Raw genomic sequence first — 143,248 nt, 5'->3', positions numbered from 1 at the left:
ATTGTATTGTACCGCTTAAATGTGTGAAGGCTATACTGTAAACATTTATGATGAAGTTGATTTTGATAGGGAGAGTCCAGTTGGGTTTGTGGCGATGGGGGGAAAGTTGATCCTGCTTTTCCCAGAGTCGTCGTTGAGACTTGAAAATTGAAACATTTTCGAGCGTGAAATGGAGGGAATGTTAGGAATGAGCAACGCTGAAGGAAGGGGAACATAAGGGTAAAACTCAACATAACCTCTGATAATATAATGTGTCACGTTCGTGATGTACACCACCTAGATACCTATTGAGAATAATATTCCTCTCCTCTTTTCATTGAACTGAAAAATAATTTTGCACAAGTAAATATAGTTACACTTTGGGGTAAAAGGTAAAAGAATATTCCCTTCTGCTCGCAGCCTTTTGTTGATGACCTCAGCAGCATCCTCGCTTCCACTCCCGACACGTCTGGAGGAGCTGCAAAACAGGAAGTTACTCATACTTCCTTTGTCCATGTTACCCAAACTTGCACCGGAAAAACATTACTATAGTACTAAATTCTAAGGTTCACTAATTCTTTCACTTAAATGTGATAAACGATTCCAAATTTTGCAGAAACCAGCAAGGTTCTAGCGGCTAAGAACAGCGGTCACCGCTAATTTTAACGATGACGACGGATTTCGTTAGAGTTGATGGAATTTCTAATGGTGAAGGTATATTCCGTTAACCTTCATCCATTTTTCAATGACCGGGGCGTGGTCACCAACAGTGGTTGTTGCGACTTGTACTCACCAATCTGTGGTAGTGAGTATGACAGCACGTCTGCCGGTGATGAAGACAGGCATGTCCACCGATGACCAATCGGCATGTGGCGTCATTGTAGCAGCGCGTGGTGGTGCACATTAAAATGAAATGATATGCAAATGTATGAAATTTAATTGTTTTAGAGATATGATATGCAAATGTACGGAATTGAATTATTTTAGGGATATTGTATGACATCGCAATTAAACGTAAAATGTAATACCTTTAACTTTTGAACTCTAAAAATTAGGTAACAGAAAGAAGAAAAAGAACAAGGAAAAATTCTATTAATTATTATAGATCACTGTGACGACTCACAACATTTACAGACCGTTCTTGTAAAGCGTGATAAACTTTTAGGGAAAGCATTAACCATATAAATAACTTTTGCCTTATTAAAACAACTTTTGCCTTAATTCGTTGACCTCATTTCGTTGTACGTCTGCATCTGATTACCAAACCTAAACCACACAAGCCATGTTCTCTTCCCTCCTTTTCTTCATTTTCCATATATGGGCCGGCCTATTTATTAAAGCAAACCCCCGATTACAAACAACTCCACTACAATTAAAGAAAGGCACATTGCATGTCTATGGCTTTACACCTGAATAAGCAATATGTATTTAAAGAAACACACATTGCTTGTCTACGGCTTTACACAAACAAATTCACCGGAACATGCAGACACAACCTAATTGTTCTAGGGATTCTACAGACAAATTCATCCTTTTCCTGGGGATCCTAGAGATTCTGCAATCGTGTCCGTTCATCGTACATTGTGCTGTTAGAAATCATTTAAAATTTAAAATTCAAATATAAATAGTACCTAACGAAAACTAACCGCACGATGTACGATGAACGAACACGATTGTGGAATCCCTAGCATCCTTAGGAGAAGGATCCGGTGAGGATCATTTTCCGTTGTTCTATTCTAACATTACGGGTTTCCCTGTAAATTTAAAGAAAGACGAATTGATGGTCAATTAATATTTTTTTTTATCATTTTAGTGGACTATGTTTTATATTTGCAAACTATGATAAGTAGAAGTGTAAATGGGTTTATTGGATCGTTGTTCGGCAACATATATTGCATATAAAACAAAAACAAAAAAAAAAAACAAAAATTGCATGTGTGTGTGTGTGTGTGTATGTATATATATGTGGTTATAGCTTATGCATATATTTCACGAGATGAGCAAATTGCAGACCCCATAGCTAGCTAGCTAGGCTTCCAACCCCACTACCTCTGATCTTCTCAAAAGTTGCATGCACTTACGTTTCAGTGCATTTCCCAGTTTATTTTCTGTTGCATGAATTATTAATTCTATGGCTTCTTTCAACCAGGTTTTGGTACAAGAATCTTTGTTCGTGAGGACATTGACACTAAACAGGCCTCGCCAACTGAACACCCTTTCCCTTGAAATGCTCTCTCGGCTCTCCCAACTGTTCCTGGCGTATGACAACAGTTCCAATGTCAAGTTGATCATTCTCTAAAGTAACGGAATAGCATTTTGTGCCAGTGGTGACGTAGCTGCGGTGCACCGTCATTTTCTTAAAGGAAATTTGAAATTTGGTGCAATAACTAATCAGAAGATGCTTACCTTAACCTACTTTGTAGCAACATGTGTTGGATAGTGGCCAAATTAGGCTAGAAAACAAAACAAAATTGATGAGGGAACATCATGATGAGGATTATGTTTCCTTGTTTTGTGGCTTGTTTTGTTCCTTGTTTTGTGGCTTGTTTTGCTCCTTGTTTTGTGGCTTTTTCATAATCAAGGAGCAAAACAAGCCACAAAACAAGCCACAAAACAAGGAAACATAATCCTCATCATGATGTTCCCTCATCAATTTTGTTTTGTTTTCTAGCCTAATTTGGCCACTATCCAACAACATGCACTAAACCCCAAGTATGTCTGAATTTTGCACAATGTTTCCTTTACTTTTTTATGCTCCGCCGTGGGCTATGAAGAGTCTTGCCTGGATAAAATCCAGCCAATCTCTATCCTGGTCTGGAATGATACGGTAGCCCAGGAGTTTGTATTATCTAAAGTGACCTACGAACAGTCGGTCTCACATATTATCGATCATACAACTTCCTTTCTCTCAAAACCATTTAATTTTTTTGTTTACATTTCTGTTAATATTCATGTTTAATTCGCCAACAGGTTTCAATTTTTAATGGGATTGTGATGGGAGGTGGCGTCGGTATTTCAGTACACGGTAAATTCCGTGTAGTAACAGAGAATTCAGTCTTTGCAATGCCGGAAACAGCTCTGGGATTGTTTCCCGATGTCGGTGCATCTTATTTCTTGTCAAGGCTTCCTGCATTTTTTGGTGAGTATTTGGGTCTTACAGGTGCAAGATTGAATGGTGCTGAAATGCGTGCATGTGGTCTAGCGACTCACTATGTGCCCTCAGCCAAATTGTCTTTACTGGAAGAAGCCCTAAAATGCCGAGTAGCTTCATCTATTTCATCAAGCTGTGATCTTGCTTCTACTATTTCAGCAATTATAGATGAATACTCGCTGAAGAAACCAGCTTTGAGTGAAAAAAAGTGCTTATTACAAAAGAGATATTGTTGACAAGTGCTTTTCTAAACAGACAGTGGAAGAAATTTTAAGTGACCTTGAGGAGGAACTTACTAAGGCAAACACTAAGGAAGCTGGTGATCACAATGAATGGTTAGCTGCAGCAATTCAATCGCTGAAGAATGTGTCGCCGATGAGTTTGAAGATTACTTTAAGGTCCATTAAAGAAGGAAGGGAGCAAGGACTTGGTGAATGCCTCGTTCGTGAGTACAGAATAACTTGTCATGTTCTCCAAGGGGAAATCAGCAAGGACATCAGAGAGGGTTGCAGAGCTATTTTGTGGGACAAGGATAAGAAACCAAAATGGAAGCCTTCTAAGTTGGAGCTCATCACTGATCATATGGTTGAGCACTACTTCTCTAAGCTGGATGGTGATGATAAAGAATGGCAAGAATTAAAGCTCCCAACAAGATCCAAATTGCCTGTATTTGCCAATTCCAAGCTTTGATCAGCTTATGATTTTATGGTGTTTCCAATACCTAAATATATATCATTATTAAGATGTAGTAATATGTAGTATTCTTTTTTCTTGTGTGTGTGTCAAGTAAATAAGATTCAAAATTTGTAACAAGTTTATTTATTTATTTATTAATATAGTGTGTTTTCACTGCAATTAGCGAATTTAACTTGAGCATCCTTTGATTTTATATAATATTAACATTTCTGTTAAACATTAATTTCGATTTCTGAATTAAGGAGTTATATAATCTTTGTGCTGACTATATTCCACACCATTCAGACGACAGTAATTTTTTTTTTCTCATTTTACACCATAGGGTATTGAAAATTATATCTTTAGTTGGATATATTATTTGGTCCTTAATTAAATCAATGACATAGTGAGCATGAGACATTTATATGGACTAACGCATAAACCACATTTACACCACATTGTGTTGAGAAGTCAACGAGTAAAAGTTTTTTCCTACAAAAGTGGGTTGAGCCATCTTTTCCAGAAATCTGTGTTAAGGACTCTCTTACAAAAGTGGCTTAAAAATATGTTAAAGCAACTTGACGGGAAGTGGTTCATTGAACCATTAAGCTCATTAAATCCTAAAAATAGGTTCCTTCACTCTTCTAGGTTCATTGTATTATATGTATTTGTAATTAATTCATGTATTTATATTCTCTATATATTGTACATTTGAGGTATGAATGAAATTAAGTTTTCTGCAAAATATTTTCTGGGTTTCTTTATATGGTATCACAGCTAGGTTAAAACACTAGTTCTTGCCGCTGCATTTTCCAATTCCAAGCTTGGATCAGCGTATGATTTATTGTGTTTCCAATACCCCAACTGTTTGTGCCTAAAATTGGCAAATTTCACTCATTTAGGACTAAAGCCAAATTATGGTATTTTGTGGGGTTATTATGAAATTAGGCTAGACTTGCATTAAGTGGCACATGTTTGACTTACAGAAACGAAGTTGCACCAATTATTATATGATGTATGCTTGTAGCTAGATATTTCTTATACAAGTGAGGTTTGGACGGTAGAATGCAGTAAGTGACTTCTTTTACTATCATTTTCTAAGGAGGTGGATATAGGGGAGGCCTGCATCATGGCTCTGTGTTCACACTATGATTTGTTCTCTATATATTTGAAGCTAAAGCAAAGAACAAGGAGATGCTCAAAAAGAATCTGGATCCTCTTTATGATGATTCCGAAGATCCGTGAATTATATCCGTTCATTGTACATCGTGCGGTCAGAAATCATTTTAAAATGTTTTTATTTAAAATTAAATATAAATAGTACCTGATAAAAACTAACCGCACGATGTACGATAAACAGACATGATTTACGAATCCCTAGAATCCTCACTAAAGAGTCCGAAGAGGATCCTGTTGGGCTCAAAAAATCAAACAATCTCTCTACGACTGCACCCTTTTCATTTTAAAGCCTCTTTCATTTCAAGGCTTTCTACAATATTGCAAGCTCATTGTATATATTTCATTTCAAAGCTTTCTACAGCACCTCCCTTCCTACTTCACATTCTTTCCATAGCAAAACGAGCCCATCCAATCTTCGTCCACCGCTCAAACTAACGCATGTATGACTGATGCTAGCATGATTTTATATTAGGCATTATATCGTTACAAATTGTTACACATGGGTCAAACAGCTGACAATGGCTCATGGACATGACTGATGAAAACATAAATCTCTTTTCAAAAGAATATCTTGAGTTGAGACACATGTTCGATCAATCCTATATAAGAGTGAGACCTCCTATATCTTAGTCCAACCTGACCTCACACATTTCATCCGTGTGACAACTCTATTCTATTGGCAGTCCTAGATCTAGCAAACATGTTGTGTTTGTCATTTTCGTCCTTTATTTTAATGAATCGTGTACCCGACTTGTTAAAAGGTCGTGTCGTTTCATGTCGGATTAATAGTTCATGCAAGAAATTGTTATGCTTAATGTGTAAACTTAGCAAACGGATCGTGTTCGTGTCATTTACATATCATACATGTGATCTTAACGAATTATCAATGTGTGACCTGATAATAATCCAACTCATTAATTGATGATCTCATAACGATCCAACTCGTACGATTTGACTCCAAAAATATTATTTCCGTACCATTTTGTCTCGAATTAACTAGTCGCGCAATAAATAGACAGTCATATCAATCGTGCAAGAATGAATGGAATCATCCACAACCTCAAAAACCTCCTCTTTCGCGTGCATTCCAAACAGTGTGCCGCTTTACACGTAATTATAAACCCCACATTCCTTCTTCCCCTTTTTTTTATTAATTTAAGGCAAGTCCTTTGTTGCAAGCAGAACGCAACGAGGCGGAAATCCCCTGCACCCTGGTTCACGGATCACACCAAATAGTCCAAAAATGGACCCCGCAATACAAAATCCAACGCCTGCGATCCGTTCCCTCCCTTCACCTGCCCGCATTACAATTTTCCCGAACTCACTCCCTCGAAAAAGTCCACTTATAAACTGCGACAGTTTGTCACCGCCCGGCGCTTTTCGCTAAGTCTCTCTCCGTTTCTCATCCCTTCTCTCTCAACCCAAAACGCAGACGCACAGGCCATGGAATGCAAGATTTCTTTCCTCCCTCACCTCCTCGCCTTTCTCTCTCTTCATCTCCTCCTCCTCTCTCCTCTCGCCGCCGCGAAGCTCACGAACCCTCTCGGGCTCGCCAGGTCCAGCTTCCCTTCCGTGCACGCGAAGCAGCTGATCAGAGCCTTCAATCTCTTCCCCGAGGAAGACATCAACATCATCGACGCCTCCGATTCCTCGACCGCCGCCGTCGCCGACGCGCCGAGGCTCGTCGAGAAGCGCTTTAGGCTCCCCAACCTCGTGGACTCCGGAGACTCCATCGAGGACCTCGGCCACCATGCCGGTTACTATAAGATCGAGCATTCTCATGCCGCTAAGTGAGCTTAGTAATCTCTTTAAATTTCGTCGTCTTTATGATACTTTGAACTCTTAATTTCGCGCTGCAAGGTGGATTTTAAGTAATTTAGGGGTTTTTGTTTTGATCTCATTTGAATTTTAGGGTTTTATGCAGAAAATTTATGCTTAGCTGGACCTCAACTTAAGAAAATAGGTCCTCAAAATTATGCAGAATATTGGATTTTTTTCGATTGTATAGTGAATTTAGCTGCTCGTTTGGTGTTCTTACTATTCAATTTTTGTGGTAATGTAGGATGTTTTACCTCTTCTTCGAATCTCGCACCAACAACAAGGATCCTGTTGTTATTTGGTTGACTGGCGGTCCGGGGTGCAGCAGTGAATTGGCTGTATTTTACGAGAATGGTCCTTTCACCATCGCAAATAACTTGTCCCTTGTGTGGAACGAGTATGGCTGGGATAAGGTAATATGAAACTCTCTGTCACTTTATGCTTCGTTGTTATGTTTGGATGTGATTGTTTATTGCCAGCGTGAGCAGTGTTAACAGATTGATAGTTGCAACCGCTATCTTTGAATCTCTTCTATTGACTAATTCATTTCTGCCCATATGACGAGATACTTACCACGTATGTGACTGAATATTTGATAGGAGAGGTTTTAAAACATGTCCTAGAATTATTTGTGGTAATATTTTGTTCTTAGTTATCGTTCATCGAACCTTTTCCAAATCATGTTGCACTGGAATGAAAGTGACTCGAAGAGACCTCTTCACATATATTTACTTTTACCTGCATGATATCTGAGGCTGTCACTGGTTATATGTTTCCTACTTCTGTAAGTCAGAGCTTGATGCTGTTGGATGATTTGGGATGATCATATAATGTTAGTCATCCAAATAAGAATCATTTGGAAATGATGGAACTTGATGTCAGCTCATTCTTCATTTTCCGGAGACGTAACCAATTTTTTTTTATACATTTTCTGATTTTTCAGGCATCTAACCTTCTGTATGTCGACCAGCCTATTGGGACTGGCTTTAGTTATAGTAGTGACAGACGTGACATTCGTCACTCTGAAGATGGTGTTAGTAATGACCTCTATGACTTCTTACAGGTATGTCATTATCCTTCATTTATAAAGCAGTAATGTTAAGTGTAATTTTCACAAACTGTCTGAGCTTTTAGTTTCCTATAAACATATCACCAAATGGCAGTTATTTTGTGTATGGAATATGTATACACACATACATACATGTATATATATACACACACATATGTATGTATATATTAAAGTCATTCTCAAACTTCACTGCAGTGCCTTTTAGTCGAAAAACTGCATGATTATTAACTTGAGAATTTGGAGGAAAGTAAACATCTTAGATGTTTAAGGTTTATTGCTGTAACGGATAGAAATATGACTTATTGCCTATCTACGATATTAGGCCTTCTTTGCTGAGCACCCTGAGTTGACAGAGAATGACTTTTTCATAACTGGAGAATCATATGCTGGACACTACATTCCAGCTGTTGCTGCTCGAGTTCACCGAGGAAACAAAGCTAAAGAAGGAATTCATATAAATTTAAAGGTTATATATCTCAAATATACACTAGTTTGATAATTGTAATGGGTCATATCGTGGTTTATTAAGTTAAGAAAATCTTGTTGAACAGGGATTTGCCATTGGCAATGGGCTTACTGATCCTGCAATCCAGTATAAAGCTTACACAGATTTTGCGTTGGACAATGGCTTAATCACAAACACTTCCTATAATCTCATTAACAAAGTGCTTCCAGTCTGTGAAATGGCTATAAAGCTCTGTGGTAAGTGACATTTTAGTGGCCCCTTCCTCTTTTTTTTTTTTTTTTTTCAAATTTCTATTACCGTGTTTTTATCTTTAGACCCTATGACATGCGAATTTGTTAATTAGAATTTGCAGTTCTTTTGATCGTTTTCATGTTAACGCGTTAGGGGTGGCTCCTTTCTTTTATATCTCATCTCTATGTATTTTTTTCTCTCTTTTCTAAGTTAAGAATGTTTTATTTGTATTATGCAAGAGTGTCTTTACATATTAGCCACATTAGTTGGTTACTGCTGCTGTTTAAATAAACATATACTTCTGTTGTTTCAGGCACTGATGGTAAAGTCTCTTGCGTGGCTTCGTATTTTGTTTGCAATACCATATTCACTAGCATCCTTGCGAAGGCTGGAAACATAAATGTAAGAAGATCAGTGACTCATTATTATCAGAATGATTGCTCCTTAATCTTTATGTTGTCATTTTATTATTCTACATGTTCTTTTCCAAAAAGGCACGTGAAACTTATTGCTCTGAAAAATGGTTCACAGGACTCAATTAAAGAGGCGGAAACTAATGTGTTTCTACAATTGCATGTTCTTAAACTTTTTTTTTTTTGCCTGAAGCTCAGCCAGGAAATATTTATTGTTATTAGCAAATTTCATGAGCATTTGGTATCCCACTAATGATCTGAAGTTTGACAGAATTTTTCTAATATTATGAATGTGCAGTACTATGACATCAGAAAGAAGTGTGAGGGTAGCCTTTGCTACGACTTCTCAAACATGGAGAAATTCCTGAACCAGAAACTTGTTAGAGAGTCACTTGGAGTTGGGGACAGAAAATTTGTTTCGTGCAGCACTACAGTGTATCTTGCCATGTTGGTCGACTGGATGAGGAACCTCGAAGTGGGCATCCCTACTCTTCTCGAGGATGGAATCCAACTGCTTGTGTATGCAGGAGAATATGATCTAATCTGCAACTGGCTTGGTAGGCCTCTAAGCTTTATCTGATACGACATGCCAAACCACTCGTTAAATATATTTTCTTTTAATTTGTGATGTGTAATTCTTACCCGTGCATATAAATTTGTATGCGATAGGTAACTCAAGATGGGTCCATGCCATGGAATGGTCTGGTCAGAAAGAGTTTGTGTCTTCTCCGGAAGTTCCTTTTGTTGTCGATGATTCAGAAGCAGGAGTTCTCAAGAACTATGGGCCTCTTAGTTTCCTTAAGGTCTCTTTCTCTCTCCTTTTCCCTTACATATGTGGATTTCTCTCTCACACATATCTGTATTCCATCCATAGACAATGATTAATTACGGATCCCGATTTATGAACTAGTTATATGGTATGCTATCTTGCAACAACAGGTCCATGACGCCGGTCATATGGTTCCAATGGACCAACCCAAGGCTGCACTAGAGATGCTGAGGAGGTGGACTCAGGGATCACTTGCTGAATCCGCAAGGGAACCAGAAAAACTGGTTGCTCAGATGTGATTTTGCGCGGGAACATGAACGGAGTGAAGAGTATAGGATGGATTTCCACAGTTTCTCAATACGCTTGTAAATATTTTGCCTAGGCTGGTGAAGCTAATAGTGTTTCTAGACAATGTGCTACGTTTGCTTACACTACTTTTAAGATGAATAAGAAAGACTGCTTGTGGATAAATATCTGTAGTTTTATATACAATTTATGCCTTGGTTCTGTCTGTAAATTTGGGTGGTTGAAGTAATATGATCCTCCAACAGCCATCACAGAGCATTCACCCTTGCATACGAGATAGAAGCAGAAGGATATTTCTCTATCAGTCTCCGGCTACGAGAATTTATTCTCCACTCGAGATTCGATCTTACAAGTTACAACCATTAGAATGTATTAACATACGATACACTTGCCGAATGCCTTGCTTTAGATTCCCGTATCTCTATATAGTCAGTCACCTGTAAGTGGCGGTTAGTTACTCTCCTATCGTTGTCGATCTTATGTGTCGTCTCGTGCAGATACAACAGTTTCTGAAACAGCTAGATGGAGAATTCCTCAAGATAATCATGTCATCGCTTACAAGAGTGGGATGAATGTTACGCAGGCATGTCTCCTGCAAAAAGCATGAATATGTGCAGTAAAGGAAACAGTATCAGTGAATTTCCATTTACTCCCCCGGCCGCTTTTTCTGTACATGAATATGTGCAGCTCAGCATGTCTGGTAGCAGGGGAGAACGTCCTTTTGCTGATATTATTACCTATATTCCATACGGGGTCATTCATAACAAACCTAGACCTTCCCTATTTACTCAGACTATCCTTGCAGAACGGGACTCCTTGTGTATCGGTAGGTGATCCTTGACCGTTGATCGCTGTTATACCTAAATTTGAATTTGACCAACAGTTAAAAAGGCAATTGATCGCATAAACTTCGTTGCCAAGTTCAACTAAACATAGTAAAAATCCCAAAATATTTTCCTGATCTAAGAAAACTCTCGGACCGGGGAAATGTGGAAACACAACGGATGCTTGAAACTACGATCAGATGCTACAATGTGGAAATATTATGCCACCACCTCATCTGAAAATGAACATCAGGCATAATTGCATAGCTTAAGTATGTGTATCCAACAAGCAAAGATATTTGATCATGCTTTCCAATCAACACAAATCGAAACAAACTGCAACAAAATTTACGATCAAATCCCACATAATCTAAAACCCCAACTACATTTCTACTTTGTTGCTCAGCTAAACCAGCATCCTATGTAGCACGGATATGGATACAGATACGAATACAACAATACGACTCAGCGATACGGTTATTTTTCAAATATTAAGATACGATACGGCATGGATACGTTAATTAAAAATATACATTGATGTATATTAATATATATATATATATATTAATAATTGTATATAAATAAATATATACGGCATGGATGCTAAAAAATATGCATTATTTCCTAATATAAATATATATGGCCTTATCAGCATGTATCGTATCCCATACCGTATCTGATACGGTATACGCTCTTAAGCTGTCCGTGCTTCATAGCCAGCATCACATTAACTACTTTTCTCAATCAAAAACAGCAAAAACCAAACAAATCATCGAAACATAAATCGAAAAACAAAAAGAACATTGAAATCCCCTAATTCCAGACAAAACCCACCTCCCAAAATCAACTAAAACCCTTCACCAAATCACTCAATCTTCATCATCATTCTCACTCTCATCACAAGTAACCAGCTTTCTTCACAACCTTCTTCCTCTTCTCCTCTGCCTCCGCCCCTAACCGCAACCTTAGATCAGCCCCATCATCCACCACCGACGCCCAATTATCATCCTCAAACCTCTCACCACCACTATCATACTCCTCCTCGTCCAAATGCGCCATCATTACCATTACCACTACCACCACCACCGCCACCTCTCCTTACTCGCTTCAGCGACGACCGCTCCCTGGGCCCCAGCTGGTTCTTCGGGCACTCATACGACAAGTGCCCCTCTTCGCTGCACTCGTAGCACCGACTCTTGTCCTTGTACTCCCTTACGAATAAATTTGGCTGCCCGACCGTTGTCAGCAGCGATAGAGGCGGAGAGCTTCCTCCTGTTAAGTATCTTCCTGTGCATGTGTGGGACACTAATTGGACGAAGGCGACGCCGCAACTTTGGCGGGTCTCGCGATTCTTGAGGACGGTGACTCGGTCGATCTTACCGAAGTGGGAGAAGAGGGTGTGGAGATCCGAATTGGTGAGGGAGTAGTCGAGGTTGGAGACATAGAGGGTCGATTTCGATGGCACTAAGGTTCCTGAGCCAGACGCACTTACCGTTTTTCGGTTAGTGGGTTTTGGGGTTTGTGGGGCAGAGGAGGCGTAACGATAGTAGAAGGTGTCATCTTCGTCTTCGTCGCTGTTCTTCTTCTTCTTCCTCTTTTCCGCCATTGTCGATGCCACTCTCGAAGCTCCCAACTTTCAGTCAGAGATGAGGACAGTGGGCCTCAATCAAAGGCGCATTCAAGAAACTTGCATCCACACCGCATACGCGAGGATTCTCTGAAGGACCTGATTAGATTTCACCTGGAAAATGAGAACCTCCTCAAAACGAATTTTAAATTTTCTCCAATATCTTAACACAACTATTTCACCAAACAATATTGCTTGGAACAAAGTTGAATAGTTAGAGATCATATATTACACTTTTTTCCTATTCTTCCTTGTTTCGTAATGAACAATATATCAAAAAGTCACACAATCTTCTTAGCCAAAAAAAAAAAAAAAAAATCACATAATTGTTGCTTACCTTATACAATTCGCATGTCTCAGTTCTCAGATTCATAATGTTATAGCATACATATTCTTCTTCTTCTTCTTTGGCATAAAATGCCAAAAGCAGTTGCATTTATCAAATCAACACTTACATGAACAACAACATGCCAACAAAAATTGACTTGAAAAAAACCCCATTGTCATATGTTTTATTATGTTGTTGATGTGATGTGCTCAAAATAAATGGTTAGATTGGCCCAAGTGTTACGTGTTCATGCATAAATTGATAATGCTGGTGGCGGTGTCATCATCTTTGCTTGTATATACCAGATAAGCAAACAAATCAACAAAAACCCATAAAAGCATCTCACATATGTAATTATATGAATGCAAGACGACTCGACATCTTACTTGATAATATCATACTCGTGTCTATGACCTTGATGAACTTTTTAGGACACAAAGAATCACTCTTTTTTCTTTATATACAACTCAGGCCAGGAAACACTGAAACACAACCCCTAAATCCAATTGAATCAAATGTAAAACAAATTCGAATGTAATTTTCTAAATTCAGATAAAAAAGAATCTATTTGTTTCTGAAGCCCAACTATATTAAATCACAAATTTGAAGCAAATTTTGACATGCCATAGGTCAATAAGGTAGGAATCGTTTCATAATAACTTTGATGACGGACGTCGGAGGAATCATCCAATTACCGTTGAAAAGCTTGAAAAGGAATTTCAATTTGAAAGATCTGGAGCAAAGTGTCTGCTTGGTGAGGAGGAGTTGCACAAGATTTTCAATTGGAAAACAAGACGATGACCAAGCAGGGAGAAATCAGGAGGAAAGAGCTGACTGCGGGGCATTTTTGTCTATGTCAAAATGTAATAATGCAAACTTAGCAGGGGTAAAATAGGAAGCACATTGTGCTTATGAATAGTATTTCAGTGTGTTTTGGGTTTTAGTATAGATTAAACTAACAAAGATACCTCGCGCTCTACCGCGGGTTTGAAACGTAACCACAATTTAACACACTTATCTCAAGTGATGAGACCAATTAATCTTTCCAACAATGATTCGCAACTAAGATTGGTCCACAAATCAATAAAAAAAGAAAAACCACGTGAAAATCTGAACACTATTGCGGATCCATAAATTTTACCTGAGGTGGGCAACGTGCAAAACTTGCCAACATATTTTGAACAACATACACCCTTGAAAATTAGAACATACCACTATACTTCATAATTAAACCAAATTTAAATCAATAACCTGCGCAACTTATTGTTGTCACTTTTTATAATCAATGTTTTCTATTTTGTTTTTTTCCCTTCCGTTGGTCGAATTCTTTGCAACCTCTTTCTCAAACACAAACGTTTCTCAAATCTTCTCAATTTCATAACCACACCCATCTCTAAATAATTCAGAAACCAATAAAGCAATTTAAAACACTCATCTCTAAACAATTCAGAAATCAATCAAAACAACTGAATCTACGTTGTAAAATAATTCTTTCAATTTGCATTCATATTCTAATGAACTTACATTAAGTCAAGGCCCAAATCTATCTGCAATTAATTGAAAATGGTCTAATTATATTAGAATCATGTTTGAAGTAGACCGACTCTTCCGTTGCCCAAATAACCACAATACCAACCAGAGCATACAAATTCAATAAGCCCAAAAGTTATAGAAATCCAACCCATTATAACTCCAATATAATACAGAATACCAATTTCAATAACCCCAACAGTTATTCAAATTCAATAACCAAGAATACTAAATTCAACTCGGATATAATCAATAACAACCCCAGAAGTTTAAATTCCTTACTTACCATGCTTTGGTTCAATCGAGAAAAGGGTATTTGGACCGCAATGTAGAAATCAAGAAATCAACAGACGAAAAACGAAAATGGGTATTTTGTAAATAATTCTTTCAATCCTTGGGTATCCAGAAAAATCACTAGAAGATAAGAGCTTGTTTGGTACTCTATTTAAATCCAACTTTTTAAACTCAAAAACAATTTTCAAGTTTTAGGCCTTAAAAATTTGTTTGATAGAATTATTTTCAAAAACTAAACTCAAGACTAATTCAAAAATATAATTTATTCTCTAAAAACATAAAAAGTGAGTTTTTAGAGTTTTTTTTAAACTGAAACTCACTTCTTTCTTTTCTTTTCCTCCTCCCCTCTCACTCCAAATCTATCTCTCTTTTCTTCTTCTCTCCTTTCTTTTTTTTTTTTTTTTACCTTTTTCGTCTCTCCTCCAATCTGCTCTTTTCATTCACTCGGTTCTTTCTCTCACTCATCTTCCTCTCTATCTCATACGATCCTCTCTCTTCTTTCTCTTTTCTTCAATCATCTCCTACTTTCTTTCCTCCTCTCTCCTCTTTCTCTCTCTCCTGTGACCCCCTCTTTCTAGATCTTTTTGTCTAGTTTAAGTCGTAAGATTTAAAAAATTTAAATCGCAAACCAATCAAGTTTTTGATTCTTTAAAAAATTGCTTTCAATACATGTTCTTAAGAAATGTTTTGAGAAATGATAAAAAATTTCAAATAGGATACCAAGTAGGTGGTAAATTTTGTAAAGTATGATAAATTGCTTACCTGCCGTAAAGACGCGCGGATGGAATATTGATACGTCGCGTTTCACGCGTGCACTGTGGAGCGAGTCGCTAGATTTGCGTGAACTTGTTGCGGCGGTGGTATGGGACAACTGGTGGAGCAGCAAGGAAGAGGCGGAGGAGATTGGGATGAGTATTCGCATTCAGTCGAATTCCAGAAACCAGAAAAATGACAAGATTGGTTCATCGCACGTGGATGTCACGTGAGATTGCCAAATCCGGAAAAAAATAATAATTGAAAAAAGAAGAAAACATTGTCGTTTGGAACAGAGCGATATGGTCAGAGATGAAGCCTTCTTCTTCTTCCAACGAATTGAAAGCTCAGTCGCTGATTGTTGTCTCTGGACAAATATGCAGCTGAGAACAAAAGCTTCAGGTGATTCCTAATCACATCATTCTTCTGCAATAAGACACCGCTTGACCAGTTCTAGGGTTTCCTCTGAGCCCCCTTCTCTAAGGGTACCATTTTGCCCTTTTGTTTTTCTTATTTTTGTTGTTTTTCAGCTTATTTGATTGAATAAATCAATGAAAAATCGAATTCTGAGAATTGGGTATTGGATATTTTGTTGTTTCCTGAGATGGATATTGGTTGAAATTTGAAATCTTTAGTTGTTGGCTTTTGGATTAATGATTTCGTGTTTCTGTATGCATTATGATTTCGAAGACAATAGGCAACAATTTGATTCGTAATTTCGATAGAGGCTACCAGAAAGATTGAATATAATCTGTCAAGATTTGATGGACTTGTAATGTGATAAGAAAAATATGGAATTATTAATAACAATCTTAAATAGTCATTTTGTTTGGTTTTTCGCACTTTGGTGGAGTGTAGAATGAATATTTTGGAGTGCCAATCCGCTATAATACAAGCAGTTGAAATATAAGTTCTTATTATATTGTGGTTGAGTTCATTCGACGTGCACAAACTGCGTGTGATTCTTAAGCCGAAATAGTATAGAGCCAATAAGTGTAGATTCCACTTATCCTTTTCAGTTGGTAATTTAGCTCTTGAGTGCCTTTCGCTATTAAATTTCTATATCGACTAACGATGCATGAAGCTACAAAGTTAATCGACTGTATTGATAAGTCTTTGTTGTTTATTTTTTCACGTGTACCATTTAACTTTTCTAACTTTCCTCTCTTCCTTTTTGGCCAAAACAGTGATGAACTGCCTTTGGCTTTGAAAAGATGCATGAGTTCTCCATCGTGGATGGCTTAGTGGAGATAACTGAAGGCTTGGGAGAGATGATTAGATATGTGGCAAATGAACCGTCAGTAGGGCTTTTTTATATTCACCAACACACACAAAATGCAGTGCCCAATCTCGTTAGTCTTACAAGTAATGTTGCGGAAAGGTCTTGTGAAACAGCTTTGCACACTGAGGATTCAGAGGATTCCATAGCTATGTTGAGATTAATGAAAAAATGTGGATTCCCCGTTGCTGATGAAATGATTAGAGATATAAAGATATCTCTAGTGCTTATGTCAACAAAGAAGCCCAAAAGAGATGTAATCCATCAGCAAACACCAGGTTTTCAGATGGGAAGAACAAGCTCTTGGAAGCCAACAAGTTGGGTTCGTTCCCCTGGTGATGCTCAACAGGATACTGAAAGCAGTTATTTTTCTACCGTAATCAAATCTGCCAGACAAAAGGCGAGTAGTTTCAAGTGGCCGCAATTTGATCCTAAAGAATTAACACAGACCTCTAATTCTAACCCATCACTATTAGTTGTTTCTGCAAGCACCAGTTCATCTGAGCCGGATGTAGAACTTGAGGAGTTGCCCTTGTCGAGTCATGTTGCTAACGAACAACAAGAAGAACAAGCTGATGGTAGCTTGTCAAGTCCTTATTTATTATCAATGGCAGAAAACTACGATGAATTCAAGGCTGATAAAGAAAATAATCTACAAGAGTGGTTAGAAGGGGCCGGTAATCTAGATAATCGCAAAGGAGCAAGCGATGCAGAAGGATTTTAGCTTGTCAAAACTACGATACTGAAAGATCTTTAGCCTGTACATACCATTGTGTCGCGTGTTATTCTATGTGGATTGTAATGTATACACAATTATTTGAATATTCCAGGGTGATAACAAAGATATATTCTCTGATTCTTATTGGTTCAAGAAAACTTATGGTATTTGATTATGGTGAGTGATTTAAGTTTCATGTGGATTGGCTACCATGAATCTTGAATTCCGTCGTGGTAGGAGTTGTCAATCCACTGTGACTTCGTCCATCTCGTATCGGAGGATTGCAGTTGTGCTTTTGAAGGATGCACTAGTCGACTTCAATGTCCTCGTATTGACGACATTGTTGTGCTTTTGAATGATGCAGTAGTCGAATTCAATGTAAAGCTAACTAGAAGCAGTAGTACTTTTGAGGATGGCTTCGTGGTATAAGCCTTCTGCAAAATAGTTTTCATTTCAAATGGATCAAAATGTGCGAGAGTTCTCTTATCGTTTTCTTTTCTTTATCAACAATTGTTGTCCATGAGATTTGTCATCATTGAACAGCCAACGGTTATAAGAATTCCGGTCCTAAAGCTGTTAAGAATGGCACGTCCTAAAACTAAGCATGTACAGAATTATCCGATTGCTATTACAAGCAACAAGCAAACAATATTTACATGGCAAACACTAAGAAAATTCTAGGCAGCACTGGTTTGGGATCCAAACACTAATTAGTCATTCCATTGGTTTAGAGAAAGGCTTTCTTGCATTTTATCTTATGAAATCTTGTCTAAATTGTAGCACACGGAAAATCATAATCATGATCCGAAATCTTTTAATAGTTCGGTAAAAAAAACAACCGTAAATCAGCAAAGATTGCTTCCTTCACACGTTAATTTAACAAGTTGTGGACATGGAAAGATCACAACTCAAGTCTCATTCCACCAGTCAATAATCACTGGTGTCACGTCATAAAAGCCCCCACCATGGGCAGCACCCAATTCTGCTCCTCGCAATCAGCTTGACGAAAGTGCAATGGAAAGTGGGGGCATTATTCATGAGTTTCATCCTAAGTCCTAGGCCAAACATGTCGCTGCGATTATTATCTTTATTTTATTCGGGCTTATTGGAAGATGGCACAGAGTTGCTCTTGCTCAATTCAATTGGATACCAAATTTCTCATTTACCTAAGCGGAGGAGAGCAAACGCCACAAATTTCTTTTGCAATTGAAGATGGTGGCAGTGGTTATCCAGCAAAGAACATGCTGAGCAGAAAATGGATTTTGCAAGGCTGGTAACAGAAACTTTAAGCCTTCATGGTGGCCACTTGTCAGAGACTCAAAAGTGAATAGGACCCTTCCCATATGTTGGGCAAAGCATGCACCACAGGATATAGATCTCAACTCTCAAGGCAACAAAATGTAACAAGGCTCACTGAGTGGAACCACTTTTTCAAGTTAAAGAAAAGTTGACATCTCACCCCTCAACAAAAAAAGGTCATCTACTCATTCTTCAACATGTCGGAATGATTTTGCCCTAACAAAATACAGAAAATAATATCAGATGTTTATCGGCAAAATTTTATAACCATTTTGAAAACAAACGCAAAAGAAGAAAATGAAAGATACAACCATTACCACAGTTGGCCATATAAGACAATTCTGACCCACTAAATATGCATAGAGTAATAAGAATGTGTAAGGACCCCTTCAAGTTTACCTAGACCAAGTGCGTTGGAGGGAACTTGACTTGTGGTAGTTTCATCTGACAGTTTACCATTAACCCAAGTTTGAATTAGCACAAGGGGCTGACCCATTACCATTGCGCATTATTTTGGAATAATCAACAGCTATCTAACAGTTGATATTTAAAAACTTGAACCATCAATGATATTCGGAATAATGATTGGGAGTAGTCATGATTAGATATAGCAAAACTCCAGAATTGGGTTTAGTGATTGTCTGTCTATTTCCTAAACATTGAAAAATACCAAGAATGGAAAAACCATGAGTATGGAATTGGTATTTAACTGTATTTGGAATGATATTCACAGCAAAATTATATATTCTATTTTGTAAATCATTATTTATCATGAAAGTTTATATTCCATAACTAACTGTTGGGTTAACTATTGAACTTGAGGAACTTTAAATATGTATGGGAACTATGACTTCTTAACATATCATATGACCAAATCCCTTAAACATAAAACCATGTTAGAACCATATGTATTTGTGTAATTTGTAGTCAAATATATGAGAAATGCCAAAAGGTAAAGCCATAAATCATATAACCAAAGTTAAAAGAATGAAAGGATTACCTTCGAGAATCTGAATAACCCGAGTCATAGCAATTGTAGGGGGCATGGTCTCAAACTTATGTGCAGCTTCACCTGCTACTAAAGCTATCAAAAGGGGACCGCCAGCAGCAGTTGCATAACTGTAAAACAAGAAGAACTCTCCTTGACAGCTTAGATCATCTGAAAGGTATCAAGATCTGTGCCCCAAAACACATAAAGAAAAAACATTGCAACCTTATTCAATGGTCTGAACCTCACCCTCTTTATTCCATCAAGCTTTCTCTGAGGCAACTCTGGATTAAACTTGATGGACCCGCTTTTCAAAACCCCAAGCCGGCACCCTCAAAAACCTAGTTGCCAGCAATAACCTGCACTCCGTCACTACCATACCTAACGGTATTCACAATTCTCTCATATAAGATCGGCACATTCTCTGCCAAACTATGCACCAGCCTTCCATTACCTCAAGGCAAGAAGTAATGGTCTCCTCCCATGTCATATGGATCATCTTGGTCCTAAAATGCACATGACAGTTTAGATATTAAATCTGCATTTGCATATTCCAAATTTGCAAGATGCCAATTAAACAAGTTCGCCTCCTCAGCATCTACTGCCTGCCAGAACTGTATACATCGAAATTTCAGTAAAATAAATGTTAACCAATGTATTAAAATTACAACATTTATTTACTTCACCAACCTCACACACTTACTTCACTTACAACATCCACTTACTTCACCTACAACCTCCACCCACTTCACCTACAACCTCCACTCACTTCACCAAAAAAATGAATGGTGGTGATTCACTCTCAAAGCCTATAAATAGGCTTCTCCATTAAGAGGAATAGACACACACCAAAACCTTGAAGCCTTAAAGTTCTACTCCCAAAATGGAAGAGAATACTCCCCACACACCCACCAAAACCTTGAAGCCTTAAAGTTCTACTCCCAAAATGGAAGAGAATACTCCCCACAGACACACCAAAACCTTGAAGCCTTAAAGTTCTAAAGCTCTCAAGAAAATCCCGAAGGATCAAGAAAGCACTCTTCGTTCTTCGTCAAATCCTCCTTCAAGATCAAGCCCCAACGGCCCTTGAAGAACTTCCACCAAATCAAGATCAAGCCCCGACGGCCTTTGAAGAAAGTGTTCATTGTTCATCATCCGTTCATCCTCAGATCAAGCCCCAACGGCCCTTTGGATCAACAACATCAACAAATCCACACATCCAACCGTTCTTCAAGATCAAGCCCAAAAGCTCTTGAAGATCCGCTCACCCACCAACTCAAGATCAAGCCCCGACGGCCCCTTGAAGAAATTGTTCATCATTCATCATCTGTTCATCCTAAGATCAAGCCCCAACGGCCCTTTGGATCAACAACCTCAACAAATCCACACATCTAATCGTTCTTCAAGATTAAGCCCAAAAGCCTTGAAGATCCGCTCATCCATCAACCTTCAAGATCAAGCCCAAAAGCCCTTGAAGAAATCCACACAACCATAACTCAAGATCAAGCCCCGACGGCCCTTGAAGAAAGTGTTCATCGTTCATCATCCGTTCATCCTAAAATCAACCAATTCACAAATACATTTCTCTACTTCCAAAATGGAAGAGAATACTCCACACGGACACACCAAAACCTTGAAGCCTTAAAGTTCTAAAGCTCTCAAGAAAATCCCGAAGGATCAAGAAATCACTCTTCGTTCTTCGTCAAATCCTCCTTCAAGATCAAGCCCCAACGGCCCTTGAAGAACTTTCACCAACTCAAGATCAAACCCCGACGGCCCTTGAAGAAAGTGTTCATTGTTCATCATCCGTTCATCCTAAGATCAAGCCCCAACGGCCCTTTGGATCAACAACATCAACAAATCCACACATCCAAACGTTCTTCAAGATCAAGCCCAAAAGCTCTTGAAGATCCGCTCATCCATCAACCTTCAAGATCAAGCCCCGACGGCCCCTTGAAGAAAGTGTTCATCATTCATCATCCGTTCATCCTAAGATCAAGCCTCAACGGCCTTTTGGATCAACAACCTCAACAAACCCATACACCCATTCTTCAAGATCAAGGCCAACGCCCCTTGAAGATCCATTCATCAACTGTTCATCCTTAGATCAAGCTCCGACGACCCTTTGGATCAACAACTCATCCACAAACCTACACCCTACGAAGATAGAATCAGAGGATCAAATTACAAAGAGATCGTAACCCCAAAATCATTAAACACAAAAATATTATTTTGTACATGTATTCTTGTTTCTTGTTTTCAGGAATTTTTCGTGTTCACAAATTTGGTACGCCTGGTGGGACATCTTTACCTCTCATCTCTATCCTCAAATCATCGAAAAATGCAAATGGCATCAAGAAATGATCAAGCTGTTCCTGCAATCAAAGCAAAGAACAAGAACATCATCGCTGCAAGTGGTGATATTTCGGGCATCATAACCCGAAGTAAGGCAAGAGTTCTTTTTGCCGCGGCTTCCGCCCCTGCATTAACTCTGTCAAAGGAACAAGAGCACCTGAGGCACGAGCCTGTGATCACCCTAGCCTCGCTAAAGGCGTCAAGAGGAGAGAGCCCGAGGAAATACTCAGAGTCCCTACTCTCCGACGCTGATTCGAACGGCAGTACAACCATGCAAGTCATGACCACTAGAGCAACTTCAATCGATGAGCAGCTAGCTCAGATGAATGAAGCAATCGCAAAGCTCACACGGACTGTGGAAGAGAAGGACTTGCAGATTGCCACACTTGTCAACCAACTAGATGCGCTACTCGACATGAAAGTCGACCCAAATGTTGGTCTATTAAAGAAAGAAGTCGACGAAAAAGAAGAGCCACCAGCGGAGAAAGGTGAAGAGAAGCCAAAGCTAGACCAAGCAACGGCTTTCATGGGATCTCTCTCTATCCAGCAACTACAGGAGATGATTGCAAGCACTATCAAGACACAGTACGAAGGAAGCTCACATGAGTCTGTACTGTACTCAAAGCCTTACTCCAAGAAGATTGATGCTTTGAAGATGCTAAGAGGTTATCAGCCCCCAAAATTCATGCAGTTCGATGGAAAAGGCAACCCAAAGCAACATGTCGCCCATTTCATTGAAACTTGCAACAATGCTGGGACAGAGGGGGACTACCTCGTCAAACAGTTCGTGCGTTCGCTGAAAAGTAATGCTTTTGATTGGTACACTGACCTCGAACCCGAGTCTATCAACAGTTGGGACCAACTAGAAAGGGAATTCCTCAACCGCTTCTACAACACTCGTCGTACTGTAAGCATGCTAGAGCTAACCAGTACGAAACAGTAGAGAGATGAACCTGTCGTCGACTACATAAATAGATGGCGCTCCTTAAGTCTGGATTGCAAAGATCGGCTTTCTGAAACCTCTGCCATTGAGATGTGCGTTCAAGGCATGCACTGGGGGTTACATTACATCCTCCAAGGCATAAAACCAAGAACATTCGAAGAGCTAGCAACTCGTTCCCACGACATGGAGGTGAGTATCGCTAATCACGGGGAAAAGGAGCCGATTACTAACTTCAAGAAGGATAAAGTATTCGCCCCAAATGTAGACAAGACCGGAAAGAAGCCCGCTAAGGAAGCTTTCATCGTCAACACTACCCCCATCAAGACCTCCTCAGCGCCCATCAAGATCTCCTCCAAGAAGAAAACGAATGAGATAAAGACAAGTGAGGCTTCTCGCACCCAAGACAGATACAAGAGCACCTTGATAGAGTTGGAACATAAAACGTACCCTTTTCCTGACTCTGATATGGCTGCCATGTTAGATGACTTGCTGGAAAAAAAGGTGATTGAGCTACCCGAATGCAAGCGTCCTGAAGAAATGAATCGCACAAACGATCCTAGGTACTGCAAGTACCATCGTATTGTGAGCCATCCTGTTGGCAAGTGCTTCGTTCTTAAAGAACTCATCATGAAGCTAGCACAACAAGGGCAAATTGAGCTCGACCTTGAGGACACGGCCGCAACGCATACCACTACAATTCCGTTTGGATCGTTTAATCCTGTGCCTCTCCAAACGACACCTGACCATTCCCGTGAATGCTCAAGTTGCACGGCACCTCCTACACAACCATCACTGGAGGGAAGCGACCAAGATGCACATGCTGATGATGAAGAAGGATGGATATTGGTAACCTACAAAAAGACAAGGAAACCAAGACCACGAGTCATACAGCCAAAGGTGGAACAAAGAAGAAATCACCACGGTCGCAATAATGCGAAGCCTAAAAGAAACATAAAGCATGATAAGACAACATATGCTGGGGAACCTACGGAGCAGGAGCCACGCATTCCCGTTTCTTTGCATGAGTACTTCCCGAATGACTTTTTCCAACAGTGCACTACTGTGGCCTGTCACATGGTTGAAGTAGAAATAGAAAAGCCCTCAAAAGGCAAAGCTATCGCCACTGAGGTAGAAAAGACCCTCACACCCAAAGAAGGTCTGCCAACACACTTTAGCATCGAGGAAGCGCTACCATTGCCAAAAAAGATACGAAGAGCACTAGCAGCAGTCCTGGCAGGTCCTGGCGACCACGAAGTGCGAGAAAGTAACGACGAAGGCTCGAAGCTTCAACCACATGAATGTGCCACATGTTGTGCCACCCATGACGCAATTAACTTCACTAACGAAGACCTACTGCTGGGATCAAAGCCTCACAACCGTCTTCTCTTCGTCTCAGGGTATGTAAGGGAATACAAAGTCAACTGCATGCTTGTGGATGGTGGGTCGGCCATAAACATCATGCCAAAATCAACAATGACCATAATCGGCATCAAGGTGAATGAACTATCCCTGATCCGTCTGCTGATCTAGGGTTTTAACCAAGGAGGACAAAGGGCGATGGGCATGATCCGAGTAGAGATGACCATTGGTGAGCTCAAATCAAGCACGATATTCCACGTGATTGATGCAAGAACTTCCTACAGCTTGCTCTTAGGAAGACCTTGGATCCACACAAATAGGGTAGTGCCGTCCACCCTTCACCAATGCCTAAAATTTTGCCGAGAAAGAGTGAAGGTGATCCAAGGTGACACCAAGCCATTCACCGAAGCCGAATCACACTTTGCAGACGCCAAGTTCTACATGGACGAAGACATGGTACCCGAAGCTCTTCCGGAAGAGATCAAATCCACGGGCAAAGCAGCACCTAAAAAGCAGGAGTGGCAAGCCATGCCTAAAAAGCAAAAAGAGCAGGCCGTGCCATCTTCAAGCAAAGACGGTGACGAGTTTGCTAAACCTGCAACAACCAAAGGGAGTAGGATGCCGTCAGAAGGACCGAACGCACCCATATTCCGGTATATCCCGATGTTAAGAAGAAAGAATGGTCAATCTCCATTTGAAACTGGAACAAGAAAAGCCGACACACAGTGGCACACGGATAATGTAAAGTTGCTCAAGACGAATGTAGTTTTGCCTCTGACACAGCTAGGGGGTGCTAAGGCCGCAAGACTACCACAAGGCTTCATAAAAGCTCTACCAAAGAAGGTGGAATCAAGCTTTCTTCCAACCAAGGGGACCGAGGAAGGTTTCGACCCAAACGCCTACAAACTCATGTCAAAGGCCGGGTACGACTTCGCTTCTTCTGAGGCGGCTGGAAAGAAGGTTTCAAACACTGTCAATGACAAAGAACGTAACCTCACCAAAACTCAAAAGAAGTTGAAGGAGCATGGTTACGGAGTTGACAACAACAGAGCCGGACTTGGCTTCACACCAAATGCACCCGTGAAGATTTCAAGCAAAGTGAAGAAAGCTAGCGCTCAACACATCAGCGTGAGCATTGAACAAGACCAAAAAGAGCCTAAACCCGCCCCTCGGACGTCGGTCTTCGATAGGATGAGCCATTCAAGCTCCAGAATTTCAGTGCTTAATCGCATTGGTAGTCAAGACCGAACCTCTGTCTTCAAGAGGCTTAACCCGCCAACATCCCAAATCTCTGTTTTTGAAAGGTTGTTAAAGCCTAAGAAACAAAGCAACACAGCTATCTCTTCTCTGCGACGATCAGCTTCGGAAAGATTTGAAGATAATGAGAAGTCTTTTGGAAAGAGGAAGACAACACCAAAGGAAGAAAAGTTCGATGGGTTAGCAGAAAAAGGCGACGTTCGAAGCTTGATTCCTTCAAGGATGAAGCGCCAAGCAATCCTAGAGGTCGACACAAAAGGACCACTGAGGGTAAGGAGGCGCATCATCATCCACACTGGCAAATCTTCATGCCAACAAACCCAAGAGGACGGCACTGAAGATGAAATCCCTAAGAAAGATATCACTTCTGGCTCTTTCGACTCAAAGTCTTCACCTCGACTGTTGGGGGCATGCTCCAAGTCAAGTGAAATTGAAGGATGGACTCATGTCACTTCGAAGAAACTGCACGAGAAACATATGTCTTCTCCACAAGTGCACCAATCAGAAAGGAGGGAAATCAGCTTTCGCCAACCTCCAAAGCAATATGAAAATGTTGAAGATAAGAAAATTTCAACACAAAGATCGTTCATGCGGGATCTTTTCTTCCTCGAAGACTTATTCAATTTCTCGATCAAGGCTCCTTGCTATGAAGATTGTGAGGAATGCCTTTCGAAGATCGCTTCGAAGAAATTGGACAAGCAGCAACCATCTTGTCCACAAGTTTATCAGTCGAAAAGGGGGCAAAACAGCTCTTGTCAACCTCTAGAACAATGTGAAAGTGTTGGAGATAATGAAATGTCGACACAAAGATCGTCTATCCCCATCACAATGTGCGACCTCTTCCCGGAAGACTTCTTCAATTACTCGGTCAAGGCTCCTTCCTATGAAGATTGAGAGGAACGCCTCTCCCAGATCGCTTGACAAATCCACAACAACAACCAAAGCTCCTCGTTCGCACGAGCCTAAAAGGTGACAACCAGACGTTCCTGGCCCGCAAAGAGCATAAACTGTGTACGGCAAAATCATCATCAAAATCACCAAAAAAAAAAAAAAAAGGGGCAACAGAATTATTGCAAAGAAGAAAATAAGGGAAGGAAGGTGCACGGCACCACTTACAAAAAAAAAAAAAAAAAAAGGAAATAACACATCTTGGTGATATATATGTTTTATCTATATTTAGCACAATACACTGAATAAAATAAAGCATGTCCATTGATCTCCGAGAAATTACAAGTGCGTACAAAAAAAAATAAAAAAAAAGAAAGATGGAGCTTTCACAAAGGTTGTTCACGTGAAGCCCCACTACTTGGCAAAACTCCAGGAGCGGGAGGCATCAAAGATAGATCATTCGAGGCCTCAATACTTGGTGGAACGCTAGATGACGAAGGAAAAAGGTGCCTCTGGAAGAAAGCCGCAAGCCTTTGACGGTCACTTTGAATTCGACCTTCAGATTCTTGCAGCTGATCAAGCTTCCTCTTCATCCTCGTCGAATAATTATTTGCAAGCACTTGCAAACCTCTATTTTCGCGCTTAAGCTGTTTGATCTCTTGCTTAAGATTTTCCACCTCCGCCATCAATGATTCAACTTGACGGGATCGAGCAAGTAGGCGTTGGCCCATGTTGGACACAGAGCCCGCACACTGAACACTGAGAGCTAGGGACTCTTGAACGGCCAACTCATCGGACCGTCCTGAAAGCAGCCTACTATCTCTAGGAGTGAGGAGGTTCCTAGCTATTATCGTAGCTGTTGTTGCATCCTTCATCACGAAGTCTTCACCTGTAAGAGGGCCATTAGAAGATAAGAAAGACGGGCACCATACATTACCCTGACGTGGCGTACCCGTATCATTGCTGAGACTCAAATCTAAGCAAATGTTAGATGGGTTAGCCATTTTCAAAGATGTTAAAAGAGAAGGGTTGGATGAAGTAAAATCTCAAAGGGCCGCTAAAACAAAATACACCGGAGACGATTTTCACGAGTGGGCAATCTTCAAAGTATGCATGTTGGAGGTGATCGATACCTCTATAAAAGGAGAGGCGACACAACCACCGATTCAAAAAAATTGAAGAGACACCACTCTTTAAATCTTAAAAGCCGGATTTTCCTGCGTATTATCGTAGCTGTTGTTGCATCCTTCATCACGAAGTCTTCACCTGTAAGAGGGCCATTAGAAGATAAGAAAGACGGGCACCATACATTACCCTGACGTGGCGTACCCGTATCATTGCTGAGACTTAAATCTAAGCAAATGTTAGATGGGTTAGCCATTTTCAAAGATGTTAAAAGAGAAGGGTTGGATGGAGTAAAATCTCAAAGGGCCGCTAAAACAAAATACACCGGAGACGATTTTCACGAGTGGGCAATCTTCAAAGTGTGCATGTTGGAGGTGATCGATACCTCTATAAAAGGAGAGGCGACACAACCACCGATTCAAAAAAATTGAAGAGACACCACTCTTCAAATCTTAAAAGCCAGATTTTCCTGCGTATTATCGTAGCTGTTGTTGCATCCTTCATCACGAAGTCTTCACCTGTAAGAGGGCCATTAGAAGATAAGAAAGACGGGCACCATACATTACCCTGACGTGGCGTACCCGTATCATTGCTGAGACTCAAATCTAAGCAAATGTTAGATGGGTTAGTCATTTTCAAAGATGTTAAAAGAGAAGGGTTGGATGGAGTAAAATCTCAAAGGGCCGCTAAAACAAAATACACCGGAGACGATTTTCACCAGTGGGCAATCTTCAAAGTGTGCATGTTGGAGGTGATCGATACCTCTATAAAAGGAGAGGCGACACAACCACCGATTCAAAAAAATTGAAGAGACACCACTCTTCAAATCTTAAAAGCCGGATTTTCCTGCGTATTATTGTAGCTGTTGTTGCATCCTTCATCACGAAGTCTTCACCTGTAAGAGGGCCATTAGAAGATAAGAAAGACGGGCACCATACATTACCGTGACGTGGCGTACCCGTATCATTGCTGAGACTCAAATCTAAGCAAATGTTAGATGGGTTAGCCATTTTCAAAGATGTTAAAAGAGAAGGGTTGGATGGAGTAAAATCTCAAAGGGCCGCTAAAACAAAATACACCGGAGACGATTTTCACGAGTGGGCAATCTTCAAAGTGTGCATGTTGGAGGTGATCGATACCTCTATAAAAGGAGAGGCGACACAACCACCGATTCAAAAAAATTGAAGAGACACCACTCTTCAAATCTTAAAAGCCGGATTTTCCTGCGTAAAGTTCGTCAACGCTCTTCAGACACAATCTCGACTTTTCAGAGCTCTTCAGACACAATCCCAGCTTTTCAGATAACGCGTGCAACTTTGTCAAAGATCTCTAACAAAGTTGAAAACACGTGGAGGTCATTATCCCAACTACCACACTTTTGCCGACTAGCGTGGGCGACAAAGCCGCATCCGCACTACTACTTGCCATTAAAATTCCTATATATGTCAACATTCATGGCAAGGCATACATCCAAAAACGCATGACTCTTCTTCTCGGTCGAGAATGTAGCTGCAACCAAACCTCTCAACATGCTCAGTTTTCTTCTTCCCTGAAAGACAAAGAGAGAGAGAGAGATCAGTCGGCACTTGGAATCAAGCTTCCCGTTTAGAGCCGACTGCCTGGAATCCCTTCCCTGATTGCTTATCCAGCCCTGTTCTCAAGTACTCATCTTCAATCATTGATGTACCCCTAAAGAAGATACCAGATGCCTGGAGTATAGATGAGGCAGGAGGAAACAGTAGATCGAAGCATGTGGAGGCAAGCGCAACAAATATATGTACTGATTCATTTGCTGCTTCTTCAAAAGCAAAAGTATTTCATATCATCAAGGGCGAAAGCAAAGCGTTGTTCTCGAGTGCTCGTCTTCAACTGTTGGTGAGTCTTGAATTCCCTCAGCGCATACTTCAGGACAGGCGACGGAGTGTCGGCTCTTTACACTGAAGCTGCCAAACATAGATGAATTGCTGAGAAGTGATGCCTTGAAAGACCATTTAAAGGCAAAGGGTTGCACACCACCTAGGCTATGTAAAAGAAACAAGCAGAGAAGAATGCGGTACAAGGAGCTGGAACAAACTGCTGGAGCACAACGCCTTCCCCTGCAGCACCATCCAGACAGAGGAGTTTAAGTCAAATCCAAGCTCGACATCATTGTTTTAATCAAAGAGCTCGAGAAACCTCAACAACCCCCCGCTGGCGCCGTCACCAAAGAGCAAAGCCTCGCCGCGCGACGCCGTTAAATCGTCAACACTTCTTCAAAAAGTAAAAGTATCTCATATCATGCTTTCTCCATGTCATTCCCTTTGTCTTTGTTCTTACTCGCATGGCAAAGAGAAAGAGAGCAATCAGCCGGCACTTGGAGTCAGTCTTCCGATCTGGAACCGACTACCTGGATCCTATTCCCTGGTTGCTTACCTAGCGTTGCTCTCGAGTAGTCATCTTCAATAGTTGATACACTTCCAGAGAAGGGACCACATCTGCTTGGAGAACAGCTAAGACGAGTGACAATGAAACATCAATCTTGTGGATCGTCAGCAAACGCAACAACTGCATATGCTGAGTCATCCTCTAACACTCTTCAAATATGAATTGGAAAGAATGAACAAAGAAACAGGTCATCACCTCCACCTCGTGCTTGCCTGCCATGTGTCTGAATCCTGAAACCGCTCATGGTCCTATTTTCACTCAAGATCAAGCCTCGATGGCCCTTGAAGAAATCACAAGTCTGATTCAAAATCAAGTGTTCACCACCCTTGAATCAAATTCAACTCCAGATAAAAGGAATAAGTTCAGACCTTCGGGGGAGACCAAAAGAATCCTCCAGCCTAGTTCAAGATTAAGCCTGTGGAAAATCAACGATTGGAGAAAACCAGAAAATCTTCCAGTCGAACTCAAGATCAAGCCTCGATGGCCCTTGAAGAAATCACAAGTCCGATTCAAAATCAAGTGTTCACCACCCTTGAATCAAATTCAACTCCAGATAAAAGGAGTTAAGTTCAGACCTTCGGGGGAGACTAAAAGAATCCTCCAGCCCAGTTCAAGATTAAGCCTGTGGAAAATCAACGATTGGAGGAAACCAGAAAATCTTCCAGTCGAACTCAAGATCAAGCCTCGATGGCCTTGAAGAAATCACAAAATCCGATTCAAAATCAAGTGTTCACCACCCTTGAATCAAATTCAACACCATATAAAAAGAGTAAGTTCAGACTTTCGGGGGAGACCAAAAGAATCCTCTAGCCCAGTTCAAAATTAAGCCTGTGGAAAATCAACGATTGGAGGAAACCAGAAAAATCTTCCAGTCGAACTCAAGTTCAAGCCTCGATGGCCCTTGAAGAAATTTCCAGCCCAATTCAAGATCAAGCCTCGACGGCCCTTCGGTTGACATCTACATTAAGGGACTTCAAAACGCATCTTCTACACGTGACAAGCACATGTCTACGACGCGCCTTGAAGTGGGAGCATTTGTAGACATCGAAATTTCAGTAAAATAAATGTTAACCAATGTATTAAAATTACAACATTTATTTACTTCACCAACCTCACACACTTACCTTCACCTATAACATCAACTTACTTCACCTACAACATCCACTTACTTCACCTACAACCTCCACCCACTTCAGCTACAACCTCCACTCACTTCACCTACAACCTCCACTCACTTCACCTACAACCTCCACCTACTTCACCTACATCATCCACTCACTTCACAAAAAAAATGAATGGTGGTGATTCACTCTCAAAGCTTATAAATAGGCTTCTCCATCAAGAGGAATAGACACACACCAAAACCTTGAAGCCTTAAAGTTCTACTCCCAAAATGGAAGAGAATACTCCCCACACACCCACCAAAACCTTGAAGCCTTAAAGTTCTACTCCCAAAATGGAAGAGAATACTCCCCAACAGACACACCAAAACCTTGAAGCCTTAAAGTTCTAAAGCTCCCAAGAAAATCCCGAAGGATCAAGAAAGCACTCTTCGTTCTTCGTCAAATCCTCCTTCAAGATCAAGCCCCAACGGCCCTTGAAGAACTTCCACCAACTCAAGATCAAGCCCCGACGGCCCTTGAAGAAAGTGTTCATTGTTCATCATCCGTTCATCCTAAGATCAAGTCCCAATGGCCCTTTGGATCAACAACATCAACAAATCCACACATCCAACCGTTCTTCAAGATCAAGCCCAAAAGCTCTTGAAGATCCGCTCACCCACCAACTCAAGATCAAGCCCCGACGGCCCCTTGAAGAAAGTGTTCATCATTCATCATCCGTTCATCCTAAGATCAAGCCCCAACGGCCCTTTGGATCAACAACCTCGACAAATCCACACATCCAATCGTTCTTCAAGATTAAGCCCAAAAGCCTTGAAGATCCGCTCATCCATCAACCTTCAAGATCAAGCCCAAAAGCCCTTGAAGAAATCCACACAACCATAACTCAAGATCAAGCCCCAACGACCCTTGAAGAAAGTGTTCATCGTTCATCATCCGTTCATCCTAAAATCAACCAATTCACAAATATATTTCTCTACTCCCAAAATGGAAGAGAATACTCCACACGGACACACCAAAACCTTGAAGCCTTAAAGTTCTAAAGCTCTCAAGAAAATCCCGAAGGATCAAGAAAGCACTCTTCGTTCTTCGTCAAATCCTCCTTCAAGATCAAGCCCCAACGGTGTTGGAAATGTGCCCTAAAACCAATCATATGATGATACTTTATGGACATTTCACATGTTAAACTAATCTAGTTTAATATTAAGGGCAAACATTATTGTTTGAGCCGTCTTATATAAATGTTATATGCTTAAACGATAAGTCCAAGGAATATGTGATTGGGAGAATACGATCTAAAGAAGTTAGATTCATGAGACCATTCTTTCGTAGACACATCCTAAACGTTCCTGATCATAGGATTGCCAATTGGGCATTGACAGTCCGTTAAGATCAATACGTGCTGTGTCTTCTCTCAGGGAAAGTGACTAGTCTCGAGTCAATGGTGTGAGTGACACCAAGACAAGCATGTAGGTGCTCAATAGAGAATGAGTTCATTGAACACGATCAACGAGGAGTTCTCATATTCATGTCACATGAGAACTCATGGTTGGGATAATGCAAAGTAGTCCTTTGACCTGAGGCATCACAGCTGTCTTGTGGTTAGGTACTTGATCTTTGATTATGTCAAAAGTCACTCTATCAGGGTGTCCACGGCATCGTCGGGGTTAAGCCACTTAGCCATGGAGGCAAGTGAATACGCAACAAGGGATCTCTAACCTTCAAACTGTTTGAGGGAAAATACTCTATGATATGATTTAGAATCTCTAGCCAGAGTATGAATGAGATGTTGGAATGCGTTCCAGATCACATTCAAGGTAATCATATAAGTACAAGATTCACATTGGATAGTAGACATGAATAAACTATCAAACCAAACAATGTGGTCAAGAGTATTGTATTAGAAAAAGACCGTATTGCATTTGTAATCCTAAACTGAATAGGTTCTCCACCTCTTCTGATTAGCTTGGGTAACCATGATATGCTGCTAGGTGTCACTCATGGTTTGTGGAAGCTCTAAACGTGTATAAACACTAAAGGGAGAATTGAAAGTAAGTTTCAATTCACAATCGATTTGAAAGAGTTTGAATCGCCCACTGCCTCGCTAAAAGGAACCTAATGGATCGTACACCGTGTAAGGTAGAGATTGAAGATTCAACGGAGATGAGTAAGAATAATTAAATGGTTTAATTATTTATGGCAAGGATTAATTAATATGTTAATTAATCAAACGAATAAGTTCGTTAAAAGACCTCGGGATAGTTTTGGACCTTAAGGCCCAATGGGCTTCGAACGTCAAGTCCATTGACTTAAGTTGTATGACAACTTAATGAATAATGATTCACAAAGGCCCAAATAGCCCAATAAATCCCCTTAGGCCGGCCATTTAGAGGAGGGTAGTGAACTTGGCTTAATTGCAAGTTTGCCACTCTATTGTGAGGTGGTATAAAGACATCTTTATAACCATTTCATCCTAAGGGTTTTCTTGGGAGTAAAGATGAGAACACAAACCTCCCTTTGCTCTCAAAGAGGCCGGCCAATCTAGAGGGGAAAATCTAGCAATCTTACTTCCTCTAGGTCACTCATTTCTTCTTCAATATGCCTTGGTGTGGAGACTTAGAGGTTCTCAATTTTGGGAACTTGGAGAAACCTTTTCATCCATCCAAATCCATGGATCTAAGATGCAAGGAATGAAGGCCCTCTCTTTGGATGATTAGCCTTTGCTTATGCAAAGAGGAATCTACAAAGGTATTGATTTCTCAACTCACTTTGTTTTGAGTTGAGTCTTGGTTCATCTATCTACTAGGCTTTGAAGTTCATGGGTTAAGTTTTGTTTTTGAGTGCATATAAACATGATTCCGCCTTTTAATTGTTAATTGCATGTTGTTGATGTTGCTCAAATGAACTTGTTTTTCACAAATCTTCCTTCAAATGGCCCTTGAAGAACTTCCACCAACTCAAGATCAAGTCCCGACGGCCCTTGAAGAAAGTGTTCATTGTTCATCATCCGTTCATCCTAAGATCAAGCCCCAACGGCCCTTTGGATCAACAACATCAACAAATCCACACATCCAACCGTTCTTCAAGATCAAGCCCAAAAGCTCTTGAAGATCCGCTCATCCATCAACCTTCAAGATCAAGCCCCGACGGCCCCTTGAAGAAAGTGTTCATCATTCATCATCCGTTCATCCTAAGATCAAGCCCCAACGGCCCTTTGGATCAACAACCTCAACAAACCCATACACCCATTCTTCAAGATCAAGGCCAACGCCCCTTGAAGATCCATTCATCAACTGTTCATCCTTAGATCAAGCCCCGACGGCCCTTTGGATCAACAACTCATCCACAAACCTACACTCTACGAAGATAGAATCAGAGGATCAAATTAGAAAGAGATCGTAACCCCAAAATCATTAAACACAAAAATATTATTTTGTACACGTATTCTTGTTTCTTGTTTTCAGGAATTTTTCGTGTTCACAAGAACGTTTCCAGTGCTGCACCAAGAGACACATCAACTGAAACACCTCTCATTAATTGCCTAAGGCTACTTGCCTTATCTAACAGATGGTTAAAAGCTGCTTCCACCTTCATATCCATATCAGGGTCTACAGGCTTCCCATCAAAACTATAAAGTGGGCACTTGTCTCTAACTTTATGAAGCACAAACCCAATTGGCATACAACAATGCCGAGTGGGTTCCCTAATGTGCCAGTTAAAACACTTCCACCTAAATCTGCAGCTACACTTAACCTAATTTCTCCCTCCATTTTCTTTGTATAACCCCGCCCACTTGCATGCTTCCGGCCTTCCAAAGCTGTCACCTTAAACCCAAAACGCATCATTTACCTGGCAGCAGCTAGACCAGCAAGCCAATCACCAATCACAATCACATGTGGTTTACTGGGCTCAGCCAGAATCTTCTCTTTAATAGCTGGAGCAATCCCAAAGTTAATATATCCATGTGAAACTAGATACTTAGAAGTAGATTCCAAAAGGGAATGGCAATGCTTAGGTATAGAATCAACAAACATCTCTTTCGTGACCCAATTCAACACATTTTCGTGCCATCTAGCAATTATATGGTTTCTAATGATAATGTAATTGACCTGCTCTATTCCCCTAATAACTTGAATTACCGGGAAATCGATTTCCTCTTCAGTGAGGGAATCGGCAGGAAAACCAGCCGAGAGGACGATCAGCGCCCTCGGCTGTGGATTCCTTATTGATCACAATAATCTCGTCGGAGATATAAGGCACGGTTCTTGCAGAAGAACTAGGGTTTCCTACATTGTGTCTAGTCGAATGAACTCAAATGGAACTAGAAGAAGAACCAAGACCATTACTGTTATCGTTCAAAGCGCCATTCAGAATCGAAAGCAGCTGAAACGACGTCGCAACGCAATGAGGCCTGCCTCGTCTTCGTTTCTTTGGGAACAAGAAAGAAAGAAAATGGGCGGAGCTAGGGTTTTCGATTGTGTTTGGAATTGGTGGTGCGTTTGAATTAGGTTTAGGGATTGGACATTCTGGGGGCTTAAAAAGGGTGTAGGGGATAGGAGGAAAGGAAGAAAAATCATCGGGGAATTTGTTTGGCGGATCCATGGCAGTCCGTTCTAGATGTGGTGGTGATGGTGGGGGCGGTAAGTTAGAGGTGATTAAGGAGAGAAGAAGGTTGGACAGTTTGGTTCCCGGGAAAAATTAGCACAGTAATTTACCATTAATGCAAGTCGCCTTTACCCATAGAAAAGTTAGTAGCGCCTGTTTGGTATCCTATTTGAAATTTTTTATCATTTCTCAAAATATTTCTTAAGAACATTTCTTGAAAACAATTTTTTTTAAGACTCAAAAACTTAATTGATTTGCGATTTAAAAATTTTAAATCTTACGACTTAAATTAGACAAAAATATCTAAAAAAAGGGGATCGCATGAGAGGGAGAAAGAGGAGAGAGGAGGAAAAAAAAGTAAGAGATGATTGAAGAAAGAGAAAGAAGAGAGATGATCAGACAAGATAGAGAGGAAGATAAGTGAGATAAAAAATCAAGATAATGAAGATAACGGATTGGAGGAGAGATGAAAAAGGTAAGAAAAAGAGGAGAGAGAAAGAAGAAAAGAGAGAGATAGATTTTGAGTGAGAGGAGAGGAGGGAGAGAAAAGAAATGAATGAGTTTAAGTTTAAAAACTCAAAAACTTACTTTTTATGTTTTTAGAGAATACAGTATATTTTTTAGTTAGTCTTAAGTTTAGTTTTTGAAAATAGTCCTACCAAACAAGTTTTTAAGACCTAAAACTTGAAAATTGTTTTTTAGTCTAAAAAATTGAATTCAAGTAGAGTATCAAACAGACTCTTAGCTTTTAGTTCGAACTCTATTGTAGCTTGAAGACTAATCTAACATCTAATCTAATAAAATTTATCATTTAACAAAAAAAAAATTTACTAATTTGTTTGGGAAATGTCCTTTTTAATAAAATTCTCAAGAATAAGCAATTACATTAGGGTAATTAATTATTTTAATAAAAAGTCTTAATCTCCCTCAAAAAAAGAGAAAAAAAAGTCTTAATCATGTGTCCTTTTCTCCACCACATAAAACCTTTCGTCGCCCTTCTCGTCCAATATAAATGTTTTTGTTTATCGAGTGAAAGTACATTTACAAAAAAATTCATTTTCACCTTTAACACATAACGCCACTTAATGTTTCAACTTCACCCCTTTATTTAAATGAATAAATGAAACTAGCAAAAAGAGAGCACACATTTTATGTGTATGTGAATAATTTCTCTTAATAATTATATATTTTGTAATATTACATAATTACTATTTTGTCTTCCTTATATAAATATTGTGTATCAAAAGTAAGGGTAAAATTAGAAAAATATGATTGTCATTATCTAAAAAAAAAAGAGGGTAAAATAGGAAAGATAAGGATATGATTGTTATTTTGTCAAAACATACAAAATTACTATTTTGCCCTCCTTTTGTCAATAATGTGTATCAAAAGTGAGGGTAAAATAGAAAAAAAAGTTGACAATAAGAGTTTTCTTAATAATAGTATAAATGAGATAAAGAGAGTAAGAGAGAACGTGGAGTGACGAGAAAGGGGAAAAAAGTTTATTTTACTTTATGTTTTTTTAATATTAAAGATATATTATAATCATATGTGGAAAAGACTTAAAAAATAATAGTAAATTTTGATTTGCCTGAAATTATATTGTTGTTTATGTTTTTTTATTTTTGTTTAGTTTTAATTAGAAGATTAGATTGATAATTTTATGAAGTTGGTTGACAATCAGTGTGACATCCCACATCGCCCAGGGGTGATCCTTATATGTATATTCCCATCCTACCTAGCACGAGGCCTTTTGGGAGCTCACTGGCTTCGGGTTCCGTAGGAACTCCGAAGTTAAGCGAGAAGAGGGCTAGAGCACTCCCAGGATGGGTGACCCTCTGGGAAGTTGCTCGTGAGTTCCCAAAAACAAAACCGTGAGGGAATGGTAAGCCCAAAGCGGACAATATCGTGCTACGGTAGTGGAGCGGGCCCGGGAAGTGGTCCCGCCCGGGCCGGGATGTGACAATTTGGTATCAGAGCCTAACCCTGGCCGCGTGTGTGCCGACGAGGACGTCGGGCCCCTAAGGGGGGTGGATTGTGACATCCCACATCGCCCAGGGGTGATCCTTATATGTATATTCCCATCCTACCTAGCACGAGGCCTTTTGGGAGCTCACTGGCTTCGGGTTCCGTAGGAACTCCGAAGTTAAGCGAGAAGAGGGCTAGAGCACTCCCAGGATGGGTGACCCTCTGGGAAGTTGCTCGTGAGTTCCCAAAAACAAAACCGTGAGGGAATGGTAAGCCCAAAGCGGACAATATCGTGCTACGGTAGTGGAGCGGGCCCGGGAAGTGGTCCCGCCCGGGCCGGGATGTGACAATCAGAGTCTTATTGATACAGTTAATCTCAGTTTACCATCTTGAATTTTTTTGGTTTTCAACATTTCATATATTAAGTTTTTTTTAGTCCGAGTTTGGTATCTAAAGTCATAATTATGGGACACTTTCATACCTCTGTTAAGTTAAGGAACCAATGACCGTGCCACGTGGATATTAACAATTTAAAAATTAAAAAAAATTAAATAAAAATCAAATCCCAATCATCTCTCCAAATCAGAGGAAAACATTTTCCCAAATCCCCAAAGCCGGAAAAAATCCCTTCTAGATCCTCTTTGTGGGGATCTAGGAGATCAATCAATCATGTCCATTCATAGTAACATCGTGCGGTCAGTTTTTGTTAGGTCTTAATATTTAATTTTAAATTTTAAATGATTTCTGACCGTACAATATACGATAAACGGACATAATTGATTGATCTCCCGGATTCCCACAAAGAGAATCTGGAGAGGATCTTTTTCCCCAAAGACAACAACCCTAATTTTCGCCATGGACCCATATTGTTACATCCCACATCGCCCAAGGGAGTGGATCATGTAAGCCTTATATGTATATTCCCATCTTTACTTGGCAAGAGGCCTTTTAGGAGCTCGCTTAACTTTGGAACATCCCACATCGTCCAGGGAAGTGGATCTTGTAAGCCTTATATGTATATTCCTGTCTCTACCTAGCACGAGACCTTTTGGGAGCTCACTGGCTTCGGGTTTCGTCGGAACTTCGAAGTTAAGCGAGTTCGCTCAAGAGCAATCCTAAGATGGGTGACCCACTGAGAAGTTATCGTGTGAGTTCCCAAAAACAAAACCATGAGGGCGTGGTTGGGGCCCAAAGCGGACAATATCGTGCTATGGTGGAGTCGAGCCAAGGATGTGGTGGGGACTCGGGGCGGGATGTGACACATATTGACACGTGGTGCCAAATCATTATCTACTTAGGCGTCACGTCATTATTTAATAGCTGACTTAACCGCAACCTTAACGAAATTACAAAACTGTGCTGAAATTTTGACTTTAGGTACCACTCTGGGATAAAAAAACTTGATATACCAAATGTTGAAAACCAAAAAACTTGAGGGTAATAAACTGAGATTAACTCTTATTAATATGTAGTTTTGATTAATTGTTTCATGTTTAGATTATATTAAGAGGTAATTGTAGTAATGATTATCAATTTTAACTTAATTGGAGTAATAGTCATCAACTAAAAATACATGACCATTGGTTATTTAACTCATCAAAACTGATTAAATTGTAAAAATTTTATTAATTTTTGGCTAAATTACCTAAAATAAAATTGCTATTTCATTATTTTCTCCATAACCAAAATTTACCATTCATTCTAAGTACGATCCGACCCGTCAATATCCAAATATTCCATATTTACCTAATAAAATAATAATAATAAATAAGAAAGTCGGTTGAAAGCTGCAGGCGTGTCGTTCTTTCGTACTTTTCTTCGTCAACCTCTTCGTTTCCGGCAAACCATCGATCCAGTTGGCCTCTGCGCACCACCGTCGCATTCCAATCCGCTGCCACGAGCTCCGACCTCCAATACGCCTCCGACTCCGACGACCCGATCCATATCTAGCTCCAGACCCTACCCTACCCCAAATCCCAGCTCCAAAGCACTCTTCACTTCTCCACTAATCTCCCATTCAATTGACTTCCGTCCGAACACAGTTCTGCATCTACAGGACGACGCCGTTTTCCGTTCAAGATTCGATTACGAACATTGCCGCCTCAATAATAGGTGATCATTTGATTTTTTCAATGAATTTCACTGTTCATTTTTTCAATGATTATATAATTGAATCTGTTATTGGTTTGTTGGAAGCTTAGGTCTTCCTTTTGCCCGTAATTTCTTTGGCTTCGGTGTTCTTCGTACTGGATCTAGAGGTAATATTTGTTTCCAATCTTTACTTTCTGTATGGTTGCTGAGAAAGTTGTGGGGAACATAAAAAATGAATGGAAAGTTTGAAGTGTTGCTGCTTATGTTGCGTTTTTAGTTTTTGGGTAGTTTAATATTCAACTCGAACATGCATAGTAGTTGTCTCGAGCTCAGTTGAAGATATTCCACTTCGATGTCTAGGAGATATTGCATATGGATTTTGGAATTGGAATTTTTATAATGCCATATTCGGTTGCTCGAATTTTGTCGAAAGATTAGGAAAGAAGTTAATTTGAATTGGAATTTACTTTATTGGTTGTTTAGTTGAAAAAGAAAAGCTAAATATTTTAGTTTAACAAAGTATTATTGAAGATGGCTTATATGAATTTCTCATTCCGTCCTTATTAATTGAAAAAAACCATCCCTTTATTTCCAGTTGGGGATAAGCTGGAATGAGTTGAGTTGTACAGCTCCGCCGAGGTAAAAGCTCACTATGGGACTTTTTGATGGATTGCCCGTGTCTCGAGACAAGGCAGTAAGTTCAAGTCACTTATCTTACTACACCTGTTAATGACTATATATTTGGTTGTTTGCAATGGATATGGAGCTCACATTCCATTTCTCTGGCAAGGGCGTTTGGCGGTGCAGGTGTCTTGGTAGGAATTGCAATTCGTAAAAGGGTTCTGCATAATATTAACTTTTGACTGTATAGAGTTGGTTCTATTTTCATTATTCTTGAAATGTCTTCAGAATTCACAAGACATGTTCTTTATTCGATTGTAAATAAAAGTTGCATGCTTTAGCTGCTAGAAACTTAGTGCTTTATTTTTTTGCTGTTGGTGCATATTTCTCATTTCAGAGTTCTGATGAACATATCTGATTTGACTTCAATAAGGAAAAGATTCTTGCTAAAAATTTGATTGACGAAAACGTGTTGTGTCATCAATTCATAGATGTTTACTGTTTGCTGTAGGCTTAAATTTATACCTGCCATAATGCTACTTGTCAATTACAAAAATGGGGTTTACTATAATTTGCAAGTTTGACTTGATCCCAACACTACTTGTTTTCTGAGGATGCAGTTTATCTGGAAAACACCCTGTTTCACTTCATCTTATTTGTTTGCTTTTTTTTTTTGTTGTGACAAATTGGTCTTTTGTGTATGCTTCCTGCACACCCAGTTTCACCCCTTTGGCATGCCTTAAATAAAATTAGGTAATAAAAAAAATGTCGTACACACTATAAAAGGTGAAAATCCTTAGTTTTCTTCAGTAAAACTGGAAGGAACAGTTTATTAGTGATTCTAAATTGAAAAATAATCTGAGGAAAAAGTTTATGGATTCCACGTTGTAATAACTATACTTATCAGAAAAAGAGCTGTAGGTTTTTATATGTTCATGCCTGGCACTCTGGTAGAATTTCGACTCCCTCTGGATTTTGCTCTTTAATGCATCTGGCAATAGACTGAGGGCCTGTTTGGAACTGCTTTTAAATTGATTGAAAGCGCTTTTAGAGAAAATGTTTTTGTGTTCCAAAAGCACTTAAAATGCTTTCTGCAAGAAGAAACAGTTATTTGATTCTTGGATATGAAGAAATAAAGTGCTTTTTTAGGATTCAATTGTAATTTTACCAAGGATTGGTTCCAAAATTATTTTCACCAAAAGTGCTTTCAGCCATTTTAAAAGCACTTCCAAACGAGCCCTAAACTTAGCAAATAGAGAATAACTAGAAACACACAAGTTTTATACTGGCTCCGTAGAACCTTTGCCTACATTCAGTTGTGATTTCTCTGGGTTGAGAAATCATGGCTTCTTTGAATTAATAATAGAGTAAACAGTGCTTTTGTAAACCATAGAACTAATCCCTCTCTTTCTCTTGGTTGTCTCTCTGTTCTCTCTTGTATTTATTGGGTGCGTCTGACCCACCTATTTACTTATTAAGTCTCCCAATCTATTTGGGAAAGCACACTTGCATTCCTATTCTGTTTCTGCTTTTAGAATTCCTAATCTAATTGTACAAGAAAACTTAATTCTTTCCTAATCATGGTAGGACAAGAATCTGTGCACCTTTAACTTTCCTAATACAATCCTAAACAAAATAGGACTCTTAACAAATGACGAACCAAATCCTAACACACTTCTGATAATGTTACAATATTGAAACAATAACAATAAGCTTATGAGGTAAAAGTCTTTTACATACAGAGAATTCACTGTAATATCTAGAAGCATGGACCAGCATATGAAAACAATAATTTAATACAGTGTTTAAACTTTAGCATGCATGCTTTGTTATGCATAGTGCTTCTTGATGTTACCTTCTCAATTTTTCTTCTGTCATCATGGTAATTTCAGTATCTGAGGGAAGAGATTGCAAAGATAGATGAGAGCTGGGCTGCTGCTCGTTTTGATTCATTACCTCATGTTGTTCGTATTTTGACGTCCAAAGATCGTGAAGGTGAAGTCCAGTTTCTGAAGGAGCAAAGTGATGTTGTTGAGGAGGTTGTGGATGAAGTTGTGCATAATTATCACAGTGGCTTCAATAAAGCAATTCAAAATTATTCTCAGGTCTTGTATATCTTTCTGGATAAGAATATTTAATCTATTTGTCCATTTTTTTCTTTAATCTTTTTCAATTTTATATATTTTTAGCATCCATGGTGATATAAGAAACTGAATCTTGTGGGTGCTCCAATAATTCATCTGTTTTCTGACAAAAAAAAATATTTATCAAAATGTTTTGCTTTGAAAATGCTAGTGTTTTAATGGTTTTTTTGTTTCTGATTTTGGGGGAAGTGGACGGTTGTCAAAAACAAGAGTTGACTCTTGCATACTACTATCTCACTCTACTCAATTCTTTCCAGATCTTGCGGTTGTTCAGCGAATCTACTCAAAGTGTTGGTGTCCTGAAGGTTGATTTGGCTGAAGCAAAGAAGCGTCTCAGTGCCCGTAGTAAACAGCTGCATCAGTTATGGTACCGGTCAGTTACTTTGCGTCACATAATCTCCCTCTTAGATCAAATTGAGGGCATATCTAAGGTTCGTCTTATCTTTTTTTTTTTTTTTTTTTTTTTGTTTTAATTTATTAATTTTTATATCTTTAGACAATACCAGGCTCAGGAGTATTGGGATTATTTCATTCAGTCAATAGTATTTGAACTCTTGACCGTGAAGTTAGCATTTGGGAGGGTGTGTCAACTGCGTTCTGCTCAATCCATTGTACTTGAGTTGCAGTTGTATTAGTTTGCTCATTCATATTCAAATCCATGAGCATGCATATGTACATAAAGAAATTGATGAGCATGTGTTCACGTATATTTTTATTTGAATTTTGAAATAATTTATTTAAACCCTGGCCTTTACAGCTCACGAGATAGCCGGGGGCCCGCACGGCGGGCTATTAGCTCAGTGGTAGAGAGCGCCCCTGATAACTGCATCGTTGTGCCTGGGTTGTGAGGGCTCTCAGATATCATGCAAACCCTATACTAATAGAATAGAACCTTACTCCATTTAATCTAATAAAAGTTAAATGTTTTTTAGTACACGCACACGCTCACAGCTTACAACTCATTACTTAGCAATGTAGCTTTAGATTTAACACATATGTTTTATGCTTTGATACATCTGTATTGTCTGGTATCCATACTTTTTCATTGAACTACGGGTGATAAAAATATTCCAACTGAATCAGCTTCATGCCTAAATGTTTCATTTCATCTATTATCTGGTCAAAATGTGGCTCAGGTTCCAGCTCGGATAGAGAAGCTGATTGCTGAAAAGCAGTATTATGCTGCTGTTCAATTTCATGTTCAATCAATGTTGATGCTTGAAAGAGAGGGGCTTCAAACGGTAGGGTGTTTTATATTAAAAGAATAAAATGTTATCTTCAAACAGTACATTTGTCAACTACTTTATTTGTTTTTAAATTGAAATTTGTACGTAAATGTTTTTCCTACTCTTTTATGGTGGCTTGGTTGAAGCTTTAGTTTTATCTAACTATACTAGATCCTAAAACAGTTTGTCCCATTTTATTCTCAAGTTTCATTATTGCCGGTTGGTTCAGTAATAATGGTGTCAACTTCAAGGTTCAATCTTTTTCTTCATCCAATATATCATAGCGTTTCACCATTTTTCTTTTTTATATTTTTAAATTGTTAGCTTCTCTGCACCACAAGGTGTGGGGGAACTATTTTAATGATATTAGATATTGAATTATTATCTGGTTGATGCGTCCTTAAAGGTGGTGCATCTGACACTAACGGTTCTTGAAAATATCAGAAAAAGGCCTTTAATAGAAATTCACACTCTCATTTTCTTCTTCTGGATGCAATATAGCTTTTGAGGAAACCTTTAGTGAATTTATGATTTGGTAGTTATAATTGATTGGCTCAGGTCGGTGCCCTTCAAGATGTTCGCTCTGAGTTGACAAAGTTGCGAGGAGTTCTGTTTTATAAAGTGCTAGAGGATTTACATGCTCATCTTTACAACAAGGGTGAATATAGGTATTTACTTGTGTTTTGACGTTTTTTTCCTTTTGGTACCTTCATATACTTAGCATCACTTTAAAAGTAGGACCTTCTAGAGGAAAAAATGAAGAAAATTTTACTTTATTGCTTTCAGTTGATTTGCATACTTATGGGGTGGCTGGGATGTTCTGGGATTTAGGCATTAGAGGATTTGTTTTCCATCTACTGCTTTCTATTTCATGTTAGCTGCACACTTTTTTGTTCCTGCTGCTGTGACAAACTATAATTATATGAAATTGTGATGATTTTATAGAACTCTACTTCTCTGGGAGCACTCGTCTTCGTCTTTTGGGGAAATTGATGATTGATCAATTTCTAGCTTTGTATTTTTCTTTTTATCCTGTGCAATACTCTCAAAAGCTATTTCTCATATATATTGTCCTTGTGCTGATTCTTTCTGCAGCTCAGCTGCTTTAAGTTTGCAAGAAATGGATGATGAGGTACCAACCACCACAGCTACTGTATTTTCACTGAGTAATTCACAATCCCTGTCTCGAAGAACCAGGCTGTTAAAAGGTGACAATCAGTTCGGTAATCAAGGAGATGGATCGTATAGGACAGGTTCTGTTGATGGCAGGTAAGATTATTATCGCATTATTATTGCATGCTGGGTTTTTCCTTCAACCTGCATTATTATCGCATTATTTTCATTTGAAAATTATATCACTTGCAAGTTGTGGATTTTTTTGTTTATACTCTCTTCTAGAATCAAAGTAAGTTCACAATGCCTCAAATTCTTATTGGACATTTTATCTGCTGCTGCATTATTTTATGTGGTTAATTTCTTCAAGACCCTCCTGGAGGTTTGTATATTGGTTAGGATATAATAGTATCCATCTTCAAATAAGAGGAAGGTTCCCCATGAGTTCAATATGTTGGAGAGAATATATTTTAGGCTTTTTAGCCAAAGTGATCCCTGAGATTTGCATAACTCCTCACTTTGGTCCCTGAGATTTGAAATCAATAGAAGTGGTCCTTGAGATTGTCCACCATCAATCATTTTGGTCCTTTGATGAAAAATTATGTTAAGTAAGGATCAAAATGATTTGACAAAATTTGAGGGTATTTTTGTCATTTTATCCTTATTTAATAGAGATATTTCAGAGGACCAAAATGATTGATAGTTGACAAGCTCAAGGATCAATTCTATCAATTTCAAATCTCAAGGACCAAAGTGAGGAGTTATGCAAATCTCATGGACCATTTTGGCTAAAAAGCCTATATTTTATTGGCTGTTGAGTACCCATTGAAAGTAGTCTTTGGAAAGAAGTTAAAAAATGTCACTAGTGTTTTTATAGTAATGTGTGGCTACTCATGGATAGGCCTCCATGATTTTCTACATAGCCTTTTTGCAATATTCTTTTTACATCTTTTCGATTGAAGGTCATAATCTTGTATGGATGAATTACGTTTATAGTTGGAAGATTGAATTCTTAATATTATTATATTGTGGTTTTCCTTTGGTAATTCTACATCTAAATTCTGAATGTTTCAGTTCATCTTTTGATGGCGTTGATGAGGAGGGCACTTTGGAACTGCATGATGAAGCTACCTCAGATGGGCATACTTCAGTGAGGATCAATGGTGATGTCAAAATTGTTCCTCATGATATGCCAACATGGCTTCAGTATTCCACTCCGGATGAATTTCTTGTATGACAACTGTGATTGTTCACATCTCATGTTGCCTTTTGAATGAATTTCTTTTGTGCTGAAAGTTCTGGGGTTTTTATTTGGATGTAGGAAGCAATAAAGAAAAGTGATGCTCCACTTCATATCAAATATTTGCAGACCATGGTTGAGTGCCTTTGCATGCTAAGAAAAGTTGCAGCTGCTGGTGCTATAATATGGTTTGTTATCTGGTTTTACTTTTACCTCTTTTGGTTGGTTGTCTGTTGTATTTCAAGAATACTTATCAACTTATTTGATATTTTGTTCTTACCCATAACAGCCAAAGATTGCGACCTACAATTCATGAGATCATCACATCCAAGATTAAAGCTCATGCCGAGCTTCTTAATTCCTCAAGGTCTGGGATTGGGCAAGCTTCACGAACTGCTACAACTGGCCTACATTTTATGAAGGGACAGTTACAAAGTTATCAGTTGCCAAAACAGAAACGTCAGAATGGGATATCACTGTCTGGAACTCTATTGGCAGTAAGCCCTGTCTCACCTGTGATGGCTCCTGCAGGGAAAGCACAAGCCGCAGCAAAAGAACTTCTTGATTCAGTTTTGGATGCTGTTGTTCGGATATTTGGTGCGATATTTTTTCAGTTTTTAATGTGTTCTTTATTCTATTTTAGGTTTTTAGTAATGTGCATATACATATATGTATTTAACAATGAAACTAAAGTCTCCTAATATAATTCTTTAGAGAACCATGTTGTTGTTGGGGAGCTTTTGGAATCAAAGTCCTCTGTTGACATGAACACGCCAAAATCAATGCCAACAGATGTAAATCGGAATACTGATTTAGAAGCATCTCAAGTTACTGGAGGCTATAGCATTGGTTTTTCCTTGACAGTATTACAGGTAAGCTATCTGTTTCAAGTTTTTAATGGTTAAAAAATTCCACATGGTGCATCCCTTATAGGAAATTCTGTGCAGTGACATGCATGGCAGTTCTAAAACTTTCTTTATTTTTCCCTTTTTCTTTTCATGTGTTAAAGAGTGAATGCCAACAACTTATTTGTGAGATTCTGCGGGCAACTCCTGAAGCCGCATCTGCTGATGCTGCTGTACAAACAGCTAGACTTGCAAACAAGGTCCCTTCCAAAGACAAGAGGCAAGGAAATTGGTTTCATATTCCATCTAACTATATATTGCTTGATAGTCTGGTGGTTTTCTAGTTAAAAAACTAATGAAAGCACCACCAGTGGGCAGTGGTTCAAAAATGCTTGAGATGTTTTCTCGACTACTTTAATCTGTGGGTGCTCTTCATTTTAAAGCCAATCCTTGGGTATGCAGAATGAAACACATGGTTAAATGAAACATTTGTGACTGGTTGGAAAATTTTAATCCACCATAAACGCCAAAGGTTCATGTATCGTTGTATAGATATGATGTCACTTGTGACATTAGGTCCCTCTTCTTACTCTTTGGGATATATCTCCTTTTGCGAGGAGTTACTATGTACTTATGCCTTTTTTCATGATGATGGGTTACAGGGATGGTGCAGAAGAGGGTCTGACCTTTGCTTTTCGCTTCACAGATGCTACTATTTCTATGCCCAACCAAGGTATGCTTGATTATTCTCCTGCAGTATTTAATACCATCTAGAGTATTGATAAGTCGAATAACACCATGCAGTAATAATTAAATATACTCTGTCTATCCTGGTTAGAATCTCAGCCTTATCTGATGGATAGCGTCAAACTATGGCAGCCTTATTTAGTAAATGTGAATGTTATGATTATTGCAAGGGTTCATGGACCCTTTACTTCACCTTGTTGCTTGTACCTGTGTCAATAAGACATGACACTGTTAACTGGTAAGGGTATGTCAGTAGGAACTGCTGATGCATTGAAGACCTTTGGAGAAATACAAACCCTGATATACTTGGGTGTGGACCCTCAGCCCCTCACATGATTTTCATAATCAAGTTCATGTAGCTTTGATAGCTTTATAAATTCCTTTAGAAATGAGTTCTTTCTGTGTACTTAGTTGATGAGCTACTTGTTAGTTGTTATGCATATGAGAAACATAAAATGCTGATGACAGAAGATTTTTACTTCTGAGGTTCTCATAGAGCCCTTTGTTTTTCATGATAGACATGATACATTTTGTTTGATATGTGTTACTTCAGAGGTACTGATATAGTCTTATTGAGCTTGTCTGATGTGTGTTCAAGGTTACTCAATAAATTAGTGCATTGAATTCCTGGTTGTGTCATAAGACCTGTATGTCCAGGCCCCAATAGAATTATTGCTTTAATCATTTATTGTGTTTATGTTTCTCATATTTCTGGAGATTACCATGACCATGGAATACAAGGGAGGATTTTTCCAACTCTGAATCATCTGATTTATCATTGTTGTGAATATCACGTTTTAAGAATGGAAAAAACAAGACAAACTCAGGAAACTGAAAACAAATAATCAAAGATAAATTGCACCAAGAGTTTACGTGGTTCGGCTATTTGCCTACGTCCACAGGGCAGCAACAACAAACTTTCACTGTATCAATAATGAGTACAATGAATAATCTTGTCAAGCCTCTAGAAATAAAACTTGATGAAAAATCTGAAAGAACAAGAGCAAGAAATACACACTTCTCTCTTTTCTCTCCTCTCGGACGCACTTTGCCGTTACAATATTCTTTCACTCTAACTCCTTGAGTGGTATACATCTTATTGTTTTTTCCACATTCAAAACTAGTGCAATAGCCCCTTTATATAGATATAATAGAAATTGTCTTCAATAAGGTATACTAATCCTTATTGGCATATAGTTATGAATCCTTCTCCAGTTGAGAAACCAACTCCATTTGGGGAAACCACTCCATTTGGGAAAACAATTTAATCCTCTTAAGACTATAATTCCTAATAGACTTAGGACAACTCAAATGGGCTGGGAAAATACAACATTCATCACCTCAAGAATTTCATAGAGAGACCTTAGATCACTATCACTTTTCTTGTATAATTGAAATGCTCCATTGTATGTAAGTTGTCGGTTTTTCAAAACCATTTCTTTATGGCGTTTGATGTCACAACCAATCTTCAAGTTGGAGTGTTTTGTTCTATCTACTGAATAAATTACATACTTCTTAAGGGTGCTTTTCTAGTTTAAAAACTTTCTCAATAGGCTGTTGGTTTCATAAGTTATATTTCTAAATTCTTCTAGATTCAAAGTTTCTTCAGCTTTCAACGTGTTGCATCTGGCATTTCTATTAGTTAGTAACATGTTACGGTGGTCTGCATCTTCCATTCTCCAGGGGCTGATCTCATTCGTCAAGGCTGGAGTAGGAAAGGTCCAAACGTTTCACAAGAAGGTTATGGGTCTGCAGCTATCTTGCCTGAGCAAGGCATATATCTTGCAGCATCTGTATACCGGCCTGTTATTCAGGTTTTACGATTGTTCTTAATCATGTCTTTAAACATGAGCTTTATGATCTGTACACAGTGGTTCGTCTTTTGACCTTTTCTTACTTTATGTGCTCTTCAGTTTACAGATAAGGTTGCATCAATGCTTCCTAAAAAGTATTCCCAGTTAGGGTAAGCCTCACAATCATATTACTCTTTTCTTTGTAATTGTGCATATCACTTTATGTTTAACAGCAATGGGGCATGCTATTTGTTAGTTTCTTTCACTTTATTTCCATTTTGTTGCTTAATCAAATATTACTTGGCATGGGAAGGAAATATGCTGATAGAAGAAAATACTTTTGAACTTTAATCTGAACTTCTGATCCTATTTCTGTAATTAGTCTTGTTGATGAGTTATATAAATACTAGCCTCTTGCCACAAGCGTAGCCACATGCCTATGTGTGTGGCAATTGGCTCTTTTTTATTGTTTTACATTTATTTTTTAAATTTTATTGTTTTACATATTTTTTTTTATTTTAGTTATTTTAGATATTATTGTTTTTATTAATATATTTTGAAAAATAATGAACATAATCTGTCCAGTAACTGTCATGTATGCATTGCTCATCCGTCCACCAGAAGGGATCCAATTCAGTTGTGCCATTGCCAACTAGATATTGATAGCTTATAGTTCTGAATAGTCATTTGTATATATGTTGTCTCTATCAAAAAAAGGAAAAAATTTATCACTTTTTGCAGTCACCTTTCATATGTCCATATTGATGCATGAGTTTCGGTATTTTACTTTGGATAGGCAGAAGTATGACAACCATCAAATATGGTCAAACACACGAGGGAATGGGTGGCGAAATCTTTTCCTGCTTAGTCACAATGATATGGACTTAGCTATTGTAGGGGCTACAAGGAGGAATATGGGTTTGAAGTTTTGAATGTCTCAGGCATAAGTTGTAGTCTCACTAACCCCACACATATAGGTTCAAATATAGTAATCCTTCAAAATTGGGACTCTTGCTGTTTGAAGTTGGTTATGCTTATGGTTAGTGAACTACTGGTCCTGTGATCTGTTTGCTTATTGATCCACAGATGAGTTCGGTTCATCTTCTTTGTTATCTTCATATTTTTTGTTATTGTTATCATGAATTTGGTTATTACATTTCCTCTTCTTTGTTTCCATTTACTTTTTTGGAAAAAATTGTAATATTAACTTCTGAATCTGCAGTAATGATGGATTGATGGTTTTTGTGGAGAACTTTGTGAAGGACCATTTTCTTCCCACGATGTTTGTGGACTACAGAAAAGGCGTACAGCAAGCTATATCAAGCAAGTTCTATAACTAATTATTCTACAGTGATCTTGTTTATTCTTTTTATTTTCTTGCATGGCATGAAACTAGGTCAATTAAATGATTTCACTCATATGTGCCCTAAAACCTAATAAAATTTCCTTTTGAAAAAAATGTAGATATTTATATTTAATGATACTTAGGTGTAAGCTATATATCTTTAAGTAATCTTACCCAAGTAAGAGGTTGGAGGCTCGTGCACTTTGTATAATTACTGTTTGAATCCTGTAGACATGCAGATTATATTTTATATAGAGTTTCTATGGCATTGACCTTTCAGTATGGAATGACCATGAAAAGCGGAAGACTTTCATTTTCTTGGGAACTTTCAATGCAACCCTAACAAAATGGACGTTTAAAAATTAAAACATATTCATAGGTACATGCTTGCCTCGGACACCATTTCTGTAAACAATAAGGAATTCCACTATTACTGCCTCACTCATCTGGAGCATTGAACAAAAGTTTTCTCATACATAACAGAACAGTCACATCATTTGCACTAAAAAAATCTGATTTTGGGAAGCCTTTGAATTCTTATAGGTCCAGCTGCATTCCGGCCCAGAGCACATGCTGCTGCATCTTATACGCCTTCAATTGAGAAGGGTCGACCTGTCTTACAGGGACTGTTGGCAATAGATTTTTTAGCAAAAGAGGCAAGTTTGAACTTTTCCTTAAGAGAATTTCATTTATAGTATTGCAGTAGTGTCTCTCTGCTCCACTGCGGATGATTCTTTTTTTAACATTGTGCTCAAGTTATTTTAAATATATGGACAAATAATCTTGTTTGAAATTATTTACTCTAGGTGCTTGGTTGGGCACAAGCTATGCCTAAATTTGCCGTTGACCTTGTGAAGTATGTGCAAACTTTCCTTGAGCGAACCTATGAACGATGCCGGACGGCATACATGGAGGCAAGGATGTTTCCCTTCTCACTCTCCTATTACCTTAGCGCAGCAGTATTATTTGTAGATATGATATATTCTGAGTCTACTTGTTTTGCTTTATGTTAATGTTTTGAGTATTTATTTTTCTTCTGGATTTGGTTGTTTCAAGCTTCTATAGCAAAGTGTCTTCTCCTTTCCTTTCAGAAAGAGAAGTACAGTTTAGCGGACAAGCACTATATTGACATTATTTTTACAATATGCAATGGCCATAGAGTTATAGGATTGATGGCAACCATACATTAAAACATAGATTTAATTACTGCAATAGTTGCTATATTGTAAGACTTGAGATGCCAACTGTCAACAAATATAAATGTCAACAATGTGACAGTGATTTTCACAATTTTTCATTTGTAGGTTCTTGAATTCTAATCAGTACCCTGAAATGTAGGTGGCACGTGCCATGATAATTGATTTTATAGTTTAATCCAATGTTTGGTATTCTTCAGGCAGTTCTGGAGAAACAGAGCTATATGCTTATTGGAAGACATGATATTGAGCAGTTGATGCATCTTGATCCAGCAAGTACATGTTTACCAAATTCCTTTGGTCAGTCAAACTTCGAAACCCATGCTTCGGATTCTGAAAGTCTTGAGGTTGAATTACAATTAAGCGACTTATTATTGAATTTGCGGCCTATTAAGCAGGTATTTCAGTTGCCAGTCTGATGTTAAAAGTTTTTTTCTACTTAAATGATAAAATTCTTATTGTTATCATTTATTGTTTATATTTTATCAGTAAAATATTTTAGACTAACTTCTCTTCAGATCTTGTAGTAGTGAGGCCTTGCTGACGAAGTAATTGATTAATTCATTGAATTTTTAGATTATGGATGGATTGACTTTCTTTTTCAACTCTGCCTCTCACAGGATAATCTAATTCGTGATGATAACAAAATAATTTTGCTGGCTTCCCTTAGTGATTCATTGGAGTATGTTGCAGAGTCTATTGAAAGGCAAGTTCTCATCCGGTTGCAGTCTAGAATTTGTTTTGGATTTTCTTTTATTACATCAGTGCGGTATTTAAGTGATTACATAGTGGACAACAAGAAACTTGTTAATTTATTTAAAAAGCAGCAAGATCCTAATTTTAATCCCTATGCTTTCCTCCATATGGCAATGAGTTGTGTTATCCGAGACTAATGTGGCAACGAGTTCTCTTATGTAACAAGTTTTCATGAAAACAATCATGCATTTCGTGTGATGCTAATGAAACTGTTTGATGCTCCTTTCCTCGAAGAAAATGCAATGCATGCCCACAAAATTATGTTGCTTTCATGGATGCAAAGATTCAGTTTCAGGAGTTTTTCTTTTCACTCCCTTGTGTGTGAAGTTTATTATTTATTTTCAGAAGTTTCTACAACCCCCTTATTTTTTCTGATCTTTGTTTTTAACTTGTACATGTCCAGTTTCAACCTTAAACATGGAATCTTTTTTATGCTTTTATTCAGTTTGACTTCCTACATTTGTTACACATTTATCCATGATAGATGAACGAGCACAACTTTTTTTCACTATATAGGCTTGGGCAGACAACCTTCAGATCTCCAAATCAAGTAGAAGAGAGTGGTAAGAACCATCATCAACGAACAACTAGTGATGCTTCTAGGGATCTGACATCATTTGCAGATGAGTATAGAAAATTGGCGATTGACTGCCTCAAGGTTTTACGTGTTGAGATGCAATTGGAGACGATTTTCCATATGCAGGTATGTGATGTTTAGTTTGCAAATACTGTCTCACCTGAGAGTGATACCTGTTAGAATTGTCCTGTAATAAACATAGCATCGGCAGACTGAAAATTGTGGTTTAAACAGGAAATGACAAATAGGGAATACATGGAAGACCAAGATGCAGAAGAACCAGATGACTTCATTATTTCACTTACTGCACAGGTCGGTATATTCATCTCCAGCGTAAGCAGATGGGAGACATTGGATAAATTATACTTTTTTTCTCTTGATGTGGAGAGAGATACTAAACAAGAATTGTAATACACCACTTCTTTCTTAAAGGATATTTATTTTAATTAAAAAATATTAATTTTTTATGAATCAGTAAATTCTGAGTACCACGTTCTCTTCTTACATAATATTTGGGTTTCTTTGCCCATAGATAACACGCAGGGATGAGGAAATGGCACCTTTCATTGCAGGAACAAAGCAAAGCTATATATTTGGTGGGATTTGTAGCATCGCTGCAAATGCATCCATCAAGGTTTGTACTTTTTTATGAAGTCTCTGACTCTTATGTTAGATTGTTCATGTTATCCATCTACCAGCATTCCAGTTTGTAATTTCAGATATTTGCATTCATATATGCATATATATTTATAGTCCCTTTTTCAGAATCTCATGCCAACGTCTGGTTCAAGTGATTCAGCTGTTAAATTGGTGCTTGTTAAGTCATCCCATCTAAAGCATCATGAATACGTGCATTGGAAATGTAAAAAGGCTTCATTTTCTTAACAATTTTTGCTGTATTTTATTATCTTCTCTGAACTCCTTGATTCATCCACCATTGCAAGCAGGAATTGTGCCGAGAAAATATTCCATTGCCTTACAGTACCTTCTTTGCTTTTTGTTGCACCGTCATTGAAATCAGGGCTCAGGAATTCATATATGTATTCACCATCACCCATTTTATCCATTTAGTGATTGAAATCCAAAGAACCGTATGAGAGAAGGCTTCTTTATAATGTGCATTTTATCTATTCTGTCAGACCAAAAATCTTTTCCATCTGTTCACTGCTAAATGCTGATGCGAGATAATTCAATCTTAACAGGCTTTGGCTGATATGAAATCAATCAACCTTTTTGGCGTTCAGCAGATTTGTCGGAATACAATTGCGCTGGAACAGGTAAGTCATTTTCTAATCCATATCTGAATTGCTTAATTCATTTCTTAAATGCTATATCTATTTGATATATCTTACTCTGTGTTAAGCCCTTATTCGAACACTCCAAATATTACTGTGACAAGGCTTTCTGGTTCCGATCTTGAAGTTACAAACGTTACCGCATTTAATAATTATTGTTGGCACTGCAGGCCCTGGCCGCTATCCCATCAATTAACAGTGAAAGTGTACAACAACGACTAGATCATGTCCGAACTTACTATGAACTCCTAAACATGCCATTCGAGGCAAGTCATTGGTACTACATTTTTTGTTTTGCTCTATATTTTGGTTTCCCCATGGTGATCAATATTTTTCACCTATTTGTTTGCAGGCCTTGCTAGCTTTCATCACAGAGCACGAGCACTTGTTTACGACTACAGAGTTAGTCGACAAATCTCTCTTACCTATACATATCATGGTCGTAGTAACTTGTATAGCTGCTGGATAACACGTTACATTTCTCTTACAGGTATGCAAATCTTCTAAAGGTCCAGGTTCCAGGAAGGGAGATTCCTGCCGATGCTCTAGATCGTGCATCACAGATTTTATACCGTTAGCCTTTTTCAGATTTATTCTCTCTTTTCAAGATTAAAGAGTTCTGTGCTGTGGAAAAGGTGGTAGCATCTACGTAGTGTTGGTCATTCTCAAAATGGCGGATGCAGCGAAAGCAGATACAAGAGCGAATTTTGTGGAAGTTGCCGGCCAACATGGCACACCATGTTGTGTCAAATTTTTTTTGCCGAACTGTATAATGACGACAAGGGTTCCATTTTTCGTATTGTTCTCATAATTTGTTCATGTGTAGTATCATTTTTTTTGTATTTTCGTTTGCAGTGTGTAACAACTTAATGCTTAGTGTTGGTTGGGAAGAAATGAAAGCCGATATAAATTTTCGTGGTCGTTAATAATAGTAAGTCGTTTGTATTGATTCTCAAAAGCGTCCGTTTATCCGAGGGCGAGGACGGGGCTACAGCTCTGCCCGTTTCATCGTTTAGTTTATTTCGGGTTATGTTCGGTGAATGATTTCAGTTGTTTCAACTCGGAGAATGATTTCGGGTTATGCTCTGGGAGGTTGTGACCCAAATTTGGTTTCGAGTCTGGGCAATTCCGCTTTCATTTACTAATTTTTGCCCAGAAACGACCGTTCTATGAAACAGAGTATCTCCAAGTATCAGTTTTAAGTTATTCTTTTTATACAAGCGATATTCAAGGAGGGTGAATTGAACACGAGACCTCAGATTCGGGTTTTTATATCTCAGAGCAATGTCTCCGAGATGCTATTTGGCTAGCTATGATAACAATTGCCCCTTGTGATTTCTCGAAACGTGCATATATTAGGCAAAAGTAGGATACTTCATTCGCGATTCAGTTGATGAAAGTTACAACTCAAACAACAGAAGCTACAAAACAATGAGATTTTGTACATTTCACTATTCACCATGCATCTGATTGTAAAATTTTGGATTCACTCTCAGCGCCTTCTTCGCTAAGTTTCGGATATCGTCCCGACTGGATTCAGCCGATATTCGAATAATCTCTTGCAGCCCTCCACTGGATATGAAATCCCTTGCATTGTCCTCTGCACCAACAACAGATAAAATTACTGTCCAAGTCATCCTAAGCATCTAAGTTTCCACAAATTCTATGCATGACTAATGACTAAAGCATATCATAATACTCTCAAAAACTTTGCGGAACGTATTCGCTATTAGTTGTCCGATTAACGTGAAACATGTAAAATTCTCAGTCAAAAATGGCCAACCCAGACAGAGCTTACCGTTTTGCGCTAAATGGCAGAGAGCAAGCTCGATGTGGCGTTGGGTTGAAGTTGACATGGTGTTGGAGTTGATGATCAACCAGGTAAGGACACCATCGTCCATCAAAAGTGAACGGCCTTTTCTATGTCCTGCAAATGTAGAGCTTAATATTGAATACAATGCAGCATGATACATGTACACAGCCACAAAAAGGACTGCTTCGACCAACCTTGAATAGTTCCGCGCGATTCACATTTTGCAAAGTTAGCCAGTCCTCTAGCAACCTGTGCAATGACTTCACTACTCCCCGACTTTGCCATTCCCAAGAGTGCCTTAATTCCTCCATCTTCCTTCAGCATTGTATGTAATCTTTCTGTAATTAACAAAAACTATGCATGATCTCTCATGCTAATAACCTTCAACAAGATGCGGCTCCATCCGTTTAGACGTAAAATATATTGGGATATGTTGACACGTTGAGTACACAATCTATGCAGCAAAGGAATGAACCTAAAACTCGAACAAAATAACTCTAAACCATCTAGTGCTTACCATTTCCACATAAATTAGCGAGTGCGCCAGCAACCATTCTAAGAGTTTGTGGATCATTTGTGTTGCTTGCTGTCTCTGCGAGTAGTTGAGCTCCACCTCTGCTCATAATTAGGCCTTGATTTACCTCTGAGAAGAGTTAAAAGAGAGACAAAAATCGAAAGAAGAGGGGATAAGTAAATAAAATTAAGAGAATGATCAAATATTCCACATGAAACCACCAAGTTCTTTCCCCACCCCCACCCTGATCCTTTTACTGCCTAGGGTCTTGCTTTCCCCAGAACTTGGGAGTCATTTTCACCGACTTACTAAAAGACCCTTAGACCCAAGATAACAGGAAATACATTGAGTTTTGTGGTTGTCAAAAATATATGTGGTTACATGTTCATAAAATCAGCATCTTTGATGGTATGCGCTTAATAATCAGATTGGTTTGCATTTACCACAACCAACGTAGTCTAAACAAGGTTTTTAAAGCAAAGTCTATATGTGAAAAAGATGACCAACGGAAGGCAGTGAAGGATTGTATCCTTACTAACTAAAATGCACAGGAAAGATGAAAATGGAATCAGAATTACCATTCATTGCCAAATTGGCAATGGCCCCAGAAGCAACTCTAAGGATAGTTGTATTCTGTGAAGATCTCAACAGCGCAAGCAAAGCATCTAAACCGCCTTCCTCAACAATCTTTGCCTGATTAGTATCTGAAATAAAAGAAAATCTTAATTGGTACAATTGCATACACAACTAAATCCTCATTCTAATTGTATACACAACATATGCCATAGAATATCACTTTATGTAAAAATCGAAGTGGCATACATCAGTTTTAAAATAAATTTTTTTTTCAGTAGACTGATTTTCCGATGTCAATGTAATTACTAATATCACGTCCATCTTTAGCACAGTAGTAGTATCACCTCCTTGGAACGGGGATGAAAAGTATGCATTTATCCACTAATATAAATAGACAATACAGGAAAGTGCATACCTTCAGCTGCAAGGTTGGCAACCACCTTCACAGCATGGGTTTGAACATCTATATCTTCGGATGTCAGCAGTTGTAAGATCTTTTGAAGCCCAACTGAATTTATGAAGTAAATTGTCAGCCGAGATATATCATTAAGTGGAATTAGAAAAGGGAAAGATAGATAGTTCTCAAAACTTTATGAGGCCTTAATATATAATAAATCTTGCCTTCTTCGCATATTTTTGCAATGGTGGCCCTCTGACCAGAAATTGAATCCCTTGATGGATTCGAATTGTGTAATCCCATTGGATTCCCAAACGCAGAAGACCCTTTATGTATATTTTCCTTCATATATGACTTCTTGTCCTGGAGAATTTTCCACTGTAAGACATTATATTTGTTGAACTGAAATTTTTTTAAATGCATAAGCAACTCACCTCAAACTCATCTTCTTTCTCCAGTGCAGCCTTCTTTAATTTGATTAGCTCATTCTCTACAGACTTCCTCTGCTTCTCTTCAATTAAAAGTCTTTGCTTCGCATCTTGAAGTTCTTCCTTGAGTCTTGCCTTAATAGTCCCAATGATATAAAATATCGCAAACTATTTAGTAAATCACACTTAACAGACTACTAAACTCATGGCAACTGTAGGAGCAATTGCATGACCACAACCGTAAATATATTAGTCTACATTTTGTGCGAATAGAATATTGAACCATACTTGTTGCATTTTATATGTCAACATACCTTCTCTTCTGAGAGATCAGTATATTCTGATTTCAAGGACCAATATTTGTTTAGAGTTTGTTCATGTAGCTGATTCATTTCTTCTAACTGCACTGTAAGTTCATCAATCTCTTTCTTCCCCTGGATTTTAAAACAAAATACAACTTACTGTATGAAAAATGTGTGCAAAGGAGCCTTGAATACGAACAATCGTTTCACCACATTTAGAGAATTATTAATTATCACAACAGGAGGAATAAAGGCAGATAGTAGTTGCATAGAAACTTTTCCCAGCTCAAAATGAAGTGATATATTACTACGAAGAACGTAGGGATCAATTTTTCTTTTTGCCTATATAAATGTTAAAGGAAAAAAATAAACAAAGAATATCACAGATACATGATAATAGAAGAACACTGGACTCTTCCACGCCCATGAAACATCACAATGAGCTCATTTAGTAAGTTTTAGGAATAAATTTAACCTGCATTGAGTTTTGACGGTTACGTCGTTTCTTCTCCACATCCAACTGCTCTCCTAGATCTTCAAAACGGGCATGCTCATTTTCCAATTGGTCCATTAACTCAGCTATTTTTTTCTCATACATCTGAGTAGTGTCTGCAAGTGCTGATTGATATGCAGAATTTTCCGTCTGATGTTGCTACAAAAATGAAGAAAGATTACGGTTGGTACTCACGTTGCGATAACTTGTACTAAAATATTAGCTTCCATTATTTAGAACTGAAAAGAAAAGACTATAAATAAAAGGTTGAAGTTTAAAATTTTCAAATAAAAAGGTGGCCATGATTAGGAAGAAGAGATAATATTTAAATAAAAAAAGCATGCCAAGGGTATTACAGATAACTGTTAGAATTAAAGATGACAAAAGAAGGTCCCGTTTTAAATGCATAATGAGCTTACCTGAATAGCCTTTTGGCCGTCAGTCAGAAGCTTCGTTGTTTCATCTAACTGTTTCTCTGTGCTTTCAGCACGAGCACACTCATCATCTAGCTCCTTAATCAACTTTGCTATTTTCTCTTCATACATCTGAGTGGTATCAGCTAATATTTTCTGATACATAGAACTTTCAAGCTGGTGTTGCTACTAACAGGCAAAACAACACTATAAATGCCATGCTCATAAAGGACAAAATATTTGATTATGAGAACAGTAATGTGTTTACATATGTTTGAGCGTGTGTGTGCATGCGTATAACTCCTGCCATATAACTGATTTACTAGCCTACATTTTGGTGTACTGTTATTCTAAAATTCTAAGTCGATGCACTGGCCACAAGAATGGTGATACCAACATTAATAACCTGTATAGCCTCAGCCAGATTGACTAGGAACCAACTAGACGAATAGTCATTAAAATGAAACAAAATTGCAAGGCAATGGAGCTGTGGTAATGTAGCCGTTACAGTATCAATGCTGGCGCACTGGATCTCAAAAAAGGAAATACCTTGCCATGTTCTAAACTTGCTTCAAGTTTTGCAACTTTATCATGCATCAGGTTACTGTGTTCTTTCTCATGGTTCAGTTTATCTGAAAGATCTTTCAGATCCAACTCCAAACGAGTATTTTCCTTCTCCAGAAACTGCATGTAAAAAAGAAGTATTAGATGGAGGGAATGACAGACCAACCCTCATAACAATAGGCACAACAAGAAGATGACTAGATGAAAATTCATCAAAATGAAATGAAAATAAAAAGGCAACATTCTTTCACCGAGTCTTCAAAAAAGAAGTACCTCTCCATGTTCTAAACTCGCTTCAAGCTGTGCAACCTTATCATGCATCAGATCACTGTGTTCTTTTTGACGGTTCAGCTCATCTAAAAGATCTTTCAGATCCAACTCCAAACGAGCATTTTCTTTCTCCATTAACTGCATACATGCAGAAGATTAGAAGGAAAAAGCGTAGTATACCTCTCATAAAAATGGGCTGTAAGTGAGTTGAATACAACCCTCATAACATTATGACCAGCATTTCATCAACCCAATTACAAATGGCTTCTAGGCGAGACAACTACCTGAGACTTTGTGCTTAGATTGTTCTTGGCCTCAGCAAAAGAATCTTGACACTCTTCCAGCTGTCTTTCCAATTCCAATTTGTTACTGTCCAACAACTTTTGTTGCCTTTCAAATTGTGCAGTAAGATGGTCTACTTGATTCTCAAGCTTCCGACATAGACTCTCATAATCAAATTCTTCTTTAAGTTTTACCATGTTTATTATTCTCATTGCCTGCAAAATAAATAACAGGTGGTTTGTATGAAAGATTTTAAATTACCAATATAATAAATGAGAAATTAGGAAAAGAAATAGCTCACCCTTTGTCCAAACATTATTGTGCTAGTTGTCTCTGCATAGTGTCGTGCTGATGGCCCAATCGTTACTATCAGTGAGGTCCTCGCAGAGCCTGTTTCATAGAAATACATTGAATTTCCTTTTAGAAAAATTAGGAAAAGAAATGCAGCAGAAATAAATGAAAGCAGGTATTCATATGTATGCATTAGGCCTTTTCATATTTTTCATTCTTTACATACATATGTGTATAAATAGGATAAAAAATATGAACAATATATCAAATTACAGTTGTCACACTCGACACAAAATGCATTCAAGATATAGAGCATTGGCTATGGCCCAAATACATAGCAAATAGCATTACAGATGTAAGAAGAGCAATCCAATAAAATCTGTGCAATATCAAGATACAGAGCAGAAAGTAAATATGCTGGGACAACCTCCAAATGAATCACGAAGCAACCTTGTAAGCTTAGAATCTCTGATAGGGATATGGGGACTGTTTTCTGCCAATGCATTTATACATTTTCCAAGGGAAGTAAGTGAAAGATTTATAAATTTCGCCTCCTCGAGCAAGTGACCCTCACTGCCTGCGACATGAGAAAAATAATGTCAGGAATAACAAGTGATGGAAACAAAAGATTAAGTACTACTTCAGGTGTACAGTATCGTTGACAAACCAGATTTATCTATTCTTTCAGATCCTGCAAGATCGACAATCAGCAACTTGCTTTTTCGAACTATAGGTGCACCATGCCTAACAGATAAATCAGCTATAGAGGCTTTTTCTTGAGAAGCGATCTCATCTGTACCATTTTCTTGCACAGATCTACGAACAAAAACCTATAAGCATAAACGATTCAGATCATCATTATCCAAAGAACCAATATCTAAAATTTTGAAACAAACATGAATTGATAAATCCAAAATCATACAACAGACCCACCATAAGAATCGCATGACTGCGTGAAGATTCTGTATTCAGCTTCGTGTTAGCTGCATGACGATTTGCCTCACCAATTTGTAGCAGTTGTAAAAAGTGATCAAGGTCCTTAATTCTTACTACTGAAGCACCAGGAAGTGACACCTCACCAGTCTTGGAGTCCTCGTGAATAGGAATATTAATCTTTTCTGGTGCAAGCAAATCTTGAATAGATTCCATGTACAACTGGAGCAAAAAAACATATCTTAATAGATGAGCAATCATCCAGCATGTTAGTAACTTGCCGCTCTACTTCAACAGATATGTGAACAGATGACAAGCAATCTTTAGAATTTGGTAACAATGTTAAATAAGAAAAGGTTTGACTGGAAACCACTATATTCCCTTTCCATCCTTCTATTCCTGGATAAGAAAGAAGAACAGAGTTCTGAAAGAGAGGGTGGAAGTTCAGAACTTGCTGATAGTGATACCTCAATGTAGCCTCACACAACAAGGGAATGTGACAGGGGCTTACGCTGGACACATTGTTTACTGGACCCTTGTTCAAATTTTACAAAGCACATCTCCAGGTATTCCTAACGAACTCCAAAAGATTTTTGTTCCTTAGCAGTGTAGCGTTCAAATCATGAAATGAAACGTTGCTATTAAGTTCCTACAGCGCAGTGAACAAAATCATGCCTACAATGGACTCTGTAGCAATTCACTTATATTTCACTCAGAACAGTGATACAGAACCCCGACCATGGTGGATCATGGAACGCTTGAACAAGAACTTCAAATCAAAACAACAATGAAACACAAACACAGACACCCACCTGCAAGTAGGAAACTTCCACACTATCGGAAGAGGTAGACAGTATGTCCTCCAAGGCTCTAACCATAATGCCACGCTCAGACGCATCTTCTCTACCCAGACTGCCAAGTGTGTAAGTTTTCCCAGTACCGGTTTGGCCATAGGCCATAACTGTCCCGTTATATCCACTAAACACACTCTGCAAAAGTACATCAAACTCAACATTACACAATCAACCAATTCAAGAACCACAATTGCAATCAAAACCCACATTGAGCATCACGACGCCATCAAATGCCATAGAAATACTGATAAACAAACAAGATACCTCAACTACAGGTTTTGCCACCACTTGATAAACCCGATTTTGTGAGGCGGTTTCGGTAAAAACTTCATCAAATCTGTAAGACTCTGAACTCCAATTGTTCTTTCTCAACTTCAGCCGCTTCAGCTACAATCAGAGAAAATAAACGAGAATTATAATTTCATTATAATTAATTAATCAGGTTTAAAATTAATAAAAAAGCTTGGAAATTTCAACTGTAAAATCACACCTCAGGCTGCAGCTCAACACTGTCTGCGAAATCAGAATCCGAAATGGGATCCTCCAGATTTCTCGGTCTAAGCCTGACAGCGACCCTCACTCTTCCGGCCTCTGTTGTAAATTAATCCCAAAAAATAAAAATTAAAAACTTGAAGTTTGATTTGAAATTAAAAAAATGAATTCTTTGAAGTTAAATTTCCAAAATTCCAAAATTTAAAGTTAAATGTGGGAGAGAGAGACCTTGTTGATATTCGGGGTTAGAGTGAGGAGTTCTCGAATTGGGAGTGACGGAGCGCCGTGAACTGGAAGAAGAGGGCCGAGAGCGGTGGCTGTTGGCTTGCGAGGACGACGTCGTTTGTCTAGTGGAGTGAGTAGGAGGGACTTGTGCCGACGACGTTGTTTGCCTCTCAGACCTTCCACTAGTACTGCCACTGCCATTAGTATGCCCTGCTGCCGCAGATGCCGTCGACGACGACGATGATCGTATGGAAGAGGAAGAAGAAGAAGAAGCAGCGGCCATTGATTCTGGAATTTTCAGAGGAAACTGAGAGAATGGCAGAGGGAGATTCTGTAGCTTTATTGTTGTGAGGAGAGAGAGAGAGAGAGAGAGAGGCCGGCACGATGGGGGAAGAGAAAGAAAGAATAATAAATGAGAGAGCGATTCGCAAACTGGTTCCCGCGTTATGGATTACGTTTGAGCAGACAAGAGTCGGCCGTTTTTTTTCTTTCCTCTCTTTAATTTTATTTATTTTTATTTACTCGTTCCATTATTATTATTTTTTTAATTATTATTATTATTATTATTATTATCATCAATTTAGTATTTTGTTTCTTCCAAATTGTGTAATGTGGGGAAAAAAAATATACTTAACAATCTCTCGTGGTTACGTTTTTCATCAAAATTGAAATCAAGATTTCTGTCTATTCTTAATCATGTTCAAGAATAAAAGCGTCTTTTAAAAGCGTTAAAGTTTGTTTGACTCTTAAATCATATTTGAAACCACTCATTTTGTCTTTCAAGGCAATTTTCTACACTTCATTTGAGGTTGCAACCAGCAAGTGAGCTTAAAACGTATTTTATTTCATTTTCACATGAATTGTAATGAATCTCCAATTCACCCAACTTATAATTTATACTACCAATCACTTTGATGCATTCCAACCAATCCGTACGTAACCTAAAGTAACGATTAAAAAGAAACATAACCTTATGGCTAAATGTTCAGAGTTATCCACTACATCAGATTTTTTTTTATATTTCAAATTTTTTAAGTTAAATTTCTAATTAAAAGCACTAAAATTAAAAATTTAACGGTTAGAAAATTTAAAATGTTTTTTTATATGTAGAATGCTTTATATAAAGGGAGTTTTAACGAAAAATCCACGGTACTGTTCACTTTAAAGAAAAATCACATTTTTACACTAAAAAGTCAATCTTGGTACTAGTCACTTTACCCTTTATTTTGTCCTTATCATTAAAACTCAAAGTTTTCAAGTCATTTTCATTAGTTTTCTTTTATATAAATGCGAATGTAAATTCTCCTTTTTGTGAATTTCAGACACACTTTTTCACCCATCAATTCAGATTTTCTATATTGTGAATTATTACTGGAGGCAAATTGTCTGCCCTTTCTTCCTATTTTGTGCGATCACGGTTAAGTCACATCAACGTTTTATATTAATTTTTTTATAAAGATAATAAGATAAAAAATAATATAAACATAAAATGTTAACGTGATTTAATATTGATCATATAAATAAAAAGAAATGAAAAATACACCAAATGGGAAGAAAGACAATCTGCCTCTATTATTACTGCCTTTTATAACTTGTGAAGTAGGCTTGTCAATGTTGTCAGTGTATGAATTATCAAAAAGTATATGTTGTCATGTCATCACATGAAAATATATGTGGTCCCAGGAAAGTTGTACAGTGCTGGAAACAGTATGAAGCTCGACCAATCCCATCGTTGACCACATGAACAAAATCTTTTTATGAACCCCCAATTACTAGTGCTTACTTAAAAAAAGCTACTTTTCTTAATTACATTTTGACATCATTATAATCTAGTAGTATTTTTCTTCATTTGTACGTAAAATATTTTAGATTCACTTCTCACCAAATATGAGTTTGAATCATATTATTACTAATCCATTACGAAAACTCATCAAACATTTTCACAGCCTCACCTATTTCTTCACATTTGGAATACAGTTAACCAATGCATGACCCACAAACATATTCTATGCAACCTTATCATGTTTCTTAGTAACACATGTATTATTTCCTCATATGCGAGTGCCTTAACCTCATACACGCCTTTTGAGCAATGGGAATGGTGAAATTATCGAGCTTTGCATCATTACCTCTTGACTCAGACATAGCATGTTATGGAAGAGATACAATATATCTTCCCATCGATTCTCTTTACAATAGCTTTTAAGTGTGGCATTTAAAAGAGGGACGGTTAAATTATGTTCCCTCACTCAACATTGCATTAAATACCTCTTGACCATCATGTATTGGTCGTGGTGCATAATGGCTTTAAATAGAGCCTCATAGGACTTGAAACTTCTCTGTACAGCCAATTCCTTCATATTATCAAACAACTTAATAAAATCTTTAATAATGACAGCCTTACTGTAGCACTCCTTAACGACGTTGTTTTATGTTTTTTTATCCCAGGACGAAAACGACTTTTAAAAATAAAACGCAAAAGAAGTAGCAAAGCGTAAAACACAGAAGCAACGAAATAGCATAGCAAACTTCTGCAGCAGTTCAAAGGACCAGAGGGGCGAAATCCTCACTCTCAATGACGATTCCCAAAGACCAAAGGGCGCGGCCGCCCTTCCTTGTCCCCATGTAGCTTCGCCCATGATTACAGGGAAATTAATCTTGCACTAACATTATAGTTGAGTACTATTCATCTTTACAAGTCCGTAAAGTAGAGATCTTAAATTTCATTCTCATGAACGCGGGCCCTAATAACGAATATATACAAACCATTGTCTCGTTGAGCCCAAACATCCCAAATACCCTTATACCAAACCACAAAAATTAAAAAATAAAGATGAACTCTGGTCAATGTTCGTATACAACCTTGAGACTCCTTGAATTTTCTAATATGTTTCAATGTAGTCTATACACGGGAGTATATTAGAATTTTTCAGGACTAAAAGTCGGAGAAGATAACCACACGCAAAAAAGTGTTTTATTATATTAAATTATAGGAAAACATAAGGAAGCAACGTCCTTCTCGTTCATAAGCAAACGAGTAGTACGATTGTCTGGTCGGTGAATCTATGTCTGCTATGTAGGCCCTCTCATATCCACAACACCCTTTTTCGGAGGCAATTGCCCAAAAAACAAAAGAAACCCCACTTAACAAAGTTACAAGTGGTGTTTTCGACATTTGCAATAAGAAAACACAATCATGTGGTGGTGATTCTTCATTTCTTGCTTAAATAAACATATTTTTTTTAAATTTTATTCGTTGGTTTCGTTTGATTTATTCAATTTAAATTGTGCGTGAGTGCTGAAGACTAAATGAGGGATAATAGAGAATTTTAACGAAAAACTCCCGATACTGTTCATTTTAACAAAAAATCACATTTTTACTCTAAAAAGTCAATCCTGGTATCATTCACTTACAACATCTTTTTGTCATTTTTGTTAAAAATCAAAGTTTTCAAGCCATTTTAATTAGCTTTCCTATATTAAAATCTCTAGATTAACAAAAGTGTGATAGAAAAAACAAAGAAGTGAAAAGTAATTGTTATACAAGTTTTTTTTTTTTTTTTTTTGATAGAAGGGGGACAGCATGTGACGAACCACGGTTATCCAACTTTTTCAGGCCCGGTGGAGGCTAGTTGAGAATTTTGCACTCTGACCCACGACCAAACAGATTCACTACTTACAAAGTATCAGACTCAGAACCTCTCGTTATCGAGTTTTTGTTACATTAATGTAGAGAGTACATACTTGTTTTTAACCATTAAATGTGGCAATCGCCATTTTATCTAAAATTCGTTAATCATGTTCTTTAATCATTCTTAAAAAAAAATAATAATAAATAAATAAATAAATAAAAAAAGCCCTTTCGTTTTTATTCATTCTGTTTTAGTGGGTCAAATCAAACTTGGATCAGAAAATATAGTATTATAGTTTCTGTCTGTAATATTCTGAGATTTTGGCAAATGCGACAATGGCCGTGCCGTCCCGACATGTCGCCCTCCCTCCCTTAATATTTAAGTCAAGAAGTTATAGCTGACCACTTCAAGTCTTCAATCCAATGCAAACCAATAGATACATGTAATAATTACTTAATACAAGAAAATGCATGCTGGATCCCAAATCTTATCCTCATGGAACAAATTTTGTTATGGTTGCGGGATGTGAGCTGCCAGTCGACTGGCTGTACAGCATCAATCGACCTGCTACTCAAATCACGAAATATGTCAGAAGAATTATCCCGCGTTAGTGAAAGGTTAAAAACCCTCCATTATTTTTACAGTTATGTCGGAATCATTTGAATCAATCGGGAATGTAGTGCTCGTTAGACATTACGAGGTAGTGATTAGTTCGACGCACGTAATCCTGATTAGAACATGATTAAAGGATTAATAACACTCATCTCCCAGATGGCAGATGATAAGAGTAAATTGGAGTTATATTTTAAGTGAAATGAGTTGGATATGTGAGAGTGAGGAGATGAAGTGTTGGCAGGTTGGCTAATTTGTTTGGATGTGTTGTTTTGGCCGGCAAATGCACCACTCATCCAACCTGGAAATGTTTGATTATTTCTTGCAAATTAGAAATGGCCAAAACAGCACCAGCTTCCCAAAGACCAAATCTATGCTTGCACCCTGGTCATTAAGAATACGGGAAACAAAACAACCATAGGATCTTAATAAGACCTGGTTTTGGTTTAGAGGTTTTCGTTAATCGCGTGCGACGTCTGAATTACGCTATGCGGCACAGAAATTGTTACACTTGAGCTCGACCGGCATTAACCATGGCTTGTATAGTTGTATAATTGTATTCCATCATCAGCCAAGGCATTCCCAACTAGAACATCCAAATACTGCCTGAAAAAATGGGGTAGGGGATGCAATTCAGCAGCTCGACTTGGCAAGATGTTGGTGGAGTTTTTAACAGCACTTTGATGACTGTATTAGCTTATGGTAAAACCGAGGGAATGCTAATGCCAGAAGTCACAGCAACCTTCCTAACTTTTCCAACCCAAGGCGCCAAGATCGCCTTGTTTTAAGTCCATGTGCTTTCCAAGCCTGAAAATAAGGAAACAATTAGCAAGGAGATCCAACGGATTAGCCTGCTAACTAGGTACATAATGACGGACGGACATAATATCTTAAGTTAAGATAGACCAACCAAAATAACATAATTCCAACACATAATTTTGATGTGGATAATTTCACGCAAGTGCTCATTTCAGTCAACCGGTGAACATAAAGAACTTGAGTAAAAGTTTGATCCGAGGGTAGAAAATCAAAAGAATGTGTTTGTATGCAAGAAAAAGAGAGAAGAGAGAGCATTCGTAAAGTGATAGCAGTGTGATCTGAAGGGCAATTACCCAAGATCTGACGGAAGTCTGAAACCACCTATACGTACACGCTTTAGTGAATGTATCTGGAACAAGAGACATAAGTAGCCAGCATAAGCAGAACAGAAATTTCAACAAAGAACAATGCAAATGTGAACTAGTATTGAATTAAAGATTTAAGCCCATTTTTTCCAGTAAATTAAAAATTTCCAGACTGAAAGGTCAATAGGCCATCATATGTTGAGTTTTTATCATGAATAATGCCCACATCGGGGATGCGGAAAACACTCCCGTCAATAAACAAATCTAACCTCAAGTCCAGCATTTTTAACAAGTTCTCGTACTTCATGGTTCCTCCCTTCATGAACCTGCACAAATACAGATCAACAAAATGAAATTTGTGTGACCATTTTTGTACGCTTGTAATTTCATGCTTCAGCTAGCCACAACTTTACTGTTATTCAGTTTAATGCTCTGTGAAGCTCCTAACTCAGAAGGCTATGCGGATGCCCTAAATCATGATAAAAGAGAGAAGGACATGAACAAAGAATCAGTACCACAATACGCAAACGGGGTCTTGGCATATCTGGTTGTTGTGGCAGTAATTCCACAGAATCTGGGGTGCAATGGACGCCGTCGATGCTTGTTCCCTCGCTGATGGCTAACAGGTGCCGCTTACTAACTACACCTTCTATTGCTGCAATGTATCTACAATTACAGTGTAAAAGTGGCAGGTTAATGGATATATGAATTAAAAGAAAAGATTTCACACAAATTTTCATTCTATATGATCTTTCTTCATTGAAAGTTAAACATGATAGTCCTCAAATAGTAAAAGAGAACAGAAAATATGGACATTCTTACTCCTTTGACAAGTTCGAAGACGGATGTGATATCTTCTGAGCAAAATCTCCTGAAAACATAGCATTGGATATGATGTCAAATGAATCGGTTCTAAATAGGTCTTTATGCAGATACTCTGCATATATGGTTTTAGAATATACCATCATTGGTCACAATGATCAACCCAGTTGTGGCAACATCAAGACGGCCAACAGTAAATAATCGTGGTCTTGGTACTCCTGAGTTTCTCTTATCCTGAAAATGCAAACAAGTCCATTACTTGACGAATTGAATGCATGAATATGCTACCAGTATATACTATTAAATGCTAATAATTATCCTGAATCCTTGGTTGCCTATATAAAAGTGCAATATGCATGAGGTTGTAAGCCTTAGCATACCCAAGTCTTCAAATAATCTTCGAATAGACCCAACACAGATTTATTCTCCCCAGATGCGCAAATGTACCTAGCATCGTACAAATGCATTAAACCCAAAATCGAAACTTTGCAATAAACCACAACAACAGAAGAAAAAAATAAGAGATGCAAGAAGCCAGTAGCGGTGGCATTACCCTTTTGGCTTGTTAAGGGCAAGATAAACCTTTGGAGGCAGTCTCTTTGGAATCCGATTTCCGTTGACATATATAATATCCCTTCCAGGATCAACTTTAGTCTACGCATAAACAAAAAGAACACTGATTTTACACCAAAGTATAATCATGCTGCCAAAAGCAAAACCAAATACAACCCAACACATGAAATCGGGGAGCTATCAAATGACGAAAATATATACAGAAAATGAAACATACTTGAGGAGTATTGCACACAGAACCATTCACAGTGACCTTCCCATCAAAGATAAGCTGCTCACTGCTCCTCCTCGATGCCACTAATTCCCAAAAATAAATAGTAAATTAGAAAAACACTAAACTGGAGAAACGAAACTATTGTCTATCCACTTGTCATGCTCTAATTAAATCTTAGTTATGAAAGCCCTTCACCCTCATAAAGCAGGTTTTTCTTTCTTTCTAAAGTATCGAGCTTAGAAGTGTTTTTCGCTAAAGTTTAATGATACCTAGGCACAGAAAATCACATTAACACTGAAAATAAATGAAATTGCGGAAATGGGTTCGGTTCCAATTTGAATTTCAACAATGACCATTCTTCTTATCCATTTCAGAGACGAGGGATTCGATACAATTACCTCCGGCGGCAGCGAGAACCTTGCTGAGCCGCTGCTCGGCGTCTCTGAAATTCTCGTTGTAGAACCTCCGGGCGGCTTTCGAGTACTTGGGCTCGGCCGTGGGCACGCGCTTCTCTGCGCCCTCCTTCTTCTTCTTGGCACTCTTACTCTTGGTCTCGATGGCCTGGAGGAAACGCGCGGGAGGGTGCGACTGGAGCTTGAGGTTGCCGTCCTCGCCGCGGACGATCCAGGGGATGATGAGCTGCCCGGCTAGGGCATCCGGGTCGAGCTCGGCGGAGTCGGGTTTGGGCTTGGGCTTCGGTGGTGCGAATGTGATGTTGAACTCCTGAGAAGAGGAGGAAGTGGCGAGGGAGCAGGTGAGGCGGGGGAGTGTGCGGATGGGGATGAGAGAGAGGGAGGGCTTGGAAAGGAGGGAGGAGGAGAGAGAAGCTAGCGCTGCTGCTACTCCTGCCACCGAAGCCATTTTTGGTTGCCGGGTTTTTTTGGTTGAGGATTTTTGCGCAGTGGATATATTTTTTGTTTTTTATTTATTTTTGAAACGAATTATAATTGGGCTATCTTTGGTCAAATTATTGGGCTCGGTCCAAAAATTAAAGAGGAAAAGTAATCGGGTGGGCTCGACCCAAGCGCAAGAGATGGAGAGATTTTTATTTTTTTTATTCTAGTATTTAGAATTGTTATAAATAGAAAAGTTAAAAAGATAACCTTTATTATGGACAGGAGAAAAGCGAGTGCTAGATATCATACTGTTTAGTTTTGTAACTATAACACAAAGATTTTAGGAAAAAGAGGAAGGGAAGGATACTAATATTATTGTTGTTTACTTTTTTTCTTTGTTGTGTCTTGTAATCACACACATAGTGCTCTTTATATAGAGCCACATCCGTGACAAACCGAAAAAGTGAAGTGATTGCTCATTTTGAAAACTTTACATAATAACAATCACACTATTGTTGCCTTTTTGAAATCTTCACATAATAACAAACTACTGTGGCATTTTTTGAAATCTTCACATAATAACAAATACACTACTATGGGCATTCATTCTCATAATTTTATAGCACTCCCCCTTGGATGCCCACATATCAACATTAGTTGTCGCGTTAAAACCTTGCTCAGAAAAACCCAGTGGGAAAAAACCGTAGCAAAGGAAAAAGAGTACAACTTTGCTTGGATTGTTGATACAGCGTTAAGTATGCTTATGTTGCCTCGTTAAAACCTTGATAGGAAAAACCCAATGGGAAAAATCTCATTCGAAGGAAAAAGAGTAGAACATGCATGTATCATGGATGCTCCCCCTAATATGTATCTCTCACTAATTCCACATTCTTCAAGTTTAATTGATTGGTAAGTTGACATAATCCGATATCATGCACTAGCTTCTGAAATGTGCATTTTGGTAGAAATTTGGTGAATAGGTCTGCCAAATTTTCATTGGAACGGATTTGTCTAACTTCAATAACTTTAGCTTTCTGAAGCTCATGTGCATTGAAAAACTTTGGAGATATGTGTTTAGCCTTATTGCTCTTGATGAATCCTTCCTTCATTTAGGCAACATAGGCTACAATATCTTCATGAATCACAATTGGAGCGTCTGTCCTTGAAGGTAGACCACATGAATTCCAGATATGATGGATCATTAATCTTAACCAAGAACATTTACGACTTGCTTCATATAAAACAAGTATTTCTGAGTGATTGGAAGATGTAGCAACTATTGTTTACTTTGTTGAGCGCCATGAGATTGTTGTATCTCCATTAGTGAACACATTCCAGTTTGTGAGCGAGTTTTATGCAGATCAGAGAGAAAACCAACATCTGCATATCCAATAAGGATATGGTCATTTGTGGATTTCTCTGAGTGGAAAATACCTATGTCTGTTGTCCCACGAAGGTATCGTAAAACATCTTTAACTCGCTTCTAGTGACGAATTGTTGGAACAGAGTTATACCTTGCTAACAAGTTGACTGAAAAGCTATATTTGGTTTAGTACATTGTGCTAAATACAATAAAGCACCTATTGCACTCAGATATGGTACTGTTAGACTAAGGATCATTTCATCATCTTCTTTTGGACGACATAGATCTTTCTTAATGTCCAGAGAATGAACAATCATTGGCGTGGTAAGTGGATAAGCCTTGTTTATGCCAAATCGCTTCATGATTTTTTCAATGTAAGTTGATTGATAGACCAAAATTCCATTAGCACAATGCTTGATCTGCAGATTAAGACAATATTTTATTTTTCCAAGGTTTTTCATTTCAAATTTGTCTTTCAGATATTCAGCAGTTTTATTGAGCTTTTCAGGGATTCCAACTAAGTTCATATCATCGACATATATTGCCACTATAGCAAATCCATAATTTGATTTCTTAATGAACACATAAGGGCAGATGACATTGTTGGTATATCCTTTTTTGATCAAATACTCACTGAGACGATTATACCACATTCGTCTAGATTGTTTCAGTCCATATAATGATCGCCTTAATTTGATAGAGAGCATACCTTGTGATTTGTTAGTCGTTTCAGGCAACTTAAGTTATTCTGGAACCTTCATATATATGTCAGTATCTAATTCTCCATATAGATACGTGGTGATGACATCCATAAGTTGCATGTGAAGTTTTTCTGAAACCACCAAACTTATTAAGTAACAGAATGTAATTGCGTCCATTATAGGAGAGTATGTCTCCCTATAATCATTTCCAAGTCTTTATGAAAAACCTTGTGAAACGAGTCATGCTTTATATCTTCAATCTCATTTTTCTCATTTCGCTTTCTTGTGAATACCCATTTGCAACCCATGGGATTTACACCAGGTAGGTTTTGAACTAAATGTCCAAAAACACTTCGCATTTATAAGGAATTTAATTCTGCCTGGATTGCATCTTTCCAGTTAGGCCAATCTTGTCTCTGTTTGCATTCATCGACATAGTGGGGCTCAATATCATTGCTTAATATGATTTCAGTGGCTACTGCGAATGCGAACATGTCGTCGATGATTATTTCATTTCGATCCCATAATTCATTAGTACATGCATAAATTATGGAGATTTCTTTGCTTTCATGTACTTCTGTCTCTTCAAGGACATGTGTCTCATCAAGAAAATTTTCTTTTTCAGAATCATGAATTGTGGATTTGTCATTCATTTTCTTTTCATGTATGATTTCATTTGGATTTAGTTGTGCCCTCATCTTCTCTTTTGAAGGGTTGAATCTTTTGAACCTGGGGGTCTACCATGATTTAGGCTTGCATCAGATGAATCATTTACTGCCACTTTATTTTGTCCCACAGGGACATCAATTCTTATAGGCGCATTTGTAGCTGGTATATGTGATTTTGTCACTTCGTAGCATTATTAAATGTATCTGGCATTTGATTGACAATACTTTGAAAATGAATGATCATTTTCACTTCATTTTCACATTGAGTGCTTTGTGGGTCAAAATGAGATAAGGTGGGTACAACCTATGTTAGCTCTTGTCGTTCTTCTGGAATGGTTTTTTCTTCCCTTAACGACGGGAAGACTGTCTCATCAAAGTGACAATCTGCAAAACGAGCTGTAAACATATTACCTGTCAAGGGTTCTAAATATCTAATGATAGATGGTGAATCAAAACCCATATAAATTCTCAGTCTACGCTGAGGTCCCATTTTAGTGCGTTGTGGCGGTATAATATACACATAAACAACACAACAAAAAACTCGTAAATGTGAAATGTTTGGTTGATGCCCAAACACGAGTTGTACTGGGGAGTATTGGTGGTTGACTATAGGTCTCAATCGAGCCAATGATGCAGCATGTAAGATGACATGTCCTTATGCAGAAACTGGCAATTTTATTTTTATGAGCAGAGTGCGGGCTATTAATTGAAGCCGCTTGATAAATACTTCTGTTAAACCATTTTGAGTATGAACATGAGGAACAAGGTGTTCAACATCAATACCTAGTGTCATGCAGTAATCATCAAAGGTTTGAGACGTAAATTCATCAGCGTTATCAAGTCGGATTTACTTAATAGGGTAATTTGTGAACTGTGCTCGCAAAGTCTCACAAAAGCAATATTTCGATTAGACAATAGGCAAATATGTGACCATCTAATAGATGCATCAACCAAAACAATAAAATATCAAAATGGTCCACAAGGTGGTTGAATAAGCCTACAAATATCCCCTTGAATTCTTTGAAAAAAAATGATGGGGATTCAGCATCAATCTTTAGTTGTGATGATCTAATTACCAACTTCCCTTGATAACAAGCCTTGCAAGGGTTATCATTTAATATAGCAACGTGTCTGCTCAATAATGGATGTCCATTAGAGTTGGTAATGATTTTACGCATCATAGTAGATCCTGGATGATCCAGACGATCATGCCAAAACATGTAAATTTTTGGATCAATGAACTTCTGGTTCATGACAATATGTGCTTCATTTGTCTTTATGTATGTATAGTACAATCCACTTGATAAACCATGCAACTTCTCCAATGTACGCTTCTGGGTATCATTAGAGGTAATGCATATATATTCCACATTTTTTCCACTTTTTGTTTCAATGTGATATTCATTTAAGCGTATGTCTTTAAAACTCAACAAATTTCGGGGTAGATTGAGTAGCTTACAACGCATTTCATATGGACAATATTGTTCCATTTGGTAACATGATTTGGGCATTTCCTGAACCTTTAATTATATCTGATTGGCCTGATATTGTTGTTACCTTTACTTTTGTATGCATCAAGCTTGAGAAATATTTTCGATTTCGAAGTATTGTATGTTTGGTTGCGCTATCTACAAGACAAATATCACCGTCATTGCTCTTGTTTTGAGAATAACCATAGTTTATATCCATGTTCTCTGAGTAAGGGAATTATAGTTAAAAACAATTTATTCATAATGAAATGCCATTTTTATTTAATTGAAATGTGAGCTTTACACTACAAATTCAGATAAGAGTACATCAAACAAAAATGACTCAATCGGACCGATACACTTTATTCTCTATTTCCACAATGAAATCTGAGACATCCAGGAAGGTTGTGTTCAATTGCCCTGATAAATCGAACAATGGATTATGTGTATTCATTGGTTTAACTTGGTCGAGAAAATTGGTTTCGACACCATTCTCCTTGAGAGAGGCTAGATACAGGTCCACCAGATGTTTTGGGGTACGACAGGTATGCACCTATTGCCCATTGCCACCATACCTATGGCAGGCTCTTTCAGGATTTCTAGGAGTGTTATTCATATGAGCTTTACCTTTGTGGTGATTTACATTTTTGAAGCTCGGGCTTAAATTATGCCTTGAACCCTGGTTGTGAAACTGGACACCATGATTCTTGCCTTTCTCATTCCACCGGCCCCGCCTGTGCCCACATCCTTGTTTGTAATTATTACCACAAGAGGATGTGGTATTCACTTCAAGGGAAACAACATTCACTTCTGGGAATGGCGTTGATCCAGTAGGTAGGGACTGATGATTTTTCATGAGGAGCTCATTGTTTTGTTCAACCACAAGGAGCACCGACATCAACTGGTTATACTCAGGTGATGGTCTCCCCATAAAACATCATCTAGGAGCTAATTCTGAACATTGCAGAGTTGTACTCAACAACCGTCTTGAAATCATGGATCCATAGGTGTGTTCATTCATAACAAGCCCTTGGAAGAATCACTGTTTTCTGGTTTTTGTATCTATTTTTCAATGCCTTCCATAGGGTTAATGGATCTTCAATTGTTAGGTACTCACTCTTCAGTCCTTCATCAAGGTGGCGACGGATAAAGATCATGGCCTTTGCTCGATCTTGAGAGGATGTATTGTTTTCCTCCTTGATGGTTTCTCCAAGATTCTTTGTCTCCAGATAGATCTTGGTATCCACTACCTAGGTAAGGTAGTTCTTCCCAGTAATATCCAGTGCAACAAAATAAAGTTTTGCCAAGTTCACCATTTTCTTTTTTGAAAGAAAAATGAGATGTGTAAGAACTTGCAATAATATGTATTATGAAGGAATGTAGTATTAGAACTTCTAGTTCTTACAAATTTTTCATTTTAATATTCATGCTAAAATGATAAGCACTCGAAACTTCAGGCTCGAGATTTACATGATTAATGATGAGGGCGATTGTACCACACCACTCTTATTGAAACAATATAGCATAAGGTGGGCGATTATACCGTACCACAAGCAGCAGGAAAATTTAAATATGCAAAGCAGGGTGGACGATTATACCGCACCACCTAAAATTACAGTACAATTAAATTTGCAGTTCAAGATGGCCGATTGTACTGCACCATCTTTGATCGTAGTAAAATTAACATAAATCAACACTTGGTTAGTAGTCAAGAGTTATACCAACACAAGAATAAAAATATATGAGTAATTGTTATATTGAGAATTAGGAGCAGGCACGGTGCTAGCAGATCTTGACGAGGGTACACCAAGCAGGTGAGGCAGAGGAGTAAGAACAATAAAATCCTTCGAGGAAGCATTTTTCGGCTAAGGAACTGGTTAAGGTTAGAGAGTCATGCTGATAATGTGTTATAAATAGAAAAAGTTAGAGAGATAATCTTTACTATTGATAGGAGAGAAGCTGGTGCTAGATATCACATTGTTTAGTTTCGTAACTATAACACAAAGATTGTAGGAAAAAGAGGAATGGAGAGATACTGATATTATTGTTTTTTATTTCTTTTTTTTGTTGTGTCTTGTAATCACACACGGAATGCTCTTTATGTAGAGCCACATCCGTGACAAAACCAAAAAGTGAAGTGATTGCTCTTTTTGAAAACTTTACATAATAACAATCACACTACTATGACCTTTTTGAAATCTTCACATAATAACAAACTACTGTGGTCTTTTTGAAATCTTCACATAAGAACAAATTTCATTCTCATAATTTTACAACAAGAACCTGTTTGAAACTGATTTTATAGTAAGCACTTTTACTTATAAGATTTCTTATTGAAATATGTTGTTATTTTGTAATAAAAAAGTACGTTGAAATGTTAATTACAATTTCAAGTCCTTAATGAAATAGAAGTGCTTTTTGAAAAAGCATCTAAGAGCTACTCCAAGAAACGCTTTTTCATGCGATATCAAATGCGTTTCAAGTCGCATAAAGGTTTGAAAGCCTTCAGAAGCAGATTGACTGCGCATTTAGAGATAGTTTGGAACATTTGTTGAAAGGGCATGTGTTTTTCTATTTTCGTTTTTGTTCCTAATATTCACATCTGGATTTTTGATGAACTATTTTTATAATCCATTGTATTGATCCTATGATGTTTATTTCACATTCTAGTAGTCAGCCCATCCAAAAAAATTGTTGGCCTACGAATGTGGTTTCGATCCTTTCGATGAGGCAGTAGTCATTTCGATTTACGATTTTATCTTGTTTCACTTTTATTTATTATCTTTGATCCAGAAGTACCCTTTTTCTTTTCTTGGGCAATACCTCTCAACAAGATTGATCTGTTTGGATCTTGGTCCATGATGGCCATTTTATTGATTTTGACAATCCGATCTCTGTGAATGAAAAAAAGGAGGTAGATTGTCTGTCCTCCGGTTTGGATGTCCTTCTCATCTTCTTCTATTTTGTGTGGTCATGGTTAAACCACGTTAACATTTTATATTGATTTTTTTTTAATAGAGATAATAAGACAAAATGCAATAAAAATATAAAATGTTGACGTGGTTTAACCGTGACTGCACAAATAGGAGGGGATGGGAAGGATACCCAAACAGGAGGGCAGACAATCAACCTCCTGAAAAAAAAAATTGGCGGTTCGGATCTTCCTCTTGGATTTTGTCAACCGCTTAAGTGAAGCCAAAACGAGAGGGTTTCTAAAAGGCTCCAATCCAGTGAAAATCCGCTTAAGCTAAAAACACTAGTTTTCTCCCAGCCAGTCAACAGCCAGTACATAAGATAACCCCGAAACGGGAGAAAACCCCCTTTCTACCTTTCTTTCTCGACTGCTGTTAAATAAATCTTTATTTGAGTTCCCAATGACTAGTGAAACTCTCCCCGAATGAATCATATCGCTAAAAGAGAAATCATGAACTAGAATAGAAGAGCTTGTCACACCAATAAGTAAATACATCGTAGTAGCCTCTTCAGAACTATCATCAACGATATTTATTTCGGTAGAGGCAAAATAGAGAAGTTGTTCAAAAATCACAAGCATCGAGTGTTAAATTTGTTTCACCAACTTTTGGACCCAGCAAATCAACAGTAACCCGTGACTCGGGTAAATTGATATGCATGGATGAAGTGTGGTTTTACACAGACACTACTCGTGAACAAGGAAAAGAAAAAGTTGGAGGGTTAGTCATCTTCAAAGTTCAAAATTCAAAATGTCTATGATATTAGAAGAGGTTTCAGATTCCCGACACTCAGCATTTTCACCTCCGCCCAAGCCTTCAGCAACCCATCCGAGGCCGGTAATTCAAGTGAGGTCAGAAATGGTGGGTGTAGGGGACGAGGAAATATCAACCGTAAATAGAAAATAGTGTCTTTGAAATTAGAGAAGCATTTGGCACTTCTTTCTTCAAGAGAGGGTTTTACAAGGCGAATATGAAAGAAACGCTGTATGTAACTTATGAGGCAAGATACAAGCAAAACTGCAAAGACAGATAATTAATTTATTGTAATGTAATTTCTTTTTCTAACATTACAATTTTAATTTTGGAAACCCGAAAATACAGCGATCAGAATCAACTGAAAAAATTTACGAGCAACACTGCACAGAGCGTGCTGAGAATCTCGTGACAGATTATTGTGACAGATGACTAATAGAAATCCCAAAAGGGAAACAGTTAATTTTCATTGATGTGTAACTATACCCTTATGCTGTGTGTGGCAGGCATACTCCTTCGCACCAGAATTAAGGCCGGAAAACTTGCCGCCATTCAATATACTAGTGAAAATTGAATGCATAAACCTACAGCGGAGACAAGCACCTGATCATAATTCTTTATACTTCCGACTGATTTGATAAAGTAATTTGTCGATCGGGAATATAGAAAGATTAATTGACAAACAAAACACAAAGGTACTTACTAAACGTGTTTCCCATCATGGAACTGAGCATTTTTTGAAGATTTGAAAGTTTCCAAAAATTCCTTGGCTTTCTCTAACTCGTACTTCTGCCTAGAATTGTCCCACTTGTGTTCAGTTGCTAAAATTTCAATCACACGTGGCAATGCCTTGCTTGCCGCATCAGTGTCGAGGAAAGCAAGCCGAGATCTCCTAGCAATGAAATCAATGGCAGATTCACAGTACTCATTTCGAGCACAGTAGGCAACCTCAGCCTCTAGAAAGGGGTATCCATGGGCAAGCCTCTTCCCCAGATTTTCGTTCTAAAATTTGAAAATATGAAGTTATAAGTGAGTATAAACTTCAAAGCATATGACTAATCCAAATAACAGAGAAACACAATGTACTAAATTGCACAACGAAACCTTCGATTATAATTTTTTTTACAGGGATTACGAGTTTACACATTAAACATAACATATCTAGACTTGTAAAATATGAATACATGAGTGTAAGTGTACCATTCTTCAACAATTATACTTATGAAGGAAGTTGAGGAATCAGCTACTAATATCGTAATTTAAGGACACCAGAAGCATATTGTTATTTACGAGAAATTCATATATTATAACAGATTACAAGTAATACAGTAACTTTTGGAGCAAGACAAAACCAACCTGAGCAATGGCAGCAACTCGTTCAGCAAAAGTACCATATGCATGGGACAGATGCTTTGCTGCAGCAGTGTCCATCACCGCAGGAACAACTTTACCATGGCTGTTCTTCATGCGCACATATTGTTGAGCTATAACTGTAAAAGATGCAGGGTCCCATCCGTCTCCACCGACAATCTGCAGCTTGGAGGTCAAACATCCATTTTCTGGGGTCAGATTTCCAGACTTTATTGCTGCATTAACCGCATCTTCTGCCATGCTGAAAATTTTCTAGTCAGCAAAATATAAGTTGCCTAGTTTCAAATGGAAAACCTTTAAACTATAAACTAAATCATCTCAGCTCAACCAAATAAACCTTACCCACGGTAAGTAGTCCACTTGCCGCCCGTGATTGTTACCAAACCAGGATAATCTTCACATACAACATGATCTCTGGAGATGCTCTCAGTGCTTTTCGCAGATGGATCCGTTGCCAATGGCCGAATACCACTCCACGCGGAGAGAACGTCCGTGCGGCGTACCTATATTTTCCCAGCAATGCTTTAGTACCAACAAGACAACTAAATAGAAAAAGAAAGAAGAAGACACCTAGATTGAGTTACAGCATTAAATGTCTTCCACTACTTTCCGCATTTGGACATCAATTATCAACCCGACTTAAAAATTCAACTAGTCAGAGAAATCCTTGAGGAGAAAGTGTTATACTGTGGGAAATAATAGACAATCAACTGACCAAGCTGCTCATGTTGATAATTAATATCCAAATACAGATCATAAGATCACACTGAATCTACACGCAAAATTCTAGCTGACTAAATAGAAAGGAAGTAATCATTGAAAGACCATATTTTTAATTTTATAACTGCTAATGTATATTTGACGTGTGATAAACATGGTGTTGGGTCATAAACTTGGATTAGCAATGCAGGAAAAGATGCCCCACAGGCACAGAGAATCACAGACCTTGACATTAAGGTAATCACAAATGGCATCCAATATGAACTGAATCTCATCCTCATGTGGTTCAGGAAGAAGAGTAATAGAAGTGTTGGAATCTGTGGTGCCAGCAATTGTTCGTCCCAACCATGGAAGCATGAAAACAACACGTCCATCCTTAGTTTTAGGAACAATCAAACCCATACCCTCAGGAGAGTAATAGTCAGGAAGTACGATATGTACACCGCTGCTTGGGCATATCATTGGTTTTGCATCTTGATCTGCCATCTTCCTTAAAGAGTCACAAAATGGACCAGCAGCATTCACGACGACTTTTGCGTATGTATCAAACTCTTTCCCTGGTAACTTAAGAAATTAAGTAAGAATCACAATGTTCAAAAAGGAAATTAATAAATCATCATTTTCACACTACATTAGTATATAAACCAGTTGTGGAAGTGTGCGCTCATTCTACCTGATAAGTTGTCTCGGATTCTTGCACCAATTGTCCGATTGCTAGCCTCATCCTTCAACAAAGCAACCACTTCTGCATGGTTAAGCACTGCTGCACCAGCTACGGCAGCAGTGCACACCAATCCAACATTAAGACGTGCGTCATTCATCTGCCCATCATAATACACCACGGTGCCCTTCAAGCTTTTATTGTTACCCTTCCTGGCAAGGGTGGGGAACAGCTCAACAGATTCTTGTGCCGAATAATATCTGGACACATGTAAGAGTCGTAGTCCTGCCACCAAATCGTACATTTTCAAGCCCATCCAGTAGTACACTACCTCAAACCAGTCAAAACACGGTGTCATGCATGGCAAAGCATGACAGAGGTGTGGTGCATTCTCAATAACCTGTTTACGCTCCTCAAGCGCATGGAATACCAACTTCAGCTGTCCATAGTCAAGATTAAACACGGCTTTCTCCAAGTACCGAACACCTAACATAATAAATTTTACATAAGCCGCCGGGATGGAATCAAAACTTAATTGGAAACCAAAATATTGAAAAAAAAAAAATTAAGATAATGATTACTGACTCCAAACGAAAAAATTCGAACATCATATCCTGTCATATCTTACAGTCAATTCAGTTAGTATTTAAAAATTATCATAGCAATATGAACCGGCCAAATCATGGATTCAAAATTGAAAGATAACAACGGTCTTTCGGATTATTCCGTCTCGATTTACTGTTAAGATCAATATAGACAAAGTTAAAAAGTTGGCGAAATTACAACAGCTCTGTAAATTAATCCACTCCTGTAGCTCAATTTCTCTTCAAGCACACAAATGCATTGACAGGAGGCCAAAACGACGAACGAAACAAAACAAAACGTCAACAGCAACATTAAGAACTGGAAATGACAAATTGAGAGGACAGGGAAATCCATGTAATGCAATTATGCAACACAATATATACAGAGAAGTATGAATTCTATATATATACGGATACGGATACGTGTACGATTGTACATATGCAGTACGCCTACCTCCATGAATTAGCTTGGTGGACCGCGACGACGTTCCAGAAGAGAAGTCCTCGCGCTCGACGAGGCCGACGCGGAGGCCTCTGGTGACGGCGTCAAGAGCGACGCCACTTCCGGTAGCGCCACCGCCGATGACGAGAATGTCGAGTGGGTTGGAAGCGCTCGCGCTAATAAGAGCGGCCTCCTGAGCCGCTCTAGACGGAACGACAGCGTTCGGGTCGCTGATCCTCTGGCGAACGGCGCCGAGGGAGGAGGGTCCATTGCCGCGGTCGCTGGCGGAGAAGGAAGGCTGGAGGAGAAAGGCGCCGCTCGCCGCGGTGGCGACGCAGGCGGCAGCTCCGAGCCGACGCAGGCGTGTGGCGGTGGCCATAAATTGAGAGAGAGAGAGAGAGAGAGAGAGTGGCGGGAGCGTGGGGTCGTCGAAAAAAGTTCTTTGCCTTGGGAATCGGTCGCCGTGTGGATGGAGTGTCCTATGCGTTGGTTGAGGAAAAGGATCCTCACGGGTTCTTTTTATGAGAACTAGAGATTTTGTAATCCTCATCGTTCATCATATATTGTGTAATCAGTTTTCGTTAAGTATTATTTATATTTAATTTTAAATTTTAAAATAATTTTTGATCGTATATTAATCACGTGATCTCTAAGATCTCCAAAAATAGAATTCGACAAATATCCTTTTCCGTTGGTTGAAACTTGATAGAGAGACACTTTCCTTCCTTTGCCATTTTTCTTATTTTTCCTTTTTTTAATAACAGCATGCCGCTTTGTAATGTATTTTTTAGGACTTTATCAACTCTCTTTTTTCTCAACTTGAAAAAAGGTAATTCTCGTTTTACTATTTCAATCATTGTGAAGTTCTAACTTTCATACATTTAAGGTTTTTTTTATCCTATTTTTATATCTAAAGCTTAAATTTTGTAACACTTTTATAGTTCTATTATTTTTTCTGTCAAGAGCACAATTAACTAATGACACGGCATACGGCTGAAGGATGAACACCGTGGATAGCACATGGACAACGACTGGACCTCGTATGACTTTTTTTAGCAAAAAATTTGAAAACTTTAGAAAACAAGGGCCTTTTTGATATCTTATTCAAATGATTTCATCATTTATCAAAACATTTATTAAAGACTTATCTTGAAAACAATTTTCTTTAAAACTCAAAAACTTGTTTGGTATTAAATTTAAAAATTTTAAATCTTAAAATTTAAATTGGACAAAAGAGATCCAAAGAGAATGAGTTGCAGAAGAGGGAGAAAGATGAGAGAGGAGAAAAAAAAAAGAGAGAATTAGAGGAGAAAGAAAGAAGAGAGGATTAAAGGAGATAGAGAGGAGGAGGAGAGAGAAAGAAGGAAGATGAGAGAATAAAGAGAGCCGATCGGAGAAGAGAAAGAAAAGGAGAAAGAAGGAAAAAAAAAAGAGAGAGAAAGGAGGAAAGAAAGAAGAGAGATACATTCGAAGTGAGAGGGGAAGAGAGACAAAAGAAGGGAGTGGGCTAAGTTCTCTAAAACCTCAGTTTTGATGTTTTTAGATAATAGGTCAATTTTTAAATTAGTTTTCAGAGATCAGAGTGGCTACTTTTGAGTTTCAAGGGTAAAGTAGGATCAAAATTGAGGAAAGTGATGGCTTTTGTGCTTTAGGGAGCAAATTGAGATTGAGATCAAGTTCCATATAGTATAGCTAAGAATAAGTCTATTTTTTATTTATAGTTGCATAAGCCTAATTTTCAAGCAGAGTAAGCTCATCAATTGTACCGAAGCAATCTCAGTCCGACCCAAGGCCCAGAATAACGAGTCCAGGCCCATTATAAAGTTGCTTCAAGTAAGTTTCATCGTCTTCATCTCCGAGCAGACGAGCCAGCTCTGCAACTGAAAAAAAAAAAAAAAAAAAAAAAAAAAAAAAAAAACAGTGAGACGTTTGGACTGCCATGGCTCAGATTCCCAACTTAGACAATGCTCCGATCAATCTCACATCCCTCAGGTACCAACTGATTACTTTTTCCATTTAATCTCCAATTAATTTTGTATTTTCTTCATATATATATATATATATGTATATATGATTATATTATATAATTCTTGTGTGGATATTATGGTATAACAGGGAACAGTCTCAGATGGAGCTCGTAAACATCCTCAAGAATGTGAGCTCCAATTCCTTATTTCAATTTATTTTCCGTTGAAATTTAAATTAAAAATGTCTTGAATTTTGATTTGTTTGATTGTTCTGGAATTTGTAGATTCGAGGAAAGAAGTGTTTGGTCATTGATCAGAAGCTCAGCGGCTCTCTCTCGTCGATCATCCAGACTTCGATCCTCAAAGTAATTCTATCACATTATTTCCATAGAAATTCATGTTTTTCTGCTGAATTTTGTGTAGTTTGTGATGTGATTTTTATGCTTGTTAAGCTAGAATTTAATGGGAAACTCGCATTCGAAATTTGATTTTCGATTCTTAATTTTTGGCAAAGCAGTTGTTACATTCAACTGAAATGAGTTGAGTATAATGCAGGAAGATTTTCTGGTGGAATTTAGATTGTAATTGTTGTTGTTTTAGTGGTGAATGCAAACAGGAACATGGAATTGAGTTGCGGCATCTTTCAGCTGATCCCATTCAAACCGACTGTTCCAAGCTGGTTTACCTTGTCCATTCAGAGCTTACGTTGATGACGTTAATTAGTTCGCATATGCATAATGATACGTCAAAAGGACTGCAGGGAGAATACTATGTTTATTTTGTCCCTCGCTGTGCAGTTGGGTGTGAGAAGGTGAGCGTGCCTTGGCTATTATGATTACTTTGTATAAGTGATGGTTTTCAATGGATCCATTGCCGGTACATTTGAAAATTGAATGATGATAAATTCCATTTTGGTTTTTCAGATCCTTGAAGAGGAAAAGGTCCATCACTTGTTGACTATAGGAGAGTATCCGTTATACATTGTTCCTTTGGACGAGGATGTTTTGTCATTTGAACTTGATCTTTCTTGCAAGGTACTGGAGAAATTTCTCATTTTTTATTTTTTGGATTTATTTTAATTATTTTTTAACATCAGATGTTTAAACTTATTCTGCACTATTTGATCTATATTTATTAACTTTCTTTTCTCTCTGCATGGTAGGAATGCCTAGTTGATGGTGATACGAGCTCTCTTTGGCATATTGCAAACGTGATTCACAAGCTTGAGGTTGTAGAAAATACGTGCACATTTTTGTTCAGTTTACTTTAGGTAGCTTTCTCTTTTTAATGGTATTTATGTGATTTATTTGATCATGCAAGAATGAATATATATGTATATATAAATACACACACACACACATACACGCACTTGTATAACATTGGAGCAAAATAATATTATGATTGTAGTGAGAAATTGTGCTTCTAGTTACTCTAGTTAATGTTCTTTCCCTGGGTGAAAATTGTGCCTTATTTATTGTTTTGTTTTGAAGTTTTCTTTTGGGGTGATACCAAATGTGAGGGCTAAAGGCAAAGGATCAGTGCGTGTGGCTGACATTCTACACAGTATGCAAGCTGAGGAACCGGTTAACTCACCTGATGTAATTTATGCATGACATTAAGCTCCTTCTCTTATGAATTAATTTAAAAAATATATATAAACTGCATATTAAAATGAACACTTAATAACCTTCCACTAATATCTTGCTTGTAACATCAGATGGTTGTGCCAGAGATAAATACTCTCATCCTTTTAGATAGGGAGGTATACTCTCTCTCTCTCTCTCATTCTCTAAAAGTTATTAGTTTGCCACACAACATGGCGTATTCTGGCCATTTCTTGTGGTACAAATTTGTTTGCAAGACATGCAGTATATAACTTTAAATTCATTAAGTATGCCATTTTGTTAAGTTTACTTAAAGTTTTATTTGGGAAAGGAATAAAAAATTGCATGGTAAAGTTATGAACCCTTCTTTATAATCATGGCATATACCATTCCTTATTCAGAAAGTTACAAACTCACGTCCAGCTACTGCATATTTTGCTGCAACTGTACCGTCAATTGTGGTTTTTGCTTACATCGATAATTCCTTGGATGTAGGTGGACTTGGTAACTCCCATGTGTTCTCAATTAACATATGAAGGGCTTCTTGATGAGGTAAGTCATTGTAAAAACTGGCGGAAGTATGTATTCAGTAGAAAATCAATCACATGGCATGATTATGATAAAAGCTGCATGGGTATGGTAGGTAACTAGGTATAGAAAGCGTATGTTAAAATTTTGAGTTGCTCATGAGGTTTTTTCATCTGGACTGTAGCATTCTGATTCAATTGGCATCCTAAGAACGTATGCAAGTTTTGCCAATAACTTTCTCATTTGTTTTTCATTAAATCAGTATATTATATCTACTCTGATTAATTATTTGCCTAATACCTTGATTTGTAAGTCAACTGAACCTAAGTCTTTTTTTGTATTAAACCTAAAACTCTAATGAGAAACCTTAAATTAAGGAGAATTCTTGTTTGTTTGTAATTTGAATTAGTTGCAAGCTATCCCTAATCATTTCAGTGCAGTTTCTGCATATCAACAATGGTGCTGTCGAGCTAGATGCATCTTTCATGGGGGCGGCCCAACAAGAGGGAAAGAAGATGAAAGTTCCACTTAATTCAAGGTGTTTTCATTGTTTCCTTGAAAGATTTGCTAATTCAAGGGCATCATGTCACACATATACTCATTTTAAGTCTTTTGGCACATCCATTACACTCGTTGCTCTCAAATGCCTATACCATCTTAGTCTTTTCTTTCTGTAATTGTTTTTCTTTACTCATTTTTCTTCCTATGTGCTTCTTTGGTCCTCTGTGTTTACACTTATTACTGTGTATCGTAATAATTACAGTGACAAGCTGTTTAAAGAGTTACGGGATCTCAACTTTGAAGTTGTTGGCCAGGTTGATCTATATTCAGCACTTTAGATTGTTATGTTTTCTTTTCCTGAAGCTATTTCTTCTAAGGTCTTATGAAAATGAAAAATCCTTCCTAGCAGTTCCATTTCTCATTGCTACCTGCAGTATGATTGCAGATTCTACGTCAAAAAGCACAATCAATGAAGCAGGACTACACCGATGTGACTAGCAATGTAAGTGAATGTTATAAGAGCTGAATACTTGCCCTTCTGCAATCATGAGGTGATTTTGACTCAATTTTCTATTCATGAACCTGATGGTATTACCAGAATTATTTTTTTCTAATGAAGTGATAAATAATTTTGCATATAGAACCAGACAGGTTCTGAATTGAAGGACTTTGTCAAAAAACTGAACTCGTTGCCAGAAATGACTGTAAGTAATTCTTTAAATCATTATAGGAATCCATACAGGGAGTTTTATATTCTGATTTGCTACAATTATTGCTGTAGAGGCACATAAATCTTGCTCAGCATCTGTCAACGTTTACGTCAAAGGCATCATTTCTCGGACAACTTGACATGGAACACACAATTATTGAGGGTCAAAGTTATGACATGTAAGCTGAATTTAGGCTGCTGCTGTTGAGAACTTACATGTTTAGGGGTTTTAAGCTTTCATTTTCTTTAGCCATGTAATTAAGACTGAAAGAGTTTGTGAATGCAGATGCTTTGAGCATATTGAAGAAATGATCCATAAGCAGGAGCCTCATGTGAACGTCCTACGTGTTCTCATATTGTTTTCTATTACAAATTCTGGGTTACCCAAAAAGCATTTCGACTATTTAAGGCAAGTGCTCTTCACTCATCACATAATATGTTTCAATTTAATCCTTTTGGTTTTATATCTTATATTAAATGGTTTTTGTATTCTTGGTTTAGGAGAGAACTACTCCATAGTTATGGATTCGAGCACATGGTTACACTGAATAATTTAGAGAAAGCTGGATTGCTTAAAAAACAGGTTCATTTTTATTTTACCCTCGCAAAATCATCCACTGGTTTCCTTGGATAATTTAGTAACTGGTGAATGGACTTGTTTGCCCAAAAGAATAAATGTGGATTCATTGTACACGTCTGAACCTTGCAGGAGATGAAAAGCAACTGGCTGACAGTTAAACGTGCCCTGCAACTTGTAGTTGAGGACACTGACACTGCAAGGTATTATTCTCTTCACTTTTAATTTTCTTTTTGGCTGTGTTCCCTTTTCATTGGTACTAACTTGGTAGGCAATTTTCTTATATCACAGTCCCAATGATATTTCCTATGTGTTTTCTGGATACGCACCTCTTAGCATTCGCCTCATCCAGCATGCTGTTCGATCTGGATGGTGAGCCTAATTCCTTCACTAAAATTTTTGTAGCATGTTCGTTTTCTTTCCGTTTTTGTTTATCTGTTTCTCATCTTCTTTCAGTAGATCCCATCAATTCTTCTTCACCACGAGTATATATTGTGCAAGTCATTTGCCCTTTGTTCTACTCAAGCTCTTAGAAAACCACAGGAAATGATAAAGATGTATAATCTATCGTTTAAGTTTTCTAATAAGGGCCCATACAATTTAGAATAGTTTAAGACTGAGGCAAGTTCAATTTTGCTGGAGACAAATTCCAGGTAGGCACTGAAGCCGGAAATGTACTCATGCAAAGTGGACAGCTGGGTCCCTAAATTTATCATGTTAAATGTCTATATTTAATTAAATCAACGTTGGAAGTTTCTTATCTGTAGCCATGGTATAATATTCTGGGAAGTTGGTATTACAAGATGGTTTCTTGGTCTTGCCTCTTCTACATGATTTACCGTTGTCCCACCAGAAATTCATTACACCAGTCTTTCACTAGATAAACGTTGGTTTTGTTCATGTTATCTCGGTATCTGGGTCTCTTAGTTGAAATTTCTTTATTTTTGTAGAGCTCTTACTTCTTACTGAAACTTTGAAGTTCGGTAGTCGAGGATCAGAACTTCTATTTCAAATAAGGCTTGCACCAAAAAAAAAAAGACTTTCATAGGACTCAAATTAAAGTCTTGTGGCTTTTTATGATTAACTTAAGGCTCATTATTCTTTTCCCCTTTTCCTCTTCGTATTGCTTTGGTTTTGGCGGAATTTTCATTGTTGTAAATTTTCATGATCTCGATATGTGGTTAATTTGCTCTAAAACATGCAACTTTTTTACTTTCAGGCGTCCTATTGAAGAGATTCTGAGGCTTTTACCTGGACCACATTCAGAAATAAAGAGAGTTAGTACATTTCTTGAGTTATTTGTTCTTATTTTATCTTTGTGTGTGTATGTTGGATTACATGTTAAGCTGATTTTTTCCGTTGTAACAATTTTACAAGGCAGATTCTCAGGCAGCCCGTCGTTAGACACTTTGCAGGGGCATTCGGCCAATGTAGACAAGTATGTCCCAACTGGTCCTATTTTATAAGATTCTGCTCTCAGTACTGTATTTCTTGATTTGTTGTTTGCTAATGCTGCATGTATACTTCATTGTAACATTTCTGAATATATCCCAGGGTGTCTGATGGAAGGCGTTCTCTAGTACTGGTCGTCTTCGTTGGAGGTGTAACGTTTGCGGAGATCTCTGCTCTTCGATGTCTCAGTGCTCAGGTATGTTGATTGTTTTGCACATATGAAATCTACGACATTTATTTAGGTTATGCCATTTGGTAGGTGGATGGGTTGGATCTCATTTATACAACTGTTTTAGTTCACGTGTCGGGGTTGATTATCCCAAATTTTCTCTCCTTTTCTCTCATCTGTTGCCTGCTTGATGTCCTAATTCCTGAATCTATGGCAATTTGGATCTTGTGGGAAGGGATGGCATATGATTTGATAATTTGGACATTAGTGGGAAGTTAGATTGACATGTAAAATTTTGTAGATCAAATAAGATTGGATGTGATGAAATAAAATTTTGTAGATCAAATAAAATTTTGTAAAATTTTATTGAAAGACCCGCTCTGCGATTCCTCTTAGGGCTCATTTGTGCTTTTAAAATGGCTGAAAGCGTTTTTAGCGAAAATGTTTTTGGATTCCCAAAGCACTTTAAGTGCTTTTTCAGGATTTACTTGCATTTTTACAAAGAATTGGTTACAAAAACATTTTCGCCAAAAGCGCTTTTAATCATTTTAAAAGCACATCCAAACGAGCTCTTGATCAACGGGAAGTGATTCGAACCTAAAACTTTTTCCGATAGCATGGGAAGATAAATTCTGTGATGCGAAGAGCTATTCCTGTTACTAATAAAATGTCTTTATATTCTCAACTTGTGTTCTTCCTGCTGTTTTTCTAATACATTTAACTATTTACTCAAAGAAAGAAAATGGATTTCTGTTTAAATAATAGATGAATAATGTTTGAGAAGCATGAAACATGCAAGTTTACAAGCCTACCGTTTTTGACCTGGAAAAAGAGCATACATAAAATAAAGCAAGAGAGACTGTGTCGCATGCGAATTTTTTATCCAAACGTTGCGAGTGCATAAAACGTGGAATTCTAGAGGTTAAAATGAAAGCGCGAGAATCGCTATCTGAAACAGAATACCCGGTCTACTGTATCTGGAAAAGCCGGCCATATTGAATGGTAGAAAAATCAAGAATTTTCCCGCCTTCTTGTTTATTAATTAAATTTTATGGTAACTCTCCAATAATAAACTACTTTGAACACTTGATATGTCGATATTGGATATTCAGTGCTTAAAATGTTTACAAAATTTTCGATATTTTCGTCTAAATATTCAAAAATAAAAAATCTATATAAAGAAAGGGTTGAAATGCAAAATTCATCCTATATCGATGAAATATAGAAAAATCAATATCAATGATATTTATTCATTCACTACAGAAATTTTGCTAGAATTCATTGCATACTTCGAACTTTTGAATTATTTTTGAAAAATTTTTCTCAATTTCAACTAAATCTGAATGAGTTGATATACCGACCCCATTGCAAATTTTCACAACTTCCGGCAACTGATATCGATACTTGCATCGATATATCCATAAATTTACATATTGATTATTTCAAACATTGCGTATATTACAGTAGAACTACACTTTCTTCATCCTACTAGCATTGTTGGGAAATAAAATCATCGTCGACGCGTTGAAGCAGCTCTAAAACACTTACAGCTTTTCTCTTGGCCCTCTCAGTGCCATTTTCCGACAATTCCTTCATTGCCTCTTCCGCACCGAGTTCCCTTGCTAGTTTCAACTGCTGCAAATCACCTGCGCATAACGACCATAACACAGCAGCAGCATTCTCCCGGTTGCGTGGGAAACCAGTTCTTATAACTTCCACTAAAACTGGGATTGGCTCAGCTTGAGCAATTGCTGCCTTCCCCTCTTGGTGGCTAGCCAGAATGGCCAGGATTGCTAGCGCTTCATCCACCATCCCGCTTCCTGCGTCCTCGAGCAATCTCATCAGTGGGGCCACAATACCTGCCCTTACAGCCCTGGCCTTGTTTCCCTGATAGATTGAAAGATTAAAAATAGCGGTAGCCGCATCCTTTTTCCCTCTCGGTGTCCCCTCGCACAGCAATTTTATAAGGGCTGGGATAGCTCCAGCAGCTCCAATTGCCACCTTGTTTTCATCTACAACAGACAAACTGAAAAGGGTTGCAGCTGCATTTTCTCTAGCCTCCATGCTGCCATTTTTCAAAACATCTACTATATCGGGTATAGCTCCAGCATTTACAATCCCTCCCTTGTTGCTCTCATTTATCGAGAGGTTGAGAAGTGCTGTAACGGCATGCTCTTGGGTCCGAGAATCAGCAGACGACAAGAGCTCAACAAGGAGAGGAATGGCTCCTGCCTCAGCAATACACACTCTATTATCTCCATTCCTCTTTGCCAGCAAGCGGAGTTCACCAGCAGCTGCTCTTTGTTCTTCCGAGTTCCCCTTTGCTAGTTTTTCTAACAAGGAAGCAATAGAAGCACGATCAGAGTCTGAAATACTGCTTCCTGCTTTTCTGTTTTTACCATTCCCTTGCTTTTTGGGTAGCTCAACACCATTGCTTTCACACCACAAAGCAATTAGACTCTTCAAAACATAGTTTGGTGTTATGGCTGTGTGCAACAATGTCTGCTGTGTTTTGGGACAAGTTTTGTGTCCTGCATTCAACCACTTCTGAATACATGATCTTTCGTATGTCTGCGAAAATAGGTGAAATCATTAACCACGAGAACAATAGAGAAACTGACAAAGCGGTACGTTGTTAAAGACGGTCAAGGACGTACCTGTCCAGTAGAGACAATCACAGGATCCTTCATCAATTCTAGTGATATTGGACACCGGAAATCATCTGGGATGACAGGAGATCTGTGCTTGACCGTGCTCTTGTCATGTTCTGAGTTGTCGACTTCTGGGTTTTCCATAAGCGCTAGGTCCTTTAGCTTCTTAAGCAGAGATTGCATCTTTTCAAAGTGGTCCCCTAGATCTCCGTCACTTGCGATAACCCATTCATGGAAAGCAAGTGACTCTTTCTTTAAATCATTGATGGTTCTGAGGTACAGCTTCTCTGAAAGTCTTTTTATTACTGCAGGGTCAGGATCTGTGTCTCTTACTGCTACAGCTAAATCCATCTCTAGTTGTGAGTCAAGGCAGTCCTTTTTTTCTTTCGCTCTTTTGAATTGAGCATGCACTAGTTCAATCTGAAAGAAATTACACGGGATACTTCTTGTTAAACACTTTGAAAGTGAAAAAATCCATAATTTGACACTATTTTATGCGTTTTATAATTTGTTGCTCGCAAAGAGAACGGGCTTTCTCTCTCATTGTTGCATAATCGCACCATTAAAAAAAGCGCAAAGAGAGAAAAGATAAACTATGGGTCATTGTCTGCTCAAACTCTTCTTCAAATGCAAATGTGGAATGCGGGTTGTAAATGTACCTGTTCGCAAACTTCCTCTGACATGTCAAATTTCTCGTAAGGAATTTTACTCAATGCTGCTTCAATTTTTACCGTCATTTGGTGAAACTTATCAATGATCTCGTCCCTCTGCAAAGCCTGTTACATAAGAAAACACTGTCTACCTTTAAAACCCTGACTAGCAATTAGCATACATCTTGGTACATAAAACATTCATTGATGTTCATATTCTGTTGCTTCCAAGTGTGCATGTAAAGTACATGCTCATATCTAGTGCTACTACACCAGAGTTCAAGTGTGCATGTAAAGGACATCTACCCGTCTTGGAGGATGTCAATCTCACTTTCTATATGTTAAATAATAATCGGAAGAAATGAAAGCACGAACTGACGGTGAAAACGTAAACACTAGTACTACACTTGATCATTATATTCAGTTCAAATTCAGGATATCACAGTAGAATGCGAGAAGATGCAACCTATTGTTCCAAAACCTCCTTCGTATGAAAGCACTACATTCTAAGAAGTCGAGTTACTCAGTCCTTACAAAATAAAAAGAAAAAAAAAAGGTATCACTGCAACTTAATTAAGCTGGCAATAAACTATTAAAACTGTTAAATAACAATAATGCAGCGTTAACTTGTACATTGCATAGATGAGAAATTTTCTAAGTCAACAAACATGGAGGTCAAAATAACACGGCAGAGGTCCTTAATTGGCTATTTAATCAAAATAGTCTCTGAGATTGGCAACTCCTCACTTCGGTCCCTGACAATGAAAATCGATAAAAGTGGTCCCTAAGTTTGTCCACCGTAAATCATTTTGGTGCTTCTGTGAAAAATGTGTCAATATCCTTGGTTTCTTGGTGTATTTTACATGATTGAGTAGAGTTGTCTACTTATTAGATTAGCAACACAGCATAACTAAGTAGGGCTAAGTCCTGTTTGTTGCTAATTAAGGGGGTTGTAGTCAAACTAAAAGTGATAGATTTGATAGGATTTAAGAGGATTAAGGACTCTTACAAAATTCATATGGATTTTTAAAGAATTTGAATGGATTGCGGTGGATTGTGGTGGAAGGATTTGAAATCCTAGGGGGTGAGGTTGTATTCTTTTTAGTTTGGTTATATATACTTTTGGCTCTCAAATCCTACAAAATCCACAACTTATTGAAATCCTCCAAAATCTTAATTTTTTGAATACACTTGGATTTGAATGGATTTTAAAATCCTTTAAAATCTTTTAATTGACTACACCTCGATTTTAAAGGATTCTAAAATCCTTTAATTGACTACACCTAGATTTGAATGGATTTTAAAATCCTTTAAAATCTTTTAATTGACTACACCTTGATTTTAAAGGATTCTAAAATCCTTTAATTGACTACACCTAGATTTGAATGGATTTCAAAATCCTTTAAAATCTTTTAATTGACTACGCTAGGATTTTAAAGTCTTAAAATCCTCTCAAAAATTCTAGTTTGACTACACCCGTAAGGAACAAAACATTTTCATTGCAGTATTATGCTCCTTCCATCAGAAAACAAAAAGGACAGAACCTGAGCAATATATATTCGATTGACAATTTTCCGAATCCTTTTCGAACTAAAACCACATTCGCAACTACCATGTTTTCCTTAACTTACTCTCTACCTTGGCTAAGAATTGTGTTTCCTGCAAACTGGGAATTTCAAAATACCTTAGAATTCCTAGCTAAATCAAATGCTACAAAATCCAAAACTTTACTTTTCTCTCTCCACTTTCCTTCGTTTTCTCAGCAACCAAACAGAAAACAGAAAATTGAAAAACACAAACAAAACAAAGCAAGTACCTGATAAAGCTTGCTCCCTTGGTTGACCGACTTGATGAGCTGCTTTGCCGAATTCAAAGCCTCCCCCAGCGACTCCAGAGCTACAGCTTCTTCTTCTCCCAGCTGTTTATTGTTATCCTTCAATTCCTCGAACAGAGGACTCAAAAGCTTGACTCTCCGCACGAAGTTTCCGTACATCTTCCTGAACGCGTTTCGGCACTCGGGCAACTCCGAAATCGCCTTCACCGACTCGGCGAGTTGATTCACTACTGACCTGCTCGTATCTTCTCCCGTTGGACCCATGTGGGGTTGAGAGCTGAATTGTACTGGGAGGAGCTGGAGCTGGAGGTTTTAGGGGAGATGAAGAAGGCCCAGATGAGCAAGCTGAAGGATTGGGATTGGGATGGCGGTGTCAAGAAAGAAAGGGGCAAAATTGGAATGTCAAAGTAAACGCGATGGATGGTGGTGGTGGTGGTGCTGGTGCTGGAAGAAGAAGGTGGTTGTTGTGGATATATATGGTAACGCCAAAGGTCGGAGTTTGGTCTATTCTTCAACTCTTGTGAACCACGAATTAAATATTAATAAAAGTTCTTATGTTTAACTTATTACGTGACTTAATTTAAATATCTCATTTTTTACTGTAAATAATACCGTTATACTAAAACAATTTCTCAATCGTGCATAGCTTGGTATGTGCTCGTTTTCTAATAACTCAGAGTCCAAATTTATGAATAGTTCCTTTTGTAGTTTGAGTCTTCTAAATCTCTTCCTTATGGAGTAATTTAGGTTAATATCGACTTGTCAAAAAATAAAAAAGGTGTTCATCGACTATAAGATATACGCAAATATTTTACTAATCGATAACAACTAAAAGTTATCATATTTGTATGCCTTAAAAGTTGAGACATTCTTCCACTAGGTAGAAATCTTGCTTAAAGAACAACTAATGTGATTGAACTACGGAGTCATGGTAAGTTAGGAAGTCATTGCTTAATCCTTGTATGGGGTTAAGTGTTACGGTCAGATGACATCACTTATGACCAAATTTTTGTTGCCTTGCGACGGAACTGCCCTTTACATTGCATTGCAAAAGAACTAATCAAAGCAGATGCATTTAAGTAAAATAAATATTTGTGACGATAAATTGATAACGAAAATAATGAAACTTCTTTACGTTGACTTAAGAATTGTAAGGGTATGTTTGGGGGAGAAATTTTCAAATTTTAAAGTATTTAAATAAAATGAAGAAGAAATAGATCGTATAAAGTTAGGGAAAATGAATTTAAAAAATATATCACATGAACAGTACAAAGGTATATAAGAGGCATGTAAATTACTTCTTTCAAGTAGTCATTTTGCAAAAGTCTCTTTGCATGACTTTGTAATACTCGTGTGGTTCATTTCTGATCTCTCTTATCTGATTTTTTTGTAATTCATTTCTTCGTTGCAACATCTAAATCTTTGAAATTTGAAAATTTCTGACTTGACATTTTCCAATATGTCAAAGTAGGATTGAAATTTGATTTGGTCATATATTAATATTTTGTTTTTCTTTTTGTCAGCCCGCCGACTTGTAAATATGAATTTAATAAATTGCGTCCATCAAAAAGGGGTATTTTTGACCTTTAACAAGTAACTTGGCCAAGTCCTCCCTATTGTGCTAGTTTTCATTCCCGCCCGTAAATTAGCCAGACAGTAAGCTAGCTGTGCTCCGCTTCAACTTAAGCCAAAATCTCGTCTCTTTTTTCTTCATTTAGAGAAAATTTTTATTGTGCCAGAAATATTATTTTATATATTAAATGTTATAATATAAGTGGTTAAAACTTTTAATTAAGTATCCAACTACTTGTATTATGAAGTTTGATATATCGGACCATGTTTCCGATACATTAAAAAATCTCTTCTCTGTATGGATCTAAATTTTACCATGCTCTTCCAATCTTGCATTAATGTTTATTTTATGGCTTAAACAATGTGAGTTATTGATGGAAATTGAAGGTGACATTAATCCATCATGAGTTGTTTGATAGAGAGAGAGAAATTGAATGAATGTGATTTCTTATCAGCTTTAATAGGCAACGAATCTTGAATGTTTTGTATGTTATTATGATCCTTTTGGGGGGATATTATCTTAATTTCGTAGTCTAATCAAACTAAGTGACTAAGTCGACATTAGAGATTGACATGCGATAAGGTTTACGAGTTATGAAGGGTGGAGTTTGTGGGTTTCAAATTTTCAATAGCTTCAACCACTTTATGAGTTTGGTAAACACTAAAAGCTGAATTGATGTCATTTGTAAAATAAAATTGTAACTTGTGGAATCTTTCTTCAATGATATTGGTACGTAGTTTGTAGAAAATAAATGATTGAGATTGATAATAAAAGATTTAATATTGGTGGAAATCAAATCTAAAATCTAAAACATCAACATTGAGTGTTGAGTAGTTTTGAGGCTGCACCCCAATATTTGAACATATTGTATACTTTTTTTTTAATTTTTTTTAGTGGTATTCTCCTTTACTTGTAAACGAGAGGTCTTGTGTTCGATTCTCGCCAAAGGAAAATTGGAATCACATTATTGCTAACCCATTATGAGGTTAAGCCCACCTTCCCCTCTTAGTGTAGATAATATCTTTTGTTCAATATATATATATATATATATATTGTATACTTTTACTCATGAAGTAAAAGAAGAGTAAAAAAAAAAAATTAAAAAAGGGGACCAGCTGATGGTTTCGCCACAACAAACCTTCCTTCTGGGAGCTGGAAGACTCATAAAGACATTTAAGCCTTCCTGGCCATCATCATGCGATTTATGAGCACCAAGAATCGAACTCTAAGATGTGTCGTGTGAAATACAGGTCTGAAATTCGTTCGAAACCATTCAGCCATCCGTGGTGGTTGAAAACAAGGGAAAAGGATCATCTCCGAATCCTCTTTGTGGGATTCGGGATCAATCAATCATGTTCGCTCATTGTATATTGTACGGTTAGAAATCATTTAAAATTTAAAATTAAATATAAATAGTACCAAACAAAAACTGACCGTACGATGTACAATGAACAAACATAATTACAAGATTCTTTAGATCCCCACAAAAAAAATCCTACAATGATCCTTTTCCGAAAACAAGTCTTCTGGCTGTTACTTTTTATTTTGATTAGACAATTTTTGACACGAGCCAAATAACAACCCGGCTAACTAAGCTTAGCCAGTAATGAAGAAGCCACCAGGTCAGTCAACTACGCGTTCCAAAGAACAGGTTCCTGCCGGCGCCTAATAACGAAGCGCAATGTGTCGCGATCATGCCGACGTGGAATGGACACACCAATCCGCGGCCTGAATATTTAGTAAGGTAGGGACCCACGACCCTCGTTTTCTATTTTTATATTGGGCAGATGAAGAATGTCAATCACTGGATATCGGCAGGTCCCTGTCATGCTTCCGATTCGATCTGGACCGTTCAATTACCTTTGTCAACTTGCTTGGCTACACGCTCTTTTCTTTTCAGGTTGAAAGGAATAATTAAACCAAATAATTGTACATCTAACTTTAATTACTCTATTGAAATTAGCCTAAACTAACTTTTGACTTGTAAAATAATTAATCACCCCCGAGAGATCAAACTTTAGTCCGGGACATCTGATAAAATTGGAACGATAAGTAAATTTATATTCATATCATGTTTAACATAAAAGTTAATTTTTAGTTATGTTGAAAATCCCAAATTGGAGATTTGACAAAACAAATTATGATTTAAGTAGAAATGGTTTCATCTTCTAATTACACTGATGCTTTTTATAATAAAATCTCACACTTGTTGTGATATATGTAATTAAGTTGAGAACAATATCAATGTTGAATCATTCGACCCATCTATTTGAAACTTAAACAAGTTATTGTGCCATGCTTGTGTCATTAGCATGAGAGATCACAATTTTTTCTCCTGCTATTGGGCCTCATAATGAAAACTAATGTATGTTGTTTGTATTAGAATAGGTCGTGTTCCCCTAAGGTCACAAGAGACCTGATAGCACAACGATTTTGATCACTAGATAAGATTTGATGTTATCCTTATCTCACAATAATTGAAATCTGATTGTTAATTCTTCAAGATAATTAATTTTCAAATCTATGAGATAACTCTAATTGAATTTCGTTCTTCCTCAATACAAAAGCCGGGCCATAGAAGTGCTTGAGGTTAACTTGAAGAATTTAACTTTGATGACATGTGTTTGAGTTTAAGAAATTAACTTGTATTTCAAACGGTCAGTTAGTACTATAATTTAGTGGTATTTCTTTCACTTGTAAGTAAGAGGTCTTAGGTTCGATTCTGGCGTAAAGTCGAATTTGAATCACATTATTGCATATATATTTTAAGGCTTTTTCGTCAAAATAGTTATTGAGATTGGCATAATTCTTCATTTTGGTCTTTGATAATGAAAATCGATGTAGTGGTCTCTGAGTTTGGCCACTCTAAATCATTTTGATATTTCCGCGAAAATGCCATATCTTAATGCTTGACGGGAAACAACTCGCAAATCTCCTCAACTGTCTTCACCTTAATCAAATCTGCAACCTTTTGAAACATAAGATCCTGCAATTCCTTCACGCATAGAAAGTTTGCGGTGCATAACAGATTAATGACAACGTTGGCTTGGACACTTCCTCAACAAATTCAGCCTCCCAATCTTTGATTAGTTGTTGTGTGCTTGTTGTGCTTTTAGTAACACCACGATAAGAAGCATTATGCTTAATCTTCCACCACTCTTATCATCATGACTAGGGTTTTGGAATTGACCTCTGGCAATGGTATCACATGGTTGACACCGATGACGTCGACTAGGGATTTTATCGGTTCCTACAGCGCTACCACATATAGCTTCTTCTACTTCGAGTATTTCGTTATTCGAGCTACTCAATTTCACAACCCTACTCTTTGACACCGACATCATGGCGTTTGGCCGTTGAAGTTCAGCGTTAGAGAAGAGAAACTATTGTGTGACGAAATGATTATCGAGCGGACTCTAATCTTGTGTTCTGGTTATTTAAAGAAATAAGTAAATAGAAGGCAATTGAGGGATGATTGATAACCCTAACCTAATACTATATAGTATTAGCATAGGTTCTGTGCAAACAGACCGAAGCGGTCGAAACCATACAACTAGGGCTTCAAACTTTCAACTAAAACCTAACAGATAGGAAACCCTAGCTAGCCTAGGGTTTTTGGGTGGATTCTGGATAGCAATTAGCATTGCGGAAAAGGGTGCGGCAGCCGCAATGGCAGTACGCTTTCCTAATTGAATGGTATTTCCCACAGGCATCGGGTCTAGGTCCAGGAGGTTTTATCCTAATATGTGTTGGATTCGAATCTTGGAATGCAGTGTGTACACTTATATACTAAAAACGGGGATGAAAAATTCAAGAAGCAGCATCCGGAATTCTCTGGCACAAGTACAAATATTCTCTTGTCCAAATTATTACTTATATGATAATTTCTAGCTAGCTTAGCATATCTTTGTATACTTATAATTTCTTGAATATAAAATCTGCTTTGTTATCAATTAGGGTTGTAGTCCATCTGACTGTCATATGTTGATGATGAGGACCCAGAAGAGAATGAAGCACAGCTCCTGCAACAATATGAACAACGACACAGAGCTGATGGACCTACCCATTGAAATCCTTATCAACATCCTTTTGAGACTGCCCGTAAATTCGCTTCGTAGCATCCAGTGTGTATCTAAGGCCTTCTTAGACATGGTTGACGACCTCTCTTTTGTTACACTGCACACGCATCGTTTACTTAGCAGTAGTAGTGATTGTACCAGTAATGTTCCTCGTCAAGTACCTCGACTTATGCTTCTCATCGAATCCTCGAAGGGTAAAGGAAATATTACGCACCCATTAATATACCATGGCGACAACACCACCTTGAGAAAGATCAAACATGGAAATATTTTCGGGGTTTGGTCCAGGCTTCCATATATCTTGTCTTTTGCTTTTTGCAACTTGTTTTTATTTCGAGGGAAGATCAGTTCCAAAGCATACCTACCTTTCCTATTGGATCCTCTTAAGGGGGAAGTTCTAATGCTCCCTGCAGCCAATAATACAGGTCTCAGCTGCCAATGTGATTCGTACGGCATGGGATTTGACTGCTTAACGAACAACTTCAAGGTTGTTCGTATTTCCCAACATACCAATGAGAAACCTGCGTGGAACAAAATGGTGAAAATGGTATCGGTGGCCGAAGTTCTTGTTCTTGGCACAAGCTCATGGCGAGAGATATATTCAGTTCTTCCTCCTTGCCTCCGGTTCTCCAACGAAAGAGCATCTGCATATGGAGACACGCATTGGTTGGTTCTTCGTCCAAATGAGTATTCAACTATTCAAGCAGAAAGCGATCTACCAAGTATACTTTCTTTTGACTTCAAGAAAGAGGAGTTTTATTGGACTCCTCACCCCACCTTAGAAAAAAAGTCGGGTACCTCCCTCGCTCTTTTTCACTTGCTTAACTTGAGAGGATCATTAGCCCTAGTGGATGGTTCGTCAGATATTCATATGGAGATATGGGAATTGAAAAACAATGACAAGAAAGAGTGGGTGCTGAGCTACAAAATAGATATGAAACATCCTTTTCGGAATCTTCATGTGTCGGCATGTGGTGAATGGGAGCACGGTATATTTTTCCAGGATACTTGCTATGATCACACCAATAGAAGTATATTCTTCTTGGATCTAACATGTATTTCCATGAATCTTGCAAAACTGGAAGGTAGTAAGTATTATAAGAGGATCTTTACTTGTACCGAGAGCTTGATGTCTCTCAGGAATTATGGAGATTTGGTTGAAGCAAAACAAGCTACTGAAATCTCCCCGTCTATTGAGACCGGGCTAAAGTTGGAAGAGCAAGCGGGAGAGATTTTCCACTAGTCGCAACTCGCAAGAGGAGCCAATTATACACGTCTGATCGGCGATGATTGCTACGGAATGGGATTTGACAGCATAACCAACACCTACAAGATTGTTCGTGTTTCTCGACATGAAACGGATGACCAAGATCCACAACACCCGTGGCACAAGAAATTGGAGTTGGTGGCTGAAGTTCTTGTACTGGGAACAAGCTCATGGCTGGAGATAAACTCGGTTCCTCCTGCGATTTATGCTACAACCACCCCAAAACGCAGCAGTAGCATGCGTTATTGTGTTACATGATCTAAAATGAGTTTAAACTCGTAGGAGGTGTGATATTCAGTTGTACCGAGAGCTTGAGTACTCTTAAAGCTACTGAAATCCTCATGTCTCAAGAGAATCTGACTAATGTTGCAGAAGCAGGAGGGGAAGAGTCGGTTTTACTTTAGATCAAGGTAGCACAACACAAGGCTTTAGTGTTCCCTTAGTAGCAAGCAAGAGGTGGGGTCCGGTCCATGTCGTCCTGATTAAATGTAACTTATTTTTTCCATAACAATATTACTCCATCGTACCAACTTGATGTTTGTTAAAATCAAAAAATCACACGATGTTCCATTCAAATATATATCAAACAAATAAATTCATGTACGAAAATTTATCATTCATCTTCGTTGTTTTTGCTTTGGAAGATCAAGAAAACCAAATTGATGAAAAATGTCTAAAAGATTATTAACACTTTGATCAGCTATGTGGGTTCCCAGGCACTTACAGATGATTAGTGTGTGCAAATTAAAGTACGATCATGCAGTTCCAACTGGAACTATCGGATGAAACCCACAGCCCAGCAAAATGCAAAAGCTACAAGCTATTTCACAATATACACAAATTGGGAAATTACAGAAAGGAAAGTAAGTCTCCTTAGCATGAATAAGTTCTTTATTTAATCAGCTTTCACGGATTCTGCTGCGTTGTTGAAGGGGCTGGACGGGGTAGTCGCTTGGCAATTTCCTGCCAAAACAAGACACGGTGTCAGCATTCCTAGTAATCGATGAGCTTCGGATTTAAGGGTTTATAATTTAATTTAAAGTTCTGGGTTATAAGGCAGGAACCTGAAGTTTGTACGGAGTCTACTGTAAATAACAATTCAATGGCTAATACAGAAATATCCTATGACGGAAACATAAACGTTACTAGGGTTACCTCAAACAGCTGATTAATATTATCTGCTGTCTTTGCGGATGTCTCGATAAAGAACATTCCATTCTTTTCTGCATATTCAATGCCATCCTTTACAAACAAAACAGATGTTTATTTAGTCATGTGAAAGTCTATTTTGCAAATACATGGAAAGAAGATGCACTAGATTGAGTGGTAAGGAACTCACCTGAACAGGAACTTCACGTTTCTCATGAAGATCAGCTTTGTTACCGACCAAGGCCAAGACAATATCCGGGCTCCCATGTTTCTGCAGCTCCTGTAGACAGCTAATATTTATCAGTTGTTGGAGCTTAAGCTCCATAACGCAGATTGATAGGCAAACATCCAATTACTAGCTCCTAGTTCAATACAGATAGCTGCTCTTCCTCCTTACTATGAAAACTATAATGCGTGGAGTAGTTATAACACATTAAGTGGATCTTTTGAGCATCGACAACAATCTGGCTTAGAGGTTCTTAGTCAGCCAACTGGAACCTCACTGTCCCACATGTTCAAGTCTTTGCGAGATAAATAAAGAAACTAACCATTACTTTTACCTGTCATTAAGAACTTACAAAAAATAACACTCTAAATTTTGACTTTCGGTTTAAAAACCTGTCTTTATAATTACAAATTTATCACGAAATAGAGATTTTGATGGTAGACTATATGACGCTTTACCGATGAGGTAAAAAAATCTGTTATTGAAGCCATTTTGTAACCTCGTAGTTTATTAAACAGTTTTTTTACCTTTGTCAAACCTGTTGCTTGCTAAACGTGGATGCAAGAGTAAAGGATGATTTCCATTGAACAAAAAGAAATGATTTACACCTAAATAAAGAAACAACAAAAATATCACAATTGATGCTTGTGTGCCTTCGTAAAAGATACCTTAACCCAATATTGCGCTTTGTTGAAAGAATCTGGACTTGTTATATCATATACAATAACTGCAACTGCAGCACCCCGATAATAAAGTGGGGCCAATGCAGCATACCTGAATAGGAGTTTATAAACAATCAATATAATTCTGCAAAAGGAGTACACTGCGGGAGAAAGTATCCAGGAAGGAGTACAGGAGAGGGCAAAGAAGGATGCCTTGGAAACAAGAACATAGGATCAAATTTCACCATAAACCAGTAAACTAGTGTTATATCTAAAACGATTGGCAAAATACCTCTCTTGGCCTGCAGTGTCCCATATTTCAAATTTAACAGTTGTAGAATCTTGTAAAGCTATCGTCTGTGACAAGAATGAAGCTCCAACAGTCACCTGGAAATATTAAAAACCAGAAAATTTGAGTAAATGATCATCATATTAGCTTCCATGTACCTCAACGGAAAGGCTAGATATTGAAACCCAAAAACAGGGTACATAGACCATAAGATTTCTCGAAAGTAAAACATCGTCAGATCTACTTGTGATTAAGATTTAACATATAGCAGTAACATGTTCCTTACCTTGGATGTGGGGTCAAACTGACCACGAACAAAACGCAGAACAATACAGCTTTTACCAACACCAGAATCACCCAACAAAACTAGCTGAAGAGTGACAGGAATGAAAGGTTAGTTGCATTCAGTCATATGCTTTATATAAACCATGATGGACATTATTGCTTTTATCAATTTTATACAAAGAGTCCTCTGTTCTTCAAAATTTTAAACAAAATAAGTAGAATCCTCTTAAACTTCAATACCGAATGCATCTTACTACTGATTTTTTATTTTTATTTTTTTTAACGGCAACATTTGCTTAACTGAACTCCGTAATAAATTCTACGTCTGCCAATATACTCGAGCTCCACCTACTACCAGTTTGCAGAAGCCAACTTATCCGATAAATTTCAAAGATCCGACCGGGCATAAATAACTGATTGTCAAGAAACTAGTGTTATCATAAATTCAAAAATTCTGGACCCTATTTTTAATGTACGCTGTTGGGAAGCATTCCCTAATGTATCAGATTCACGTAGAAAACTGTTAAGCGTATCGAAACACACTAGTCATATGTGTTAAGTTAAAGTTAGCATTTTCCACACCCACACTAACCTTGAAATGAGCAGAAGTTGGTAATGACTCAAGTATCAAGCACTTTTAACTCCATATAAGTGACAGTAACATCATTAATAGCATAAGTTTAGCCTAAAAAGTACCTTCACACGTAGATTTTTGGCATCAGAAGCTCCACCGTTCTCGGAATTTGGCCCGGCCAACCGCCCTGAACTCCTATCTGCAAGCAACCAATCCCCATTCAATCAAATTAAAAAACACAAGAAAAAGGAACAAAATTATCAAAAGGGTAATCACAATCGAAGCAATTAGCGAAACCCAAATCCTAATTAAGCAAACAAATAACCCTTCTCTCACTCTCTCTCTCTCTCTGTCAACTCAATCTCGTTGAGCTTAGAAATCAAGGAAATGGACCAAATAAAGAGGACCCGATGGAAATTTCAATGTGATCGAATAGAAACAGTAAAACCTAGAAATAAAATCCCTAAAAGGATCCAAATTTAGATGCGAATTTACCGGGAAGGGAGGCGGAGCAACCCATTGTGAGCCTCTGATGTTCTTATTGAATATGCAACTGTAAATAATCGGTGCCCGCGTGCATGTAGGTGTGAAGTGGATGTGGGTCTAGGGTTTATGTGGAGGAGAGGAGAAGCGAGGGAACAGGGAAGGTGAATGAAATTGCAGAGATGGTTATGGGTTATTGGAGGTAAAAGTTTAGGTCGTTAATGGCTGGTACAAACTAACTTTGTAAGGAAGAAGAGCACACTTAATTTTTAACGTATAGTCTACTACAAGCCTACGAACTGTTTTTGTATATTTCGAATCAGAATAGTTATGGACACTCAAAAATTTTTGTTTTACATTTTAAACTTTCTATAATTAGAAAGAAATATACAATGAGAAGTGTAGGATGAAATTTTTGAAGTGCTAATACTAATTGAATTTAGAAATTTGAAATATACAATAAAATTAAGACAATTTATGTTTTGCCTTTTCTTTTAAGAAACATGAAGATTATATATTATCTAGCAAATAAATTTAGGGGCATATGCATGCCCTTGATCAATTATTTAGTCTTTCTCGTTTACTAAAATGTGGGAAGGAAAATTATTTCACTTTTAATTTTCTGCGTTTGAAATATAGAGAATCAGAAAATGTGAGTTTCTCTAAAAATTTCTTAATCAAATATCTGAATATCAAGAATTTGATCAACTAGTCACATCTAACTAGGAGGACTGATTTGTTCCAAAAAAAAAGAAGAAAAAACTAGGGGGACTAATAACTTTATTCCCTTATCATATTTATAAGTTTTCCAACTTTTTAAGGGGATGTTTGATAACCATTTTGTTGAAATTTATTTGGTAACTACTTTTAGTTTTCAATTTCTTAAAAAAAAACGAAAAAAAAACTAAAATTTCATTTTTCAGTTAAAAAAAAAACTAAAAAAATTGAAATTTAAAAAAAAAAAACAAAATAATTATCAAATGATCCCTTAATTTATCATTTCTGTTAAATAAACATGCCTTAAATTTTAATAATCACTTCACATTTCCTTTCATCATACTTTTTCTTTGGTGGGCTTTTTTTTTTGCCCTTTTTATTTGGGTCAAGACTTGTTGGCATTGTTGACTTTTATTTAAATACATTTTTTAAAAGAAAACTATTTTTGTATAGGGCAAGAGGGGATGAGCACAAAGAAAACTACTAATGGACTTCAAAATTCACTCAGATCTACATTAATGAGCCAAAAAAATCAGCACCATAATTCAAATCCTTGTAAGCATGTTGAACATTGCTTTCCTCAAATCTTTCCTACAAAACTTGCAGAAGAACAGACATATGATAATCACTCTACAACAATATTAACATATATTTGGGCATTACTCTAAACTTTGGGCCTGGTGTTCCTCGGCTCATACTAGTTAATAATATTAGGAGCTTTGAGCCTAGTTTATGTTGCTTGTTCAATTCAAATTCATACATTGGCCCAAATCACTAAAGCATCCAAATTTCAGTTCACACGATGCTTTAGAATTTGGGAAGTGCTAGCAACTTTCTCAGTTACTTTTTTTATTACAACCTTCTCACTTCTACACATGTTACGTGTATTCCACTAACACACAAAATTAACTTTAATTACTTTTTGGATGACTAACTAAAATTTTAATTATACTAACAAAGAAATAAAGTGAGTAATGCTAGGTAAAACCAACTTTTTAGGCCAAATTTGCAAACCATGTGATGTGTTACTAATAGGAAATATGCAGGTTAATCAATAGTTAAAGTAATAATCTAATCATTAACAACCAAGTCATATGGTTAACAAAATTTGATCTAAATAGTTAGTAACATTACCCAAATAAAATGAGTAATGTAGGTAGACCAACTTTTTAGACCAATACACCTTCAAAACATGAGACTAAAGACCTTTCTTGAGGCGCTTTAAGAAAAGTTGGTTTACAAAATTTTGTCTAAATAGTTAGTCTCTCTAACATTACCCAAATAAAATTAGAGGGATTTTAACATATATAATTAATTTTTTTTAGTGCTAATGAAGTACACGTGACATAAAGAGACGTGAGAAGGTTGAAATGAGAATGTAAGTAAGAAGATTGCTAGCATTTCTCTTAAGAATTTAAGTGTTCTTATTTCCTGGCAGCCAAATCTCATCCAAAACTTTCCCAAATACAAAATACAACTTCTTGCATTATTTCAAAAATCGGTACAAGTGAATTTTATTGATAAAAAATAAAGAAGTTATACTTAGTCAAGGAGGGACATAAACATCACCCCTCGTAAACTTTCCCCTTTAAATATTTACTTTATTTCCCCCCTAAAAAATAGTCCAAATTTTTCATGGTTGGCATCGGTTGTACCTGACCGATATCCAAGTGCTAGCTAGCTAGCTAGCTATAGACCATAGTCTAGGGTGGAAGGTAGCATATGGAGAATGCAAAGGAATGAAGGATATATCCCATCGGTATGTGAGGTTGGAAATAAGCAAGTATAGACATTCTTGGGTGATATTTGGAGGTCCTGATGAGTAGACTAAGCAACTTTTTAGGGGACAATCCCACCTGAAGTCAAATAATTGGAGTCCTTTCTAAAGCAGCATCATTGATTTTTCAGCTGTTAAAAGACATTTTACTTATAGTCTCCCCTTCCTAGTTTAACACTCCAATCTTTAAACTGTAGTAGTTGGTGCTACCCAACAATTCCTATTCAATAATATTGGAGTACTAGAGCATTTCTAAATCTAAGCTAAGTATATATATTTTCATATTTCTTTCATTTTTGAAATCAATATTTAGTTTTCAATTTTTGAAAATAAAAAGCGAATTAGAAAGAGACATTGTAACGGAACTACACAAACTACACATCGAGGGATAGACCAGCTCAACCTCGCCCCTATTGAGACCAAACCTCTATTTTAATAATCCGCTCCAAGTCTCTAGCCCAAACGACTTTACTATCTTAGTTCTGCATCAAGACCCTAATCATATAATTACGAAGCGGATTTTCTTGATTTAAGATCATCAACAAAGGCTATTCTTTTGGATATATATTTTTTTATCGTTCTCCCTCTTTATATACAACTATTTTGAAACTCCATCTAAACAAATCTTTGAACATGTCACTTACTCTATGAGCGAATATAGCTGTATTATCCACCTAATTTGGCTTTTGAATGTGATGACTTTTCGTGAGACCTCTCAATTGCTAATTGGATTCGACATGTTACTAGTTTTTATAACCACATAGATGCTGACAAGATGACACCCCACCACAAACGTACAAACACATACAAATGCTTTCAAGCTCTCATTTTACCTAACTCAGTTGGGAGATTGTATATGGACATTTTGTCAGCCATTTCACGTTATGGTCTTACAGACCATGCATGCATGGTAGGATGCTTGTCTCGTTTTTGTAGAATTATCAGAGAGATGGGCCATATGGTCTACTTCCAACAACATCGATATTATCTCCAACTTGGTAATTATCACCTGCACAATCTGTCAGGTGTGGGGTTTTATCACAAAAGGCCTCGGTGTTAGTTAGGGGGGAGTTAGGATATTTAAACTATTACTTATCTTTTAGTATGGACGATGTGGGATTCAACACGCCCCCTCACGTGGGACCTAATTAGTGGGTCACACCACGTGGAGCTAAGGGGACTCACCCTACACGTGGGGCCAAGGGATCCACCATCATTGTGTGGGGCCAAGGGGGCCCACCCATCACGTGGTTGTACAATATGGTCTCGCTCCCTGGCTTTGATACCATGTAGAATTATTAGAGAGACGGGCCATACGGCCCACTTCCAATAATACCGATATTGTCCTCAACTTGATAATTATCATCTGCACAATCCGTCAGGTGTGAGGTTTTATCACAAAAAACCTCGATGTTAGTTAGAGTGGAGTTAGAATATTTAAATTATTACTTATCTTTTAGTATGTATGATGTGGGATTCAACAGTCTTGTCATCTAAAGCATTATCTCTATTCATTTCTCATGTGTTTTTATTTATCTAAGTGTTATTCGCATTTTATGATAACTCTCTTTCTAGTCTAAAAGAAATCCGAATTGATGCGAATACCTAAATAGCGAATTTGTACGTAGGACCACTTACAAAATTATTAGCCAAAATATATATACTTTTGTTTTTGTCAACGTAGAATGGGAGATATGAAAACTTATGGTACATCTGAAAAGAGAACTATCATTGAACTAAAAACTAGCTGGTTCGGAAGAACAATTGGCTCCGTGAGATATACACAAACAAGCACTAGTTCTGCGGAGTTTTAATGGAGGAGATATAAATAGAACAACAACAAGGCCTGCATATCTAAGGTGACGAGAATATTAGGTGAAATAAAAATAACTGACTACTGTTGGCACATGTAATTTAGTTTTTGAAATAAAAGATGTAACGAGCCATTGGAGTTTTATGTGTGGCATTGCTGATTAGACTAACCCACTTTAAGGGGAACAACTTCATTGAAGACTGAAAGCAAATGGGTCCTTTCCTTCTGATGATACCACCGCTTTTGTTATCCACAAAACATTCATGTTTCTTAGTCCTTGATATATAACAAAGGGTAGCCTCCACCGAACCCTGAATAAGAGATGGATCCATTCATGGGCCCGATTGCTTCCAGAACCGTTTGGAAGTTTAAAGAAGCGTCTGTGAGGACCTTCGAGGGCCATCCAACAATTTAAACAGGTGGTGGAAGATAGAAGATTATCATGGTTGTGCAGATGCTGTGCAATAGAAGCTTTGAATAAATAAGAAAGATCTACTATCAGACAGAGGAACACATAGAAGACTATCATAACTCTGCTGTTCTTTGACCTTGGTTCCAATGAAGAAGGACTTTCTCTCTCCTTTTCCCACTTGACCAACTCCCAATTATTCTTTTTCTCTTTTTAATTGGTGTCTAGTCAGGTTGTACTACCTAGTATTTTAATTAATAAAGGAATAATGTATTATTCAACAAATACGTAAACGTTTGACATTAAGTGATGACGTGACATAGATTGAACTTACATTTGAAGCACACATTAATTGCACCAATTAACCCCTTTGGTCATGAAAGTGTTAGTGTTGGTTTAAATGTGGGCAGTATATGTTACGTCATCACTTAATAGATCTAACTAGAGATTAAAATCAATGAAAGAATTAATTTGGTACAATCCAAAAATCACGTAGTATAATATACGAAATTTAAAACTTCATGACTCATCGTGCAAATGACTCTAAACCTTGCGGTACAAAATGCAATTGACGCATACCAATTTGCATTATTGTTGCCAACCTAATTTCAAAGTTTTCTGTTGCATGGGTTGAACGTATAAATTCACCGACGTAAGGTGCAAAAGCTGGAGTAGTTGCCACAGACTCGCATGCAATAACAAGTCTGGCAATGCTGCATGTGTATGTTGCCCATTTCACACCATTCCCATTTGGGATGAATAACCATAATGGTTCCACTGACTGATCCCTGCCACAGATGCGACACTCTGCCTCCATCAGACACTTAATTTAACGGATTATAATTCTTTTTCCTCCTTTTTCCATCTCTTTCCCTTTTTTTTCTCTTACATTCTCTATTTTGTTTCTTTTTTTTTTTATATAAAATTAATCTAATATGTTGACGTAGCTTAACCGTGACTGTTCAAATAGAAGAGGAGGGAAGCGGAGATAAAAAAAGAGAGGAGAGAATCCTACTCCTAATTTCACTCTGCAAAAAATATGATGTGACAGAGATTTTACCAAGGGTTTCACTTTTGAGAGAGTCTCCTTAGAATATCTCTAAAGGAGATGCCAAAATCCTAGATGGAATGCTACTGTCCATATTTGACATCAAAAGTCTTTTTAATTATTTGACATCAAAAGTCTTTTTAATCGGAAAAGGATTCTCGCCGGATTCTTTTCCTAGGGATCCTGTCATCGTGACTGTTCATTGTACATCGTGAGGTTAATTTTCGTTAAGTACTATTTATATTTAATTTTAAATTTTAAATTTTGAAATGATTTCTGACCACACAATGTACGATGAACGGTCACGATCATGGGATCCCTACCAGATCCTTTTCCTTTTCAACCGAAGTGTTATTTGCTAACTGGATTTGAAGGTTTTGTGATTTGAAATCAAATTTGACATCAATATCAAATTTATTTTTAATTCATTTTAATGGTGGATCTCCTATTCTACTAACATTTCAACCAATAAAAATTTTGTTTCAACATTTTTTTTAATAATTACAACAATTTAAAGCTTTATTTAAATAAGAAAATAACATTTGACAATCCAATTTGAGAAGTATAGAATTTGACCTAAGACTTCATATTATCACATCAGCTATCAATTGTAAAATTGACTCTTATAATTTGACATTTTCATTAGAGATGGTCTTAGCATCTCTCGTTTAATTTTAATCTCGTAATTAAGGAATGTTTTGTAGAAAATGAAGGTAGGGTAAAAATTGTAGGGCGCAAAGTCAGACCTTTGGGAGTGAAAACATGAATGAGGATCCTCTTCGGATCCTCTTTGTGAGGATCTTGGGGATTCTCAAATTGTGTCCATTCATTGTACATCGTGCGGTCAGAAATCATTTTAAATATTTTTATTTAAAATTAAATATGAATAGTATTTGAATTTTAAACATTTTTATTTATAAATAATATCTAACAAAAACTGATCGTACGATGAATGAATACGATTTGAAGATTCCCATGATCCTCGCAAATAGGATCCGAAGAGAATCCTCGGTGTGAAAACATATTCTTGTTTGAAAAAGTGAAAAGGGCCGCACGAGGGGAAGGGGGATTTTGTCCTGCTGTCTTGGAAAATCATCATTACTAATCACCGTAGCCAAGCGTGCGACAAATACGAACACTAATCCCTATATTTTAAGTAAAAATGATTCATTTTACCATATTTGGTGGAGGATTAGGCGGCCTAATTAAATCCCTCATTTATTTTCCTTGTTCTCTTCCCCGGTTTTATTGCGTCATTTCAGAGCATTTTCAAATAAGTTAGCAAAAATTTTCAAGTGTCATTTGCTAACTTATTTGATACGTTTATGTTATTAAAAATTTGTCACTCAAATTCACCCTTCAAATTTTATATTTTATTTAATAATATTAATATTTTAACTTTAGCTTATCTTATGGAGTCCAAATTTTATTTTCAAACTCTTTGTTGAACAATGTTTTTGAATCAAATATATTGCGAGACTCAATTTGTTAACTTGAAGAGGTAGCAACTGACTTCGTAAATATACAAGTATAAGGTGAGTTGCTAATTCTTTAATTTATTAATTGAGTTGCTACCTCCGTTGACAAAGCCTTGTTTTCTGGGCAAAAAGACAAGGGTTGCCTTATTGACTTCTCACGTGGTGAATACAATCCACATAAAAAACTATTATCAAATGACTTGTATGTTATATGAAATGACTATTTAGGTCGTATAACAGTTAAAAAATAATAATAATTGAATACACCCCCAAATTAGCAATGTCATATGTTTTGTGTAAATATTAATATAATTGAAAGTATATTTTTTTATCGAAAAGAAATGAGTGGTAAAATAAATTAAAACTATTGTTAAATTTAGACCATATTCTATGACTAAAAAGGGAGAGTAGTAAAGGGTATGAAACGAAAGTGAATTATTTCAAGAGTAATGCCACACTTACCATATATTTATACTATTATTTGTACAATTTTTCTAATAAAGGTAGGACTTATCAACAAATATAGGTCTCATCTCTATTAAAGAGATGATATAAATGATATTATGAATATGTAGTAATAATAGTATTTTTGTTATTCCAATTCTTGGATGAAGAATTGGAATAACAAATTAGATACCAAATTAGGTTGCTCATTGTGTAGCTTAGCCGAATAATATCTGTGATGCTTTACTTGAAGATTGTAATGTTTCAATAAAATATCTACGAATCCGCCAAAAAAAACCTAGGGAGGCTGATTGATTCTCTTTACTTCTTTTATTCTTGAGTTTCATAACAGGAAATTTTATTTGAACTCGCATAACTTCTCTCTGCACTCAACTTAAACTATAAATGGAAATTGTCCTTTTTACCCTATCACATAATTACCACCAAGTACAAGATGAAATTAAATATTCAAACCCTACCATACAAAATCACCATTTTTACAAAAACACTATCAATACTAACATTAAACATAGACAAAAACACTAAAAAGGACCTCCAAATGGTGATTCAGAAAGGGTCTAAACTACTGAGCAAGTTGAAAGCTGAGCTGATCGATTTAACGAGCCATGCCGATTTGATGTCCCAACTTGGCCACTACATAATATACTGGGAGATCAAAGGAGAAGTTGAAGAGAGAGTTGTTAGTGAATATTGTAGTGAAATGGATGCATTATTTTTGGATCATGGCTATGTGGTCTCGAGGAGAAGCAATTCGATCGGGCCTCTTGAGCTTCAAATTGTGAAGAAGGGAACTTTCAAGAAAATTTTGGAACATTTCATGAGACATGGATCTGCAATGAGTTAATTTAAGACCCCTAGGTGCACTACCAACAAGGAGCTCTTGAGCATTCTCAATTTATGCACCATTAAAAGGGTTTACAGCACTGCTTATGCTAAATAGCACGTAATTGTATTTGGCAGAAATGCATGTGGCGAGTCACTTTAGATCGATGTTAAAGTCTGGAATGTCATAATTGTAATATTAGGGTTCTTGTGGACATGTTGTATAGACAGATACACCTTCAATTGAAAAATTAAATCGATCGGTTCTTCAAATATTAAAGTTCAATAAGCCAATAACATATAGAACATTTTCTTATGTACCCAAATTCAAGCTAGTTAGCTATGAGGGAATTTGTTTTTCTGTTAGATTTAATTCAATTTGAGATTTTATTTTATAAATGGGTGTAAAGATAACTTCATTTTGAATTGGTTTTGGGATGGTAGTTTAGGTAATAAATTAAGGTTTAAAGAGATATTAATTCTTTAATTAAAAATAATAATATATGTGTTGAAAATAAATTAAGTGTAGAAAGAGGCTACATAATTTCAAATAAAATTTTCCCTTCATAATTTCTTATATTTTCGATTCATGAAAAGTAAACATGTTATTTGTTGGTACAATGGTGCTGATAATCATATTCCACACATAAAAGATGTCAAATCTTAGAGACCAAATCTATACTTTTAATCTTTTTTGATAGAGAGCCTTATGAACCACTAAAGCTAAGATTAGGCCCAGATAAATATCTTATTAGAGTTTTAAACTTTGTGGTCTAGTTGCTTTTTTAGTTGGGGAATAATCTCTAGCCTCTAGGTGATAATTACGTCTCCTTCAAAGAGAAGAGGCAAGTCTTCTCCAGTTCTCCCTGCATACATATATGGACACCGTTAGAGAGAAATTCTAGTCAACTCGACCGCCTCTTCTCTTATGAAGTAATCATCAAATATGGCAGCTTAACATTTTAGGAAAATCCTGGGTCATGGCCCTCACCATTGAAGTTATCTAACAGAAGCATGAAATAAGAAGAAAATCCCTGTGATCTAGAGCACAAGAGAATCCAATATCATCCTCAAAATAGAGGACTAGTTCCTTACAGACCAATGATCACTAAAACAACCTAATTGAAGTTGTTTATCAAATCTAGAGAGAGAGAGAGAAAGAGGAAACCAATACATAAGAGATGGAGTGAACCAAGAATTTCAGCAATTAAGCAAAATTGTAGCATATGAAAATTGTCTAATATTTTTGTTCAAACATATCTTCTCGTTATGTATGTGCTAATACGTACGCTCTCATAAAAAAAATAACAATATAGTAATTATGGATCACCACGCTCATGCCAGCATAGGAGCATTGTGACACATCGCCTGAGGATATAGAACCTTGCCCTCTGCTCCTTCACCAGCATACTGCATCTCCGCCCAAATGATCGACACGGCTCTCGCACACGCCTACAACAGAAGTTGTTTCTGCTGCTGCTGCCTTGCCCTTGCTTCATACTTCTTCTTCTTGAATTACTGTCTACTTAGATACTCTTACATGTGTTGATCCAGAGAGAGAGAGGACTCTTTGTTTAGTATAGGTGAAGACTGAAGAGTGAGTGGCTTAAGGACCTTTTTATAAGTTTGATTTGGGCAAGCCAGCCCTTACTGAAAAGACAATTTTGTCCATGCTAAGTTCATCAGAATTCAGGAATTTTGATAATTTCAAGAAGGGTTTCGGGGTCATTTGTGAGATACCCTACGCTGTCATCCACTTGCACACGGGTACTCCCATTTTTAAATTTTGGAAAATTATTATATTTGTTAAGTACAGTACTATTATCTTGGTTGTTATGCATTTTCAAGGACGGGTATTCTCTCTGGAATTTTTGTTGTGAGGATCCATATGATCAATTAATTGCGATTGTTTATTGTACATCATGTAATTAATTTTTGTTAAGTATTGTTTATATTTAATTTTAAATAAAAATTTTAAAATGATTTCTAACTATATAATATACGATAAACGAACATAATTGATTGATTATTTAGATCCTCACAAATAGAATCTGGATGATATCCTATTCCCATTTTCAAGTCTATATGATAGGAGGTGGAGAATAAGGAGGTTGTCATATGGAATTATTACTGAATATTATTTAATTTTTAGTTTTAATCTCAAATTTTAATCACAATTCACAATTCACAAGTCGACAATTATAGAAAAACTAATGAAAAAGAACTTGAAAACTTTGAGTTTTAATGATACAAAAAAATAAAGGGTAAATTGAGTAGTATCAGGATTGACTTTTTAGTGTAAAAATATGGTTTTTCGTTAAAGTGAACAATATTATAAGCTTTTCTTTAAAGTTCCCTTAATTGATTTTAGTGCGATAATTCAGTGTATGAAAGTACTTGTTTCAAGTTAAAAGTTATACTCACACTCACACTTAGAGTCAATTTTTGAATTACAAAGTGAGAGAGGATCCTCGTCGGATCCTTTTTGTGAGGATCTCAGGAATCTTCAAATCACATCCGTTCATCGTGCATCGTGTAGTCAGTTTTTGTCAGGTACTGTTTATATTCAATTTTAAATAAAAACATTTACAATGATTTCTGATCATACGATATACAATAAACAGATGTGATTTGAAAATTTTCAAAAACCTCAAAAAAAGAATCCGGTGAGTATCCTCACTCTTAAAAAGTAACCTAATTATTGCATAGTTGCATGAATTCATTTGCATGCTCACATGTTGTTAAACTAGTTTGACCAACTGCCTGTGTCTTTAAATCTGCTGTGCTCAACTTTTCTTTGCCAACTGTGTGTTAAGCCCAAATTTTTACACTTGTCACTTCTTTAACTCTATTTACCACGAATTATGTAGCTGGACAATAAATTGATAATATTGTATCAAAATTTTAATTTAATTTCATCGTTTAAAGTTGCTCAACTAGAAAATGTTTATGACTCCATCCATGTTTCACAATGAATAGAATCCGAATGTGAAAATAAATGTCGGTTTTTTTTTTTTTTTCTTTTCAAACACACAAAATTATCATTATAAAAGGGGGGTGGGGGGGGGGGGGGAGGAGAATGAGTTAGGTTTCATAATAGGTTAGCAATAATGTGGTATTTTTCTTTAGCGAGAATCGAACCTAAACCTCTCACTTACAAGTAAAAAAGAAAATCACTAGACCGTAGTATTTTGTGGCTTTTAAATAAATCAAAATATTTGCGTTTCAAATGTTAATAAATTGATAATGCTTTTGATGAGGATTGATTTCCTTTTCACCACCATTCACGTCTTGTTTCCATAGTTAATAAAATACGGAACATGTATAGTACATAAAAAATACGTATGTATATATTTAGCAATTTTGCTAAACTGATACTTTGAAAAATTTGGCCATTATTTAAAATTTTGATATTTATTTTTTCAATAATATGTATAGAATACGGGATTTTTTTTTCTGTATTATTGATAAATATGTCTAAATAACATGCATTAAATGTGAAAAGTACCTAAGTACATGTATAATTTGTGAATCATACGTTAGAGTTAAAAAAGAGGTACAATTTAACGAATCATTAACACATGTATGAAAAACAAAAATATTTTTAAAAAATACATGGCACGTTAATGATACGTGTATTATTTATGAGTTTACCAACTATGCCTGTTGTTTCAATAAAAATTTTGTGATCATGAGCATGATTAAGGTTTGTTATTTTATTTTTTATTTTTTTAATTCCAAATAAAAAGAAGTTTTGTTAATTTTATTATTTTAAGATTGATTCATTTGGACGCGTGACAAGATTTGGTTGGTGGTAAAGACAAAGTTCTTCCTGATCAACCGTGAGAACCCAAACATTTTTCTTATTAAAAGTTTCAAGACTGCAATCGATATGATAGTTTATGACGATAATATAATAATTGATAGTGTAATGTTAGAGGCACTGAATTTTTAAATTAAATTTGTAAGCCAAATGATGTGGTGGTTGATAATTAAATTATTACTTAAGTGTTAATTAACGTGTTCACTTTCTATTGGTTACACATCATTATTTAGTTTGTAAATTTGATTTAAAATTTTGATCTCGCTAGTATTATCCTAATTGATATGAATGCAGAAAAATATTCTCTTCTAGGCTTCTTCGTTTCTGAATTACATCCCTTTCTGTTAACAATATTAGAATTTCCACTAACCAATATGTAATTTGAACTCGGACCTTCACTAGTTTATTTTTTATTTTTTACTATAATCTCTTTTTATCTGTTTTATATAAAACCATGCATCGTGTTAATTGTTGGTCTAAATGATTTTCTCAGTATCAAAAAGCGTTCAGAGTTCAATTTTCCCACTTCCAATAAAAAGTATGGCATGATCAACATTTTGCCACTTCTGGTATTATTGATTTAGAACAATGATGGTTGAAATCACCGGCCAATACATCGTAATTAAAAAGCAATCACTATAATATTACACAGAAGTGGCAGATTTTAGGTCAGGGCGATGAATATCGTCAATATTGTGTGTCAACGATGAGTTAAAATTTTGTCTTGGAGATCAGATGCTTTGCTTTAGGTTGGAACCTTCAAACCCAAATATTCCTCATTACATCATCATCATCCATATAATCAAATATAATTGGATTACAATGTTCAACAACAATACTAATAAACATAATGAAGTGCATATATTTCATCAAATTTAAAAGATTTTTTTACGTAAACAAAATACAAGTCGGTACATCACATATTATAATGAAATGATAAAATATATTTTTCAATGTTCCTCCACTTGTATATTATAACCTAAGTACGTAAAAAATGTTCCCAATAATTGTAACGGAAAGACTGAATGAGTAGTCAAGGAGCTCGATTATAGGAGTAATTAAACCGAAAGTACTAGGGTATGCATGTGAGGATGCTTCCCCATACGTGAAGCAAGTCGATCACATGCATGGAAAGACATGCCATTCCCATTCGTATCTAATCTGTAACAATTTTTTTTCTTGAAGTACAAAAAGAAACCATATATATATATATTGAAATTTCTTTCCCCTTTTCATCTTCATATTTAAAGCTTCCAAACCATATTAACTGTAGGTCATACCAAGAAAGCTTGACAAAATTATGTTCTTATCTGTTTGAGGGGTGAATATTATGTGATAAAGCTTTGTGAGAATCTTAATTAACAACTTGATGGTACTAACTTGATTAACTACAAAAATGAATACAGAAATTAAAATGGTACTAACTTTATTAACTACATGTAGAGGCTAGCACAAAAGCTATGTCTTTCGAAAAGTATTTCCGTCCCACTCTTGTACTTGTGGTTCTACAACATCTGCTCGACCAGGATACAACTACCTAATTCTATAACCTGCATTGGATTATAGAATTCTAGCGAATTGCTTTGTGTGTTTACTCTCTGAAAAGTTTGTATGGAAGAGAAGGAGGAAGAAAAGATGATCTCACTTGGAAACTGTGATTGCAAATATATAGTTTGTTTCACACCCTTTCAAATACATGTTCAGCGTATTTGAAAGTACAGAACTCTTTCTAAGAGCTGTGTCTTTTAATCAAAACGTTTTTAATTAATAAATTAATTAAAAACTTAATTTGAAATTAAAATTAATGAATCTAATTAATTTTAACTTCCAGGGCCCTTGTCTTGATATAATTATACAAGCCTAATCTACACAATCATAAGGCCCAAACCCATTGTCTTGATTAATTAATATTAATTAATCCGCCTTTAATCCATTTCCAAATGGTCAAGTTCTAATCGTTAGAACAAAGGACTAGACCTATACAAAGAGCAATGGGAACTAAATGTTCCCGATGTGGGACACCAAAAGTCTCAAAACTCTTACAACTTTCCCTCCCCAAACTGAGAGACTTAGAACATAAATGCCCTGGAAATTACAGGGAAAGTAACTATACCTACCCCTCCATTATCATCATGGCATTGCAATATCTAGCTAGGTCATTCCTCTGCGAGAAAATCCCAGTTCAATCTTCACAACTACTAAAACACTAAAGACTAGGGTACAAATACCAACCACGAATCCAGTGCGTCAAGCTTAAGTCGATCAACAATGGCCCTGGGATGAATGAAATACATAGAAGACATATTCGAAAAAGTACAACAACAAGAAGACATTAAAGTCATAAATATAGAGTCATTAAAAAAAAAAGACATTAGAGTCATAAATATAATTAATCAAATTAATATAAAATAGAGATGAACTTATCCGTATATACGGAGAAAAGGTTGGCAATGTAGAACTAGTCAACCCTATTATTAAATGTGAGATACTCCTACTCATAATCACAATCATATATTTTATGTCCTACCATAATAAGTTTTACCAAATAGAGATTACGTAATTGGTTAATTATAGTTAAGATTCTATTATTCTAGCCATATTGGAACTGCAAAATCACTCGAATATCAAGTCACTTAAAAAATAATTACTCGAAAGTCAAATAATTGATTGACAAGTCATCGATACTCACAATTATGTTTACAATGCAATCCACCAAGACCAAGTGATTGGGTTAGATTATTGGTGGGGTTGGACGTTGGAAAGGGAGAAATATTTATAATTCATCATTTCACAAAATCCAATCAAGTTAGCTCATTCATTTGTGTATGGTAATCTACAAAACCCTGATCTAATTGAACAAGGAAATTAATCACAGGAGAGTATGGTTAAGCTTTAAGTCGTAGGGGGTATGAAAATCTACAAAAACCTAAACCTAATTGCACAATTTGACTTTTTTTTTTAAATTTCTTTTTGTCCCGTTTTATTTTTTATTTTTTTTGAACAAGAAACGATAGTAGAATTTCATTACCGAATCACAATTACAAAGAGTCCAAAACAATTACAAGAGTTGCTACATGGGTATAATCTCCAGTGATCAAATAAATTGATCTGGAGGTCATTCGCACAAACTAGAGTTAATAATAACCCCCAAATTGGCAACCACAACCGCACACGCACTAGCACAAGCACTGACGTACAAATCTGCCACAAAGATGGCCGACAAAATAGATCTATACCACAACCCATGTAATGTCACTGCTAAAACAAGCAAGAGCACATCAAAACCATCACTTGGCGAAGCAAGGCCACAATGAAAAACCAAGTCTGACAATTGGGGTCACATCAAACCACCGCTCACAAACTGGCCATATCATTCTTAAGGCGAGACATTACCTGCTAGAAGCGGTACAAACAAACCTACACTCAAACTATACAAATCTGAGAAAACGAAATTCTACGGTAGGCTTCATTCCAACCATTGACCCATCACCACCTGCAACTAGTGCGGTCCGCTGCAACCCGTGAGCCAAGGCCTCCAGAGGAAGGCGGAGCTGCCACTAAATAGTCGAGAAGAGCCGCACAAAACCTGGAAAAGCAAGCCATAGGGGGATCGGACTCACCAACAATCAAAAACACCAACCCAAACCTGCATATCTAGCCCCAAAACAGGGGAGAAGCCCTATACGGGAATAAATCTCGAGATAGGGGTCAGAGGCCTGCATCAGAGCCGGAAAAGTTGGTCGCCGACAAAATAGTGGGAAAAAAAGGTGTTGGGCATCACCAAGGACCAGTCGGGATAAATTTAATTTTCTACGTGAGATAAATTTGTACAAGATGTTGTACCACATCAACATGTTGACATGGTACGACTACTAAGGATGCCATGTAATATTGTAAATGCAATAACGCTAGAAATTTCATTTTTTTTTAACATGATTTTTGTGAAGAATTGTCTATGTCGGAAGTTTATCAAACCTTGCATGGAGTTATAGTGTTGGGCTCCTCTCCATATTATCAATTAATTTTATAGTGAAACTTCAACTTCCTTCACTTTTCTCACTTAAAAAATTGACACATTGTGATATCTTGCTAAGATGATGTGGTACGTATATACTATTTAAATGAGGGGAAGTTTTTCTACGTACGAATAAGTTGAATTGGAAAATGTCTAGTACAATAGGCAAACCCCCATCATAGACGTGTGCATACATTTTAAATAAAGAACAGATCGTACTGATCGATAGATTAGCATTGTGGTAATTAAATAAAACTTTATAAGAAGCCATATATATATATGAAAGAACATTTTTGTCATTACCATATGTAATTATATATCTATGTATACGTAGATAATGGAAATTTACATCTCCATTATCATCTTTAACAACAAAGCTTTCCAAACATATATATCACACAAAGGCACAGAGCTCTCTTTTTTATCATGGCCTATTCTTGCCCTTGCTTGAAGAACACAGCTCCGACCCAAAAGTGTGATCATTCACGTAGTGGCTAGGGGCAGACGAGCGACGAACACCTTTAGGCAGACAACTCTCCACAATGTGGCTTCCCAACCCATTTGGAGCATCATGGCCCTTAATATCATAAGGTACTTTAGGAGGCACGTAACTTGAAGGGTTCGAAGGGATTGAATCCAATGGCCTTATGGCAGCCACAACTCTCCCTTCAACGCTCCTTTGGATTATTGTAGGAGGAGGAGCCAAGAGAATCAAGAAAAGATAGAGCATGACCATTAGCTGGAAACTAGTACTCTTGAAGGGCATTGTGATTAAAATCCAGATAAATTTATTGTGGACAAGAAGATGGTGAAAATTAACGAGTAAGGTGGAGGTCTTAAATAGGGTCATGAGGACCGTTGGATATAAGCTTAGATCGATGTGTGACCAACTCATGGCTAGCCAGCAAAAGCACTTGCTATGCACTTTTTTGACAATTCAGATAGGGAAGCCCGTGTACTCAATTACTATTTTTTTGAGCTTCTTCTTGTCAAAGTCTAGTTCTTTGACTTTTCTTATACGAGTTCCGTTCTCACAGGTTTCATGTTTTGATTCTGTACCGTTTGATCTTAATTTAATAACAGAGGATAAACTACAATAGCTATAAATAAATGACCCCTATCACTGAATTAAGATTAAACAATAGGTGACCGCAACTTTCTTGAACAAACTGTAATTACATCAATGATCATCTAGAGATCTTGATGACTTTTCCTTCTATACCATCATGAAAATATGATATATATTTTAACTGTGATATAGTCACACTGCAACCGTGAGATTTCGTAAGAATCATACAATGTGGGGTTAAAGGTTTTTTTATATAACATGCTTGATCGACACAAACGCCACAATGACCGTGACATCGTCGGAGATTCTATAAGTTCTTACTAAATTGATATCAACGATGCCCCAGTCAAACCTATCAGTCTATCACCTTCAAAAAAAGGGTAACACATGGGAGCATCTTATTGGTCCATATGGCAATAGTAGCTTACCTGTTTGCCGACTGTACTTGTTTATCCTTCCAACATCATCTTGTTACAACTGGCCAAGTTAATCTTCTAACACGTCTTATTAACCAACTTTCAATCTGCAAATGCTTTTGGCATTGTCCAAAATCTCAACAACCCCTTGGAAATCTGTAGCTGAAGATATTACAATTTAATGAAGCAACAAGTGTCCTGCTTTATTGTTCCTTGCTTCTTGGTTTAAATCTGGTTGGTAGCATTAGGCTGTGGGAGCAAAACACTCACCGATGTATTTCTATCTTTGTTTTAACTTTTGAAGGACATACAACTGACAGCCATGGTTCTTCAGGGGCACCAACCGTTACTTGACATATTTATTTGAACACGCTTATACTTGATGAATAATACTTGCATCCTTATATCGGGTATTGAAGAAGTTGAGGTTCCACTATAAAATTAATTGGTAATACAGAGAGTAGTCAAACCTCTTATAAACCTACGTAAGATTCATCCTCTCATAAATTTGGGATTCATTCTCAACATGTCCCCTCATGTGTGATGAATTTTTAAGCCTAATACGTGGGCAAGATAACAAGTTGACATGGAGCGTGTGTGGCCATTTAGCTTCACACATAGGACAACATGCTCTGATACCATGAAAAAGTTGAGGTTCCACCATAAAACCAATTGGCAATATGGAGAGTAGATCAACCTCTTATAAGCCCATGCAAGTGTAAAGCAACATATTATGTTGCAACAATGTAGAACATCAATGGAGGGTTTAAAGACAGAGAGAAGATTAGTGAGAGAACATAATGAATTCTTGTATATTTCATAGTGGTAATACAATCTATACAAGCTGTTATATATTCTTCTAACTAACAAAGCTTATACACTAAGTCACAACAATGTCAACAACCTTAACTACCTTATAACAACCATACTAATCTATTGACACATGGCACCATATCTAACCATTCATCTTATACTATTATCATCCTCCCTCAAGCTCAGGAGAAGGACCACGAAGCCTGAGATTGCAGCAATGAGTGTGAAATAATGGTGCAGACAGCCCGTTAGACAAAATATCTGCAAATTGTTCATTCGAAGCACAAACTACATTTGGATAAGTTGTTTGGCAACCATTTCTCGCACAAAATGCACGTCAATCTCTATGTGCTTTATTCTTTGATGCATCACTAGATTGCAAGTGAGTGCAATAGCTGATAAGTAGTCACGAAGCATTGTAGATGGAGTTTGGATTGGAATTTTCTAAAAAACAAGCCTTCAATCTCAGGAGCTGTTGAAGCAATTGCTCGATACTTAGCTTCAGTAGATGAACGAGATACTATGTTTTGTTTCTTAGAGGACCAAGATATTGAATTATACCCTAAGAAAACAACCATTCCAGTTGTGGATCTTCTATCATTTGGATCTCTAGCCCAGTCAGCATCATTGAATGTATTTAACTCCAGTCCTTCTTTGACATACTGAATATCATAACTTTGTGGGAACTGTTGTTAACACTCTATAAATCTCATTCTATAAGTGTATTTTTCTTTCTAATTATAGAAAGTTTGGAGTGAAAAATAAGATATTTGGAGTGCCAATAACAATTCCTTAACTCTGTGTACCTTGAGATATCTAAGTTTCCTTTTCACAGCTAAATAATGTGGCTTCGTTGGACACTGCATGAATTGATAGACCTGGTGCACAGAGAATGCAATGTCTGGTATTGTAAAGGTGAGATATTGCAAAGCTCCCACTATGCTTCTGTACAACTCAGGGTTGTCAAAAGGTACTCAATCATCTTTAAGAAGCCTGTTATAAGGCAAGCAAGGTGTAACACAGAGTTTAGATTGATGCATTTCTGTTTTTGTTAACAAGTCATTGACATATTTACTCTGAGAGAGAAACAATCCTTATGCATTTTGTGTAATTTGAATTCCAAGAAAATAGTGTAGAGTTCCCAAGTCTTTGATATCAAACTCTTTTGTCAATGCAAAAATGATCTCACTTATGGCATTAATTGCACTACCTGTGATGATAATATCGTTAACGTAAAGCAAGAGAATTACCACCTCAAAACCAACATGTTTCACAAACAAGGATGTGTTTGCATAAGTGGATTGAAAACCTAAGGAAGGCAAGATACTGGTAAATCTCTCATTCCATGCCTTAGGGCCTGTTTTAAACCACATAAGGACTTGTGAAGTTTACATATTGAAGTAGAGTGTAGTGAATCCACAAAACTAGGAAGTTGTGCCATATAAACCTTTTCTTGTAAAATTCGATGCAGAAATGCATTTTTTACATCTAGCTACCTTAGAGACCAACCAAAATGTGCAGCTAATGCAAGAACAAGACTTATTATAATACGCTTAACCACAGGGCTAAATGTTTCACCATAGTCTATATCTGCCTCTTAATTGAATGCTTTTGCCACAAGTCCAGCCTTGTACCTTAAAATGGTTCCATCTGCATGTCTTTTGATCTTAAAGACCCACTTACAGCCCGCAAGGTTCCTGTTTGATGGTAGAGTGACTAAAGATCAAGTGTTCTGAGAGTGTAATGCTTGTATTTCCTCTTCCATAACTTTAAACCACACTGGGGACTTAAGAGTAGACTTATATGAAATTGGTTCAATCTGAGATAAGTTAACTTCTACATTATCATATGACATGGCTAGAAATGCTTTCTTCTTTGTAATCCCACTTTTTGATTGCATAGGATGCAAATTCAATGGAGGTACAGGAAGCACAACTTGCAAGCTTTCTGGTTGAAATTTAGGAGCCACATGGATTGTAGAGGAGAGAAACTGAGGTGATGTGCCAGTAATGGGTTGACTTAAAACTTCATATGTTGTGGCATCACTTGAAGGTGTTTGAGATAAGTCATTGGCATTAGCATGCCTAGGATTAGGTAAAGGTTGGTTTGGTGATGCTGTAACAACGGTATTTTCACTTGTGACAACCACTGGTTGTAAAGATGTAAAGATGTTCTAGAAGAGGAAGTGGTTGAAATTGCAGATGGTTTTTGTGAGAGAAAAAGATATGGAAAGTCACACTTATCAAATATTATACGTCTAAAAATATAAACCCTCTTTGAACTAACTTCAAAGAATATGTATTCCTTATATTTAGATGCATATCCCAGAAAAATGCACTTTGTAGTTTTTGGTTGCAACTTTGTACTATTGTAAGGTTTCAATAATAGAAAACATGCACAACCAAATATCCTGAGATGTTGAATTTCTGGAATAGATTGAAATAAAGTCTCAAATGGTGATTGAATGTTTAAGGTTGGAGATGGCATCCTATTGATAAGTCATATTGTAGTTTGACATGCAAAAGACTAAAAGATAGCAGGTAAAGATGCAGTTTATAGCAGTGTGACTGAGGTTTCAACAATGTGTCTATGTTTTCTTTTTGCCAACCCATTTTGTTCTGAGGTATGAAGACATGATATTTGATGAGTGATTCATTTGTCTAACAAGAAGGATTGAAAGGTTTTACTTGTATATTCACCCCCATCACTCTGTAAAGTTTTAATTGAAACTGCAAAGTGATTAAAGATAAACTGATATAATCCAATGAACACTGAACACACTTCACTTTTATTATGCAAGGGGAATAACCAATAGTATCTAGGGCATTCATCAATGAATGTCACATAGTATCTATATCCATCAATGGAATTACAAGGAGTAGGGCCCCATACATCACTATGAACAACATCAAATGGAATCACAAACTTAGACACAGATGTAGGAAAGGGTAATTTGTTAAAATTTTCTTGTAAACATGAATGAAAAAGTGAAGGTGATACATAAGAAGGTATCGAAATGTGAGACTTTCTAAGTATAGTTGAGACAATGGAATTAAAGGGGTTACTTAGCCTGCTATGCCAGAAATTGAAATTGACTTGTTGTCCAAGAAATGCAGCTTTGAATGCTTGATTATGAATTGTAGCAGTTCTTGAAATTGGAATTGGATATAACCCATTACTGCATTGCCCTTTATACAGAATCCTCCCTCTGTCTTTACCCTAAATCCAGAAATTAAAAGCATATAAGATTAGCCAGCAATTATCATCCAAGCATATCCTATGTACATAAAGTAAATTCTAAGTGATTTTTGGCGCATACAAGACTGAACTAAGTTTCAAGGGTTGTATAGGTGTATGAATGATAGAAGAGCCAATATGTGATATTGGTAAACTTGCACCATTAGTAGTTTAAATTGTCTTTGTGAAAGGGAATAAAGTAGCCAATGATAGATTCTGCAAATCAGTAGTTAAATGAATTGTTGCTCCTGAATCTATGAGTCAAATTTGCTGAGAGGGAGCATTTGAGTTTGAAGTAGGTTGTGAGGAAACCACATACATTGTAAAAATCTGAGGAGCATTTCCAGACATATTTGCATTTCTAAAGTAACTAAATTGAGCAATATGCTTCTTCTTACCACATATTTGACACCCTTCAATCACTACATTATCAGTATTTTTGAATCTGCATGTATCAGCAAGATGTCCAAATTTGCCATAGATTTTGCAAGCTGAATTTGTTGGAGATGCACCAAGAATACCAGGATCATAAGTATTATAGTTGTTTCTTGAATTTCCATATTGAAAATTAGAGTTGTAGTTGAATTTACCCCTGCCCTTGTAGTAGTTCTTGAAATAAGTAGCCTGATTTGCCCCACCAAAAAACCCTTGAGTTTGATTACCTGAGTATCCTTGACTTGAATTGCCAGGAAACCCTTGGTTTTAATTGCCTAAATACCTTTGACTTGAATTGCCAGAAAACCTTTGATTTTGATTGCTTGAATACTCTTGTGATGAAAAAAATTGAGTTCTTGGAACTTGACTCAGTGTTCTTGGCAACCATTGCAGAGAGAAATGGAGCGATAACAATGTTTTTAACCATTGCTTCTTCAGCAAGCAATTGGGATCTTAAGTCTTTGATGAAGATGGCACTTTCTCTGCCTCTAATGATTGATCTCATAGTATTGTACTCCATTAGTAAGCCATTAAGTGTTAAGATAACAATATCATCATTTTCGAAATGCACTCCTGTAACTGTCAAATAATCTCAAGCCTCCTTGATTCACTACAAATACTGATATATCGAATCAGTGCCCTTCTTGATATTTTGTAGCTCAGATTTCATTTGGAATATAGTTGCTCGAGTTACAATGAAGAACTGTTCTTTCAGACAAACCCATAAATTTTGAGCACTTGTGTTTCCAATGGCATATGATACAGCTGATGGAGAAAGCGTAGTAGTACTGAGTTGCATCAAGGCCCGATCATGCATTTTCCAAATCTTGAATGCATTAGCTTCAGTTCTTGATGAGGAGTCACCATAATTGACTTCAGATTCCCCTGAACTAGAAGAAGTAAATCTTTCAGGACGTGGATTAGAACCATCCAAGAACCCCATGATTCAATGGCCTTCGAGTAATAGCTGCATCTGAAAATTCCATGTAAGGTAATTGGAATCATTGAGCTTAACTATAACAAATGTAGGAATGGTAGAGATAAGAGATGTGATAGGTGATTGCAAGATTTGTAGTTGATTAGCAGTCACCATCGTAACCTTTCTTTGAAGAACTATGAATGAGAGGTAAGATCAAACACCTGGAGTGAGCGATAAAGAAGAAGAAAACTCAGAAACTTTTAGAGCTCCAAGATCTAGTAGTTGTGAAAGAGAAGATCTTGAGCGGCGGAAGCTAAGAATTGCTTGACAGGCGAATGATACCATGTAAAGCAACATATTATGTTTTAGCAATGTCGAACAACAATGGAGTTTTTAGAGAGAGAGGGAAAATGGAATGATTTCTTGTATACTTCATAGTGGTAATACAATCTTTACAAATTGTTAAATATTCTTCTAACTAACAAATCTTACACAGTAAGTCACAACAATCTCAACAACCTTAATTGCCTTATAACAACCATACTAATCTACTGACACATGGCACCATATCTACCCATTCATTTTATACTATTATCAACAAGGTCCTTCCTCTTATCAACGTGAGATTCATTTTCAACATACACAATATCTACTCCTCGAGAACAATGTATTTTTATCATATAAATTTTATAATTGAAATCACTTAATTTCGTAGCCACTCTATAAAAAATGATCTGCATAAAATATTCAAATAGAAAATCGTTTAGTCATCCAAATATATAGATATTATTCATGCTTAATTGATTAATCTATTCAGCATATTATCTCTCTATTTTCTCAAATTTTCTCATGGCATTGTGTACATTTTTTAGAACTACATTCTACAAACAGTATGGTTATAGATTTAATATTATAACTGAATCATTCAGTTTAGTATTGGATTCTTGATAAACCATTCTATCCATAAAACTGGTAATTGCCACCTTCATTAAATTTTGAACTTTTATTTATACAGAATGGGAACTCAAAACTTTGAAAATCTTCTAAGACTGGCTAGTTCAAATTTTGATAGTAGTATACATGCAAAAGGCAGGACATGCAGTGTGGGCCCTGATAACTTCCATAGTTGATAGATTGCAGGTCCTTTCCCAACCCATAAGAGATTAAAGATATAAGAGACCAAGGTCTAAAAGATTATTGGGCCAACTTTGTTGAAGGAACTAATTAGATATGGCATTAAAATTTTAATTTGGGGATCAGACACAGGTTGAAGTATAATTGATGTTAGTGTCTTTAGTGATGAATTGTGAAAGGGAACTGGTATTAGCACTCTAAAAATCTCATTCTACACTTCTCATAAACGTATTTTTCTTTCTAATTATAGAAACATTGAAGTGCCAAATGAGATTTTTGGAGTGCTAATAACAATTCCCTTGTGAAAAATGTAAATTGAAAATTATGGTGGAAAAGAGGGTTGTGTGTTCAATATATTGAAAAATTTAAAAAGTTTACAATGAGAGCTCATAATAATATTAATGACTTAAGGGTAAGTCATTGTTACCCTTTTTTATCTGGGTGATGATTTTGTAGCGCAATTATCTTTACGCATAATAATGGGAGATTATATTCATACACTCCAAATTATTTCTTACACATCTTTTTAATTTTTGAATATTTTTCTATCAAGTGTTAGTGGTGTGTAGAAAATATTAAAAATGTGTGAGAGAAGTAATTTAGGGTGTGTGAATATAATCTCTCTAATTTATTTTGATAGTGTAATAAGACATTTACAAAGTAAATATTAATGTTGTCAAAGTAATATACAACAATGTTATTCTGTGTTATTAACTATAACCTATTATGTAACATTAGAGTGCAAACTTGTTATTAACTATAACCTACTATTATTATGTAACATTAGAGTGCAAACTTTGATGATTATATTGTAACATTAATTTTATTGTAATTCAGACGTTGAATGTATGTGAATGTCATGTTGTAACACAAAAACACAATTGAACGTGAAGGTAAAGAATTCAAAAGTAAGTAACAACCTTGTTCAACAAGAAAAAAGATAACGATTATGAGTAATTTAATGGCATCCACTAATATTTACTAAAACAAGGGGTACCAAACACCAATTCCCTTTTTTTAATGGTACGATTTAAAGAATTAAAAAAACGGATGATAACATTATTCAACGCACCTGCACTTGATTTCAATTTTCACGGCCGCATCGCAATAAAATTAAATCAAGGATGATATGATTAGTCATTTAATTAGTATTAGTCAATAAAATTAAATCAAAGATGAAATGTCTTAAACTTGATCTTGTGAATGACGAGTTCGACACCATTGTAACAACTATCTCATTGTGTAATTTAACCCAATACCCCTGCTCTTAGTATAAATACATTTTTTTTCCATTAAAAAAAATGGTATATATTATTATATCCAGATATAAACATTGGGGTCTTAGCACAAAAACCAAGCATGTGCAGGCGCCAAAAATGAAACGAGAATGTTATGAAATTGGCACTGGTTGGGCACTACTAGTACCAGTACTGCATAAACTAATTGAGCAGGTACACATCTCTTACATGAGCAAAATAAAATAGTAAACCTGGTACATGTTTTTTCTTCCTCGTTCATGGCATGTGTATTAAATTTGACCGACCTGTATTGATTAGACTACCCTTAAGAGACAAAAGCTGCTCTTAACTTCTCAATAAACCATCTAATTCGGGCTCGTCCTGGAAAGAGACTTCTGCGCTAGGGTGGTTTATTCATGTTAGATGGGGCTTATGGAATAGCTAACATGCTTTTTTATCTTAGTCGAAAGGAATAGCTAACATGCTTACTCGATATGATTTGTTTGTAACTGAAGAGTTTGCCAACGTATTTATTCCGGTTCTAATAAAAATGTAGATCTAATTATGCTGATTAGAGCCGGACGTGCAAATTTCTCTTAGTGCTTGGTGTACTTTTAGAAAATAAAAATAAAAATTAATTTGATTTTGTGTTCTCTCCGTTTAGTAACATATGAATATTGGATTCATTTCACTTTTTAATTTTCCTTTGTCTTTACTAGCACATATGAAATTGAAAAAGTGTAAGTTTTTCTTTGAAATTCGTAATCAAATACTAAAAAAATAAGGAATTTAGATCAACTGAAAGGAATTAGTTAATCTGATTTTCTTTTGTTACTAGGTTTTTATCATAAATGGTCCCTAAGATTGATCAAACTTATCATTTTAGTTCAACACTTTCAAAATCAATCAATATCGTCCCTAACATTCATTATTGCACATCAATTGGTCATGCCATTTAGATTCCGTCACTACTATCCTGTTAGTTTGTATGCGGGAGCCATAAATCTAATAAAATGGTCACACGTGGATTACATAAAATAAAGATTTTTATCACAAATGGTCCCTGACATTGATCCAACTCTCATTTTGGTCCTTGAGTTTCAAAAATCGATAAATTTGGTCCCTGACTTTCACTACCGCACATCAATTTAGTCATTTCGTTAAAATTGCATCAATATTTTTTGTTAATGTGTTGATGTGGTCCCACTAATCCAATTAAATGGTGCCACATGGATTAACTATAAGAAATTATTTGTTTAAGAGTGAACCGACCGGTGAGTATTCCGCATTGGCATCTCTCCAAATTTGATAGGATTATAATCAACTAGAGAGAATGAGGAGTGAGTTCAGGGAGGCCAAGTGCTTTAGTAGTGTCATGGTGTCTTCCTTTTCTTTATGAGCATACCCAGATGAAGACGATGATATCTTATATTTTTTTTCTTTTAGTTTTCATTTTTAGTTTTAAATCTTAAAAATAATAGTTTCTTATAGTTAATCCACATGGCACCATATGATTGGATTAGTGGGACCATGTTAGCACACTAACAAAAAATATTAACAAAACTTAACGAATGGACCAAATTAATGTGCCGTAGTGAAAGTCAGAGACCAAATTTATTGATTTTTGAAACTCGGGACCAAAATGAGGGGTTGGATCAATGTCAGTGGCTATTTGCAATAAAAACCCTTATTGAGTGTGATCCACATGTTAATATTTTATTGAATTTATGGGTCCCGCATACAAACTAACAAAATAATTAACGGAATCTAAATGGAATGACCAAATTATCGTGCGATAGTGAATGTTAAGAACGGCATTCCAAAATGATGAGTTTCATCTTACTTTCATATTTTCTTGATTCTTCGTTCCCATCCTTCTTCAGTTTCTATTAAATAAGTATATGCTTAATGCATTGCATCTATTCATTTAAACCTCAGGATCTGTATTTACATATTTTTAATTAATTTATCATAGAATTTGTTGCAAAACCTTGTCCAAACATGACCATTACTTCATTTGTTTTGATTTCCAGCCCAATGTGAATACTGATTAGTTAATGACTCCAATCTGTTAGTTTAGTTGTCCCAAGAAAATAAACAATTGAAAGCGTAGGTCTTCGAAAAAAAACAAAAGATGGGTCAAATGGAATAAGAAATCTATCTTTTGTTTTTGTATGAACACTGGATCTACGTTGTATACTTTCCCAGTCAATTCTTGAAGAACCGAAACAAGATAGCTTACATTTTCTGAGATCAAATCTTCTGCGTTTATTTTTTGTGTGTTTTCTCTGTAGTCTTTATTATTAATTGATACATATTAAGTTTATAACAACATAATTAAAGATGATTAAATTTATAAACATGTGTCAATAAGCTACAAAAGAGTCATTAAAAGAGTCATACAAAAAAATAAGTATTAATCTCACATTTTTTACCATGTTAGTGATTGTTGATACTGTTTGCTTAGATTATTTTCTTTTGTGGTACTATCAATAGACTATTTATTGTTTTTCCTTATTTCTTTTTACATGTATTTACTGTCAATTGCAATAACAAAATTATCAATAACTGCATAATATTAACAGCTATTGAGATTCAGAGTATTAAGTGATTAACTTGTTAAAGTAATTACATTAACACACAAATTACAAGTTTTGTGAGGCCTTCTTGTTTCCAAGTTTCACTGTTGCGCTACCTATGTTAGAATCCAGCAAGGCATTCACATGCATGTGATGCTTAATATACTTCTTAGAACTAATCAAATGTAATCTAAAAAAGGATTCATATGATTAAAAAATGAAAACCCGCTAGCTAGCCCGTTGTTTTGAGCAAAACCACACAATTGTAAGGAATATACCAACTCCAACAAAGACGGGATTATGATATTAAATATTCAAATAAATTAAACTACTTAAACTTGTAAAAAGTACTTAACTCTAGTGATTACTTCAAGATAAGCAAAGCAATAATCAAATGTGCTGAGATTAATTAAGTAATTGGATAAATGCATGTCCCAATGGACTGTTCTTCAAAACCCTATTAATCAAAAACCGTATTAAGATCATTTGATAAAATAACGAATCAACAGTAATGTGTCAGCTGATTCCCACTGATAAAGGTTCGATAATTATGAGAATAAATCATAACCATCCACATGCACCATGTGTGTTGATGATTGATTGGATCACCAATAGATTAAGTTGTCGGTCTATATGGCAATAATGTTAAATGGAAGTTATACAAATATGCTTTTCTTTTAATTAACACTCCACGATCACGATCGTGCAAATAAATCATAATTAATTACGTGAACTGTACACATTGATGATTGAATTAGTCGTTACTAGATTTTGCGGACTTGTTATAATGCGGAGGAAAATAAGTTTGATACGTAGTGCATATATCCACTAGGTATCATACACAATCATCAGAGGAATATATCTGCATAGAAAGGCAGAGAAACTGATCATTATCTAGCAAAGATAGTTGAAATAATTAAGCTCCGAGCCTTTAGCCAAAAGAGAAAGCATCTAACAGCCGTCGAAGATAGTTGAAATTTGAAAGTGTAGATAGGGGACTTCTTTCATCATGGTGGGCAAGGCTTGACGTCGAGATTTAAAATGGTACTAGGTTGTTTGCCACGAGTGGGGCATGTCGTATCTCCCTCATAATTATATTTTAATAATTATAAAAACGGTGCGGCAGTTTGTTGGCCATCTGAGGGGGTTTGATTATTGCCACTTGAACCGTTAATGTTTATAAATAAATTAAAAATAAAATTAGATTGTCAGTGGACTGTGGCCCACCAAATTAGCTCCACATTTGGCATTTTGTAAGTTTTCATATGAGAGAAATTACACAATACAATTACATACTACCCATTAAACACCTAACTAAGGCTATGTGTGTTTTCATGCCTTAAGGGATAATGGTCGAGTTATTAATAAACTAATCTACAAAATGTAAGATACGAGGAATTACAAAAGTCCTCGGAATGACCATTATAAAGCATGTGCGAGAGATATATAAATTCCTGCTTAGAAGTGCCTTTTGCAAATCCTTCCTACATTTGTAATGATCAAGCAGTGCATTTCTTCATCCATTTCATCAACTTTTTGTGATCTATTCCTTACAAACTTGGTCTTAGTCTCTTGAAACTTTGTCAAATCCTCACCCCAATATAGCCTAAAGAAGAATCTGGTGTCTCCCGTAACACTGTTTAAGAAGTCCGAGGAAAAAAGCATGTCTTCGGGAGGGATGGCAATAGGTTGATCAATGAGAGGTGAAAAAAAAAGGTTTTAGCGTGGACTTAGAATTCTCACATGGCATGTGTTTTAAAGAACAGAAGAGTAATAGTAGGTATAAATTCAAACGATAAGTTGCTTTGCACGTAAGATCAACACTAACAATAACCCTAAAAGATTGGTCTAGGGGAAAGCGAGCAAGGGTTGCTCTGCTTTGGTATACTGTTTGATCTGCAGCTAAAATTACGATGTTGCCTCATGTGGTACCCGAGCCGTCATTACACATTAAACACTTTGCGTGACGAGGGAGTATTTGTCCCGCAAAGCATTTCCAAATCGCACAAAACCTATGGCGACGCAGAAATCTCCATGCAGAATTTGTCGCGCAAAGGTCGTGAAGAAAGACCTTGTGTGACGAAGAGTGCAGTTTTGTTGCACAACAAAACGATTGCGTGATGCTTTACTGCTTGTTGCAAGAAAGGTCTACGAACAAAGGTTTTTGTCACACGATATAAGAGGATACAAATGTGCTTTGTGACGAGAAGTTTTTGGGGACGTCTATGGTTCGTCTCGAAAATGTTTGTGCGACGAAACATGTAAGATGCATGTGGTTTTGCACGACGACATATCTTCGTCGCGAAAGTGTAATTTTTAATAATAAAAAAGGAATTTAATAAAAAAAATGTTATTAAAAAATATATTTCATACAATTGACCCAAAAAAAAAAAATTAATGACCAATTTATTTATAATATAAATAAAAGTGTACGTACAAATAGAAAGTTTAAAAAGAAAGCGGGAAAAAAAAACTAGGAAAAAAATGAGGTATAATCTATGGGCAAGTTGTTCAAAGGTGCTTGGTAATCTTGTTGCTGGAAGGGGGTTGGGTTGGGGACGGGGTCGGAGGTCGACGAGTCTGTTTGCTGTGTATGCTCGGGGTGGAGAGGCTCTGACGGCGGTGGTGCAGAAAAATCGAGGAAATGGATCCTAGAGGAACTGAGGGCCTGTACAATCAATGACATTTGAGTCTTATACGATGCGAGCTCACTCAGACCAACGACTTTTTACGTCAAAGCCGTAACCATGCCCTTCAACTATGACGATGAAGAGGCTCCACTCTCCCGTCCCCGGGCATTTCCCATCCCTCGACAATATGTCCCTGGCCCTTGATCGAAAGTCTGGTCCAACGTCTTTGTAAGGATATGAAACCCCACATCCTCAAGGGGATTCACAGACTCGATCAGCGTGTCTGAGGGAAGCTGGGAGGCGGACTCGTGAAGGGCTGACTGACCTTCTCCATCATAGTCGCCTGTGAAATAAAACATGGAATATTAATAGCAAACAATTTGAAATAATTAGTATAAATCTTTAATGCATAAGAAATTAATTACATGAAGGGACTCAATCAACTTATCCTCGGACCGAACATAAACATCAGCAAAGATGTTGATCTCTGGGAATTTTGAACCCCTCTGAAATAGAAAAAGATAAGGAAAATGTTAGTACGGAAACAAAAAATAAAAATAAAAATTATTAGAGACATTTTAAAATTGGAAATGAAAGCTTTAATATATACCTTCCGTCGCGCCTCCATCCTATATGAGAAAGGCCTCGAACCCGAATGGTGGAGAAGAGTCTTCTTCTCCCGATTGATCATCCCGATTGATCTTGTTCGCCTTCGCCTTCTTCTGTTATACACAAAATAAACGTATTAGTTGTAATATTTAAAGAAAAAAAAAGTAATACACATTAGTAAAAATTAAAAAAAGTAAAATGAAAGAAGTCCTATTTAAAAACTCACCACATAGCCCGACTCCTGAAAATGACTACAAAGCCAAACCCAACTATTTTCTTAGTCCTCGAACTCCTTTGGGCAACCCTCCTCGAGAGTGACCTGCGAATCATCAAACATCTTGAAATACTGGTGCAGGTCATTCTTCCATTGCTTGTAACATTCGAAGAAGAGTCGATTGAGGTATGCCAACATGTCCTCGTTGATGTTATCGAAATCGTAGTTTGTCTGCAATGTAACAAATATTACGAAAGTATTAGTAATAAAAGACATTAATAAATATAAATATATAAATTTACATGAAAAGCATTAGAAAGGTGACGATACTTACCGACAAATGATTGCGCACCGTGTTTTTCACCTTCTTCGGCATCGCCTTCCAAGACTTCCACCGCATAGGGCAAAAGGTCCGCATGATGTGCCCATTGTCGTGGACCAATGCACTATGCTGCTCCGCCGTTGGTGCTGCCCGATGTTGCTCATCGTATCCGATTATGATACGATCGTTGGTCACCCGGGTAACCTTCACCGTCTTCAATTGCCGACAAGGTCCCCTGATGTTTTTCTTGGCTGCAAAGAAATGAAAAATTAACGTTAACCCAAAACTAATAACAAATCCTACCAAAATTTCGACAAAACCTCCCTATAATTAAAACATTTCCCAAAACCCTGAAAATAACATAAACAATATATGTATCCAACACAACGATCACAATTGTTTAATAATGGGTTCAGAACGATGACAACAATAAACAATATATATAATAACATTTTAATCCTTAAGTGACATAACTTAACAAATTGAATCTAAAATAACAAAACTAAGTTAACATGGGAATGAGGGAGTAAATTAGGATAGTATACTTGGCTGTGGACCCGAGGCATCAATTGTGGATCCCGATGGTGACATCTGCTCCAGAGTGCAGGGGCGCCAGTGAACATGTCGGGTGCTAACAAGTAGCACCACCGAAGAAGTCGAAGATGCCGATGCTTGTGGGACTGGAGGACTAACTGGGTCAATCGGATTCACCGGCCTATGGTCCATCTCTGTCGGAGCAGTGGCGGCAGTAGTAGTTGTAGTCGTCATCGCCTTCCGGCTTCTAATGAGTTGTGACATCTACAAAATTGGAAATAAATTTGTTAGATTACAAAGATAAAAATTATCGTACACATGCATAATAATTTCTACTTAAATTTAAAACGAATAAACCATTACAACCCTAAATCTAACTCATTGTCCTAATTCTAAACCCTAATTTAAAAACCCTAATTCTAACCCCTAGTTCAAAATTAACTAACCCCTAACTTAAAAACCCTAAATCCTCAATTATTAATAGAGTCATCATCATGTATTATTTTTTCATACATTTCCATGGTGGCAAATTATACGGAAATACAAAAATCGGCCAAGTACTGTGGTGTTGGTTTAAAACCCCGAACGGATTGAATCCGTCAGTGGCAAGTACCAATCTAACATTCTGAGGATCAGCATCAAAATCAGGGAACGTTCGATCGAACTTTTTCCATGCCTCTCCATTTGCAGGATGCCTTAGGACATTGTCATCTACCCAATTTTCCTTATGCCATCTCATGTCGGTGGTAGTATGCGTTGACATATACAACCGCTGCAACCTAGGCTTCAAAGGCAAATAACGCATGACTTTTTATGGGGTCTTCGTTTGATCTATTCTGAGATGTCATTTTGAACCTCGACTCATTGCATACAGAGCATTTATCCAACGCTTTATTCTCCTTACACAACAGTGCATAATTGTTTTTGCAAGCATGAATTTTTTTCATAACTCAATCCCAAACCATTCAACACCTTTTCAGCGTTTCTAAGGTATTTCAGCAAACAATTATCCTTTGGTAGCATTCTCTTGAAAACCCCTAAAAAGTAATCAAAACACTGGTTCGACATACGATACTTTATTTTCCCATGCATTAGTTCCACAATAACTGTGAGAATCGAAAATCCCTTACACCTAGAGCATAACTCTTGGTTGGCATTTTTTTAATAGTTTTTTCATATTGTTTGAATTCTCCACTATCCATTGGTGTAGGTATGTCATCTTCCACTTCCTAATTGGTATTTGTTGACGTAAATGGAAAAACGTCATTTAAGATTTCCAGGACTTGTTCATTAGGATCCATATTAGGTTCAACATTGTCCATTCTTGTCACGTTTGACGGCGAAGCATTGTCTAATTGTTCCCCGTGATGGTTCCAAATATTATAGGTCTCTGCCATTCCATTTCTCACTAAATGAAATTGAACATTTTCAATAGTTTCCCTTAACATGTTGTTACACCTCCTACAAGGACACCAGATTCTAGTTGCACCCGGGTTGTGTGTACGTGCAAAGTCAATAAATCCTTGATTCCATTCAAGTATTCATTGGCGCATCTGTTCGGGTTCTGCATTCACGTTTTGTCCATCATTCCTGCAACCACAATAACATTACAATAATCACAACAACTTCAACATGGTCTTGTCACCTTATGCCTCCGGTAAGGGTCCTATCCCATTTGGGAATGCAAAATTATTTCACATAATTTATGGCCACTTCAGATTAGATTTCAACGTGGAGAAATTTCGGCAACATCTCTGTACAGTTCTTCTAGTGCACGACATAGATATGAAATACCTATGTACCACCCAAAGAACGTATAACTATGCGTCATAACTTTGCATTCCTAAACTGTCCAAATAATGGGACAATTCAAGAATCAATTGGACCGCAGTCATTCTTTCGCATCCATACGCTACATCCAACTAATTCTCAAACGGGAAACTAAGTTTTACTAAAAAAACCAAATACGAAGTTAATTACAATTAACAACACAAATTTGTACGTCACATACAAATTTGTACGTATACAATTCAACATTCTACATAATTATAACATTAAAAAATTTGTAATAAATATAATTTAATAGCTTAATATAAACATAACAACATAAATTCAATATAATTTAACTAATTTATATTTTTTTTAAATAAAAAGAAGAAAATACCTTCCAAATCGTTATCCACCGAGTGCTAGTCACACACAATATCCCTATAGAAAATAAATTTTACGGTGTTAGTATGAATTGACATTGATACTTTTAAATGAAAATAACAAAAAATCCTTACGAAATTCACTGAAATAGCTTAATCAACCTAGAGAAGATAAAGATTTAGATGGACGAAGTATTTGAGGAAGAAATTGAGAGAAGATGGGAATGACGAATCCCGAATTGAAGAAAAATGAAGGGAAATGAGGTGCATAGGTGAAATCTGTAGTTTTTGTGCCTCTGCAGCTAAAGTCACGTTATAAAGATTACTTTTGGAAGAATCATTTTGTGTGACGAAGTTAGAATTCATCACGCAAGTTCCTTTTGCCTGACGAAATATAACTTCATCGCGCAATTGTCTTTTTTCTTTGCAAAATTCTCTTTTTCATTTTCTTTATAATTTAATAATGTAAACTATTTGCACGACGAACATCATATTCATTGCGCAAGTTGCATTATTTTTTTCTTATTTTTTCCGTCTTCTTTCTAATTGATGTAAATTTTTTTTTATCCAATTAAAATTATCAAACCAAATTACATATTACCAAAATACTTATTAAAACTAATTTATTAACAAAAATATATATTATAACTAATGTAAACTTTAAGCCATCCATGTAAAATAAATTTTAAAAATATAGTCCAACATAACGTTCAAATAAATCTTATTTCATAAACAAAAAAGAAAAGAAAAAAAAACAAGAAATTATGTTCACTCTTCCTCTGGGTCATCAGCAGGGGCATCAACAGTTGCACTAACCCGCTGTACATCGAACTTCCACTGCCGGAACTGCATCTTGAAAAGGTCATCCACATACTTTTGCTGCTTCTCATCGGTTTCATCAATATCCTAAACAACCTGTAATGGGAATAAAATTAAATTAGTTATTGCAAAAATATTATTTTTAAACAAAAACAATTACACATCTTTAATAAAACTTACCGATAACTCCTGCATCATGGAGTTCTTCAAGTCCACAAGCACCATTTTCCAAGACTTAAACTCAGTAGAACATTGCTTCTGCACCAATCCCCTATATCGAACCTAAGTTTGGCGGACGCTTCAGCCGAACTTTTGTCATCAAACGAGGGCAAACACTTGCGTCAGTACCTCTCTATTGTCAACACAGCTTTCCTCATTGTTTTTCCTACCACAAAAATTTAAAACATAATAGCCTATTAAAACAATAATTTCAACCATATCAAATGTAAAACAATTAATTCAACAATTTTTTTTTACCTTTCCCTTCACGAGAGCCTTCTCCTTCCCAACTTTTCATTGAATCTGAAACTGAATCGGCCATTGTTTGAAACAAAACCTTTGCAAAATAGGGTTCTGAAACAATGTTTATATAAAACCCGACACATTTTGCGTGACGAATCCTTGGTCGCACAAAGTTTGTTATAAATGCGCACTATAAATGGGAGCCTTTAATGAGCGGCTGACCCTTTTTAGCAACACTTTACATGACAAATATGTAGAAAAACTCGTCGTACAAACTTTTGGCACCAAATTTTATTTACCCGCCTTTTCTTGCATGACGAACAATGGTAGTCGTCGCGTGAAATCCTCTTGCGCGACGAAATTGTTTGTCGCGCAAAGTTTTTTGTTTTTGATTTTTGATTTTTGATTTTTGATTTTTGATTTTTGAATTCTTCTGATGTTTGCACAACCTAAGTGTGTGTGTGTGTGTGTATTAATCAACCCTAGCCATAGGAAATAAATTCGAAACAAATTAAGTCCACACGGACAAGGAAATAATTTTTCTGTTTCTTCTTTCCTAAATCAAGAAGGACAAAGAATAAGAAATACGATAAATTTCTCGATCTTATAGTTCTTTCTTCTTTCCTATGTCACAACACTTTTTCACAAACTCTTGATATAAACTACATCATGTTTGCCGACAATAAAGGAACTAACGCTAATTTTCAAATCAAGTAGTTTTTATCAATTACTTCCAATAATAAAAAATCTATTTTCATGTTTGAAGTGTATGTCCAGAGACTAATAATACATTATGAAAATTTGAAATTGCATGATTGCAATTATGAGGGCATTTTTTTGTTTTATTCAAGAGATATTTTACTAAATACATCTAAACTATGAAAAATCGGACTTAAGTAGGTCAACTTGGTTATGTCCATGTTCGCAAAACGAAGGCTTGTTGGTATTAGTATTTATGGTTTGTGAACAAGAGAAATG

At 36.9% G+C, this 143,248-nt stretch overlaps 11 protein-coding genes and 2 pseudogenes across 18 annotated transcripts; 7 read left to right on the top strand and 6 right to left on the bottom strand.

Moving 5' to 3' along the window:
* Positions 1 to 2,110: 2,110 nt before the first annotated feature.
* LOC125468913 lies at positions 2,111 to 3,985 on the top strand (annotated as a pseudogene).
* A 2,408-nt stretch (positions 3,986 to 6,393) lies between these two features.
* LOC125468912 (serine carboxypeptidase-like) lies at positions 6,394 to 10,221 on the top strand. Its single transcript, XM_048565662.1, has 9 exons — positions 6,394 to 6,774; positions 7,047 to 7,215; positions 7,746 to 7,865; positions 8,194 to 8,337; positions 8,423 to 8,573; positions 8,882 to 8,970; positions 9,280 to 9,538; positions 9,651 to 9,784; positions 9,921 to 10,221. The coding sequence occupies exons 1-9, from the start codon at positions 6,428 to 6,430 to the stop codon at positions 10,047 to 10,049; spliced, it is 1,542 nt and encodes a 513-aa protein (XP_048421619.1). The 5' UTR covers positions 6,394 to 6,427; the 3' UTR covers positions 10,050 to 10,221.
* A 1,422-nt stretch (positions 10,222 to 11,643) lies between these two features.
* On the bottom strand, positions 11,644 to 12,649 carry LOC125468932 (annotated as a pseudogene).
* Positions 12,650 to 15,432: 2,783 nt separating this feature from the next.
* On the top strand, positions 15,433 to 17,547 carry LOC125468727. 2 transcript variants are annotated; one of them, XM_048565023.1, is made up of 2 exons: positions 15,433 to 15,814; positions 16,600 to 17,547. In XM_048565023.1, exon 2 carries the CDS (start codon positions 16,627 to 16,629, stop codon positions 17,413 to 17,415), a length of 789 nt encoding a protein of 262 aa, XP_048420980.1. In that variant the 5' UTR covers positions 15,433 to 15,814; positions 16,600 to 16,626; the 3' UTR covers positions 17,416 to 17,547. The 2 variants fall into 2 exon arrangements, with proteins under 2 accessions (XP_048420980.1, XP_048420979.1); XM_048565022.1 differs by having other exon boundaries at positions 15,435 to 15,897.
* Positions 17,548 to 39,560: 22,013 nt separating this feature from the next.
* On the top strand, positions 39,561 to 55,679 carry LOC125468966 (exocyst complex component SEC8-like). Its single transcript, XM_048565808.1, has 28 exons — positions 39,561 to 39,853; positions 39,943 to 39,999; positions 40,428 to 40,526; positions 42,346 to 42,558; positions 42,855 to 43,028; positions 43,734 to 43,838; positions 44,382 to 44,491; positions 44,919 to 45,092; positions 46,011 to 46,167; positions 46,258 to 46,364; positions 46,466 to 46,773; positions 46,891 to 47,048; positions 47,186 to 47,301; positions 47,684 to 47,754; positions 49,452 to 49,582; positions 49,682 to 49,731; positions 50,784 to 50,884; positions 51,450 to 51,562; positions 51,713 to 51,820; positions 52,303 to 52,500; positions 52,723 to 52,808; positions 53,375 to 53,561; positions 53,670 to 53,747; positions 53,968 to 54,069; positions 54,638 to 54,712; positions 54,901 to 54,996; positions 55,083 to 55,132; positions 55,221 to 55,679. The coding sequence occupies exons 3-28, from the start codon at positions 40,485 to 40,487 to the stop codon at positions 55,306 to 55,308; spliced, it is 3,198 nt and encodes a 1,065-aa protein (XP_048421765.1). The 5' UTR covers positions 39,561 to 39,853; positions 39,943 to 39,999; positions 40,428 to 40,484; the 3' UTR covers positions 55,309 to 55,679.
* A 386-nt stretch (positions 55,680 to 56,065) lies between these two features.
* LOC125468965 (kinesin-like protein KIN-UC) lies at positions 56,066 to 63,973 on the bottom strand. The gene is made up of 22 exons (XM_048565807.1): positions 63,581 to 63,973; positions 63,351 to 63,451; positions 63,125 to 63,247; positions 62,819 to 62,995; positions 62,007 to 62,228; positions 61,741 to 61,903; positions 61,501 to 61,650; positions 61,084 to 61,172; positions 60,785 to 60,997; positions 60,504 to 60,638; positions 60,216 to 60,350; positions 59,673 to 59,852; positions 59,236 to 59,412; positions 58,773 to 58,892; positions 58,465 to 58,593; positions 58,255 to 58,393; positions 58,049 to 58,141; positions 57,636 to 57,761; positions 57,061 to 57,186; positions 56,738 to 56,881; positions 56,529 to 56,657; positions 56,066 to 56,330 (listed from the first exon to the last, which is right to left on the bottom strand). Exons 1-22 carry the CDS (start codon positions 63,858 to 63,860, stop codon positions 56,182 to 56,184), a joined length of 3,300 nt encoding a protein of 1,099 aa, XP_048421764.1. The 5' UTR covers positions 63,861 to 63,973; the 3' UTR covers positions 56,066 to 56,181.
* A 4,140-nt stretch (positions 63,974 to 68,113) lies between these two features.
* LOC125468961 (putative ribosomal large subunit pseudouridine synthase SVR1, chloroplastic) lies at positions 68,114 to 71,458 on the bottom strand. Its single transcript, XM_048565798.1, has 10 exons — positions 70,953 to 71,458; positions 70,558 to 70,637; positions 70,321 to 70,421; positions 70,148 to 70,214; positions 69,908 to 70,001; positions 69,768 to 69,816; positions 69,461 to 69,611; positions 69,215 to 69,271; positions 68,934 to 68,989; positions 68,114 to 68,628 (listed from the first exon to the last, which is right to left on the bottom strand). Exons 1-10 carry the CDS (start codon positions 71,413 to 71,415, stop codon positions 68,568 to 68,570), a joined length of 1,179 nt encoding a protein of 392 aa, XP_048421755.1. The 5' UTR covers positions 71,416 to 71,458; the 3' UTR covers positions 68,114 to 68,567.
* A 4,513-nt stretch (positions 71,459 to 75,971) lies between these two features.
* LOC125468784 (NADH-ubiquinone oxidoreductase chain 3) lies at positions 75,972 to 78,491 on the top strand. Its single transcript, XM_048565243.1, is given in 3 exon segments — positions 75,972 to 76,136; positions 78,265 to 78,322; positions 78,325 to 78,491. Coding segments are annotated over 3 exon segments (390 nt in total).
* A 1,090-nt stretch (positions 78,492 to 79,581) lies between these two features.
* On the bottom strand, positions 79,582 to 83,577 carry LOC103958391 (glycerol-3-phosphate dehydrogenase SDP6, mitochondrial). 3 transcript variants are annotated; one of them, XM_048564865.1, is made up of 7 exons: positions 83,107 to 83,577; positions 82,081 to 82,554; positions 81,633 to 81,964; positions 81,030 to 81,190; positions 80,673 to 80,928; positions 80,016 to 80,318; positions 79,582 to 79,900 (listed from the first exon to the last, which is right to left on the bottom strand). In XM_048564865.1, the coding sequence occupies exons 1-6, from the start codon at positions 83,471 to 83,473 to the stop codon at positions 80,019 to 80,021; spliced, it is 1,890 nt and encodes a 629-aa protein (XP_048420822.1). In that variant the 5' UTR covers positions 83,474 to 83,577; the 3' UTR covers positions 79,582 to 79,900; positions 80,016 to 80,018. The 3 variants fall into 3 exon arrangements, with proteins under 3 accessions (XP_048420822.1, XP_048420823.1, XP_048420821.1); XM_048564866.1 differs by having other exon boundaries at positions 79,582 to 79,919; positions 80,020 to 80,318; XM_048564864.1 differs by having other exon boundaries at positions 80,020 to 80,318; positions 83,107 to 83,576.
* A 1,387-nt stretch (positions 83,578 to 84,964) lies between these two features.
* On the top strand, positions 84,965 to 91,286 carry LOC125468974 (vacuolar protein-sorting-associated protein 33 homolog). Of its 5 annotated transcripts, none has more exons than XR_007251316.1 (21): positions 84,965 to 85,086; positions 85,210 to 85,249; positions 85,346 to 85,426; positions 85,678 to 85,872; positions 85,985 to 86,095; positions 86,224 to 86,289; positions 86,552 to 86,659; positions 86,779 to 86,823; positions 87,161 to 87,217; positions 87,634 to 87,731; positions 87,957 to 88,008; positions 88,140 to 88,196; positions 88,336 to 88,398; positions 88,476 to 88,582; positions 88,690 to 88,812; positions 88,905 to 88,986; positions 89,113 to 89,183; positions 89,272 to 89,348; positions 90,200 to 90,258; positions 90,358 to 90,418; positions 90,535 to 90,607. XR_007251316.1 is itself a non-coding variant. In XM_048565822.1 (21 exons), the coding sequence occupies exons 1-21, from the start codon at positions 85,034 to 85,036 to the stop codon at positions 90,635 to 90,637; spliced, it is 1,713 nt and encodes a 570-aa protein (XP_048421779.1). In that variant the 5' UTR covers positions 84,965 to 85,033; the 3' UTR covers positions 90,638 to 91,286. The 5 variants fall into 5 exon arrangements, 3 of the variants coding, with proteins under 3 accessions (XP_048421779.1, XP_048421780.1, XP_048421781.1); XM_048565822.1 differs by having other exon boundaries at positions 89,272 to 89,352; positions 90,535 to 91,286; XR_007251317.1 differs by lacking the exons at positions 90,358 to 90,418; positions 90,535 to 90,607 and adding an exon at positions 89,931 to 89,997 and having other exon boundaries at positions 89,272 to 89,352; positions 90,200 to 90,263.
* A 535-nt stretch (positions 91,287 to 91,821) lies between these two features.
* LOC103941769 (U-box domain-containing protein 14) lies at positions 91,822 to 96,160 on the bottom strand. Its single transcript, XM_048565491.1, has 4 exons — positions 95,719 to 96,160; positions 93,912 to 94,028; positions 93,259 to 93,672; positions 91,822 to 93,172 (listed from the first exon to the last, which is right to left on the bottom strand). The coding sequence occupies exons 1-4, from the start codon at positions 95,998 to 96,000 to the stop codon at positions 92,090 to 92,092; spliced, it is 1,896 nt and encodes a 631-aa protein (XP_048421448.1). The 5' UTR covers positions 96,001 to 96,160; the 3' UTR covers positions 91,822 to 92,089.
* Positions 96,161 to 101,299: 5,139 nt separating this feature from the next.
* LOC103941773 (F-box protein At5g65850-like) lies at positions 101,300 to 102,631 on the top strand. The gene has a single exon (XM_009351963.2). It carries the CDS (start codon positions 101,300 to 101,302, stop codon positions 102,629 to 102,631), a length of 1,332 nt encoding a protein of 443 aa, XP_009350238.1.
* Positions 102,632 to 103,314: 683 nt separating this feature from the next.
* Positions 103,315 to 106,597, bottom strand: LOC103941770 (ras-related protein RABF1). Its single transcript, XM_009351959.3, has 8 exons — positions 106,336 to 106,597; positions 105,963 to 106,039; positions 105,268 to 105,351; positions 104,985 to 105,079; positions 104,699 to 104,804; positions 103,995 to 104,084; positions 103,811 to 103,897; positions 103,315 to 103,618 (listed from the first exon to the last, which is right to left on the bottom strand). The coding sequence occupies exons 1-8, from the start codon at positions 106,358 to 106,360 to the stop codon at positions 103,562 to 103,564; spliced, it is 621 nt and encodes a 206-aa protein (XP_009350234.1). The 5' UTR covers positions 106,361 to 106,597; the 3' UTR covers positions 103,315 to 103,561.
* Positions 106,598 to 143,248: the final 36,651 nt, after the last annotated feature.

Source organism: the organism of the source record quoted next, unplaced genomic scaffold (assembly GCF_019419815.1).
Source record: "Pyrus x bretschneideri cultivar Hongxiangsu unplaced genomic scaffold, Pyrus_bretschneideri_v1 Contig4, whole genome shotgun sequence".
Taxonomy (NCBI): Eukaryota; Viridiplantae; Streptophyta; class Magnoliopsida; order Rosales; family Rosaceae; genus Pyrus; species Pyrus x bretschneideri.
Note: the sequence above shows the minus strand (reverse complement) of the source record. Positions and strands in the feature narration are given on the sequence as shown.

Bases quoted from the DNA above. Each gene is read 5' to 3' on its own strand.
- LOC125468912 (XM_048565662.1), top strand. From the start codon at position 6,428: ATGGAATGCAAGATTTCTTTCCTCCCTCACCTCCTCGCCTTTCTCTCT. The intron at 6,775-7,046 runs GTGAGCTTAGTA...GTGGTAATGTAG, and splicing joins GAGCATTCTCATGCCGCTAA to GATGTTTTACCTCTTCTTCG. The intron at 7,216-7,745 runs GTAATATGAAAC...CTGATTTTTCAG, and splicing joins ACGAGTATGGCTGGGATAAG to GCATCTAACCTTCTGTATGT.
- LOC125468727 (XM_048565023.1), top strand. From the start codon at position 16,627: ATGCATGAGTTCTCCATCGTGGATGGCTTAGTGGAGATAACTGAAGGC.
- LOC125468966 (XM_048565808.1), top strand. From the start codon at position 40,485: ATGGGACTTTTTGATGGATTGCCCGTGTCTCGAGACAAGGCA. The intron at 52,501-52,722 runs GTATTTCAGTTG...TGCCTCTCACAG, and splicing joins ATTTGCGGCCTATTAAGCAG to GATAATCTAATTCGTGATGA. The intron at 54,070-54,637 runs GTTTGTACTTTT...CAATCTTAACAG, and splicing joins CTGCAAATGCATCCATCAAG to GCTTTGGCTGATATGAAATC.
- LOC125468965 (XM_048565807.1), bottom strand. From the start codon at position 63,860: ATGGCCGCTGCTTCTTCTTCTTCTTCCTCTTCCATACGATCATCGTCG. The intron at 61,651-61,740 runs GTTTGTCAACGA...CTCATGTCGCAG, and splicing joins TGAAAGAATAGATAAATCTG to GCAGTGAGGGTCACTTGCTC. The intron at 58,394-58,464 runs GTGAGTTGCTTA...AAAATTCTCCAG, and splicing joins AGAAAGAAGATGAGTTTGAG to GACAAGAAGTCATATATGAA.
- LOC125468961 (XM_048565798.1), bottom strand. From the start codon at position 71,415: ATGGCTTCGGTGGCAGGAGTAGCAGCAGCGCTAGCTTCTCTCTCCTCC. The intron at 69,817-69,907 runs GTATATTCTAAA...CTATGTTTTCAG, and splicing joins GATCATTGTGACCAATGATG to GAGATTTTGCTCAGAAGATA. The intron at 69,612-69,767 runs GTAAGAATGTCC...CTGTAATTGTAG, and splicing joins TCTTCGAACTTGTCAAAGGA to ATACATTGCAGCAATAGAAG.
- LOC103958391 (XM_048564865.1), bottom strand. From the start codon at position 83,473: ATGGCCACCGCCACACGCCTGCGTCGGCTCGGAGCTGCCGCCTGCGTC. The intron at 81,965-82,080 runs GTAGAATGAGCG...TTAAGTTACCAG, and splicing joins AATCCGAGACAACTTATCAG to GGAAAGAGTTTGATACATAC. The intron at 80,929-81,029 runs GTAAGGTTTATT...GAAAATTTTCAG, and splicing joins AAGTGGACTACTTACCGTGG to CATGGCAGAAGATGCGGTTA.
- LOC125468974 (XM_048565822.1), top strand. From the start codon at position 85,034: ATGGCTCAGATTCCCAACTTAGACAATGCTCCGATCAATCTCACATCC. The intron at 85,873-85,984 runs GTGAGCGTGCCT...TTGGTTTTTCAG, and splicing joins GTGCAGTTGGGTGTGAGAAG to ATCCTTGAAGAGGAAAAGGT. The intron at 87,218-87,633 runs GTAAGTCATTGT...ATTTCAGTGCAG, and splicing joins ATGAAGGGCTTCTTGATGAG to TTTCTGCATATCAACAATGG.
- LOC103941769 (XM_048565491.1), bottom strand. From the start codon at position 96,000: ATGGGTCCAACGGGAGAAGATACGAGCAGGTCAGTAGTGAATCAACTC. The intron at 94,029-95,718 runs GTACTTGCTTTG...CTTATGTAACAG, and splicing joins AAGGGAGCAAGCTTTATCAG to GCTTTGCAGAGGGACGAGAT. The intron at 93,173-93,258 runs GTACGTCCTTGA...CTATTTTCGCAG, and splicing joins TGATTGTCTCTACTGGACAG to ACATACGAAAGATCATGTAT.
- LOC103941773 (XM_009351963.2), top strand. From the start codon at position 101,300: ATGAGGACCCAGAAGAGAATGAAGCACAGCTCCTGCAACAATATGAAC.
- LOC103941770 (XM_009351959.3), bottom strand. From the start codon at position 106,360: ATGGGTTGCTCCGCCTCCCTTCCCG. The intron at 105,352-105,962 runs GTACTTTTTAGG...GTCACTCTTCAG, and splicing joins CCAAAAATCTACGTGTGAAG to CTAGTTTTGTTGGGTGATTC. The intron at 105,080-105,267 runs GTAAGGAACATG...TAATATTTCCAG, and splicing joins AGTTTGACCCCACATCCAAG to GTGACTGTTGGAGCTTCATT.